The following is a 144,179-nucleotide window of genomic DNA, read 5'->3' as shown; positions in this document are numbered from 1 at the left end:
ACTCCGTTAATGCATAGGTTTGGTCTCAAGTAAAAAACATCAATCATAGTAATAATATGTCATGGTTTGTTTTGTACTGACAACTTCTTTGACAAACCGTTTTTTTTCTTACTATACCTGATGATAATTGATGACGCAGTCCAAGATAAGCCATTTCATTGGTCAGATTAATTTCAACAACCAATAGAAAAGTTTTTCCAAACAAGATCCTGGAAATGAAATATTATAAAAAGCTTTTGAATTATTTTTGAAACAAGTTACAATATTGCTTCAAAATGATGTACCAGAAAATTTGTATTGTTTTCGTAAGTATTGAATTATACAAACGGTTTCTTACCCTACAGAGTGGTCTATAATTTTAGTATTTTATTTAGAAAATATTTAATTGTCTGTCCTGTAGTAAATCTATTGTATTTGGTAATAGTGTTAACCTATAATATTGAGCTAATTTGATAAGATTTCACTCGAAGTCATTAGCTGATTATTACTATGTTCAGATTAGTTCACCTCTTTTCTTACCCTGTGTCAAATTTCCTCACTTGCTATTTTATCCTCGGCGAGTAAAGTTAGTTTCAATCTGCAAGCTTTGGTTTAGAAGTTAATTCTATGTCCAACAGTTAGTGCTTTGTTATGCAATCCTTTTTATTACTGTAACCCTTTACAAATTTCATAAGGGTTTGTTTTGTTTACATTATAATTGTGTATATTTGTAGGTGTTATTTATATCTGGGTGTTTATGTTTATCATTAGCACCACCACACCTCAATCCAACCAACACTAATAATCCATGCGCTGTAAGTATTATTTTTCTAAATCTACCTTTTACTGCAATTGGGCGTCCTGACGATGTTGTTAAATATACAAAAGAAGATATTCTTTGTGAAACGCAATCTAATTAGATTGCAATTTTGTTTCTTTCTTTATCTAAAAGTTGCGTCTCCATTGTAATCTTAACAAGTTTCTACCACATTCTTGTTCTAACAACATTTCTTTATCTAACTTAAGCATGTTATGCAGAACCCGTTTTCTGATTGAATTGGGTGGGCTGACAGTAGTTCAACCGGAAGCTCTTTTTATTTTCTAATATGCTTTTTTCTTAAAACTGTAGTGCGTGATTAAAAATCGTGGTAACGATTCCTTCATTTGGTGTCTTTTTCATAGGTCAGAACGTGTCCACGAGGAACTGAATGTCGATTACAACAAGTTTTGTGTGTTAGACCACCATGTTATCTTCAATCTAGATGTATACAACGTAAGTTACGATTTTTTCTAAGTATTAGATGGAGATAGTTGTTTTAAACTTAGGTTCGTTGAGGACGCTATTTCATTTGAACAATTAAAATGTGATTGAATTCATTTATAAATGTATGTGAAATTTGAAGCGATTGGTGAATAATCTAATATTTGCTGTTTCAGCAAGACCTTCCATCACAACATGTCCCATTGAGAAACCAGTACTTAGTGCGAATTTAAATGATATTGTTTGTCGGTCGGATGCCAGATGTCCCAAGGGCACGTACTGTCGACAGCGAAGATATGGACGAGGTGGTTGTTGTCTGCGAGATGTTGGTCCAGGTAAAATATTTAATATTTCATACAATATTTTATACAATAGCAAACAATTTTTACTGTTGAAATAGTGTCTAATAATGCATCATTCAGAACAGAAACGAACGACTCTCATATATTCAATTCTCTTATAGAGCCATTAGAAAAGCCGGGATACTGTCGACCACCAACATTGGGATTTGGAGGCATCTGCATTTCAAGATGTAATGATGATTCTCAATGCCCGGGATTACAGAAATGTTGTAGCAATGGATGTGGAAGGACATGTCAAAATGTATTACATCAGCAAATCGAAGTTAAACCAGGCTCGTGTCCAGTTATCATAAGACGCCGTAGCGGACGTTGTGGTCGACCATGTTCATCCGATTCAGATTGTTCTGGATCACAAAAATGTTGTGAAAGTGGTGGTTGTGGAAGACTCTGCAGAAATCCTGTCAATGGTCCCGGAATATGTCCTTTTTGGAACCCCAATTGCAATTTACTCCAGTAAATTTATATTGCTTGCTATTTAGTATTTTTTAATAAAAGAATATTTTTTGTATAAATTTACCTAGTTATGGTTTAAATTCAAAAAGGTGTGTTCACTGCAATTTACTGCAAGTACAAAGCATGTACCTTATAGCTCTGAGTGTGTGTAATATTTAAGTATCAGCATTCTCAACCTTACTCTTTACCAGAAAATCTAAGAGGATCTTGAAATTTTGGTCTGAAACATGTTGGAATAGCAATGATCTTATCAGAATTTCAGACTAGTCGTGCCAATTGTAATGGTCGTTAAACAAGTTAGACGGTTTAAATATTGAACGATCATCAAGATAAGTTGTCAGTCACATTCATGACATCAGATTGTTTTGGACCATAGAAAAAAAATGAAACAGGGCTATTCTTTCGGATAAAAAAAAAATAGTCTTGTCACTGGCCAATTTGATCAAGGGAAGTAACTCAGTAATCGCTTGACAACAGAAGACAAAATAAACCCACAGACTCCCAACACGTCAATAAAACGCTATCAGTTTCTATCACAGTTTTTACTTAAACTCTCTGAAATGATATGACCCAAAATCAGAAGCGTATTTAGAGCGGGTGAGAAGGGGGGATTTGGGCCTATGGTCCTTCGTGAAAATCAAGCGCTGTAAGTACACAAAATTGATCTGAAATCCATTTGCCTTTTGGCCTCACAAAACAACAATGGCTTTATTGCTAGCATTAAAACTTGTTAATGATTTGTTAATTATTTTCATCTGTTCTTAGACCTTCGGATCCCGTTCAAACTTTTTCAAAGGCCAGTGGTCGCCAAATTAACATTTTTTATAGGTCACTGTAGGGTCAAAGTCGGGAGATGGATTTTTATGTTGAGAGGGCGATAGTAATGTGTTTTTTTTATATCAGCGGTTTGCCATAATAATTAGAGGACTATGTACCTTTAACACTGCTTAGGGATGAATGACTCTGGTTGTTGGGCGTGAGTTTTGTAGATGAACATTTATATCATAAATTGTGAAGGTGGAACATAATAATTCACGTCAACATTCGAGTAAGTCAGGCAATAGTTTTGTTTAGACGGCATCGAGAATTCAAATTTGGACAATTATTCCAATTTTAATATTTGAATTCCCTTTGCAATGATGGTTATCCCGAACACTGTATATCCATCTTATATAGATGTATATCTATGTAATTATCTGACCGATAAAACTACTGCAAAAAGTTGTAACTTTTTAAAATATACGCACAAATCTGACACATGAGCTATAAATGACAACTACGTAAAAACATACTTGCTTCATCATATGTTTGACCATAAATCATGGATGACACATTCGTGTAAAATAAACTTGTATCCAATGAATGTTAATACTGAGATTTACCATAGGACATACCATTGTATTTTCGTGGAAGTAAATCGTTATGTTGAAATCGGGTATCTATCTAACCCTGGTAAGTATTTTAATCTACTACATATTTTGCATGCCAGGCATAAAACTCCATCCAATATAAGTATTTGGTGTACATATTTGAACACAAGCATATCTTCAAAATGGTATTTTTAAATCCATGCATTGTCTGGTATTTCACAACACTAGGGTTTTCGGTCCTATAAATAAAAGACGTAACACATCATTTGATTATGTTACAAAAGCAATATATATTTCCTTTCCTTTAAATTATACGTTTATGCGATGCACGTACTTTTTCATTCATCTACCATCAACCAACATGTACAGCGCATCAGAAATATTTAAATGGATTCAAAATTGATTTAAAAGTGGTTTTCTGTCTTTTTTCTATGTTTGAGGACACATCCATATTGATATCCCGTTCAAAACTTCCTGTGATTCCTGTAATTCTCAAAAAGAAAAAAATACCTGGCCAGCCATTATTGCCAATACGATTCAGTCTAAATGTACAAAATAGATGCGAGTAAACCTCTTTCGAATATCTTTATTGCCCATAATCAGACTGTTTTCTTGAGATATCCGCACTGGTCCCTATCCAAAAACTGTCTACAACAGATGAAAATGAACCTAAATTGCCAAATATAAAAATCAATTTAGTTATCCAAATTACTAACGCGTTTCCGGTCGTATGTCTTAGCAAGTCTAACTTGTTTCTTTATAAAGATATAATCATATAAAGATAATAAGAAAATTTGGGAATTGCATACAATATAAAAGTGACATGTTTTCATTCAATGAAAATTAATCATTCCTATGTATACTTATCCTCGCTTTCAGTTGAATATTAAAACAGTTGTAGATAAATCAAACAACGTCGAAAAAAAAATTGGGTTATGCCCTGTAAACGTGAATCTTCAAGATAAAACACACCACAACATACAATTGCTGAGTTCAAGTTAAGAAGAAGGAAATGACAACACTATTTACATTGACATGAAATGACACTGTCTTTTACAATCATAAACACTCGTCAAAATTCAAACATTGATACTACTTAGAATATCTGATGCATGGATGGATAACAAGTCGTCCTCGTGGTATAAATGACATACTTTCTTTGCATTGAATTTAAGACAATTATTTGCAAATCTTAGAAGATTCTGTTAAGGTAACTTCACGCCATAGAAATAACCAGTTGCGTATGAATGCGAATAAGTATAGCGGATATCAGTTTCGTTGCATCCGGAACTCATGACCACTTTCATTATTCTCAAACATACGCAACTGGTAATAGATCTGATGTGAGGGTACAAAAATATAATCAAACGAAAAGTAATTTAGGAGAATGAAATCATTTTCAGAGAAAAGGGCCCGAGAAATCGTCGAATTTTAGATAAACTGTTTGTCTTCCAGAAAATTTCAGAAAGCGAGTTAAAACAAATCAGACTGAAATTTATATTTACTACACTATTATACTACATTAAAACTTGGTAGAATATGTCCTAGTAGTTTCTCAGACAAACATCGTGCAAGTGTCAGTGTAACTTATATAACATATTTAATATGCACAGCAATAATTATGCATAGCTTCTCTGAGTAGAATGTCTGATAACTTTCTAAGTGACAGGTTGACTTTCCCATTCATAAAGTACTGTAGACGCACACCATTGATTTGGTCTACTTATTACATGTAATAAAACCTCATACCATGACGGAATCTGTCGCCAAGGGTCACGAATATTACATTGTTAATGTTTCTACTCTCAGACTTAAATCACTAAATCATATTATGATAATGAACACGTGACTATTCTGGATATTTTAATACAGAAAAGATGAGATATGTTCTTTTGTGATAAAGCCTAGGCATTTCACACATTCTCGTGAAAGTCGCTTAATATCAAACTTTTGAGATCGATAAAATACTGAACCAATAACATCTTCGCAATGGTAAAGGTATTCTCGTCTTATACCTTGAGTCCTTGATTACAATAGCCACTGTTTTTGTATCACGGAAGTTGTGATGCAGTGATCTGATTGGATTGTACGCTAGTGGATAGAGCCAAAAAGATCCTTAAATAATAAGCAATACTGCTTACAGTCTTCATTTATAGGGCTCTTATTGACTCTATTGGGTGGCATAGAATCCAATCAAATCGTTGCATTTCTTGATTTAAAATCATTGGCTTTTGTAGGAATGGTATAAAACAAAGTTCGTAATACCTCGACCATTGCGAAGATAAAATTCTACCTATTTGGGTTCAGCATCCTACTGGCGTGTAAGGAACTTCGTTGGTAAATTAAAATAACCCATGAAAATTATATCCACTATATTACTCTTGCATGCACCACAATACCAACATAAATCATATGACATTTACTTTCATGTATATCTGTAGTTGTCAAGATTCACACGAATACACTTTACTTTTAGAACATCAAGGGTCTTTTCGTGTGATGTCTAATTTCCTATTTTTCAGTTAGTGTGGTGTTTCAGTGTAAGTGGGACTATAATTTATCCTACTCGTGGCAACCATAGAACATGTAAGGTAAGATATAGTGGTCTTTACAGATACATTTCACATGATTATTTCATTAAAAACAGGAACTCATGAAGATCTCGCCCCTCAAAGTTCGATTCATATATCAATTGAAGAAATGAATGAATCGATAATTGTATCGATAAAGAGCGGTTTTCATTGGTTAGCTTATATATATTTTTTTTTAGATATTTTGTAACTCTTGGTATCATTTTGTACTAATAATAACCTTCCTTAGGTGGTGTGAAAATGAAACAACCATGTGTGTAATGTATATATAATGACGAAAGGTGTAGCATAATGTCTTGGTCAAAGGACTTTAGTCATTACATAAACGGATGCGATGTTTTAATTTCAGACTTTAATTTGTTCTTATGGTACAGTTTGTGTACAGAAAGTACGGTACTGTTTAACGTCACCATGTATACAACCTAAACCAACATGTGAAGTTGCTGAAGTTGAAAGATCGGATTCGTGTGCTGTAATTTCTGTTTCTTATCCAGATTCTTTATCGAATTACTTTCAAAGCTGACATAATTAATATAAATTACGTAAAGGATATACTTTCAAAACTATATGAATGGTAGTCATCAGTGCTGGGTATCGCCAATCGTGCGATACGTATCGCGATACATAGTTTCACCGATATATCGTACCAGCACTACTAATTAATTATCTTGAATGAATAACTGATCATAACAGTTGTATATTTTTATGCTGCCATAATATGGTCTGTTCAATCATCCTTTAATCAGAATCTATCTGATCTGAGTGAATCATTTCCTCCAAGGAAACACTTTGAATTTCCAATCCATTACATTCACTAAGTAAATGTTGATTATGAATAGTTTTTTGTTTACAGTTATTGAATTGTCCCCAAGGCACGAAATGTAAGCAGGAAGTAAGACAATGTGTGTCACCACCTTGTCAACAACCACCACCAACATGCATCAGGGGTAAGTAAGCTTAACATTGAATAAAAACCAGTAGTTTTTTTTTATCAAGTTTATCATTTTACAAGAATCTATCATTATTAATAAAGGCAACCATTACCATATTTTGCCGTTTTTTATGATAAGAACTTACTTATTGATCAATTTTATTCATTTAAGTTTCAACACCATCGCATCCAACACTGTGTCCACCAGGTTTGAATCCTGATCTACGCATGGGAAGAACTAAAAATTGTGTTAGTGACGGGCAGTGTGGTTCTGGTTCAAAATGTTTTTCAGCAAATGTTCATGGACCGTTTATATGTTGTTCAGAAAAACCTGCACAGGCAACACTTCCCTCTCAACCACAATATAATTATCCACAGCCACATCAGCATCATATGCCAGCTTCACAACTAGCTATTCAACCTTTACAACATCCCGGTCAACATCAGAATCCACCTATTCCAAGAGTCAAGGCACAGCAACACGGCATAAATCACAAGCAGCCACCTCCAACCCATTATCAGCACGGCCCGCCAAATCAACCAATAGTACAACAACATCGTCAGCCGATGCAGCAACTGCCTAGTGGACAAGTGAGGCATCATACACTATCACAGCCACAAGCAAAACCATATGCATTTATGAATCATCATCCCAGCCAGAATTTTCATCGAAGTCGTAATATACAGCCTCCACAATATCAAACGAGGCAACAGGAATATAACATCAATCAGCCTTATCTTCAATCAGAACCTATAAACCAACCCCAATCTTATACACAACGGGAAACAGTGTCTCGTCGATATCCTGATCCGTGGAGCAGACAACAAAGAGAACCAGAAGTAGAAATTGCAAATCCTCGAACAGCAGAAATCGAAGTAAGAAGGGCCCCATCAGGTAAAGACATATGTTTAACGTTTAAATATAAGTGAATTCATATTTACAGAATGTAAATTTCACCATGACGCTTTCAATAAATACTAGATGAGTGCTTCCTCATGTGTACTATCTTGAATGATCAAGGCTAACTTTTTGACTTATCAATTATGTTGAAATACAATTCAAGACTGTTTCTGTGTAATCTATTCAAGACACCTTAGGCACTATTTGTTTATAATGCGGTAGAAGCCAACACACCATAAGCACTGTAAATGATAAACAAGGTTTATTTATTCTAATGGTATTCTTTTTAGGTTATGGCCCTCCATCATCTCAAAATTGTCCTGTGGGGCATATCCCTGATTTCCAAAGAGGACGAGAAATACCATGTATACAAGATGCACAGTGTCAGTCTGGCTCTCATTGTATGTCAGGAACTGGAAGACGATATGTTTGCTGTGCTAAAGAAACTTCCGGTCTGGTACACCAGCGTCCAGTTAAACCAATGCCGACTTACAGTACAAATCGTCAACAAATTGTAAGTTATGGAAACAGAAGACCCGCACCAAGGTTGAGTTTTCCATTACCTGCCGAAACATTACCCGTAGTGAATGATTCACCACACCGACAACACTCTACTAATCAACAATGGAAACCAGATCGAATATCTTTTAACAGTCAGTATTCACCCAAAAAACAGCCTAATTTACCTTATAGAATGCCAGGTAGTAACATGCAGCAACAACAACAACGTAAGAATTTAATTAATCCTTCACAAGTACGAATCATGTGTTTATGTTGGTCTTTATATCCCCTAATTTACGCAGTATGCTTTATATCAGTTGTGCTTTAAGATACAACAAGACTTTATGGATTAATCTGTATAATGAGGTACAACTTCTTAGTTTCTATTAGTTGATTAATGCAAATTGAAAAGAATCATAAGATCTGGAATTAAAACTTATATTACAGCTAAAAAGAAATCTGTATCTGGTCAAATGCAGGTGACTTGTCCTTCTGGTTACACAGCTAATCAAGTGAATGGTCAAAATATGGTATGTGCAAGTGGTAGTCAATGTCCAGAGGGTTCAGAATGTAAATCAACAGGACTGTTTCAAGGTTCGATTTGCTGCTCGAAATCAACTGGTAAGTAGATCTACACATTGTGATGCTACGTGGTATACCAAGTAATACTTGAACTACACAGTCTTTATAATTGTGCCGCTTTATCATTTGATATGCCCAGTACCCTGATACGTTCCCATGCATCAGCTTGGACGGGGTGTATGGGATAACATCACATAATTATGTTCGTGATAACAAGGTTTAACTAAAATAAGATTTCTGGTTTGACATTTTAGGTTTCATTGCATTTCATTTCATTATGTTTGACGGACCTAATCCGGTGCTGGGGTGGCATGATTATTGCTCGTACATTTTGATTATCGTTATTGTATCTTTCAGGAATGGGACAGAATATGGGTTATAGACCACGACGATAAACTGTTTTATACCATCCAAACTTAATACATGTACATGTTCAATTTAAACGATTTAACGGGCGTTTTTAAAGTCGAGTTTGTAAATACGGTGGTTGTACCAAATAAACAATATAAGCTATGTGGACTCTCTGAAAAGAGCAAATTGTTAATTTTTGTATGTTTTCTGTGAATAAAATTAAGGTAATTATCTTTAATTGGTGTGTTTTAAAATAAGTACGCTGGTAAATTTCGTAAAGTTGGTATTCTCTGACATCTGCAAATTACTTTCCCTGATCCGTACAGAGCAGCAATTTTACACAAGCAAAAGATTGTTGTTTAGTTTCTGACAATTAAGTCAGTAAGACGTTTACAATTTTACAAGTGAACACAAATATATTTTTATCAAATAAAAAACAATATATACAAATGAAATGGGGTAATTTTTGGCACCAATATACATAAAATTGTAAAATCTAAAAGGCAATAACCAGTCCTCTTGGTTCTACGCATGCTCGACGACATCCAAGTTGACAACATTTTCTTCTTCCACGGCACTGATTATCAGAAAAACATTGTACATCACAGCTAGTGATTCGGTTTACTCTTGGACACCTGCCTGGTTTTTGACCGGATTGGTTTCCTGAAATGAAAATTATCAAAAATTAACAATCGATGGATATGGTTAACTTAAAGGGATTGTAAAGAAGTTTTCTAAAAATTGTATGTGTATGGGGGACACTGATAGCATCAATTTGCACCATTCCAATTTTCAGACGTTTCTTGTTCCTGCAATTCCACTTTAACTAAGTGTGTCGTATAGAGCGGAGAGCCTTATGGGATAAAGCATATTTTACGATTTTACGATATAGACGTTATCAAACATTCATTTTTTGTGGAATTGAAGGAACCACAGACTTGTGATTGAAAATTGGAAAGGTGTAAATTGATGCTATCAGTGTCCCCGATAAACATGAAAAATTTAGAAAACCTCTTAACAATCCCTTAAAGTAATTTATTTCAAAATGTATGGTCACCCACTAGTCTTATAATAGACTAATCAAAAATGGAACGGACATATGGTTACTATAAAAACGGTAAAAATTCAATAAGAACTCACTTCTTCTCGAACAGCATACGCCACCAGCAAATCCAATTCCATTGGTACAGAAAAAACGTTGAGATGTTCCACATTGTCTGGATGAGAAACAGCGTCGACTTCCAAACTGTACAAAACCTCTCGGACACGAATTTCCTATTTGACCAATAGCTGAAAATAAAAGAATGAATTATATCCTAGTTGTATATGCATTTAATCAGCCCGAAAAATCTAGCCCAATCCGTTTCTCGGACGGATGGGACATCGGCACCTCCATCCGTTTAACATATCCGGGGAAGTGGAAAGACCAAGTTTGTTCGGCTAGACTCTTTTAAGGATTGGCGTCATGCAGTGTACGTTTTTTTTTAGAGATTAATCCATACAGGGTAACATAAACAAAACCCCACAAAAAATCTAATTCTCATTTATATTTTACTAGTTTAGTTTAAACGTATTGTGATTGTGATTGAAAAGAGCAATATGCGTTAGTAACTCTTAAATCTTTGGAATGCATGCTGCACCTCATCTTCACAATGTCAAGCACTACCTTTTTTGTATCACAGACGTTTGTAAAAGCAGTGATTTAATTAGATTGTACGCTAGCGAGTACATCCAATCAAAGGTATCGACAGAAATTCTGTAAACAATTAGTCATAATGATTACAATCTTTTAGTCGAGGGCTCTGATTGGTTGTATTTGGTAAAGTACAATCCAATCAAATCGCTTCATTCTCTGATACAAGAAAGGTGGCTATTGTAGTCAAGGTCTAAGACGAAGTTCGTAGTAGTTTGACATTGTGAAAATGCCTATTTCTAATTTTTCCGTACTATTTGGCCAAAGTTATGGATGAAACTTTACAAAAAATTGCATCAATTATTGTTGAAGATTATGAAGGCGAATATGAAGGTGCTGAAGGTAGGTATCTAATGCACCGTGGATGAAGTATATAATAATAATATATATATCAAAAAACAAACTTACATCTTACACATCTTGCTGGTTGTGATCCCCGATCTCTACAAACTGAACTAGGCGGGCATCGCAAATCCTGAACAATATTCAAATGAAAGTGATAGCTTTACACATTTATCAATTATCTTTAATTATTTTAAAAGCTCTTGAAAACGTTGATATATAAGAATGTATACGTCAGGGACAAATGAGACAATTTCGCTACCTGAGAGGTTTAATTCTTTATTATGTTATTACATGTGAGGTGACTGATAATATAGATCAAACGTAAGCATGTTGTTACCTGACATGTTCTCCTTTGACACGTTGGTCGTGCTTGTGGACAAGGTGCTCTAAAACAAAAGATTTGTGATCTTCTACAGACATACCCACGGGGACAGTTATTCCGGTTTGGCTGAAAAAGGCAGTATCGGATTAAACCAACCAACTATACGCAGATAATAATTCGTCGAACGCACATTCCTTTAATGCAAAGCAAAAATTGGAGACCTGCAATCACCCATTAACAGTGTGATCTTTCAATCAAGAACGACTATAGTAGAAATAACCCAATGGAATTTTCGTCTAATTTTACCTCTATTCCTTGGTTAAGTGATGCAGTCGCCCAAATCATATAGTTGATCTCTATCCGATGCGAAAACGTTTAATATGCCCAATTGCCCATGAAGTAACGACAGTTTCAACTCTTATTGTAAAGTTTTGTAGGAAAATCATATTCTGATATTGATGGCTTAAATTAGGCTTTAAATGCTAGTAAAGCAAATATTGAGACGATTAAATTTGTTTGAATTCGTTTGGTCCGTCTGGCTAAAAAGATCAAACAAGTGTTAACAAGCGCCAACAAAGCGGAATCAATGACAATCAAATATCGGTAAAAAGCACATACAAACATAAATATAATTAATACAATATTGGATTCGGTTGGTATTTAACGGTGCTTGTAATATTGTAAGAGGGTGAAAAAAAAAATACTTACTGAACATCTTCTGCGTACGCTGGTGTCCAGTCTTTGAGCACTTATCACAATCAGATTCAAAGCCTATAATAAAATGATTCTTATAAAAATGTATTCCACCTATTTTAACTAGAAACTCAATTCAAATTAAACTTCAAGAGATGTATCGGGAACACCGGTAGCAGCTATTTGCACCTTTCCAATTTTCAGTCAGACATCTGTGGTTCTTGCGTATCCACCAAAGATAAAAAGTTGTTTCTTGTTTCCAAAACGTTATTGCAACTTTTTAACTTACAAAGAGTAATAAGATTGTCTTCATTTGAATAGTGATGTATCGTCGCTGATTTGTAGAGAAACATGAACCCAATAGACAAATTACCTTTTTATTCTTCTTCAAAACATAATTAAAGTCAAATTTTACGTAGCAACTCAATCAAATTAAAATGTTTTTTTTTTATCTTAAAACGTTATGGAAAATTTGTACTTACAAGTAGTAATAAGATTGTCTTCATTTTTAATAGTGATGTATCGTCGATTTTTAAGAAAAAATGAACCCAATAGGCAAATTACCTTTTTATACTTGTAAAAATATAACAGGAAATGTAGGAAACATTTTGGCAGGCGAAGTTGACTAATGACTTGTCAATCAATCTCAATCGACTTATCACAGTCTTCTTGCACCAGGAAGAAAGAAAAAGACCTAAAGATTGTTTTTGTATTCTTGTATAACCAACCCTTTTTTCTTTTTTTTAACCCCAAAAATGATCAACTATCTATCATTAGTTAAGATAAATCATATAGTGGTTTATTATTGACACTATTATTAATCTAATTACATCAAAATGACGTATTTGAATGACGCCTTTATTACAATCACACTTTCATCAAAAGTAAACATTCCGTGAACATGTGTTTATGATATAGACGATTTGATTTTGGTTAATACGAAAAATCGCATAATTCCTTCAAAAACATATCAAACTAGAAATTTCTATCGATGTATTTTCTATATAATATGGCAGTGTCTTACGAAAAGACCAGGGGTCTTTTTAACACGGATAATTCTGGACACGCATGGACTTGAAGTCCCAAATTTCGGCGGTGAGCTCTGAATACTATTACTGAAGAAAAATACCGTTTCTGAGATTAAGGTATAATGATTTGTCAAAAACAACGGCACAGCTAACCACTAGTGTAATTATCCGTTGTCGGATACCGTTGCAGTGGCTATCGTAATACGTCCACAATTGAAATGGTCGCCCAGGAGGGTATATCCTAGGGATTACAAACAATCACACCTAGTTTCATCAATATCCATCTTGGAACTAGTTCTCTATCGTGTCCACAACGCTTTCTCGAGAACAAGGGCAATAACTCATTAATTTTTTTTAGATTGGTCTAATTTTCATTAGTGCTCGTCCTTGGGTTATTACAAACAGACACCAAGAAACCAGTTCTCTATCGTGTCCACAACCAATGTGGACAGACAGGGGCTATATACAAGAAAATGCGTATGAAAAGGTGAACAGGGGGTACCCTTTGAACCCCAATGTATTTTTATCAGCATGGTTGAGTAAATCCCTGTAACCTAGACCAACATGTTCCTTTACCAACATACAAAGTGCATTTATTGACCTCTATCAAGGGTTTTAATCGCTAATGATCAATAAAACTAGCAGCAAATGTTCCCAGAGACACACTGACAGCATTTAAGCCATTCTTAAGCGTCTCCAAAAGATGTACATGTGTATTTCAATAATTAATTTCAAAAAGTAATTTACACCCCACACAAATAGTGCATTTTTCTAAAAGAAAGGGGGGGGGGGGGGGGTGGAGTAATATATCCTACATATATTGGACGCCTGCGGCATATACCATAAATAACACACAGTATGATTTCGACCGTGGGTAGGTAAATATAAAACAGTATATTGCAAACAAGTATAGGTTTATTAGAGATCATATTTTTAAAAAAAATCCAAGCACCGAAGTTACTTACATTGTAGATTGTTGCCATCTACGTAATCCATGACAGAAAGATGAGGGCTACAAATTGGTTGAATTGTTCCTTCTTGTACAGAGTACAGGTAGTACTCATATATAGAAAAGTTTTACATTCGGATGTATTATAACAGAAATGTTTACAGACATCAGCAGAATTGGTAGGTTAAAATGCATAGCCAGTAGTAGCGGAAAATTTGGAATTACATTAAGCTTCAGTATTGACGGGAACGCTTGTGTTCTCAAACTATCCATTAGGTAAAGTTTTTACTCGATGTTACTATTGTTACATTTCGAAGGGTTGCATTTGTAACATGATGCATCAATGGGTGAAATTTTTTGGTTTAGCCCAATGTTTTTCCAATTGGCGTGGGAACTTTTACCGCTACATCCTATCCTTTTCAAATCCAGATAATAGAAATCACTGACGTTATTCATAATATTTCTCAGACCTGGTGGTACTATGCGCAAACACGTAATAAATATTATGTAGGTTTCCTAGGTTATAATGGTATTTCTACACTTTAATAATATCTTGTAGAGTGGCACTTTCATCTTTGTAAAAACTTTACTTGATTCAAATGTACTTTGATCGCATCCTCCAGTATTGCTTACGTTTATAGAGAATCCTTTCCTTGGCTGAAATTATAAAAGTAGTTATTTAACATATTTTACTATATAGAATATAGGATTTATCATATCTGAATATATTTTAAATTCTTATAAATGATAGACAACAAATTACTAGGCATTGAAATAAGTGGAATCGATGAAATCTCCATAAATTAAGTTTTAACTACAATATTGAATACTCACAGTGTTTTCTATTATACAGCATAACAGTTTGAAATCGTTCAATTGACTGCAAGTTAACACACCACCATGAAAGACCACTCTGAACATTAGTAATTGAACAGGATCTGTGATTCCAATCGCTATCAATATTATCATCTACAACACGCAATGAAGATGCATATTCATATGTTGAACTTTGTCCTGTGTTTTTACCCAATGTCAAGTTCCTCGCAGAAAGATCTAAAATTGTTTTAGGCCTGTATACGCGTAGTAAAAGGTATTTATATGTAGCCACAATGTGATCGGTTAAAAATAATGGTATTAAATACTGTGTTAGAAAACTTTTTAAATTACAATTGAGACTAAAATAGAAAGGAATTTGTATTGTAATTCTAAAGGGACAGAATCGCCATTCGTTCGACCTATTGTACCTTAGTCTCAGAAACAGGAATCTTTAGCTTAATAAGATTAAAAAATAAATAATTTTGAAATAAAAACTGTGATAATTACTTTCATCTTGGTGACCGGTTTTCACAAGTATCTCATTGTAGAATCAGGAACAGTATGAGTGTCCTCCACTTGTACATGAAAATTAGGTGATAATTCGTGTAATTTTGAATTAAAAACTTTAATTTTCACCTAAAATGAGACGCTAAAACAATATTTGCAGGTGTCACTGACTGTATACAATAAACGTTCTCCCTCATTCGGTGGTCGAGGGGACTTACATGAAAAAAACCGAACCCCGTCTGCAACTATGATTGCTCGACTGCAGTTGGAAATCGAAAAAGAGTAGACCGCAGCTGTCCAGGTAAAATTTTCCTCTTTAAACACTGCATGGCGTTGCAGAAAAGGTGTAGAAAAATACAAGGTAAAACTCTATTCGTTTCATTTTTGTTGTCCAAAATAATCTGTAGAAGAGGCTTTTATCGTGAAATAAGAGCAACTCAAGCCTACAAACTTAGTAATGAACTTTGGAACGTTTGCTTCAAATATTAGAGTTAATAAATCCTTGAATTTTAAGATATATAAAATCCCTCCAGGAAGAGAGATGATGTCACCAGGGTTATAACGTTATTTAAATCCCACTTCTCTGATGGAAGTGAGTTTTTATAAACCGTCCATGATTTAATTTTTTGTTCGGAAAGACAAAAAAAAAAAATAATAATAATAAAAAAAGGCGACGCAACTCGTACCTTCAAAGTCAGTTCATGCAGCAGCGACCAGTGCCTTAGATTATCTATTTGTTAAAATCTTGAAAATTCGGAAAACTATTAAGAGCAAAGGATTCGCCCCATACTCTAGAAACGAAAGTTTTCCGTGAGAGTGACCGAAATAAGCTTAATTCCACTCCATCTGTCATAAAACGATAAGTCTCACAGCTGGGACCGGAATTAAACCAACGTTATTATAAACATTCTATATTTGCGTGAAAGGGGTGCAACCTGTGCCTACAAACTTGGTCATTTGGTATAATTTCCGGGAAATATGGAGGTATTTTAAAGACGCGGCGAATAGCAAAGACCAAATCTTCTTCGTATCATTTTATGAGATCAAAAATCCCGACAGAACAAAGGAAGAAGTAAGAAGTTTATAAAGTCGGTTAATATAAAAATTCTAGTTCTACAACAGTGTCAAATCGAATCCTAGACGCACCAGTCTATTGATTTAGTTGTCTGGTTAACAGTAAACAAAAAGGGACATAACTCTCAATTGTTTTGTTTTCGATCAACCCCGAAATAAAATGTAAACATATTTTGGCCCAGGTTGCTTATTTATTACACTGGAAAGGATGGATTTGGAAAGCTGGAGAAGACTACAAAAGAGTCCTAAATGGTAGAGTTTCAATATACACCCATTTTTCTTATTATTTGACATACTGAATGCTAAAAATTTCAACATAAGACGGAACTAAATTGAACTGCCTGTAAGTGGCAGTGTCATCCATGACCATAACTGACATAGCATAAAGATATTTATTATTGCAGCATTATTATTAAATTTCTACCTACTAAGAGAATATTTAAATAAATCAATGCTTCATAAATCATGCTTCCGTGCACCTTACACTTAAGCGGATGAATATAACAGATTCAAAATAACACAAATTGTTAATATCATATCCTCACCCTGGCCTCTTTGGCTTTGGACAAGCTTACACATAAAATCTTTTGTGTTGTTTTCTATTATACTATACATGTTGAACACAGTCATAAGCTTCCCTTATATCCTTCAATTTATAATTACATCCATTTCAGGAGATTAGAGTTTACAATATATCAAGGTGATATGGAAAGTTTTGAAAATATTCTGGACACTGAAACAATTGATACAGCCACTATCTTGGAATGTTGCGCCACTGCTATTTATGAAAATAGTATGAAATGTTTGAAATATTTAATCGAAAGAGCCAAATGTATTAATATTGATATATTTTTAACTTTCCCAGAAATTATAGCCTTCTTATTACATTGCGCTATAGAAGTGGGCTCTATAGAAGGTTTAAAATATCTTATTTCACAGGGAGCTGATGTAAATAAACGATATTATGAATCAACATTGTTACATAAATCTGTACTTGATGGTAGAACAGATGTTACAGAATTCCTTGTTAGTCTACCTCAAATCAATAAAAATCAGGTCTCATCTAAAGGCAGGACTCCATTAATGGATGCTGCATTTTATGGTTCTGCTGACTGTTTACAAATTCTTATCGAAAAAGGCTGTAATGTGAATTTTACAAATGAAAATGGCGTTGGAGCTATACATTGCTGTTTTAGTGAACTGGTGGATGAAAAGAATAGACTCAAATTATTGAAAGCTTTAGTTCATGCTGGAGCTTATATAAATCAAGCTGATAGTTTAGGATGGACACCATTACATTACGCTGCTTGGAAGAGATGTCTAGATTCAGTTTCCTTTCTTATTTATTATAACTGTGAGTTAGATATGTTGTGTGCACCAGTTTATGGCACAATGTTGAAGACCAATCTATCAACGCCATTTCTTTTAGCTGTAGAAAGAAAATGTATTGATGTAGCAGATATTTTAGTTCAAAGTGGCTGTATCTACACCAAATTCTATTGGGCCAAACAAAAATCGTGTAAAGATGAACTGGTATATAAATGGTTAAACCAATTGTATGGAACTGTACCAACATTAAAAAGTTGTTCTAGAAAAATAATTAGAGGTACTTTGGGATTGGGAATACATAATAAAGTTATAAAGTTACAAATTCCTGACAGCCTGAAACACTATATTCTTTTGAAAGATGTACTAACAAAAATAGATAGCATAGTATTTTCTTAATTTTGATGGTATCTGTCTTCATTTATTCTTTATGTGTCAGTTATGTAATTGTTTTTGTCAAAGCTTTCACAAGCAGCAATTCTTTTGATACTTTTTACAATTTAATTTCATGTTTATTATCCTTTCTAAAGATAACATATATATATTTTGTACATTTTTTACTTTTGCACCATAAATTATCATTCTTTCACAGTGCCTTGTCGAGTTCATTTTTTTTATAAGGGACATAACTCCTCCATTCTTGATTTTGTTCACTACCTGTTTTTGAACCTGGTTATTGTTTTGTATATTGAATAGAATAGATATTTATTGTTATTGTTTAAAGTCATTGTTATCATTAAAACCCTACCTTCATCCTTTAGTGATTTTTACTTACTGTCAGCATTGATTTGCTTGTGTTCGGAAAAGATCGTGTTCCTCTGTAGCAATGGTGTACTACGTTATTAGATGTGCTTAAGGAACATGCACAGGAATGACGAATTGGGCTTTGTTTCGACTCCATTTTGAAAGAAGTAAGCCCTTAATTTCTGCGTGCAGCAAGTTTTAAAGTTTATGAACTATTTCGCATCTGAAAGACACAAGCTAGGTTTGATGTTTATTTTGAAAGTTCACAGAAGAAGTGTTCTCTTCATCTCTCTCTAGACACTATATTAGTACTCGAAAGGTTAGTTGTAGCATAGACTACCTTTCTTCCTTCCTTCCTTTCTTTCTTCCTCGAAAGAAGTTTATAGAATGGAAATTAATCAGGAACGTTTTACTGACTGGAGCGGAGGTCGTAGATGTTTCCGATGCACGCATGAAGATAACAAAAAATCTTTTAAAAGATAAATTTTGATCACTTTAAGAAAACCATTATTATTCTAAGGTTGCTATTGGAAGTATTACGAACATGTCAATATTGATATACCATTTTACAGAAATTGATTTGATCTAACCGCTTTGTTTTTCATAAGATAATTTGACATCAGATTCACTTACAATTCAACGGAAACCTCACGTGGATATATTACAGTCATAGATCAAAGTAACGGCCTAAGAGAATGTTCATCACATCCTGAAGGTGGCCTATAAAAATATCCGATTTTGTTATAAAATTATTTTTAATGAAATATCAATCATTTCTTTCATCAAAGAAAAAATATGAGCACCTTTTTTTATTCCATGCTGGTAAAAAACGTGTTTATGTGTTAAAACTTTCTTCAGATGATTAATAATTATTAATTAATTATAGAAACATCCCAAGTTGAAATGATGAAAACACGTTTTACTTCTTTCATTTCAATATTTATTAAACATCAAAACAGTTCCATTTCTTTTCATGTTCGACTTATTCTACAAGAATATTTGGCAGAATATCTGTCGAATTGACGATATTTACAATAACGTAAGACAATTTTGATATTAAGAGAACACTGAAATTTACAGATGAATGTTTTTCAATCAGTTTAAAATCGATTGGCGACTTGACCTTTCAGAGGTTATGTAACATTAACTGACAACTAAATTCCTATGGCACTGTCCCCGTATACGTATATTTGAAACTTGCTTATGACAGTTCAGATAAGGTATGTAATCGTGGTAGGGCTATCTCTCTAAAAGACTGGCTTTTAAATAGTAAAGGTCACAGGGTACAAAACTGCTATCGGCTAGTAATATTCCTTTCAATAACCTGTCACTTTGAATACATGTTATTGATAAATGTATGATATTATACCATTATATAATACCCACACAACATTTCATTGAGGAATCGGGTGTATGATTAAGATGTTTGTTACGTCTATTTGATTCTATTGTCTGATCAGTTACTTCTACTTCCACCAGGCATACTAAGGCAATACAATTCATATTTCTTACCATTTGAAGGTTAAACACAGATTGAAGTGTATGCTGTCGGGGCTTTTGGAGCTCAGTCGGTAATTCGACTACAATTATTCCTATAAATTCACAAGTATGCAATGATGTCACAAAAGATGATATAATAACGATTCCTTCAAAAATACCCCAAACTAGGAATTTCACTTTAGCGCATCTGTAGGATTGTTTCTGGATTCCTGCAAATGCTGAAAAACTAAGGCCATTCTCTTCCTTTATACGACTTTAACTAGTGTAGTCTGCTTTAAGAATGTGAAATTTTGTACAATTTTAAATGTTTATCTGTAAGGAAAAGAAATAACACTCGGGTCAAATGACGTCTTGTCCTATCGTTCTCCAGATGCATACTACGCACCAAGGAGTATAGCTATGCACAATGTTTATGTTACGTGTTGTAAGGTTATCATACAAACTAAACCTACGGCCCATGTCCAATTACAAATCTACCGTCACTAATTATAATTCTCAGGTTGGCAACAATAACCACCACTGGGTTTTTAATTTGATTCTACCAAGGTATAGATAAAATAACTGCGGATAAGAGTGGCAGGTGTCATGATCTTTCAGACAATACGTCATGATTTTCAACAACAGCTAAATAACAACTGTATATGCAAATTAGGTGTCTTGGTTTTGCAGAAAACCGACTTAGATTAATAACACTATAGCTGTGGTGAAATCAAGAGATTAAGAAAACCGCAATTCTTTTGAACTGGGAACTTTAGATCTAGAAAGGTTTCAAATTAATTGATACTGTAAATAACCACAAACACAGAAGTATATACCATCTGTCCAAGATAAAAATTGGTTGGTTGGTTGGTAGACGACAAGTTAACGTTCGCTTCCAGTGGATGCTGATATCGAAAACTAGGTAGTTGTTGGTATAGTCATAGTAATTGGTAGTTGGATTGGTTCAAACTGGATGATTCTGTGTTGTTGGTTTGGTTGTTGATAGATAAGTTGGAAATGTACATTCATATACCACAGGTTATAGCTTGGGTTAGTAGCAGTGACGTTTATATAAAACATTAGTTATAGAAACCAATTAGCGGGGGCCAGCCTAATTTTTGGAGAGACCATGTGCTTGCTTCTCCCTGTCACAGCTTCAAAAAGAAAAGTCAATACCCTGTAACTTCTTCATTAATATTATCTAAAATTTCAATTTGATTAAATTATATCACCAATATTAGTCACATCGTGATCATTAAAAAGGGATATTAATTTGTAGACAATAAGAAAGTGAAATGTTATGTACAAACAAGAGGTTAAGCTACGAAAAGTCTTACGTAAGACGAACAGGAATCCTTGTAAACTGAGCTTAAAAACGTTAATACGGGGATAATATGATATGCCAAATTGGTTATTAGCAGTATTTGAAGTAATCATGGTTTTGGACGGTACTAATAGGTTGGAATTGAAGAACTTATATCATAAGAAATATTAATACTAATAAGAACAATGATTCCATGCCCGAAATGAGTGTATATCTTTTTCAAAGAAAAATATATTTTTAAATTGACGAAAATCTGTTTTGATTAGGCATTACGCTTTTATTTGTCTAAAATTAGCTGAGAGAGCTTATCTCATTTGCCTGTTCATGTTGATAGGATAATAGATTACACCGTCATACGAATTTCTTATTTCTTCAGTTTCAATTTAAGAAAAGTACACAAAACAGTTGTTTGTGATGTTATTGCGTAATATCAAACCAATGTTATGCTAAAGATTCCATTTTTTTCCCCGGAACTTCCATCATATACATTAAATTAGTTATTTAAGCATGTTCGTCGTCATCATTGCTAAAGGAGCGGAAATTGAAATCACTTTTAGGGAGGTTCGTCCATTTGGCATATCACGTAAAATATTCTTTTACATGCATTTAAGACTATTATGTCCTCTTGACTTTCCTCTTCATCCTATTTGAATTGGAAATAACAAATTTATTTTATGAGTTTTGTGGACTCTTCAAAAAGGAAGATGCCTAATCTAATCAATTATTTTGAGTGCCAAGAAGTCGTAAGAAGATGAACACCCTGTTTCAGTATATTTCTGTATATTTTTTTTATATCTTCATATTGTTCCATTATCATTATGATTTCACCATTATGATCACTTTAAACTAAATGGTCCGTATATATTATATGTTAAGCGTTTTAGTTTTGTTTCGGTATAGCTCTCTGACATCTTCCACTTTCATTTATACTCTCGAAACTTATGAAAACGTTTTTTGTCATTATCCGTTGAATTTCCAACAGATGAGTTCATGGATTGAAAGTATTAAATAGAAAATCTACTATTTTGAATCTACAATGGTGAAGACGCACGAAACTGCAACTCAATGGTTTTGAGCAAAGAATATAATCCACGGCTGCATATTATTCCCATGTGACAAATTGTTCTTGGCGAGATAATAAACTGCATTCCAATTGTTCTTTCCAAGATAATAAAATCCATTTCATCGTTTGCTTGAAAAAAAAATACGGCGTTTTATATAGTTTATGACTTGTTGACCTTGTCTTGAAGAAAAACACAATTTCCAGTTCTTCAATGGAATTATGATTTTTTGATGGGAAGGATTTTTTTCATTATTCTGTCTTTCATGTCTGTACGAATATTTACTTTGCAATCATAAAAGAATTATTAGTGATTAGTTTTCCACTTGGATGTAGTAATTTAACAAGCGACTTACTTCTATGGTTGTGTGTAATCTAATTTGTCATGCACAATGAGATTGACGAACACTAATTCAATTACATTGAAATGGTTTCCTGGTTTTATTTTTAAGATTTTTAAAAATAGTTTCCACCTACCAAAATCAAATCAATTACAATCATTATCTGGCTCTGTTGAATGGTTTCTAAATGATACATGAAAGAGGAGGCCCAAGATCGACACAAACCGCTACCTTTAACATTTGAGAAAAAAAAATAATGAAATGAATGGAGATTTCCATCATCATTTCCACACCTGATTTGGATAATGAAGACTATCATGCAGTGTACAATGAGGATATTTTGCCAGGACAGCAGCATTAGTGCTTCTCATTTTCTTTCACATTGTCGAAGGATTTGTAGTTGTTCACTGGACCTTATTTTATTGTCTCATTCGAACATTTTTTTTTCAATGTCAGTCCCTTCAAAGGTATTATCTCGACCTATGCCGGGATTGGACCCTGGACCTTCAGATTGGCGTTCACTGAGCAACTGTGGCCCCATAATTATTTTGAATAAATGATAAAAGAACGTCTTTGCTTCAATGATATTGGAAACTGAAAGAATATCCACGATAGAAAAGAATGATGCAAGTATGTAAGTAACAACTTAAACATTCATCAAGGACACCTGTTTTAAAAAAATTAACATTTAACTTAATTTAGATTTAAATAGAACTAATTTTAAGCAACTGGCACACGACTTTGGAATAATAAATCCAATTGTCTGCTGCAATCGTCTTAAAAATACAGTTAATACACTTACATAAAAATAACAATATACTAATGTACCGCAATACGAAACCCGAAATCCAAAACAACATAATAACAATACAAAGGTTGCAGCTAATGAACTTCTCATATGAGAAAGTACATCAACCATAGATGGGGAGGTATTTCATGACGAAAAGTGGTATCAAGAGTCTAGAAGAGTAAGCATACCCTTCCTGGCACTACACCCGACATAAACTATTTGACTTCCAGGTTTTTAGAAAATAATACGAAAACCCTGGAATATCCATATTTTACGTCATAGTAGTGACTTAATAATCGTAATGATATGATAATCCAGGGTTCACACGCGCCTGTTGCATAAATTAATTGAATCTAATGACATTACGGACTGTAATAAAAAAAAATGTTGATTTGATGTAGGAATAAATGTAAAGCAGTGAAAGTGAACTGTTAGTTCTCGTGTTGAAGACTTAGTGTTGGTTGGTAATCGCTGGTGTCTATATTAAACCAATGGATAGTGCTAAGATGTCATAGTCATGTAGTCCTATACATATCATATATACATAGAGGATTATATCTGACTTAAGGTAAGATTATTATTTGAACTGGGTAACAATTTTTACATGAGGAGACGGATGAAAAAAGATTTATTAAAAATGTGCTGCCTTTGAAACCGATTTTACGATGTTTCAAAAATCAACTAAGTTTTAAAGAGATCGGTGAGGACAAATTTAACATTAGTGTTTTTATATAACACAAGTTCTAAAAGGTTTTGAAACAAAAATGTTAATTTTTTTTTCTTTTAACGATTCAGTCTTTGCACAAGAAGTGTCATTTTATATCCCAGAATTTTCGTACCAACAAACCTAAATCATTACTGGGCTCACAAAATAAGAAAGTTATTTTTAATTTATGCGTGTTAATACACTGGACATCTTTGTTCAAAAAACCCGATTTAAGCTGTAATAAGTGTAGTGCAAACTTTCACTTCGCGAAATATCACCGGACAGAAGTTAATCGTTAAGATTAGATACATGTATATGTATACATACATGCAACAGCGGAGAATTAATTATTCGGGTTAAATTTGTAAAAGAAGTTTGACGAGCCATATAGATTGTAAGAAAGAGATATTTGGTAGTAGACAATTTTTCAGCCGAAAGGAAGTTCGGTATATTTATTACAAACTGATCGGCCGATGATTCTGCTGATGGGCAAGACTATTCCCTGAGGTTTTCTTCAACGAATATGTATTGGTTCTGCTCTTGAGTTCAAGCCCAAACACTTTGAAACTATGATAGGTAATGTGGCAGGTGTTGTTTGATAAGACAGGGCAACTTCACTCTTCTTGATCAACTGATTGGGTTTCTCAACTCGACAGCCGAGAATCCGCATAACGTTGTGTCTGGCGTCTTTGTAACATTTTTAAGCTCTGCTGATAAAAGTATAACATGAAATATGACATTGACCATGACTAAAGGTCTTTTAATGTTGGCTGTTGCCACCAGATTTTGGTGATTGTTTACAAAGAACATTGTTCGTGCCAAAATCTAACGGTAAAAGGTTTTGCTGGAAGGGTGAACTTCATTGATTGTGGGACCCCTGTGTTACACACATTGATGCATTTGTCCCAACTGAATAAAGTTTGTACTACCAATATTGTACTCCCACTTCATTTCCCCCATATCATTTTATACTTTTTTGCCCAAATATGAATCATAACGTACAAAATCAAAATTTTCTGGGGTGAATCTCCTCGGATCCTAATGGTAGACCTGTACCTATGAGATTCCCCTTTTGGAATCTCAATGCCGTTAGTTGTCCTCCATTAATTCAGTCTGCCCCCTCTATATAAACCCAATTTCAGGAGGCTGGTACCGCCACCGTAAACTTCTCTCATCTTTCCGTCAAACTTCTTCCTTTTAACTCAGGAAGTATATGTACATATAGTTAGACAGTTGAAATTGAGCGAGGTCTTAGATGCTTCAAACCACGGTAAACTACTTAAGACTCGGATATCAAATCTGGTCTGTAATCGGACAAATATCTGGAGGGCTCTATAAATAGGGTTTATTTCTCGATAGTATGAAAATCTATATAGAGATCAGTTAAAAGCTAATTTAAGAATTCTTCTGTCTAGTAGAAAGTGAAACTAGAGAGTGCTTACACGGAAAACCAAAACGCTTCGAGAAATACTAAAATCTACCATTAAAGTTACGGATTTAAATAGTGTCTCACGGAAGTGAAGGCTAATTGTGTAGTTGGTGACGTCAGAATTCCGTTTTAAAATGGAGGATTTCAAAATGACTAACATCAAAGGGCTTGAAAATATTAAAATAGAAAAGAACAATCACTCTTAATATAACCTATGACATTTAAGAAAGTGTTTTACTGAGATTCTGGATACTTGACAGTTATTTCAAAGGAATAACTTATATATCAAGTGAGGCAAGATAATTAGCTATTCTCCGCCCGATCCTTTCTGGATTCTCCGACTTTGATTATATACATGTATATGTATACATACATGCAACAGCGGAGAATTAATTATTCGGGTTAAATTTGTAAAAGAAGTTTGACGAGCCATATAGATTGTAAGAAAGAGTTATTTGATAGTAGACAATTTTCCAGCCGAAAGAAAGTTCGGTATATTTATTACAGAGCCACATCTGATGTACAACATTGGTGAACATAGCTTGTACTCTTACACGCAATTGGACGAATCTTTTAATTTCCATGTTATTATAATGACCGAAAACTTGAAGGTTCAGGAGCACCATCCGTTTGACATATTGTACTGATTGTCTCAGAAACGTTGAAATTTGAGTCTTCACATCCAATCCATGTGTTCAGAGTTATCTGCGTCTGAAAGCAGTGAAGGCGACTTTCCTTGAGATTCCACCATATATAGAAGACATATTCTTGAAATATAAAGTAAAATTTGAGGTATATGTGGAGACATAATGCGATATTCGTGCTGTTGTGTAGTATACTTCATAATACTATTTACAAATATACAATACCCAAATCAGCCCAGAAACTATAGATTAATGCACTTAACATTTTTGTATATAAGTATTCCATGCAGTAATAAAATACAAGAGTCAGTATATAAAAAAAATGAAAGTAGATTAGTAATCTAAAGACCTCTATTAAGTTTTAAATGTAGGTCGGCAATGTGTAATTAAATACAAAGATGAAACATATCTATCAAAAGAGGTAAAAAACTAGACAACGTGCTATCTTATTTCTTAATTATATCTTGACTCTTGTTAACAAAGTGTATAACTTCTGTTTAAATTTTTAAAAGTTACTTTTTATACATTCTCTGAAAGTGTAGATTCCTATTTTTGCTCATGCAGAGAGAATACGGGACAAGCAGCGACTATTTGACAATAAAGTACTTTCAGGAAAGGCATATACACAATGTACAGAGGAAGTGATTTCTCTATTGATTTGTGCTTAAATTTGATAAGCAATATGACATAACAGGAAGTATGCCATACAATCCATTTATTTCAGAATAAAAACCGATCCAAAACAGACAACTTTCATACCAGTCACTTTTTTTCAGCACACTCACCACTGTCCTCAGAAAAGTTTCTCACTGCAGTATTCATGGGTATGTCCATGATATATATGTATATCTAAATAAGAGCAGAAAAGCTTGAAGCTCGTTTGAGCCCCTAAGGTAAGGTTAGACATAAATAGTAGCCTACCTTTTACCATTTAACATAGAGTAAAAATGGAAATGTGCATTTGCTTCCAAATGATGCCACATAATAATTCAGCTAGAAAATGAGAGTAGGTTTCGTGTTAAATGTATTTAGGTTAGACTACGTGTATATTAAACACAGTAGTAAGCTATATTATTGACTAGGTACAATAGGAATTCAATATTTTCATGACTAACAATAAACTGATTGAAGTAAATTTAGACAATCTGTCTGTATCGGCCAATTTCAAACTTGTTTTCACAGTCGGAATAGTATTTTCTATGGAAATTCAAATTGTCGGTAGAATTCTCCAGTGTTATTCTTTCTGCAAATATCCGGATAACGTTACCTTTCTGTACTATAATATGTCATATTTTTTTTTATTAGAAGTAGAACTCTTCGCCGTTATTCTTCATACGAATATCCGGATAACGTTAATCACTATATTTCATATTGCTATATTATATGCTGATTCGGGCTGTTTTTTAAGCATTCTTCAGCTTTACTCTTCCTTCGAATATCCGGATTACGTTAACTGTCTGAACTATATTCTGCTCTATCTACATTTTAACCATTCTTCTCGTCGTATAAGTCTCTGCAACTTTCTTTCATTTTCAAGCCATCTTCTTTGCTCATATCGATGCATAGTACCAATTTGTGCATAAAATGCTATAATAATCTCCCGTACATACTAATGATAAAAACCCGTATAAGCAAGACAATTCCGTTCATAAAAATCTCGTCCATAGAGTGACATATTCGAGAGATTGAAATATCAATACGGAACATAACAGTCAATTTTGGTTATACCATTGGTAAAGGATATGTCAATCAACGATCGACTTGGCAAAATATGGTCGTCTAAATATTTCATTATATACATCAACATGAAGCACTCAAGGCAATAATATAACCACAATAACCGGTAATCCTCATATTCCGAGGAACATCTAGGCCAAATTGTCTGAGACCAATTGTCGGATAATGGAAAACTTGACGTTTAAATTACTAATAATATATTGATAGACATGAAAAACAGAATTGTCGATATATTATTGAAGAATGCTGTGAAGAAAGTTCAATCCGTTTGATCAAGGGAGATTTATTTGTCCTAGAATTATCGGCAACCTAGAGTATAATATAAACAGCAATTAAAACGAGAATACCAACAAATGAAACGTAATAAAATGTTACTTTTTCAATGAAACCAGAAAAGAATTCTGTATTTGTGGACATTTATTTACATGATATCTTTCAGTGCACCAATTTCAAACCGTTTGATCCAGGTAGATTTCTGGAATTATCAGCAGCCTAGAGTATAATATAAACAGCAATTAAAACGAGAATACCAACAAACATAACGTAATAAAATGTTTCAATGCAACCAGAAAAGAAGAAGACCAATAATTGTACGACGTGCTATTATCAGCTGTCGATAAACCATTGAAATGAATAATTTGTAGAAAAAAAAAGAAAAATCAATTTCAGGACTTCATTTCCAGGATAATTTTCCTTGAGAACAATATTCCGGATGCAGCATCCAATATAGCTAAAAATTTAGTTTAACTACGCTTAAATGCAAAAAAGCCGAAGTGTAAATATTAATTTGTTACTGCATTTCTCTTTTAAATAAACTTCAAAATGATTTACTCTTAGACAGTTGTCGATACCAACGGATATAAAAGTGACAATAATATACCTAACGATTCGTTACTGCATTATGGTCTGAAAGAATTTTATAAATCAATTACTCTTGGATAGATATTGAAACCTTTGGATATAGATACATCCAATAATATACCTAACGATTTGTTAATGCATTAAAATTTTAAGATCAATAACTTTTAGATAGTTATATAAAAGCGACAATATTATACGTAATATATCAATAGGCCTATGTGTCCCTGCATTATGATCTGAAAAAAGTTTCAAAATCATTTAATTTTGGATAGTTATCGATACTATTGGATATAGAAGCGACATAAGTATACGTAACAGATTATGTTCTAAAACAAGTTTCAAATTTTATTAAGTACTTTTGGATAGTTATCGATACCATCGGATATAGAAGCGACAATAATCCACCTCCCTGTAATGGGTCATTTTAGAGGACTCTGGCTGTTTTGTTAAAAACGAGTGGTAAGTATATGTTATTTGAAGACATCCCGGTCATTTCCAGCCACTCTATACATCAGACGCTGTTTATTATATCATGTTATATTATTAAAGATATCGGTGGGAATTAATTAGAAATTTTCAAAGAAGTTGCCGACAACCACTGATCACAATTCAATTCTAAAGCTTAATATAGACACGAATCAGCTTGATAAAGTCATCTGTGGGCGTCAAAATTCTTCAGATTTCTTAGAAATTGGTCATCTTGACCATTCTTTAGTATAATAAACCAATTCTTTAGAGATAACTGTTCAGGTGTTTTCAGCTGGTGCCTACAGTGGGTGGCAAATCGGTCAATTGAAACCAATTCTACATCAATGTAGCACCAGTTATTATCAAAGTGCCATAATTATTATAATCATTATCCTCGAAATAACGACTATACGACAGGTGATTTCTTTTATTATAGGCGTTTAGGGTCTACTTACAAGACAAAAAGGCATCCGTTAACAGACTTTTTCTAAAACTAGTTGCTATTTGAAATACATTCAACTTATTATACCAAATTTATGATGTCACTAAACCCATATATTATTACATTGGACTGATATGGTATTTCTTATTATACTCCACGTTGATCATTAGATTTGATGTCTCCCCGTCTCCTTTCAATCGATCATAAGACTTGAATAGCTTTAGAGGCAATATTCTAGTTTTAAACATAATTCTAATATATTCCAAGCTATATTATTATATTCAAAAGTCGATTTGTGTTATAGGATAAATAATGAGCGCACTCTTACATCCGATTCGTGTATTGATTTGAGTATTGAGTATTCTACATTGTACGTAATTAGGTATGTTCTATTTTTTGTGCCTACTATTCTTTGGTTAATAATTTGGAAGAACTTTCAGGTGTGTTAGAAAAACATTCGTGTCGTACTGGTTCATTATTAAATAATTCTTGTAGTTTATCTGTAGCAAACTGTACATGCTGCTTTCATGATATGTTGAAACTTACACAAATTTCATAAACATTGAATTTCCTACCAGATTAATGCTTCTTTATTTAGTTGTAAAATTGTATTATGGATGCGAAAATCTAGAACAAGCTTAGAACTTTGCCTTCGTACCAAATAAAACGCTCATTTTCAAGTGTACAGATACGTACAAGTAATTAAATTTAGATCTATTTAAAAGAATTGTTTGTAATGTAACCAATTGTTTTTTTTAGGACGCCTGGTTTTTTATTTTATTTTCTTCAGTGAAGCAATGGGGAAACATTATAATTGAATGAATGAGTTTCAAGGGTTCTCAATAACTATATTTTGTAGAAAACTATAGTTAATTATAACTGATAATTATAATGATTTAGCTTTAGTAACTTCATTAAGAAGTTTTCTGTTAGATGAAGTTACCACATGACCTGTTATTATAACATTCTTTAACAACGGGTATCAGTGAAGGTTCAACCAGTCTGGCAGGTTGTTCACTGCTAGAAGTTATCCCAATCGATCACAACCAGCATCTGCCGACTCTCCAGACTGTTATGTTTTTAGTCGTTTCTATCTTGAGGCTGATGTTCCATTCCACACAAAAATGTCCCACTTCGGTGTCCTGTGTACCTTCGATAGCGCAGACATGGAATAAGGAAAGGAAGAAATATTGATAGATGGTCTTAATAAGAAAAAAGCTGAGGTTGTGTAAGCAATAAATTACACCATAAAGGCAACTTGGAAGTCAGATATAGAAACATGACTCCTACGTTATCTACTGCAGCCTACATAGTATTATATAAAATTTTGCACCGTATTGTTTTGCAAGTTTCCATCACCGCAATCATTTGTCAAACATTGTGCTCAAAAAAACCTTTCGAGCTTTTTCATTCGTTCAACAACTGGTGAACATCTGAAAGAGAATAGAACATAACTAATACCCAAATATTTCATTTTTTATCTCTTTTAACTCAATTTTTGATGAATATGACATTCCAAATCCCTGTTTTTAATATTACATTTCTAACACCACGATTCTGTGTTAATGTCTAGTACTACAGGTGGAATGCCAATTTTCAGTACATTGTAAAGCCAAGTAAGTAAATACAGGCACTTAATTGCTCGCCTATGGAGAACAAATTCACGCACCAAATATCACAGTGATCAACGGAAACAGTAGTTTATGAACTTGTTTGCCACCAGCAGGGCAAGGCATCAGATCATGCTTCCTGCAAACTGTGTGATGTACAGCACAAAGGCATTAAAAAATGGCACCCATCAGTGTGCAAAATAATTGGTATTGGCGCATATTCATGAATTATTGGAAAAGGAATTTTGTACTAGAGATAATCACCTTAATTCTACAATAAGGTCTTGGTCCAAGACCCACACACATACGATGACATCCTAGCTGAGTATCACAGTAGCGACCAGAGAGGGCATTCTTGCCATATAGAAACATATGGTGACTTAATTTGTTATTCTTTGTTTGAGTTCGACAAAGATTTCCGGGCGTTTTTATCCCACAGACAAAAGCAGACCTAACCACCGACGATTGGGCGTTAAAATAGAATGTAAGTTAAAATAGAAATCGCAAAAGTTCATTGAAAAAGTTTAAGGTGGTTGAGGGATGATGAATAAAACAGGCTCTGACATACGATCACACTTGATACCTAATATGGTGTATATCCATATAAGTTTTATTTAAAATGAAGCCTGAAAAAAACAAGAAACAGGAGACAGAAAGCGTCATTTATGAAAAATGTTCAACCTTTGGGCGTATTGTATTAAAGAAGTCTGATAATGACACTGATCTATAATAGATTATGTATGGTATCAAATTTGATTATTTCCCTTTTTTTCACATGATGAGATATGTAGTCGAATCAAAATAGCTATTAGTATCGATGACGTAGGTTTCTAATTTTGATCAGCCGTAGGTCTTTCGGTGAACTAACTTATTTGGCGGTAATCTAATTCTTTTGACATCATTGCATTAGGCTATTATGGAACAAAACAAACTTCAAAAGGGGGTGGGGGAGGTGGTGTATAACACCTTCATATAACCAAGATTGGTGTCGGTACTGAAATATTATGATGTCAATTTTTTGATTTTACCATTAATGCATTATTGTCAAACAAGGGAGTTTTCCTTGTTTCATAAACTTCATTTGGTTATAACTGTTACTAAAACAATTCCATTTTCAATGATTGACGCCGTTTTGCTAATAGCTCTTAATCATATCCTTTAAATTGGCTCATACCGCACTCTAGCATTTACTATCAGGTCAGAATCTTAGAAGCTGAATACCGATCGTCTTGGTAGAATATAAACGACTTGCTCCAACCGGAATCTGTTAATTTGGGCGGAGAACACTGTTTGTTCAGTACATTGAACTCATCGGTGACAGTTTCCGTTATGCAAGGAATCAAATTGCTAATTTCTGGCTAATTACTCTCTAGTAATCATGATTTTCGCGGTATAATCAAGTGTGTAAAAAACGAACTAATTAAAAAAGAATGATTATTTTATAATTGATAAAATAAATGTTTGAAATGAAACGCTAATTTAACCTTACCGTTCCGACTGAAGAATACCTAGGGTTAACTCTAAATTTTCTAATTCTTATGATTTACCTCTGCGAAGACACATTCAGAAATGTCAAAGTCAATGCTATCCTGTCATGTACACCAAAGTGAACCCTCATTATCTGTTTTTTAACAGGTGGTCATACGTGAGATTCCTTCAAGCAGCAAAACCATACCTTCAATACTGACAGAAACCAGGGACCCTTTGACAAACTTACACCCCACCCGTGCCAATTTACGTCTATATTTATGCTATGGGATTGAAGTATGGTATGCGCTGCCACGTAGTGATAAACGTTCATCCTAAAGCGGAGTACCAAGTACGGTTATGTTATAAAATCTGATATTGTTATATTGGCGCCCGTAATGTATGCATTGGCAAGGGGAAAAAGTTCTGAAGTTCATGTTTAAGTTATCACTCTCCAAGAATCATCATTATGTTAATGCTACGATTCAATAAAATTCTATGTCATCTACACAAAATATAAGTTAGTATAAACTTGTGAAAAAGGTCATGTTATCTGAAAAAAAGGGATGCTATTTATTCGAATTTTATAGAGAAATAAACTAAAGTGAAATGACATTATACGATAACCATGCGCGATTTTGAAAAATTGGATGTGTAAGTTCATATAATTGGTACTTATATCAGTAACAATAACCAGCTGGATTGTCTCTCAATGGAATTCTCTCAATGATATATTGTTTTTTACTCATTGGAAGTGTTGTATGTATGTTTTGACCTGAAACGATAAATAGCTTTGAGAATGAGAAAACAATTGTTTGTATTATAGTATGTAAGGGCAATGTAATTGCCAGATCGTTCAAGATGACTGACAACTTTTAAGGCTAAATGTGTTGCAAAATCGCAGAATAAAGAGACCCTCCATGAAGGAATTTATGAGAAAACGTTTTCGCCAATAACTTTTGTATGAATTGAGTTCATAGTACACAGTGAAAGTAAGTGTTTCTAAATATATTTTTACAGTCTCAAACGGAAGAGTTTGTTTTAAATCTGTAAAATCATACACCTATAAATCCGAAGACATTCTAAGACAAATGTCATGTAGTCGAAATAATAACAAAAATTCAGTTCACTTTGGTCGTAGAGTATTTTTAAATAATATGATCGAATCTATCGACGATACAAATCACTTCTACTAGCGGACAAGGAATATGCTTTCCTTTCGATGTGCTTTTTAAACAACATTGATTATAAGTTAGTGTTTCGTAAAGAATCTATTCAATATACTAGAATAGAGGACAGTGTTGTAATATCTGAGCAAGAAATATATATTTCTTCAATTTATAAGCAAAAATAGTGCGATTCTATAGGTGTACATGAAAAAGCCCACACAAAATAATAAACTCTAATGAAGTGGAATTGAAATTATAATATAATTCTTCATTATTTCTTGTAATACTATTTTCAGTACGATAGGCTACCTATACTTAGATTTATTTAATGATAGTTCTAGAGCTTGGATAATAATTAAGATAAAAGAATGGTTATATCAGATGTGCCATCAGATGTGACAAATAAACCATAAACACTTTCAAGAACATGACAACTTACAGAACTTAAAACATTTCCATAAAATAGACACTTGATTGATGATGGAAGATAGAAAAACTGACATTGTTACGCAGTGAAAGACACGAAGACAATACACTAAGGAAGAGTATGATGTAAAATAAGCAGTAGCTATTTGGAGAATTGATATTTATCTCTTATAACTACTAAAACACATCAACGATTGATATCTTCACAATGAACCTTTGTCAATCCTAGCATTTCACTTGTTAGAATATTTTTTGTCAATAAAGCTCCAAACGAACATGATAATGAAACAAAAACTCTTTTGAAATTGTTTTATCGTTAGTCGTTTTTTGTAATTAAACTTAAAAGATGAAAGTGGACACAAATATTGTTTTACATCTCCTTCCAACTCTCAAAGGAAGGGCTATCACTACCACACCCTGTATATATGCCAATTTGAAAACAAACGAAGCAAACGATTAAACATTCTTATGATGGTTTGCTTTAATGAATTGAACACAACAAGCTGTTAAGTGTTATAAGTAACTTTGAAACGACAGACTTGTAAGTGTTAATGGTGACTCTGGCACAGCAAAATTGTTAGTGATAACAGTAACTCTATAACAACATAATTGTTAGTGTAAATAGTAATTCTGAAACAACATAATTGTTAGTGTAAATGGTAACTCTGATAAAATATACTTATTAGTGATAATAGTAACCCTGTTACGGCATATTTGTTAATAGTTCTTACACAACATACGTGTTAATGCTAAAAGTAACACAACACAATATTTGCTAGTAATAATAGTAACTCTGACACAACATATATGTTAGAATTGACAGTAACCAGTACACAACATACTTGTTAGTGATAATAACTCATGACACAACATACTTGTTAGTAATAATAGTAACCAGGACACAACATAGTTGTTGGTGTAGGCTAAATATTATTACACGACACTTGTTAGTCTGAATGGGTACGTCATCTACGTCATATTACTCACATTTACATGTCTGATAGAACAGCCTCGGTCCAACTTCTAAACACTTTAACAGCGATATGTGGTAGAGAACACCTTATTTTCAACAATACATTCGATGACAGTCTTTCAATATTGTGCGTGATGTATTCTAGAGTATGTACTTCGACACCGCCATAGAAACAAAATGAATATCTCATTGTTTTTTAAAAGACGTCAAAAATAATACACGTATTGTTTAAGACATGATTTGTGTTTTGAAGAGATATTCCCACAACAGAAATATAATTTCAAATTGTCAGACGTAGTTATTCCAAGACGTTTGCCTTTCCTTAGAGCAATGTTATCATCGAATTTAAACCACTCTAGTGAGACTCAAGCATACCTTAGCCTAAAGACACAATATTATATTTTTACGTTCTTTAGCGCTGAATTGGGCCAGATTGAGCTGGGTACTCGTAACGAATTAGTTTTAAAAACAGAAAAAAGTAATAGTCATGCAATGCGTCATAAAATGAAGTAGAGGTTTTACTTCCTTGTCTGTGCTTTTTTATGACTAATGGTGTGACAGAACAACGGCATTAATGTCTCATAATGATGTAGTTTTTCGGTTTTGCGAACGGCCAGTTACCGCAAAAAAAAACATATAACGTATATTTCAATCATCACCAAACGAACATTCTAATTTAAATCATCAATTTAATTGAAAGGTTAACAACGTAAAATTTTACTCGTTACATTTTTAGTTTTTTCATATTAAAAAAGCAATGACATGTTAACGAGGAGAAATACAAGTAATTATTTATCATTGCAATATCTATTAAATTTACACGTTAATATATTATCAGCTATCAGTTATCTTGTAGACTACTTCTGGCTTTCATATACTGAATTACCAACACTCAGCCAAGCAAAACTAAATTAATATGATGAGATAGAGATATAACTGAACCAAAACCAATATTCTACCAATCAGTGTAATCATCAGTCAAACACTGGAATACAATTTTCCACTAATATTTCGCTATTTTCTTACACTTAGCTTCCAATATTATAAATTAGAAAGCGTTTTGGTAGAATTATAGTGTAAAATATAACGCTTAAGCAGCCAGATGAAGGGATTCAGAGAGATAACAAAGGGAAGTTATTAAAAGTGTGTCGTAAGTCTTTGAAAAAAGGCTGTAGAAATGCAATTGTATAGTTTTAGACGTACTTAATGCAATTGTGACAATCAATTGCCTCCCAATCATGATTTTCTAATTTCAATCAGACGATAGAATTTAATTTTAATTTATTTAGCTCTTGTGGTCTGAAAGATCTATTGAAATGTGAGTGAAAGACTACATGCCTGATACATATTGATTGTTAACGTGTAATGACATCTTCCCTTCAAAGTATTCGTTCTCTGAGTATATTTATCATATTTTCCTTCAGGCTTTTAACTATACGTTCAGATTTGTTACGTCCAGTTTTGTAACGTTGAAATTATGATTTTTTAGCTCCAGGGAATGCCCCTGTACCCTCACTGGCGCCGTCACTGCATGAACCGTACAACCCAATTCGAAAAAGGAAATTATAGGGTTTCAGACTTGGTTTACCTTTATAAAATTGTGTGTATGCAAGGAACTTATGCATAGGCATTATGTGCACGTTCTGATTCTTTTACAGAAAATGAAAGTGTTCTGATAGTGATATTCTAGTCCTTTTCACCAGAAGACGTTTCCATCATAGGGCATCCATAGCTATTATTAAGTTATATTAGTTATATTAGTCTGGATTTCGGCGTGTACAAGCTTTCCCGTACATTGGCAGTAAGTTAATCATAACATTCAATGAGACTACCGCGGCATAATGTCTCAGAAAAACATTGAAGGTTGGAGCATCTGCTTGAGGCTAAAATGGTACAAAAAGCTCATTCGTAAGTCTGGTGAAATACGCTTATGGACAAAAGAACCTATGTAAAAATACCGTAACATATCATATCCAAGTATAAAGTTGGTGGTTCAAATGTATGAAAATTTATTGACGTCTTCTTATTGTCAAAGATAAAATATATGTTTGCTATTTTTATTTGTTATCCTCAGTATTGGCTTAGATACCTTTTATACAAAACTCTTATTTCATTTCAATTCTGGCTCTGAAATATTGACCATGTTCATCAATGAAAGAACTGTTAATGAAGATGACAACATACAAATTATCCTCGGTGTATTGATAAATAGTATTATATTGAACATTAAAGGAAAAATAATATAATTAAGGTTTCGTAAAAAAAAAAAGAAAATAAGTCTTTTAGTTTTTATAAAAATTGATTTTAAAATCGATCTAACATTAGCTTAATAACTACATTTCAATTAAATATTTTAAAATATTTTCATCATATAACTGATGCTTTGTAACATATTTTACGACCCAACTTTATTCTTTTGTTCTGTTATGACGACTAACTGTCATACTGTTTCATGTTTAATTTCTGTAAATCCTATCATAGCCAATTTATGAGCGACAAGTTGGACACGGCATCATTTCTTCTAGTGTCAAGTCCATTGTAGAAGAGGCTTCAATGTTTGTTTTACTGTCAACTAAAGCTTTATGCGAAACACACTTGGTATTTCGTAGTTGATTTTTAACCTGTTACAAACGATATATGACGTACATGTTGAATACAGTATCATTTTCTGACAGTTTCCAATGTAGTAGAAAAAATAGCTCAACATTTTTGACTAGTCTAATATAACAATAGTAATTTGTGGTAAAAAAGGGTTCACAAAAGAATTGAGAAAGCCTTGATACTGATAACCATAGGGTGATCTGTTCTATAAATAGCTTTATCTGACATCAAATTACCAGCCTTACAGCCTTACCACCGTACAGCCTTTCATTATGCAAGTGGCCTATTTTAGACATTCCCCTTGCTGCATGCTCACTGCAAGTTATTACAGCGAGTAGATATTTTGATCTCCATGATGAGTACAAATTTGAAAGTAAATTAGTTTGTCTAGAAAATAACTCCTGTGAGAGTTACGGCCTATTAAATGACGTTGAAGGTGTAATGTGAAAATGGTCCAAGTTTATTATTTCGTCTATTGTCACATGCGAGACAATAACTTGTAAATGCAGGTGTTGTATTTATAGGATTTATCCTTGCAAGTTCAGTATATCGTCATTTTCAATAACACTTTGGCTAAGAGGACCCCTTTTTTCATTACTAATTAAATATCAGTCTGCATATCTGCTAAAATCTAACAATTAACAAAACAATTTTGTACTAGATTTCATGGTTCGAGCTAGACACGACTTAGTTGTTCATTCATTCGCTGGTTAACAAACTTTATTAGAAATCAAATGAAATTCCACTTCTGCTTTTCTGCATCCGCTCGGTCTAATTAAAATGGACTACACCATGTAGTGTGCAATGGGGAATTGTTTTCACCAGGACCTCATTTTTATTGGGTAACTTACTACGTGGGATCTATAACCTGTACAAACTGTAGCACACAGAACCTCGTTGTTCCACCCGAACAGCCCTTCCGAAATGCATCGCTAACGGGGAAAACAGGTTGAAAAATTCTGTAGCGATTCTGTTGGCGATTCCGCTGTTAAATAGACTTCGAAAGAACGATAATATTTAGACGTGGAAATATAAAGTAATATTAAGAGCAACGTTTCCAAAATTAATTTATCTCTCTAGAAATACCAAAAAGAGATTTAAGATGGGGGAAATGATAAACGTAGATTATAGTCTATACAAAATTCGTTAAAAAGGTAGTTCTTGAATTCTTTGATGCCTTTGTAATTACATCAATAGGAGACGTAACTTTAAGTGGCTACCATGGTCTCATTTATTCTGCCAAGAGGTGTACCAAATGTATTTGTTAACAGTAGCAAATACGGAAAGCCCAAATGTTTCTATGGATTTCACAAGTCTGCTGACGCTAATTTGGTTCGGAAGATCGCTTACTTCAGCTTAGCTGCTAATGTTGTCTTGTCGTAATGAACATGGTCACGAGGTTTTAAAACATTTGTCACTCGAACGTTTTCATTTGTTTCGTTATGTTGATATGAAGATTATGTTAGTATCTGCAAGGCGAATGTGAGCCTGAAAGTTTTTATAAATTTTCTAAATCTAAAAGTCAGTGTGGCAGAGGGTTGAAGCTGAACCCCATCATGCAATCAATAGTCTATTCAAAGCACCTTCACAATATATTAAATTTTAGAAACATACTTTGACCCCAAGCAGTGCACTTTAACTGGCACTATTTGAGCTATGTTTTAGAATATAAAGGAGTGTAGAAAAAGAAGGCGAAGTTCACATACTAATCCTATATCTATAGCGAACTTGGCATTGGTTATTTGGCTCGAGATCGAGATTAGATTCTTTGAATAATACAGGTAAATCGTCTGATAGGATTTCAGAAGAACTATTAAGAGTAAATAAACAGCATAATTATAAAATATTACTATCTATGTTGACGCTACAAAATATCAGATGATATGACAATATAATCCTAGATTGGTATCAGGTGTTTCTAGTTTAACATTAATTACTATAAAATAATTATGAAATAACCTTAAAAAATGTAACTATACGTGATTATTATCTAGAAATCGCAACTCTATTTAAGTGGTATGAAATTAGTTCAATGAAATTGTCATGACATTATAATCATAACTTAAAGTACGATAATCAAAAATAATTTGAATGCAAAAAAAAATTCATAAAATGCAAATACATTGTATTTTGTCGAAACATCGATATTGACAAAGCTACTTGATTCCATGAAGGTAAAAGCCAGATCCGCTCAGAGTCGAACTATTTATACCAGACCTTGAGTCCACGTGTTTCTATTTATAGCTCCATTATAGATCCATTATTGGAATTAATATTGTCGGCAAACTTTGTTTTAAATTCTTCTTTAAGTTTTAAAATGCTGCTTATTGTTGTTCGACGCAAACAAAATTTCATGGCTAAATATTTCTGCGAAGAGAGCGGCACTTTTTCATTGCTTTTCTTCACAAACTTTACGTCTGACCAAATGCATTGAAAACCAACATGTTGAGGATAGATTTTATTTGTCAACGAAATAATTATCGATGAAATAGCCACCGAAGAAACATAATCATCTACTGGCGTCAGATTACGACAAATTGATGAATATAACTATTTCTGTATGACAATGGCATTACCTAGCCAGATCTCTGTTTCAGCATGGTAGAATCTGTCTCTCGTTCATACAATAAAGATCAGTACAGTACAAAAAAACTGAAAGAACTCATTTATTAATTTAAAAAGCTATCTATTGATTTTTCTCCTATTTCTGACCTGTCTGTGGTCCTCACGTCGATGGTTATAAATGTTCAGTGGGTGTGAAACACTACACTAATAGCAAGTATTTCATTTTCTGGATTTCCTGTTGGCAATTTGATTTAACCAACTAGTTATTTTAAAATGTATCCTTTTTAAGAAATTGACCCAGTGGGCTAGTTTTAATATTCATCTGAAGCCTTCGTGACTTGGTCATCATAAAATTGACCCAGTTGAGATTAAATAACTGAGCAGCTATTGTTAGGATCAATCACATATTTCGTGTTTATGAGCTTGGTATTAAACTGCACACCCTTTCCCTTTTCTGTTCTGTTCCCACAACCAATTGCAACTTTGACAACAGGCAATATAACATGTTGTTATTTTCAAACCTACATGTATGTGACATGCTATAACACTAAAGGTAATTTAATAGTTCCATTGAAATAGTAGTGATCGGAATACATATCGCTTGCGTTCCTGCTACATCCTTCCCTCATAAGGATAGTTTTTGAACTTTGGTGGGACATTAACGCATCCTACCCAGAATAAACCTGGATTTTATTTTTCACTGCCTGAATTGGACACATCCATGCGTTGCTAACACTGACAAATTATTCTCTAAAAATGTCATCCGTTACAATTTATTTAACCAGCATAGAAAAAATATATATTTATGTGTACTTATTGCAGGACATATAGAAATTGGTATAGGCTAAGAAGAACAAGTTATATGGATGAACTGACAATGTTCTACATGCTCACATAGAAAGCGTTATCTTGAGAAACAAGGGAACAGTCGGATTATTAATGTTTAATTGAAATAAGGTTTGGACGAAAACCGGAAGATCTATGACATTTGTAAGGTTCTTTCCTTTAAAATATCGACTCGTTGTCGTGATCTGCCCAGAGTCTAAATGTCTACCAGACCAAACTTCGACCCAAATTACGATAAAGAATCCGAACTTTGTTAGAAGTGAACATCAATTGGCAAGTAGTTTGATAAATTGTCCCAAAAATAATTGAAACGTCTTTTAATATCGAGTATAGATTTTCACTTGGAATACCAACATTATTTAATTTGGAGAAGAAAACGAATGTTCATAAAATCAAAGATTTTCAAAATATATCGAAACTAATAAATATCATGTTTCCATGCTTTGAAATTGAATTTAGCGTATTTACCCACATTATTAGTTAACTTTACTTGACATTCAGTTTACTTGGAAATATTGACCTTGAAAATGTTATACATTGCAGTCATTTAAGTGAATATCTTGTACTTGACAATCTTTTACAAGATAAACATTTACTTGACAACTTTTTACTTGACAATATTTTCTTGACACTTGCCGAAAAAGACAATTTATAGTCAGTTTGGATTCTAATGATATACAATTGACAGGTATAGATAAATCACTTACAGTCGTGAAGAAGAGAAAATCAGATGTTATCATGGAGATCTAATTACAACTATTGATGGAAATTCGCTGAAAATTGTGCTTAAAACGGCTTCAAATGTAAAAATGTGATTTGCTTGAAACATGTCTTACATGGATCTGAGATAATTCAGTCGTAAAGTCCACTCAAGACTTAGCAATCAGTTTGAAACGTGGTAGTTGATGAAAGGATGTGAAGATAGCGAAAGTGACATTTAAATAGACTCAACAAGTAATTGTTGTAATAACATATGATTTGTCTTGTTGTGTAGAAAAGACACCCTTGCGTCGTTTATTTGTTTTAGTGTTTCCAAATTACTTTCTAGATTTAGCAATAATAATGTGTAGTTTTAAGAGATTGGTTTATTTGTTTCAGTCTTCTTCCAAATCTAATAAGGAATAGATTTGATTTTCTTCAACAAAACTGAGGGTGATATAAAGTTCATGATGAAACTACCCTCATAATTGTAATAGCACTTTTGAATACAGGGATTTTTGACGTTTAGTGTTAAAGTTTCTCGCTTTTTACATCCACGATCACCAAACCTTGATAACTTAAAAACAAAAAACGAAGAACAAAAGGAAACTGATCGAATGGTTTACGATCTGACTTACTTAAAGCCTTATCAACCCCTTTAATGTTTTCGTTTTTCTTTTATGTCCTGTCTAAATATTTACACAAATTGCTTTATCCCAACTTTAAATGTATTAAAACACTCTATTAACCACTTAAATAAACAATTTAGACTCTTTGAAACTCAATTTGATAAGTATTTAAATAGTCATGATTCTTTTGGCTTTTTGAATATTTGTGAAATCAGCATGACTAAACACTAATGAGATGATCAACCGTCTTACCGATTTACATAATTCATATAACTTACTTATTACAGAATATTCACAGCCAGATTCCAGAAATATCTTTACTCTTTCTTGTTGGTCAGTAATTTCAAAACCCATCATACGTAAACACGAAATAGACTGTAAAGAAATGATGTATTTGGCATCAATTCTATTAACAAAATGCAAGTGGCGATGATGCCCCAGCATCAGGGTTAGATGGATTCGAGGTAATTAAATATGTTCAAACCTTCGAAAAAACTACATAAAACAGGGCTAAATTTTTCTGACCTGACAACCGTCATAATGGTTATGAAAGTCTATAATAGAGGCAGATGATTCGGACTATTTGGCATCAAGCTCTTTTATAAATTTTTTGAACACACCAGATCTAAGATTTTCAAAGACGCTATCACCCAAAACAGTTACCAGTAGTAGACATATTGAAGCACTGGCTCTAAACAAATGTCACTCTCAAAGTCGTAAAATATATCTCAAACAAGAAATTTCTCTTTCTATTTCTATATATGTCTCAAGAAAAGACATGTCGTCATTCTAACTTTCAAACATGGGTTATTTTAGACACACATGGATTTGAAGGCTCAAATTTAGAAGATGAGCTATGTACCCTATAACTGATAAGCTCAGTTAAAAATAAATCCGGTTCTACAACTTAGGTACGATTGATCAAACAGGCGGTGAATCTGTCCCTTTCATATAATAATGGCGTCATAAATTAGGAATCTGAATAAGACTATCGTTAACCTAGTTTTAGACCTTTGAAAAGTCGGCACTACCTTAAGACTAATCAGGCAAATACGTTTTTCGTGATTCTCAATATTCTTTTGTCTCTATTTTCAGATTCCAGCCAATTTATTATAATTTGTAAACACTACAAGAGACAGTGGTAAACATGGTAAACCTTTCAATCAGCACGAGTTTCAACCATTAGAACTATAAGATGTGAGGAGCGATAATGTATATATATATATGACAAGTTGATCAAAACTTTGATATTATTATATTGAAAAATAAATACTGAACTAGAACATTAATCTGCCCGATACTGTTGGGTAAAGTGCAGTCTTCAGCGCAGCGAGTGGAAAACAGAAGAACACTGATGGATTAGATTTTAGCGAACTAAACTAATTCATACCAGCAATTGATGGATGGATATAATTTACCATTAAATTTATCAATGATGTGGTCTTGTGTTTTTGTAATGTGAGAATTTACAAGCTCGGTTTAAATTGTGATTTGTGTGTTTAGAATATTAATAATGGCATCTGAGTATGAAGGCGAGAGTGACTCGTATTCGGCGGATGTGTTTTTCGTAGTGGGAATTGTAAAAATAGGATTAGCTTGTTTTGGTGTGATTGCGAATCTGATAGCTATAGCAGTTCTAATAGACAGGTCCATGAGATCGTCGACATCAGCAATACTAATCAGTTTGGCAGTTTATGATTCGGTGTTTTTATTGGCGTCAGCAGGTGTTGTATTGGGACCATCTGATGCTATCTGGTTAATGTTAACAGTTATATATCCAATACGTTATATAGCTCAAATGGGATCAGTATATTCGACCGTCATTGTAACTATTGAGCGATTTATTGTTGTTGCATATCCAATGAAAGCTCGGATTATATGTACATTATCGAATAGTCGGATTTTAATGGTCGTCGTTTTCATATTTTGTGTCGGCTTTAATATACCACGATGTTTACTTTTCTTAATGATCCCCGAAGTGAATTCTACAGCTAATGCGTCCATTCCATTTGATAGTGATTATATGAATTTTCACAACAATATATATGAGCGATATTTAACTACTATATTTTATTTCCTAATACCATATAACTTTATAGTTTTATTAAATATCCGTTTGTTAATGACACTCAGAAAGAGTAAAAAACGAACTATAAAATTAAGCCGTCATCACCATGATAGAAAAGCATCGAGTGCTATTAACAACCCTGCCGATAAAGAGGATAGCTTAACAACCATTGTAGTTGGAATAACTGGCTGTTTTTTCGTTTGTTGTTTCATACCTATGGTGTATAATTTAATTGTGTTATGTGAACCGACTTTAAGAAACGATAAATCAACATTCTATTTATTACCAGTTGGAGACACTATGTTATGTATCAATTCGGCTACAGACTTTATATTTTATTGTTTATTAGGTCGACGATTCCGAAGTCTTTTCAGAAAAAAGTTTTGTCGATGGCGACATCATAGACGAGATACAATGACCAGCCAAAATACAGGAACATTGTGACTTACTAAAATAAAATCAAATATAATATATTGTAATGTTTGTACAAAATGAAAGAAGTAAAACGAAAAAATAGTCTTTATGTTATTAGAAGGAACAATGATTTCTAGAAGGTATTATATATAAGAAGAATAAGCTTAAGCCGGCCTTAAAGCAAATTAATGTCTTAACATACGTCTTAAGATCTTTCTCGAATGCCAAAAGAATTTTCTTCTCAAAGTGGATTGATCTTCTAAATTTTAAGTCTTAAAGTTGTTAATGGTTACTTAAAGAATTGGATACATGTAGCATCTGAAAATAATAACGTTGACTGTTTTCTGTTAGTTTCTGAATTGATATTTGTTAAGCTATTGTTGGAAGTCTTTGAACCGCATCACAAACGTAACATCATTTCTATCATGTTCTCTTTTCATCAATGTTCTTTTTTCACGCCTGTGTTCCATGTTGATCACTAATATACATGCACAAATAGTTGGACATTAAAACTTATCATTTATTTAAACTATTGGTTACAACGTTCTGCATTCGAGAGCCCCGTTTCTTTATGGGATCAATGATAACGTCCGTCCTCAAAATCTAACCGCTTGGAATGTCTAACTGATGCAATTCAAACTGCTGCATGTATGTTAAATTTCTATTTATCAGTTAATCTGATACACCATCTAGTGATATTTCATTCATTTTGGCTTTTATGTCAAGAGTATCTGCATGAGGAACAGCAGGGGTACATCTGATATATATATCGTGCAATTATGTCATGATTTGTGGGAGCTATTCAAACATTTAAGATGGGTTCAGATGGACTGAAATTCAGAGAAAGTCATTAGACATGTGACTGTCGACATATGAAGAAATTATGACCCGATTTTAAGAAACTGAATTGTCGCAATTTCCAGCTGCTATGTGCGCCCAGTCCAAAAAAAATTTAGAAATGAGTATTTTCGCATGTCACTAGTTACTCTAACCTAGTCTTTGAAAATCTAGCTGGTCTCAGAATCTGCCAGTCGCATGGTCGACCTGAACCTCGACCCACTGAACCTAAGCTGATATAGATTTCAAAATGGTTAATATTTGAAGCTGCTGTGTTAATACTTTCCATTTTGTCAAAGGTCACTGAATAAAAATTGTAGCAGTTGGGAATACTGACCAGTAAATGACAATCGTCGGATTTTACAATCCATCTAAAGCCATTTTCTATCTTCTGATAAATAGCAAATTATCTTTTAAATCATCATCAAATTATCTTTTGGAAATCCTTTGGAATCATTGGATTCTTCCCTGAATTCACAAAGAAGGATTTAATCCAGTGCAACCATACTCAAAACACTCCTGGCTAAAGATTGTTTCTAAATTGCTCTATTACTTAAGCGTGAAAGTTATTTTTTAGAATATGCAATAATAGAACAAATCATATGAAAACATTATATACTGTATTAACATGTTCAGTTCTACAAAGGACAATCATTCCTGATAGAAGTACAAAATAGAAATGCTTCAGGTTTATTATGATTTAGTATGATCAGGCATGCTCGTCTGAAAAAAGTCTGTTTGGAAGGGGAAATTTATCGGGAAAACATTTGATTGTGACAATGTCCAGGTAAAACGTGTCTTCGTGGCGTTCTCAGCCTCATTTAACCAATCATGATATAAAAAATTAAGACCTTAAACTTCATTTCTTTTCTTCTGCCCAAGGGTATACCACAATTAAATAAATCGGATAATAGTCATAGCGATTGGTAAGTGGTAAGCGGATTATCTCGGTATGAAACACAAATCTATAAGGTAATTATACGCAGATTAAATATCAATATGGTCTACTTCCTCCTGATATCTATATTTGGAATAAATGTGGTTTTATATGGCTTTTCGTTATGACTGTAAAAACCTCCAACAATTGACTAAGTGTTTCAAGACTTCGTTTTTTGTAAAAAAAAAAAAAAAAAAGTCAATTTTTTATGCAAATTTCCTTTAAATGACCCAGAACAGATACCTTGATACCTATGGTTGAGGATAAATACCTCTATGTAGTCTTTACAAGTCCCAGAATAACAATGGTAACCTAGCATGTTGTTTTTTACGTGGATATGAGTGCAAGAGTATGTCTCTCCAGATGAAACATATTCTCTTTCAAGTATAAAAGTGTACTAACATAATAATTAGTAAAAAGCCGAGTTCCAAAATGTACATTGTGTTGTGTAAAGATGAAATGAGAATTTGAGTCATAGAAAGCACGGGCCTAGGACTATTCATTTACAAGTGCTGGTTAACTTAGTAATGTTCTGTTAGTAAAGTTTTGTTAGTTTTAACAATGATGACAAAAAATATTTTGGTGGTACCGACTTGTCCTGGTCCTGTGCTATATTAAAGAAAAAGCTGCTTGTGCTATTATTGTTTGAATCGATGGATATGAAAATAAGCAGAGACAGTAGTCAATAGTGTTCAGTAATGTTATAAATTAATATATTAATTGTAAAATCAAAGCATAATATCATAGTTATGTATGAAATTAATTAATAATTCCTTGCAAAATATATGTTTATTTTTTCAAAGGTCATCATATCAGAAATATATTGTTTTATCTGAGTTGGCATTTTTATTACGTTTCTTTCGGATCCTGCCTAAATAGTGAAATGATTAACGTAGAGCAGCCCTTGACTTTTTTCATTGGAATGGCAATAACGAGGCCCTAAATCCGTAAAGTCCCATTAACTTTTAAATTCGGCCCTTAACTGTCGCAACTCGTTTTTTAACAGATTATTGGTGTGGGGTTTTGCTACATTATAATTTACTTATAAAAACACTCCAAAAGGACACCTTGCCCTAAACTTGCCGACAATGATTTCAAGCATACTCTCCTCAGATGATGCAGTTCATGATAGACATTATCTGTCAGCGCTTCGGATTTTTTTTTTACAAATAAACCAACAAGATTACATTTCGGAAATGGAAAAGTATATCGAAAAAGGATAGGTATCACATTCGATTATAATAAAAATATACAGAGTTAACAGAAAAAAGAAACATACAGAATTTTTCAATCGTTTAACTGTCAGACAAGAATTGATTGAATATCATGGTGATTTACAAAAATGTTGCTATGCCAATTATCGGTTAATGAAACATGTAAAACATGCCAGAAAAATTAAAATCTACCACTGTGAAATTCCACAGACTATGGTTTCGTTTGCATGTATGTACATCTGCTATTAACATAAATAAACATCTAATAAATTTCAACCATGACTGTCGTTCAATCATTTCGACCTACAGTATTAATAGTGATTTTCAATATTATTATATCCATTTGCCTTTCGTATTCAAGATGTACTTTTTTTACATCGACTGAAAGCAAAATAACTGCCTAATAACAGTCGAAATTCCGACGAATATTAAATAGTTTCAGAAGAAAAGAAATGGAGTTTAACATCCTAACCAATCTTCTACATCTAATTTGGCTAATAAAGACGACAACTCCATGCAATCTGCAATAAGGTGAATTTTTATCAGGACAGCGGTATTAGCCTTCCGTTTTTTCCAGCTAAACAAAGTCCGCAGTTGTATCACATGGCACCTCAGTTTATTGTCCGATTCCACCAACTGCTCGCTTTTCTCCCTCCAGTGAGCCCTCCGTTCTCCAAGACTATAGGGGAAACCATGTGAACAATTTAAGGGTGACAGTAAAATATGCCGTCTGTTGAAATGAAACTTTACATCAATAATATATCAATATTATACTATATATTTCATATAGATACGTCAAGGTGACAAGACTATACAATTCATATTGAAAACAACCGGAGACATATTTCACTAGAAAAGTTTCTTACTCTGATTAATATTCATCAGCGAATACAAAAATAAAGCTTGAATCCGTATATAATGGCCAAACGTCAGAGCTATATAAGAAAATGACGCACAGATGCCAAAAAGAAAAATGTTTCCAATTACATGGCAACGTGCATTGTTTCAGATTTCAAACTCTATTAGCTATTGCAGAGAGTAATTGGGAGTGCCGAGTTTTAAGTCTATCTTTAGACTATTCTGACGACAGAATTAAGAACAAATTAAAGGATTGGGTTCTTTCATACTGATATGTCAACTGTCCAGAAATTATTATTTTACTTCTCACAAATATCTCAAATCAGAGAGCTTGTTTACTCCTGTCTCATCTGTCTGAACGATCCCAATATTTGTTAAGTATGGAATTTTCAGACATGCTCCATTATCGTATCACATTGGAAAACCAATTTCAAACAATCCACTTATGCACCTTTAAGATAAAAATCTAAACAAAATATGTCACTTGGAAGATCATTTTACTCGATCTTTTAGGTTCATCAGAAGAACAGTTGGGATGTCATTATAAATGAAAATGATGGATATATCATCAGAAAATATCAACCTATCCACATGGTGGTATGCAAAATTCTATAGTAATTATATTTCACATTATTATGGCTTTCAATGTTAGATATCTTTCCAGATATAGACATTATAATTTGATTTAAGATGTTATTTTACGGCTCGTCTGATTTGTTTTGCTTAGACTATCTCAGCGACGTCACCAATCCGAACATACGTGCTTAGGTTTACTTGCACCCTAAAAAAGGGGTAATAATGTAAAGTAACAACCTATTCTACCTATTCATGTGTAAAGGTAAAAAAATAAAATTTCTTATTACGTTTATACTTCGCAAATTAGTTTATAGACATATTCGTAAGCCACATGATGGTTTCAAATTCTGGACCAGCATATAAATCTAGTAGAAGAACCAACCGAATAGTAGGAGAACACACAGTAAATAAATGGATAAAAATATTGCTCGAGGTCTGTTTCGAAATCGATACGATTCTGACGTTATTTGTTTTCCAAAATAAAAAAATAAAGCCTCTAAAAAGATGAAACAAAACAATGAGAATCTACATCAAATAGAAATTCATGTAAAACCGAAATAAAATTCGATCAGATCTTAATTAACTACTATTTTTTCGAAAAAAAATTCTTGTCTAAAATTATAGTATATTGCGCCAATTTAAAAGCTTGGCGTGCCAAGTGCTGAACAATAAGCCTATAATCAGTGGCACCTGCAGTCTTATAAAAATAAACTAGGGTAATATTTAGGTCTTAATAAGTTTAATATTTGAGTAATGAGCCTTGGTTGTAAATATTATGATAATTACTGACTTGAAGAATTTCTCTTCTGAACATTTTGATGGAACAAAAACGTAATAATAGATTCTCTGAAGTCGATTACCTACAAACGATTCCAGTAATGCCAATTCTTACTCTGTTTTCGCTTATTCAATATTCAGGATGCAGGTCGGAGGGGCTGAAATGGAAAAAAGCATCTTGTTGTTCAGATGAGGCCATTAAACAAGGCCCATGTATGTGCATGTTAAGGCTGTGCATGTTAAAAATCCCTAACCGTGGAAATCGGAAAAGAGTAGGCCAATGCCACTGTCCCGGCACATTTCTTCAAGTATGTAAGGTGCACAATAAGGTCAATAAAAGTGATACGTAAAACTCCATTCATTTGATCTCATTTCTTTTTATTTTGTCGCTACTAAAGTCTTTATGCTTTTAACATGATTTATTCATTCAAACTTGCCATTGTTAATAATAATGCATGTGCTTTACATTTTAGATCTACAAAATTGTGGCATAAGATATTAGATATAGATGGACACCGATCCAATTCCGCCAATGTTCTATGGGGAATTGGCTGACAGGAAAAGTTCCCAGAAGAATTCATTAATGTATCTATCATGACAGCCAATGATTTATTTGGTTGCATAATATAATATAAATCAACCTTTTCTCTCTTTGAATAAGAGTAAAAACTCATTATTTTACATGGGTCCGAATTTTGCCAAAGTAACATGGTCCCTCCTGTCATGCATTCAGTCTAGATAGATAAATTTGTTAGAATATACACATACCCAAGTAGTGCTGTATGAGATGTATAGATTTAGATGCTACGATCAAGTACATGGCTACAAGATATAACATCTTAGTTTAAATCAGATATTACACAATATTTTAAATTTACAATTTGTAATTGAATATACTTGTACACAACACAACACAAGTGCAAGTACATGTACATGTACATATGTATGAGATGGATAGACAATGTTGCTGTGCATTTTAAATAAGACGTAACACAATTAGATACACAAATATACATAATACACAAGTACATTATTATGGCAAAACAATACTAATAGATTCAGCTCACACACGGCACTGAAATAATGGTATGACCTTTGATAGTATATAATGGTCAGGAAGAAAAACTAAATTAACCTTGCAACCTATTGTACTGCTTTCTGAAATACAGTTACTATATTGAATTACAGACCATTAAACCAGGAATAGATGTCCTCAGTAGATGGTTAAACATTTCCTTCATCTACGGAAGCTAATTAATGTATTCATATAATTTAATATCTGACAGAGCTCATGATAGAAGCTGATAATTCCTTAAAATAGAATTACACTAGCTACACAATTATAGTTAAACCTTATTACCTTTCCAAAAAGTCTGTGTTATCCTTTAAAAGTATTTTCAATTTCTCAGAATGCGAATCAAAAATTGATATCTTACTAATTAAGGCTACCTATTCCTGGATTTTATTCCTTTAAGCAATAGGTTTACCATGATCAGTTAAGCGAACCATAAAATGGTATGCCGATCTGGTACACCATCTTTAGTGGTATTGGGTATTCTGGAAGAGAGAATATGACCTGTGTACTTATTGTAGTGGAGCTACAACGAATGTATCGTCTTCGGAAGCACGACTTTTGGTCAACTGTACTACATGTTTGGATTCATAATGTTACTAAAACAAATATAATATTCATGCCAGCTGTGAGGCCAATTAATTTTAAACATAATGAATTTTTGATCAGAAGGCGTGATGCCTTATCTATATTACGTGATTAGCATTATCTAGTTAATCTTTTAATGAACTTTTAAAACCACCAGTTGTTACATGGCTTTGTCGTGTAAATAGGTCATTACGTTTCTAAAATGGACACCTTTTGTTGGGTGCGGAAGTTAACTTGTTTTGTATCTCATATCCGTGATCCTTGGTTTTTTCAAAATATTTGACCATTTACATCAATATTCGCGATCCTGGCAAATATTATTGATGTCAACTTGGTTGGTTGTGGGGTAGTGATGGCATAATCTGGTTAAGTTTCTTATAACAATCCATTCAAATAATCTTTTCCAGATGCTATATATCAATCTATCTATGGCATTGCAAGGCATTGTACTTCCGGTCTAGGTTCGTCCGGAAAATGCAATGGGTATTTGCCTCCCCTAGACAAATTATTTGCACCGCCAATTGTACTTCATTTATTACAAATTAAAAGTATGATTTTATACGTTTTAGCACCAAATTATGTGTCCTTATGCACTTAATAAATTTTATTTTTCTAAAATCTTCTTGGGAGAACCCTCTCAGACGATCCATGAGAGGCTTGCAAATTATAAGGGCTCCACAGAGTTGCTGCATTTAGAATTGAACTTCGACAGATGCCCCCCCTCCCCCTTCATTGAACAAGTCTGTCCCGTATTTGTACCCCCAGTCTCGGGAGTCTCGCACTGCCACTCCTCGTCGCTTTCGTCCTTTGAAATTAATAACCAAAATGAACTTTTAAAACAGATTTTTTGAATATTTCTTTAAAAGTCAAGAAAGACACAGGAGTAATTTTTTTCCAGTATGAAAAATTAATCAAACTTAACCTAAACGTTGTAAAATGAAAGACAAATTCCTAATATTAACATGTCATTGTGATTTATGAGGAATATTCAATAATCAAATACAAGGCAAGCAAGTGTGTGTGTTGCTTCTGAAAGGAAAAAATTCTTCAGAGGTTCGTAACATGAACAGGTAGACATTGTTAGTGAGTTCACGGATATATAGCATGGCTTAGTTCGTTTAAAGGAAAAAAATCGGGAAATAAATACAATGCTTGAAGTATGTCGAAGGAATTACATCTTTCTTCAATCAGGGTTTTAAGTTTTTGCCTTCAATTTAATCTTTAAAGAGGCTTTCATCCATGACTTCACGAACAATCGTGCTCTTCAGATTTAGTCCATCATTGAAATTAATATTTTAAAAAACTGGGCACCTCATTAATGTATGTTATTATTTTTAATACAAAAATACGATAAAAATCGTGTATGTATCAAGACTATTTTAAGACCTAAAGTCCATGTGGATTGTCCAGAAAATAACAAATATAACTTTTTAAAGCTGTTAATGAGTCTTGATAAGCCATTTATAGTCAAAGTTACCATAGCAAAACAAAAATAAAACGGATTATGTAAAATTGATAAGAAAGGTCTGACCTAAAACGATACCTGAAAAACCACAAACAGTGGCAAGAATATCAGACGATTATATGAAATACTACAAACAACCACTATCGTCAAATATCTGTGCACTACCAATGCAATGTCATGTTCTCTTTTCTGGAATAGCTTCGGCCACTATGCGACTGACTTAACACCCGGCAATTCTTTTCACGATTACATAGAAAACATATAAAGCAGAAATATATATTTATTTACATAATACAGCTATCAACAACATTAAAAGCAAGTATGAATCAACAACACCAACAAATGTATACAAGAACCAAAAAACAGCGAACAATCACACAAACAGTTGGTAAATACGACACATACAGGTGATATATCAAACAACCATAATACAACAACGAGCCACAGCTTGTATAGACTAGACATATAAACAGAGATTTACAACAACAACCATAATACAACTACCAACAACACTAACAGTACGCATAAACTAGGACGCGAACAGAACATTTTTACAACTAACACAATACGACGATCAACCGAACAAAAAGCTCGCATCAAGCAAAATACAATATAAACAAAGGGAATCTTTACAACAAGTTCCAATTCAATGGAAACATTACTACAGGCAACCAAAACGCACAAGAAACTGGAAAATTTATACAATAAACATTATAATCATAAAGTTAGTGTCAGTTGTTTTTTCATCCTTCATCTCTGTACAGTCAAAGAAAACACTAAAGGCAAAGGTTGACTATTATTTTGAAAACGGATGTTTAAATGAAGTACAATCTACATTACACCTTGCCCTGTGGCCCGGGTTGCAATTTAATGTTTGTCAGAAAATCAGTAAATTTCAAACGGATGTGGCTAATATGCCTGCAGGCTGTGACACAAGTATGGCCTTATCTGACAAGTCGGATTGTTTAAAAACTCAAATCATGTTCATATCTGCAGGCAAATTTGAAGCGGCGAGTTTTATAATTGCCAATTGATTCGTCTTTATTCCTTATTGGAACTTCAAATAGTACTGATTGTCCAACGCTCGTTATATGAATATATTGCACTACCATTGTAACGAATACAACATATAGGAGGTGTAATTATTTGTGCACTGTAGTTAGGGTTTGTGAATCGAAAAACAGTGGCGTTTCAACGACCTGGCCGACATTTCCATCCCTACCTTTTCAAAATTCTTATCATTTCACATATGGAAAGACTTTCCTGTAAGCCACCTTTGAAATTTTGTAGCCCCTACTCATATGATTATTATTCAAAGAAACGTCACTATTGAAAATACTGTTTTTCAAATATTTGGTATTAAATCCCACAAGGATAAACTAGCTATTCGTTAAATAATACAAAATCTACTCCTTTATTACAGTATTATGCGTCATATATTAACTGCGTATGAGAAAAATATCAATGGACATTAGTTATGAGCAATTGTTGAGAACATATCAGTCAAGCATTACAGAGTGACCGAGTATTGGTAAGGTCTAACTATGAGAGCTGTTTGTTATTATCAGATAGTAATGTGTTAGAAGAATGAGGAATGATAAAAATGAGGTTTACTCACCTATAATAATAACACCTATCTTAATGATTAATAGTGTTAACTAAAGGTGATAATGAACTCGAAATATTATTATTATACCGTCACACTATTATTTCTACCATAAATTATTGTAAATCATACTATCTGATAATATATTCCCCTCTAAATCAATTCCTTAACCTTGGACACTCCTTTATGACTATGGCTCTTAGATACCGCTCAAATCTGTGCTTGAAAAGTAGCAGCTGAGCAGATTATAAATGCTGGTAAACAATAGTACAACAAATAGTACTCTGATCTCCTAAACCATTAACATGAATAAGCAAGTTCTTCAAACCACCCAAAAGATCTAAACCGGACTAAATCAATATGGTAACACTGCATATCTGTAGCCTAGTTACAAAATAGTTATGTCATAAGGTTCTATCTGTATCCACTTAATCTTCACATTAAGTGGGTCAACTAATGACTCCACTAAATCATCAGATTGAGTGACTCCACTTACTCTTCAGATTGAGTGACTCCACTTACTCTTCAGATTGAGTGATTCAACTTACTCTTCAGATTGAGTGATTCAACTTACTCTTCAGATTGAGTGACAGATTGACTCCACTTACTCTTCAGATTGACTCCACTTACTCTTCAGATTGAGTGATTCAACTTACTCTTCAGATTGAGTGATTCAACTTACTCTTCAGATTGAGTGACAGATTGACTCCACTTACTCTTCAGATTGACTCCACTTACTCTTCAGATTGAGTGACTCCACTTACTCTTCAGATTGAGTCCACTTACTTTTCAGATTGAGTGTCTTCACTTACTCTTCAGATTGAGTGACTCATTAAATATTCAGATTGAGTGACAACTGTATCTTTAGATTGAGTTCACCAAATCTTCACACCACAGACAAATCCAATACACATCAAGCCAATGTCAACCCCCCGGACAACACAGTTGTAGTAATCCTGGTGTTGGTTAAGAAGATTTATAATTGTTAATAATATGTATAGAATTGGAGGCCAGTGAATCACGATGCTTCAGGACAAATCTTTCATATGAACATAACATTTCATAAATCCGGATGTTTTGATATTTTCTTTGCAAAAGAAAACGTTAAGATTGAACAAATATTTTGGTATAGGCTGATCCAATAAAGCCCATCAGTGTCTACATAGATAATATTGTTTTTTGCTATATTCACTTTGGAATACGCGGTCTCCTCCTACTCAAAATAAAATATTAAATGAACTTAATGTACTCTAGCCAAATGCCAGCATCGTTGGCCATAATAGTTAACTTTTGTCTGTAAACATCATTGACAGCAACCGTCAGCTATTCAGAGAGGCGGTGCAATAATGACGTTAGTGGCCCCACACAAAGTAAGATTAACGATTGTTTTTCTTACAGTCAGTTCACGAAGAATGGGTCAAAAGAATTCTGACATGAACTGAAGATGTGTAACGATGTTTTTGAGTCTGTAGGGAGAACGTTATAGTGAACAACAATATCATGACACGGAAAACAGAAAGGGAACTAAGTGATGTAATGAGACACACGCATCTGGTTAAATGCGATCTCCAATAAGTCATCTCTACATGTCAGACACCAATTTTACACAAAACATGAATATTCAATCTCTGAACCACGCGATACTTGAATAGACATTTTGCACACTTGACGTTAGAATTCAAATGGCAAGTCGGACAGGCTCACTATCAAGTCCAAGATTAGGTTCCCAATTCTATTAATTGGTATGTCTGAGAATAGGAAGATATCATGACAAGAATTACAATACTATGATACTATGTAGAGTTAAGTGAGTAAAAAGAATTAATACCATCAATTTACTCAATTCTAGCTTGAAATTTTCCAAAAGCAATTTGACCCAGAACGAATTATGGCACCTACAACAAGTCGCTTGCTGTTTCCAAATAGACTCATCCTCACAACTTACTGTCAAGATATTACAACTTCGTCTTATACCTTGACTACAATAGCCACTGCTCTTGCATCACGGAATGTTGCGAGTTGATTGGATTCTACCCCAGTGAATACAGAAAATCGAAGAAGGACTGATTGGATATATTCACTAGCGTACAATCCAATCGAATCATTCACAACAACATCCGTGATACAAGAATAATGGCTATACTCGTCAAGGTATAAGACATTGTTCTTTAAAGATATTTGTAGCCTTGTTATGCTCATCATGGACAGATATGACTTCGATTTGCACACTTACAATTTCATAAAGAACGTCTGAAATTCCACATTTCTCCCGCAATCAGATAAATATGCAAATTATGTAACTCAGTTACCTTGAGTCATTGTCCCTCCTCTATAACATAATTGTACGGAAAGAAAAACAGTACGCGGTTGAAAACTAAGTGCAGTATCAAAGTGTTAGATTACATTTGCTCTAGATAAATGAGATAATCTGTCGGATAATCCAGATTTAGTACCCATTCAAGCACACATGTAATTTTTATTATGTGATTTATTTCATGATACGGAGTTTTTATATGGTGTGAGAATTAAATATGGTTTTCTGTAATCATTATCCATTAAGATAATGGATACTAGTACCCTGCTCTCGACCTTTGTCGTATTAAATCATAGAAAGACAATTTATAATGAGATGAAAGCTATATCCTACTCATGATTGGGCTTATGAAAACGGACAATGGCAAAGAGGAAAATTTTACCAGGACAGTGGCATTAACCTTCTTTATTTCGATTTCCAACTATCCAGGAATCTGTAACGTGCACACCCTGTGACACACAGTACGGAGTTCTAATTTTTCCATTCGAATGCTTGGGCGCTTTTTCCATCACAGTATATCTATCAGTTATTGAAAAAGTAGTTTAAGATCCGAAGGCATCATTCAGTCCTATGCTGAAATCAATCAAACCTATTTTTAGGTTCCAATTCGCTGATAGAAAACATTTCACTATCTGTTCGCATTTTCAGTCGGAAACCATTGGAATATCTATTTTTTAATATAAATGATTATATCTTATGTCCAAAACCCTCATTTCATAAGATTTGGCGTTGTTAATCGTGCATGAAAAATAAAAAAATAGATCACAGGCATAACAATTGCCTGTTAACGAATGAATATCTACATACAAAATTTCAATAGTTCCACAAAAATATTCTTTTTGTTAAAATTTTTTTTTTTTAGTTTACAAACATATTTCAGATGATTTGCATTGCATATCTTTTCTCGAATGATTACTACATCACGCAAAATACTATAACTTTGAAGAGGAAAGCAGTAATGTAAGTATCTTAAGGCACCAGGGAGTCAGAAGTGATCTAAATGAAGTGTTAATGTCGACTACTATATTGGTTTTGTCACAACAACACTCAGGTAATAACCAGTCTCTACCAAAATTTCTGTCTGGTTATAATAGAAATCTTATAGTGTACGTGGTTTGATACGGACGTAAGTCTTAGGGATGGTTAACATCAGTGACCACAACAAAATACATGGCGCAAATTTGAAATTTCAATGTTCATCCCTTACGACTATCAAAATACCATAATGTCACAAATCCGAGCTCAAGGACAACGATTGGTTGGTGTTAACATTGACAGAGCAGTTGACAACATCTACAACTCAATCTGCGAACGTTTCAAAAAGATATGAAGCTAAGCCCAATGCCTTCAATACTGACCCGCCATTGAAAATAATTTTCTTATTGTTTTTCCTATAATATCCACGGCACTACGAACAATAACTCTTCAAGAAGAGACGGGTTATTCTCTAACTAATTAAAATCTACAATGTATAATTTTTTTTGTACATCTTCACTTAATTGAAAAGTTAAAAGATTAAAATTAACTTTAGGTTAATGATCTAGTAATTAAAAGTGCATTCTCTTTGATTTCAGCTTGATGCAACGTACTCTGTATATCACATTGCTTGGTACGAGATGTTTACCTGTGCGTACAGTCCGTTGCATCACACATTATGAGCCGATAATTATGTTCTCGATTAAAACCAGGCGTTTTCAACCTTTCTTTTACTCCGTTCAGCATCCTTGATCGGCTGCATTACCTTCACACTATAAATCATTACTATTTCGTGATTTTCTCTTATAAGCTCTCCTTACAATCTTTTTCATTTCGGAAAATATAGCTCGACTGAATAGAACGACTTATAATAGTTGCCCACAAATTTTATCGTAGACTACAAAGTGCCTAATCTTATTTTGTAAGCAAATATTCAATTGTATAATCAAAGAGGCATCTTTCAGATGTCTGAAATTCTTTTCTTAATAATTTCATGTTCCCAAATAATCACTTTTAACAAATTCATTTATACCCATTTAGCGTTTAATTGTATACTTTAACTTCTGTATATATCACAAGGGTGTAGTGGTTTAGTTGAAAACAGAATTAATTTAGCAGAACTTTGATATCTTTATTACTGCCAAGAATTTCTTATCATGTCTCCAAGTCATTTGAAAGAAAAACCCACTTTTTTTTCAAAGTAAACCTTTCTAAACGCGCGTTTCCTGATAAGTAGTTTCTGATACCTGTAAGTCATTAAAAACGTGCCGAGTGATTTACAGTCTGATCTATTTTTAAAGAGGATTGCTAAAAGGCACGACTCCTTTAACAGACCTTCGTCAAAGATTTGTGTTTTATCAGTTTTCTACAGAATAACAAGAATTCTTTTCTCTTAATCACCTTGGTAATAAAGATAAAAAACGAGAAAATACCCAAAGCTACGCGGTGATGTTTATCTGGCCATACCAAGATATTAACTAATTTATTGCTAAATAATATCCTTATCAAAATCAGGTCATTTTCGTTCAGTTACAATACATGGTTCCGGTATACTTGTTAATTGATTAGGCATCTCTTTGATTCTATTATCTATTCTAACTAATAGTATCCTACTTCACACCCGTTATGTTTTTCCCTTTGACGTTTATTTAATTATTGGCTTGTTCATTGCTCTTGAAATCGTTATGGCAAAACATGAATTACATACCACAAGAAGGTCAATGGAAACGTTTCTGGTTAACACGCATTGGAAAGTTATTCCAGACATTTCGGCAATCAATTGAATATAATTCTTTGTGTGAAAGTGTAATTGTTAGATAACGACAAAGATTCTATCATTAATTTCAGCAATAGACTTAATGTTACAATCATGTAACATTTGTGTAATGAAACATTTTTCTACGTAATGCAACCGCGCCATATCTTCAAAACATTCAACTTTACATAAGGTCATACCACCACAACCTGGAAGATGGAATGTCATAAATCAGGTTAAACTACAAACAGCATCATTAAAACAGTCCATCAATTAAGGCAACAATTATTTTTAAAAAGTCCACAGTGACAAGTCTTGAGATCGAACATAATAATATTCATGTTACCTTCACTCGACTTCAAGATAATTGTAATCCATAAAAAGAGATATTGTATCACATTAATATTAAATAGCATATCAACTTGTCTTTCATTCAGACTAGGTATCTAACATTGGAATGTTAAGGCACCCAATGTTGGTTCAAGTTGTAAATACATTGACAGGTGACACTGACAAAATGAACTGATATTCAAGTTATGACTAGAATGGACCACAATGACCTCATATCTTACAAATAATGGGACACATTACTGGCATCAGAATGGTAATCGTATAACAATTTTACAGTAAACTAAGACGTTCGCCAATAAAAAGCACTTACATCAATTTGTAAAACTTGGTTACTTACAATGAGTATTAAATTTATTTTTCAATTTCTAGGAAGATCATCAAGCTGTACGTGATATTGATTTAGGGCCAATGAGACCACCAGCATCAGGTCCCATCAATCCTATGATTAAAAAGTGTTCAAGGAAAAGTTAGGAAGCAATTGTTATTTTATGTGTGTTTTGTGTCAATATGTGAATCAATTAGACAGTTCGAAATGAAAAGATCACTTACACTTCTTAAAATACAAGAAGCATGTTTTCTTGACGTTTAGAATTACATAATCCTGATTCAAATTCATGAAGATTTCAATGATCAGAATTTATCAGGAATATGCCAGGTGGGACATAGAAATTCTGGTCTAGGAGGTTCCAAGGAGTCTACATCTCAATATTAATTATACTTGATAATTTTCTAACGTCACATCTTTGACCGAGAAGATTGCCACTAAGTACCTTGGTAGTCGTGATTTACAACTTAAATCAGTTTTCTTTATTTTATTAGACTCTTAGAGTGGCAAAAACTGTCACTTCGTAGATTTAAGTAGGAAACTGTCGCAATATTTTACTTTCTGTCTCCAATATAAACTAGTTTTCATTCACATGAATTAAAATACTAGTTCCTTCTTATAACTCGATCACCAGTCACCTAACCAGATTTGTTTAAATTGTTTTAAATGATAATTTCTATCGATTGTAAGTTGGTAACAGGCCATTAATAATTGTTCTACGTACAGTTTCAACTCATGATTAGTGATTGATAATGATGAATAAAATTTTATAGTCTAGTCATTGACAGTGTGAACATTGTACACCGTCCCACAGAGACACATGGTCGTTACTCAAGAAACTTATTACATTTCAGGAAGGAGGGATTCGTTTAAACGAACTAACTTTCAGTTAATCTTTGTGATTTTTCTTGTACTTTTTTATGTATTGATTGGCTTTAGTTTGTTTTCATTTAAGTTCTGTTTTATTTAATATGCGACTATCATCTTTGTTTATAGACATGGAAAAATTGTGCTTGAAGACTCTTATAACGGGAATGGAATATGACACAATATGGCTGGCCCAATATTAGATATGTGCCTTATGGCAAAGATTTACTAACAAAATTTCAAAACACACCCAAAGCATAGCCGTTATTTCTCAAGATTTTGATGATCAGTTCATACCCTGTTTTTGATAAAGGAAACAGAAAATTGATGTTCTCTCTCCTGTAACTAAATGTTTACAGTTCGATGTCATCGACGTTCAGTCTATGGTAGGCCATTCCATATCATATGAGTATAGTAAGCCGAAGTAGGCGTTGTGTGATACAAGTGTGACTGCCTCGTGGATAAATATTTCGAAAAATTTCCAGCCACGAATTACAGAATCTTGATAATACTTCAAGTTAAAATGTTTTTAACACGAAAGGCTGGGAATAGAAACCGTGATGTTGGACTGAGGCAAGGATGACATCTTGTTTAAGAAAGATGATTATGACACTGACTTGAGCCTTTGTAAGCTGTATATGGACAAATTAAATTTCAAAGTGGAATAAGTGATCCCAGCGGATGAGCATTAAACAGGATGTTCAGAATTCTTAAAAAGGTACAACGTTTCCATTCAGAAGTACACCAAAGTTAAAACACGCCATATTTCCATTACTGCAAGAAACATATAAAAACTGAATATCGGACCGAAATAAATGATAATGTCAATGTTGATCATTAAAAAGGATGTCAGAAACCACTTGAGAGCAAGAATGTGATTGATGTTGTTGAAATATTGCAAGTCACTTCCACAGAAAATTGTTAATTTTAATTTCTGGTATTCAATCATAGCTTCCTGATCGAATTAACTGGTTGAATATTTCAAAATTTATAGAAAGGCTTAAGATAAACAGGGACTGGCAATATAATAATAATTTATCATTTTTTCTGGGGGTTCGACATTTATCACCATTTAAATCACAAAAGGCATGATAAAAACAATTGTTACAGTTATTACTTTCATTGACAGCCTTGGGTGGAACATTGGTCTTATCAGTTCTTTAAGATTGCAAGTACATTAGTCTTGATTTATTGAGCAATTCTTCCAACATTTACAAGGTTAAAAAAGGAGTGTAAACATAGTACGAACCATCGTAAAATAAATTTATATCATTTTCACACTTGTGGAAGCCGTGTTTTACAATATACATGTACCAACATACATTAACTTCTTGAACTTTTTCCTTTAAGTGATAATAGATAAGTTGAAAATATATTTTAATTTCTTTTGACCTTTGTCAGTGCTTCTATAGGAGAGGATCTTTTATAACACTATAAATACAATAGATTTGGTAGATCTAAATATATCGATTTAAAGGGACAGATTCGCCATCTGTTTCACTTATCGTTGTTTAGACCCTAATCAACCTTTGAAAATGGCGAAACAGTCCCTTTAAAACTTTTCGTTGTCGGTGTTCTCAATGATTGTTGATTTTCATCTTCTGATGGAAATATTAACAAAACATAGATTGAGACATTTAATTATAAGGTCCCCCTTGTGGAGGCGAATCACTGCAAGATCTTTGATGTAGGGTGAGTTAGACAGACAAATCAACAGATAAGACAAAATGTTTTACTCTAAATTTCTGCGTTGCTAATGGAGCATTTGTGTTTAATTTAATTTTTTAATCTAATAATTAATGACACATGCCAGTTGTTGGTGGTATCTTCTTCGAATGTTGACAGGTATGATTCAACAGCTATCTTACAATTTTTACACTTAAAACCTACTCCTTGAAGTGACCCATGAGCTTCAGGTTAGGATGTGTGCGTCAGAGATCCTCGGACAGATGGAAATTGAAAAGAGTAGACTAATAGAACTAACTGTGCTGTCCTGGCACAGTTTCACTCACTGTACACTGTATGGAGTTGCACGTTTCATTAGCCCACCCATGTGCAGAAACGTTGGACGTTTATCACTATTTATTTTTTGGGACTTTGGTCCATAGACACCACATTTCCAACGTTCTTAGTTTCCACATAAAATTTAATACTTTTCCGGCTGAATGTCTGTTACATGTCGTGCATATCAAATTAGTAACGTTAATGATGTTCTAATATGGGATGGAATAGAACTTGTTCTTCTCATGTTTCTACTGTAATTTGGTTCTAAACAATATTTACATACAATTTGTACAATGATTTCCTGATAGATTTAAACTATACAAGATTAATTTAGAGCCAATTAGTCGTATACGGCTACTCGCCAATCATCTCCGTGTGAAAAGTTTCATTGTAATAACATTAATAATCATTTAACTCTATTATTCTGTGGATAATTCTTCAGATTATATTTCCTTTCAGTCACTATCTACCGGAATTAATTTACTTCACATAATTACAATGTAAATAGACTAAAATTTAGCCCCGCGATGATAAAATTCCCTAGTACTGTCCAAATACAACTACATTACCCTGAATATTCGACACAAATAGTCTTATCATTCTCATACTAGTAACTTTAGAATTATTAAAACACCACCTGAAATTTGTTAGTAATCAATCTTAATGTGTGATCTTCAGACAACTGAACCATTTCGGCCAGTGACTCTATACTGAAGTTAAAGGGACACGTCGCCAGCCGTTTGGAAAATCGTACCCTAGTCTCAGACACGGGATTTTCATGCCGAGCTTATCAACAACAGTGTTCACAGCTCACCATCAAAATATGATCCTTCAAATCCATGTGTGTACAGAAAAGTCTGCGTATGAAGATTAAAATGACGACTCGTCTTCTCTTGATACTCCACCAAGTATATACTATGCTATGTATATAAAAGAGAATACATGTATATAGAAATAGAAATTTCTACCTTGTGGGATTGTGCGATCTAGTTTAGTTCTAGTACTATTCAAGACCTATATCAACCCCTTAAAATGGCGAACCATGGCTTTTTAACTATTAGCAATATGCCCTTCAAAAGCTTTGACATACCATAATTTTTTGTTAAGTTTGTGGATACTGCGATAGTGACGTCTCGGATGTTCGAGAAGAGTACTATTACTAAAGCACTACTATAAAAGTGCAAACAATTATTGTCTAAATTGTTTTAGTTACTTTACGCCAGTCATTGTAAACATTATTTGCCATAATGAAAGGTTAGATTTTATTATAATGTAATTAAACCCTTTAAATCACAGATGTTTGAGTTAAAATCTAGGTTAAAATTAATGTATTTCTAAAAATTGTTACTATTTTGTTCTAATATTTAATAATTCATTTTACTTCGAACATTTCTTCCGATTTTATAATAATAGTTTGTACTTGACATCAGCAGGGATCGTTTAAGTTTTAGGTAAAAACATTCCTAAAATTGTGTTATTTTATTGGACTTTAGCGCTGTCATTCAGAAACATTTTCAAGATACAACAGCAAGACATTGATTCTTGTTATGTAATTATGTTGCTTTGATTTCAGCTATATTCTTGACATTGATATCTTAACATATCATACACAGATAATATCTTATCTTAAATAATTGAATTATATTACTTTTTATCCTACTTTATTTGACATATTATGATCTAGACGTACTACGACTGAAAAAATGCATACTCTTAGATATGCAATAAGACTAGTTAATTTAAGAGCTACAGCGATGGCTCTCTTTGATTGCTGATAAGGAGTCTTGTTTAGTGGTTTATCGAATGCGCCTTGGGTAAAAATTTAAGAAAGGTTTAGTTGTTTGACAGAGGTTAACTTGTTTATATTCTTCCTGTCTGCATCAGTTTTTGATCCATTTTCTAGACGAAAGATTTCTTGGGACTTGGGAAGTTCATGAAATAGTGTCAGTCAACACAATCAATTGCGTAGCGACGGGGCGGGGGCATTTCATTTCATTTCATTTCCTGAGTTGCCGATCTCACATTCATTCCAGCAAAATTGAATGAAATTTTCCAATACAAATTATCAGTTCCTACACCGTTAGAATACGGTTATAAATCGTTTTTGGTACTTTTTTACGACTTTCTGAATACAAAGCTAGTTTTATGTTTTGTTTGAGTTTATTTACTAGTACCCTGCATGGAAAGTCAAATTTCAAAGCCTCAGAATCGTATTTCAAATGTTATTGTTGATAATCCTTAATGGTAGACGATCAACCGATTAATATATTTCTTATAAACTTTAATGATCAGCTTTGATTTTTTAATCGATTAAGCGACTGAGTGAATCTCTGGTCAAATGAACTTCTATTAAAGATTCCTGAAGAGTAGATTTTCCTTTCTCGTAACCTTAAGTGAAGTCCCATGAGCAGATAATTTTATTAGCATGAAAAGGTATGTTGGCGATTTCGAAGCGGAAGGGTTAATGCGATTTGGATCATTTGTCTGGTTGGGTTGAATTAAAGTGTAAACTTTGCTCTATGAGTGAACTCACATTGTCTAGGATTACTAATATTGATCTCAATTAACCATTAAGATTCATCTATTTGATCTTCTATGCTTGATGGAGATGATATCCGCGCTTCAGACGTCTGAAATCAAAGATTTAACTGGAATGTGTTCCGACGCGACGGTATTAACTATAGTTTTCATTAATCATAGATAAAAATGGTTACAACATAAGATTACATAGTGCTGGAAGATTAAATACATTTCTCAGTACATGTATATCCATGATGGTACAGAATTGTTATATGTTTCGCTGTATAAAGAGTACAGAAGAGATGATTGGAAGCTTGATAAACGTTCAGAGATAAGAAAACACTATTTGTCTTACTTCACAAAGTAAAAAGTTTAGTAGTAAAAGGGGAAAAACACATGCGATAACATTAATAACATTATAAATAGATGATGGATTTATGCATAAACTTTCAACAAATTTAAATTCTGCGTTTTTTGAGGTTTTTGTTTTTGTCTGGAATTTGTTTTTGAGATGATTCCTTCACCTCTGTCAACAGATTTCGTTTCTTTTCTTAACAGGTAACAGAATTACAACATATACTATCGTGAATAAACTTGTGGAAATATTTATCAGATCTGTAAACGCTTGTTTGAATCGTATTAAGGATTCTTTTGCATTCAACTAAAATTAACAAAAAATGCTGTTCAGGCAATCCACGCCTGGAATTATTCTCGCCAATGATCCACCACATTGCCATGATCTTGATAGACCTTTCAATGCTTTTGTTAACATTTCTCTAGACGCATTATACAGGACTGCAGTATGCTTATCTTCTTGCGTTCTTTTGTCAGTGCAAGTCGACATATTGCGTTATTTCAAGTAACTCTAAAGGCATGTATTCCAAAAAAACAGAACAGTTACTTGAACTCAATTTCTTTTCCATTTTTCAGACTTTAAGAATCTCAGATATACATTTCCGATAACACGACAACATAGTTCGTACCAGAACGAAAGTTTTAACTTTCACGGTCACTTTTGTTGAATTTGGTGAACCATATATCGAATCTTGGATAGCTTATAGCCAAGCCATAGTGGAATCTTTATCAGAAAAGTAATGCACACTAATAATGAAAACAGAACACCTGAAATTGTCAAATTTCATTGGTACCACAGTACAAACAAAACCCAAGAATAAGCAAAGACAATAAGTAAATTGCGCTCTTATTGCACATTGTACAACGGTATATGAAAATGTGTACATCAGCTTCATATTAAAAACCCTGACGTGTAGCAGGAAGAGATTGTTATTGAAATGCATCCAACAATTTCATTCCAGGAATAGTTAATGGTTGTTAATAAGAATTTGGAGGCAAATATCTACTTTGTAAATAGCGTCCCATGGAGAAGGTTGATTGTGGTAATTTGTGATAGACCAAGTGGAATGAAATAAACCAGATATTGAGAGGTAAAAGATGGTAATAGTTTAAAAATAAATTCCTGTCACGACCTATCACCTAATGATAAAACTATAACTGTATGTAAATGAGAATTCTGGTTCCTATAGGCTAATAGATAAGATTGACAAGTAATGTGATTTATTAAGATAATGAAAATCAACTTTTAAGGTGCTAGATATCAGATCTGTTTTAAGAATGGTCAATGATAAAACGAAGGAAGCATTTGTAATGGCAAAATGTTGCAAAAGTGAATTGTTTTTGTTCTGTCTTGATTTGGGCAATGTTATCAGTGGCAGAGCCAAAGGGGGCGGGGCAGAGGGGTCACCCCCTCCCCTCGGAGCCCCCAAAGCATGTTCTTCGGGCAAAAATATCATAGCTTGGATAGAAATTCGGGCAACCTCAGGTATTTCGTCCCCCTCGGTCATAAACCTCGCTCCACTACTGAATGATATAATTTCGATATACATATAATAAACATTATACGCTTGAGTATATGAAATCTTTAAAAAATGAATTAACTGGGTTAATATAACTGAACTAAACTGATTTGATTAGACTTTTATTTGTAAAATATTAAGGCTTTAGTGATTGCATTGGCCATAAATAAATTTCCACCAAGAACATCGGGAAGGTTTATAGTGATTATTGCCGCCAGAGTATGATCCAAATAGATTAAAGGGGCTACCACCTTGATTATAGCGGCTACCACCTTGATTATACTTATAGCCTTGATTATAGGGGCTACCATTATAGGGGCTACCACCTTGATTATAGGAGCTACCACCTTGAAATCTACCTCCGCATATTTTACCACATCCGTTTGATTCGCAACAGGTTTTTCCGTGTCCACAATCAGAGTCGTCTTCACAATGTCCTTGGAAGAAGCAGAAATACGAATAGAAGCTGGTAGAACAGGCTGACAGTCTGCGTGCAATGGGTCGACATTCCCGACCGCAACCACAAGCACAACATTTTTGGGAACCAGGACATGAAGCATCATCAGTACATCTGTTGACACAAACTGCATCGAATGGACCTTTATTGGCAGGACATTGACCAGGTTTTTCGGTGTAAATACTGACACATGATTTACCACAACCACTTGAACAGCATTTCTTATTAGCAGGACACTCCCCATCATACCTACATGGTTGTGAGCAAATGGAAAATTGAGTCTTTTGAGATGTATGAGGACATGTACCAGGACGTGGTGTTTCAATGGTATTCAAACATTGGCGACTGCATCCTCGTGAACAGCATTTCTTATTACCAGCACAATCAGCATCTTGAAAGCAATCGTGTCTACATGATCCAACATGGCCAATATTTTTATTAGCAGGACAGGTTCCTGCTTTAGGAAATACGGCACCTTGACAGACTTGGCCACATCCACTTCTGCAACATTTTTGTTGACCACGACAATCTTGATCTGTTGAACAGCGTTTGCCACAAGAGCTACTTGTAGGTCTAGCTGGACAAGATCCAGGCTTCAAGCAATCTTCAACTGTGGAAACACATGACCTTCCACATCCGTTTGAACAGCATTTTTGAGAACCAGTGCATTGGCTATCTGATGAGCATGTTGATACACAGGGTCCTGTGGCGAATGGTACTGGACACGTTCCGGCTTTAATGCTATCTTCAACTGTAATAGAGCAGGAGCTTCCACAGCCATTATAACAGCATTTCTGAGAACCGGAACACTGGCTGTCCGTAGTACACGTTGAAGTTGAAATACACGATCTTGTGTTAATTGATGCTGGACAGGTTCCAGGTTTGTGTACAACGGGATTGTTGCAAACAGGACCACATCCACTACTGCAGCACTTCTGAGCTTTGATTACAGGTACATGTATTACTGAAATTTATGTGCACAAATAATATTTCATTAAAGGCCACAATATTTCGACGCCAGAGAGCGATTGCCTACAAGCATGGATTATGCAGAAATGGGTGCGTAATACATCCTTTGCTTTATTGACAATCTGACTAGGACTCATCGTAGTTATCTTATTAGATTACCCTCTCGGCTCGATAGACTGAACTAGTTAGACAGAGCACGGGGTGTTTCCATGTAGAATGTTCACAGAAACATAATGATTTTGTACCATTAATCTTGTAATCTGGATAAAGTAATGGATATGGAAATAAGCATGGCGCTCAATTTACATGGCTTAAATCTAATTCCTTTCTAATTTGAAATATAAACTATCTATTAATTGAAGATATCAAATTCATCTGTATCATTAATACTTACTAGTTAACTTCCCCGTCCAGCAACAGAAACCATTGATGCATTCAGTATAATCAGGACACTGGTTGTATGCTCCCGGTGAACATCTTAATTCGGTTTTACAATCTCTATCTAACACGGGCTCTCCACTTGGGCAAACGTTGTTTTTACAAACAAAATCTATCATAAGTAAAAACAAATTTGACTGTTTACACTTACGATCAAATTTCGAATGTAATTTGTGGGAATTATAGCTAATTTGGTAGTTTTTCATGTTAATAATAGTTTATGTAGAATTTTTGGTAGTATAAATCGATTTTATTGGAGACAGCTTTTGACCCTATGCTGAAGCATACAAAACATTTACAAGCGTTACTTCAGCATCTAATCAATGATAGTCACATGTATTTAGTTATTGGGCCTTCAGCAGCTTCTGATGGCCTGTCACATTATGTGCTGCAGAAATGGTTAGAAATTTTCTTTCTTTTCCAGTATCTTCATTCTGTGATACTTCTTATTACGTGTTTGATATTTGAATATATCATATGTACACTGTTTCATAACAAATGATAATAAAATAATATATACAGACCTACACAGGCTACCTGAGGTTTACACGCTCTTGTTACACAATCAACCCTCTTTGACACTCGGCAATTTGTATTCTGTCTACATGAATTTGACTGAAAAAATGTACAAACTTAATTTATAAGCAAGCCACGGGGCAACTGTAACGTTGGAATCAAATTTTATCTAAGTTACCTTGTTTAGAATAGTGCTTATATCTTTTATGTAGTCTATTTACAATTGGGACAAACTTTCGTTTCGTTTCTTTATTAGCTTTTAAACGTAATATATATTAGAAAGAAAAGCTAATAAAAAGAACGGAACGATAGATTTGTATAATTTTAATTAAATTGCCTTAAATGTATCGAAAGATCGGCGGTCTTCTTTTCTTTGATTGCAGCAACATTTGAATGCAAGATCAGAATTATGTAGGCATTCTCTGAGGTAAAATAAATATTTCAAGTTTCACATTTGTTTTCAAAGCCAAATATCTGAGTGGTTTTATTAAAAAGAAATGAACATTCAACGATTCTTTTCGTTTTTACATATAAAATTATCTTTTATGTCTTTCTTAATTCTTAATCATCTTTTTGTGTATTCTGTTTCTCATTTCAACATAATTTTCAAGATTACAGCATCAAACATTCTCCAATACATGTGGTAATGAATGATCAATGAACAATGTTGTTCATCCCTAAGCATGAAATTAAATGATTTTATTCGTTATACAGACTTGAAGTAGCCTAAAATTAATGATAATTTCCTTAACATTTATAGATCCACGTTTGAACTTCCTGTATCAAGTTCAAACCCTTGAGTTGTATAATACTTATAGCTTCCGATAGAATGCTAATAAGAGTCATTATCAACCAATTCGAGACGCATTATAAAAGAGTACCCTAAAGCAAATTCAGATCTAAATAGCTTCAAAACAACCTTAAAACATTTTATCGTGATTTGTAAATTTGTAAATGATTTGCAGACAGATTTAAATTTAGAGTTAAACCATGTTTAAAGACCGAGAAATCACGTTACATAAATCCTTTTAATGCGATCTATCTTTTATGATGTATGTCTAGAATGATACTTAAACATTGACTATACTACTTCCTAACATACTATCATATAATTTTAAGTCTGTTATTTTGCTCTAGGAAATGATGTTCGAAGTTATAAAATCGTACTTTAATATAATAAGTATTGTCAGCAGTAGTGAGGTCACGAAATTGATGGTGGAAGAGCCGAAAGACTGGCGAATTTGGTAACTTTTAGTTGGTATATTCACCCTGCGTTTAAAAATCGCTATAACCAAGATCAGGTGAACTGATAATTTACAGTGGAACTATAAATTACAGAGTGAACTATCAATTTACAAACTGAACTATCAAATTACAAACTGAACTATCAATGCATAGAATGAACTATCAATTTACAGACCGAACTATCAAATCACGGAATGAACTTAGAATTTACAGACAAACTAAAAATTTAAAGATAATAATAAAAATCATTAACTGAATTAAAATGTATTTTTCTAAATTTCTTTATAACAAATGGCCTCCTATACTGTAGACCCCAATATAAGTATGATTCAAATTGCCTGTTACTCTGATCTATGTCATTACAATCACTACTATAAAGAAAAAATAATTACTTACAGAACATGGGTAGTATTCATGTGTTGCCAGAACGTCACTAAACGTTAGGAATATCTGAAAGAAAAACAGACTCTATCACTTACAGACATTTAAAAACAGCTACATTATTTCATTCTATTTTAATATATAAAACTACGTGAGAAATACAAAGTAAAAAAAAAATCAACTGCCTGATCTGTCATTCTAAAGGTCACAACATGTGCAGTTCCCATAAGGTAAAGGGAATGGATGATAAGTGCTGGTAACTCCAGATGAGTTATTTAACTTAACTTAATTTAAAATCACAATCTTGTTCCTCAATTCAGGTTTTCGGGCAACTGCCTTGATAGCTGTGCCATATGGAAAACACGATAGATAGATTAATTCCTAACCTCAATAACTCTGCCATACGAAACAATCCACAAGCAAACCAGATAAATTTACTCCTCATTGTCACCCTTGTTATTTTCAAAATCAAAAAGTATGAATGCCTATACTTACAGCTATGAGTGCAGCGAATCGAAACATCTTGTAGTGTTGCAGCTTCCCAGTGAAATGAGGTAGAAGATGCAGCAATATATACCATCATCAACATCCTGATATTAAAAAATAGTCTAAGATAATTGTTTGATTAAATAGGTTAACAACAACCTGGACTCGATAGTGTTTGAACCCCTCCTATACGTGACGAGACCGTTCACATCTCTTACAATATGGAAAGTAACATTAAACAGTTATCCACCCTTCTTCAATTGTGTTGACTTTGATCTTTTACATATCTTCACATATTTCTACCACTGAGTACGGAGGGGTATTTACGATCCCATGTTTATACAAATTAACATAGACATGTATGCACAAATAAAACGGTTGATTGAAAGTAATGTTCTCGGCCTAAATGGAATTATATATCAATAGCATTGAAACAAACTTTTGCCGTAAACATGGACAGTCATTAAGTAACTGGAACTGAAAGGGCTAATACCAACATACACTGCATGCAGAAGGCGGAATACAAGCATGGCAGTGAAATCCTCGACTATGACCCGCGTCCAGGGAGGCCTTCAACAGCAACCAATCGGGAAAACATAGACTGGATGAAAGACGATTGGGCGTCTTATTACAAGTGTTGTGGGTATCTCTCATTTCAACTAAGGACGAATTTTTAGGGTCGCTGCAGACAATTTGTAAGCCTCGCAGTATACCTGGCAAAAGTGTGTAAGCCTACAAAGGGATTTTTTATAAAAAATATAATGAATCAGTTTGAATCAGTTTTAAATTTTACATATCTTATTCCAAATAGATTTAGCTCATGTAATTAAAATTTGAAAATGTGACCAGTCAAACATGGGTCTAAATTTAGCCTCGGCCACCAGATTGAAGTTTATGTCTTTTAAGGGCCTTTCTACGTTCACACACATTTCTCTAGATTAAGAATTCATTATTAACACCATAATCAAATACTTTGCTTGATTCTACTTTTCAAAATGCGGAAAATGTAAATTAAAGATGGTTTTTCGCATTTGTAAGAGTACAAATAGTTTACATTTGCAAATTACGGCATTTTAATGTACAACAAAATTAAATACAATGTAGCATCATTGACTTTCTTACAAATGACATACCCCACCTTATTGTTTAGGTCATTATGTCGCAATTCAGGTATTCTAATTTCTATTATTTACTCAGTGTTGATTGTTCAACTCGTGTTAAAAGATAAGTATAAAAGGATTATAGCGTGAGCATATCTCCATCTCCACAATGTCAAGCTATTACCAACTTCGTACAAATACCTTGACTGTCACATTTCTTGTATCATGCAAGTCCGAAATGAAGCGAGTTGATTGGATTGTACCTTAGCGAATACAGCCTCGACAGAAAGTATGTGAACACAAATTCATTATGTATACAACCTTTTTATCGAGGTCTCTGATTGGCTGTATTCGCTGGCGTACAATCTAATCAAATTTTTTTGTGGCTAAAGCATACACGAGACTTATTGCGCGTTAAGCGCTTGAAGAAACCTTCAAATCTTCAAGAAAGATTAACATTATAGTCATAATATGTATTTCGTACAACGGTCGAGATTTTAAATTCTAAAGCTTTGCGCATAGTGACAATTATGTTCAAACAATACAGGTCATGATATTACTATTATTATGGTAGTTAGTAAGCAAATATTCAACAACATTTTAGTGTAAAGATGGCGAATGCAACCCATATTTTGCCCCTTTACACATGATAACTAGTAACCCTTTTTATTTCTCATCAATTCAATGAATTGTTTGGCAGATGCACCAATGGAAGGGAAAATAACCTACAAATTGTTCAGAACTACCGAGTTCGGTTTGTTCGGGCTAATTCCCATTAGAGCTAATTCCAATTTGAGCTACTTTTTCCCGTTAGGACTACCAGGATACTTATACAAATAGACTACATCTGAGCTTCGAGAAATACAATTTATCAATAAACGATGTTTTATTGTTCTCAGATAGAAGCTTAAATGGAAAATAAATTAGTCCCTATGAGAAGGACTGTAGTTAAATTGGGAATTAAAATTGATACTAGTATGTAAAAATAAATTCATTAAGTTTGTCATTTAACGCCATGTACTTTTATCTATTCTAATTTTAGGTACACGACTGATTAAAACGTATCAGTTTCATTTAAAATTAATCATTTAATGTAGCACGCCAAAGGTCAAAATTGATCTTAAAGTATGAATAAAAAAGATAACACTATTATTACATATTTTATATTATGTTTTCTGGTGTGTTTGGAATTTTAATCGATTACGGCAATGTGGTCAAGTTTCATTCACAAGACAGAAGAAGATTAAGTAGCTTTTCCAAGTATTTAAGTACTGACATGCAAGTTGAAGAATTGTTGAAGAGTTGTAGTTACATGTAAGTTAAAGAAAATGTGTCAAGATTTACAACTTCCACCATAATGCATAATTTGATGTGCAGGATTGCAGGATTTTTTATCATGGAAAACATCGATGCTGGCAGTATTCAAATCAAAGTACTAACAACTAACACTGAAACGTTAGTAAATATATATTCGGTTAAAAACATAAAAGTTAATGAAAAAGAAGCAGAAGATGTTTTGAAATTTAAAGCATGATTGCATTACAATTTGTAATGAAAAAAGATTTTTCTTGATTTAGAAAAGAATTACCAATGATAAAAGAATAATCTGCAACCTGGCTGAAATTTGATAACTATTTCAAAAGTAGATATTTTATCACTAAGTCGTAAAAAGGTTCAGAAATGGCAAACAAGTTACAAGAATAATATATATTGTCACACAAACTTAGAATATCTTTGATATCCTCTTATCTTCAAGAATAATTCTGTTTCAGCAGTACCCGTATTTGTCTCTATAGTTGTCTTAAAGTGCTATTATACCTTGACGTTTCATCATACACCAATCAAGTTTCAAGATAACAACAACAAAAAATTGATAGTGTGAGTCGAAGTATTTTTTTTGGTACTAGAATTTGGCTATAGTTGATTTACAACTAAAAATAATGATCATAGGAGTCCATTTCAATCTTTCAAGTTTGATAATGGGGTAGCAATGCAAGCATGAATTTACAAGAAAATTGGCTTCCAGATCAAGTTGTTAATATCCTTAGTTTACACAACCCTTAATAAAGCTGGAAAACATGAGTGTTGAAGGTTATGTTTCAAAATTATTAGACAAGGGCTTTAACTCTTCCACCCAAAAAGATTATCTGTATTTGTTGACTTATCTTAAATTTATATTCACTTACCCACAAAACAAATAATAGACGCTGGTATATTCTTATTTGATTTTGTACAATCTCGTCTATCTGACTTCCGAGTAAACTACATAAAAGCTTTTATTCACAGTACATGTATTTGTAAGTGAGGTCGTTTCATGGCTTTTAAAATCAATTCTTTTTTTTGATAAACCGACTGACAAATAAAATGTTCAAGAACATTAAAATAAAGTTCAATCGATAATCTGTAAGTGTATTATTTCGTGGAAAATATCGATTTGGGTGCAATTTTGTAATGCTCTTTTTAATCAAGGTTGTTGTTTTTATTTGACATGCTATAGGCCTAATAATAAGTTACAGTTCGATATCCAATAAATCTTAATCCGGAGGGAACATAAATACCGCACCGATCAAATCGATTTATTGACTTGTAAGGCAAAAGGTGTCTATTCTTAGAAAATTGTAGTACATCATTGCTAGTATTTCGGATATTGTATGATAACCTAATGAAGTTAATTCTTAACTATGAATTTTGCGGTATCCGTTAGATTTTTTAATTACTGTCATCGACTATCACTCAAGGGTTATTGCCACGATGTCGATAGATCTTAACGGCTTTAAGGTTAATCACATCAAGCCAATTAAATATATTATTTGCGAAAGTGCTGAACAACGAGGGTTGGCTAAAAAGCTAACAAGACCTGTTACAAGTCAAAATGTTTCATTTAGTTCTCTTCATTATAGTCCTCTTCCAAGTTTACAAACCTTTTCAAGCGATGCTGCAAGACCTGAGAACCTGGTAACAAGAATTAAAATGGCGACAGATAAGCTCTAATTTCATTCCAGGAATGAAAGAAAGTCTGATGAGGCCAAATAGGGCCATAATATCATCAGGATATGTTTCAAAAAGGCGCTTTTCATACGCAGTCAAGACCTTTGTTCCCGTATAACAGAACCTTTGACATTTTAATCTTGTTATTGACAATGTGCTCATCCCTCTCAAGAGAGATACCTACTAGCAATATGTCGAGTGGCCAATCGTCGATCAGTCATCGTCAAGGCTCTATCCACTACGATTGAATTTCACAGCCCATTCGTACACTGCAAAAAGAAGAATCATCATGCCTTAAGGTGCAAAATACCAGTGTTGGAGTTAGCACTTTCAGATGCAGGTACTTGATGATGGATTGATGTTCCATCCATTTGTGGTAAGTTCTAAAGATGTTCTGGTACAAATACAATAAGTCATTAAATAGTTGTACATGTAGGCGGCAAAAGTTAGTTTCATTCCGATTTAACTACCTTAGCCGTTGAACGTTTTAACCAACCCTCGAAGTAAAGACTGTTGTGTTGAAGGACCCAAGGTTATAAATGCAAAATTTTCTATTTTACAGTAAACTGTGAAACAAATCTTTGAGTATAGTTCTAACATATTATATTGTATAATATTCGTAGCATCAATAACAAGCAAGAACGTTACTGCAAAAGTTCTGTTGTGTAAGAAATTCAAGGAGATTCCGTATTTATTGCACAGAATACAACCTAATGCTAGTGAAGGGACGGTGGTACAAGTATAACCCAAGAATACACTTTATGTGGACAAGTGTATGGTTATGCAAGCTTTCAAATAAATTTATTTATTAGTTATTATAAAACGGAATGTTATCCCAAAATACCAGTGGGACCTGTGTAACAACAAACAGCAAATCTGTCTACTGGATCAACTGCACATCTTGTATCATCTGGACAAGATACACGGTGGAAACCTCGACCACAAAACAGTGCTTTATGATTACCATCTATAATAGGTTGATTGATTTTACATACACCAGCTAATGTAGGTATTTTACCATCTGAAATGCGAATGAAAAAGACGTGATATGATACAAGCGGTTGTCAAACATGATATTCGCACCTAACTGAAGTATCGTTTACATGTCAAATGTGGACGGATGGACAGATGCGGCGTCATTATACGTCCCCAATTGACCATATTGAATTCAATTAAAAAGAACAGATCGAAATCGTTAAAATATTGAAAATCATATCGGGTTCAAGCTCAGCTATGTTTAACGCTTCAGAATAAGAATCCGGAGTAGTGCTCTTATCAACAGATAAGTACAGCCAAAGCGACAAGGTGAATATATAATGGAAAATTGACGTCTAAATAGGCCAATTTGCAGCTGATACAGCTCAATTTGACTATACGAGAGCTCAAGAATATCAATCCACCAATGTCTCAATCAAAGCGGTGAGCAAGAATCTTCAGGTCAGAATTCTTACCACCTTGCATTCAAATTATCAAAATTATAGATCAAAAGCGGAAATCTTGACCTACATTAAAACCGACTGCCGATTATAAGTGGGGGCATGGTCTTGTGGGAGTTGAAGACGCTTAAATAGTCAGCCTCCGCATACACTAAATAATTACATTTCGAAACTTTTTTTAAAATTCCGTCTGTGAATTTAAATTGAAATGAAATGGGTTTTATTAATTAGCACACTGGGATAAGGAAATATATTTATGGTAGATAATTATGCGGACGGAAATCTTGCTTTTTTTTAAAAAGGTAAATAATAATACCACCAAATCGCAGTATTCAAATATTTTGAAGCACTATTACTATCGAGTTATAAAATATATTTAAAGATCTTACCCACACAAATTGGTTGAGGGCTGCAAGGACTAGTAAAACAGTCCACTTTCATCAGTCGACATACTTGACCTTGCTTACATTGGATGTTCTGTAACAGCAAACAAGATATATACATTATAGTTTATAATATGTCAATGGTGCATATAGCTTTTACTCAAATTATAACAGTGATCTGGCAAACCAGGAGATGAACAGATCATTAAGTTGCAGCAAAAGAAAAGTGAAGTAAAGCATATTTCCTGATCAAATTGCTAGCCTCAAGGGATTACGAATTTAAAAATAGGTCATTGTAATTACAGATCTGTCGATGCTATGATTTCAGAATCTAACAGTAAAAGTGTAGGTTTATTCTGCCAATTTTTCGCAGAACAGTTCACATCACACATTCAAATACAACAAACTGCAATTAAAGCATGGGCAATAAACGTTATCTACTAACATTGATCATTAAAGAAGTGTAAATAAAATGCACGAAGTACCCTATTGGGCAAATGAAGACAAGACAACGCCATGCAGTGCGCAATGAGAGAAATTTTGTCAGGACAATGGCGTACTCTTTTTTCTATTTCCAACTGTACAAGCTAAAAGGGAAGCTCGTACAAAAGATGACACGCCTTTTCCATGCTCCAAGTATACTTAACTATGAACACCCTTCGAAATGGCAGAAAAACGTAGTGCAAATCCGGACAAAACATGTAAAATGCCTCTTGTTTTGATATCATTAATTTAAAATATCTTCAGTCTAACCTGATAAACATAGCGCCACAAAATGCCAGTGCTGGAGAGGGTAGAAATTTGATTGGTTAAAGCAGACGTCATCGAGTTAGGTCAAAGGTTCATTGGTTAGATTAAAAATAAAGTGTAAAAAAACGGAACGAAAGTTTGGTCCGATTTCGATTAGACTGAAACATCTTTGATTAAACAGATGCTTTCCATCAGAGACATGTCTTCTGATATACGTCAAGAAGGTGTAAATCTAACAATTATTCGTTTTGGTTTAATGATAATACACAACCCTATTGGGTGAATGGTGATGCAACCAGGCAGATGTGGTACACTAAATAACTCACTCGTGTAATACACGGATCTGTAGATTCTCCATTTACAAATACAAACACCTGTAATACATAGATCGGTTATAATGATAATGGAATTGCTAATTTGAAACTTGTTGATTCGTATCTGATTCTTGATGGCTATTTTATAGAGGTCGGTGAGATCAGTTTCCATAAAACCGTTTTCTACCTAACTTTTACAATAAATATTGACAATATATTAACATTACACAAATTCTCATACGTAATACAAACGTTTTTGAAGACTCCAATTAATGAGAGTACGAAGCTTTAAGTGGATAGTTGACATGACAATGTCGCCAATTCCCCATACAACAGGAACAGGCGTGGAGATTTATGATGTTTAACGCATGTTCAAATATGTTTAAGGCTCATACCATGTTAATTCTTGGATTTTTAGTTACTTTTCATGCGTAAAAGTAGACGAAATTCTAGAAAATGACATCACTAACTTCTAAATAGTCATTTTTAAATCGATTTATGCTTTTACAAGTTATCAACGTCAGGCGTGTATTAACGTTAATCTGAAGAATTAAGGTGGGAATAGATGATGTACTGTTTCCGGTGCGGTGTACGGTGCTGGGTTATCGATACAGTAGAAAATAGTAGAAGCGAATCGTGTCCGGACCCGTACCTAGTGTTCCCTTGTTCCATTTTCTACTGTAAGATCGATCATTCCCTACCGTCCATGCACCGGACACCGTACATCGTCTATTCCCATCTTTAGACTCCGAAATTAGCATTGCATTTTGTCTACCTACCATTAAGTAGAAAAATGGTTAATTAAGGTAATACCCAGAACAATTCTTTTATAGCCTGCCTTAAAATAGGCAGATTGTGGCCATTTAGTTTTATTTCCATATTCCAACAGTACAAACTAATAGCACAGACATAATAAAATAGAGCATAACTTACGCTTAAACAAATAATAATACAAAATTTATTCATTGTATAATATCCAGACACCTAAATTTTCTTTACACAAGTTTTTGTTCAAGGTGGAAATTATTCTAATGATTTAGCATATGGTTATGTTATGTTTTATCCCAACTGTTTCTATAGATAACGCCTATCCTAAATCTTTGTTTTAAGACAAAAATAATTCCTACACAAACTTATGTCTTATCTGTGTTTGAAGTTACGATTTTTCTAGAACTTGATAGTAAAATGGGTAAAATATCAAAATCCACCATCAGAGAAATAAAAGATTTGATGTGATATTGATAGTGTTTACTTTTGAGATATAATCATTCAATTCTGTTTTACAACTTCGTGAATACTAAACTTAAATTATACTTATCATTATCTATATTGGATCTTGTATTGTAAAACCAATAAATAAGTGGAGTGCCAAAACAGAATGCAAATGATTAGATTCAGATTCAGATGTTAGTGTTAATTCTTAATGGGATTGTAAAGAGGTTTTCTAAACTGTATCGGGAACACTGATAGTATTAATTTGCACCATTCCAATTTTAAATCAAACGTGTGTGGTTCCTGCAATCCCTTCAACTTATTGGGTTATTCTGTGATTCTGCTCTGTTATAAGTCAATTATAAACTAATCGTCCAGCCATACTTCAGTTAACAAAATAGTTTGTAGCATATTGCATTTTTCAACTGAACGATTCGTGTCATATCGAAATGACGCTAAGGCAAGACAAAACCTTTATAAAATACTGTTCAAATAACGCAGATTGATTTCGCCGATTTTTTAACTTCTTAGATACGGGTGATAAGACAGATTTTAGGTTCTAGCTCTATTTCATGACTCTGAGAAAATCTAACACGTTTTCTTATAGCATATAATAAATATTCTGGACACCAATGGGAAAATCATTAATCCAGTAAAACATGTTACATCAAATTGGAAACACATTACATTTCTTTATTTGACGTTATTTGAAATATTGGTAACATCAATTCATCGTAGAGACTGGTATTACACCAATCCTGTTTTGATATAGCAGTTTCATCAGTCAATGAAAGACAGTAATTCAATTGCTAAAAGAGAGTCAAGAGAGTCGTCGTGAATTATTCAGAGACATACGAAACAGTTTGCTTCTTATTAAGCTCACTATCAATTAGTTTCTGCTATTTGAAGCCAATCCTCTAAGAAGGCTTGTATATTACTCTACATAAATTTTAAAGATTAATCGAATCCGTAAGGCTGTTGGTCATTGAAGTACAAGAGATAACCTAGAACTGGACACTTAGGAGATTAAGATCAAATATTTCAGATGTTCTCTGTGATAAGATCTAAATGAAATTAGATGGATTTCTGTGTACTACTTTGCTGTATATAAGGCTAGCGAGCGAGGAAGCATCGAACTCACTGCGTACTCGCGGCTCTCTGTTAAAAAGAAAATGTAAGTAAAAGATCCCATGACATAGTAAACTATCACAATTTAGAATCAGTTACGATCATTATTTCTTGGCCTACGATCTTGATTAAGTTGCTTTTGGGGTTTTCGTCAATCGGGACTGCGCACAACAAACATTACCCTTAGATAATGTTAGTGTCGCAAATCGCCTACTTCCTGAGGCCGAGAGTGGATAAAATTTCAGAGCAGTCATGATTATATTGGCGCCCGCTTCTAAAATCAACTAAATTCTGACATTGGGTCGAAGTTGTTTTAGGTTACTCCCCATTTAAAAGTTAATGGTTTCGGTTAAGATTTCAGTTATGTTTATTACCGTTGACTTTGTACCCTCCTTATCTTCCAAGCAAATTGCTCAAAGATTCAGGACAGATATGTATATGAAACATAAAATAAAGAAATTAGCTTCCTTGTCAAAACTAGCATTATTCCAGAATATATTGTTGTTGATATCGTCTGAAAATCAACCCTGTAAATCAAGAAAATGTCCTCGTGATAATGCCTATGAGAGTAATAAATTTATTATAGTCTATAAATTTACTTGTATACCAGCTGTGCAAATTGGAAATGAGATATAATTGTACACAGATCTATTTTGTTGTTAAATTGAAGATCTATAATACAAGTCCCAATGGTGCTTTGTATATTCTTTATTCCTATAGACACATTAAGGTAATGAACAATAACGACTTTGTACAGTTTCCATTCAATACTTTTATTAAATCTAAACTTCAATTTATTTTCTGTGTATGTACCTTAATGAGAGAAATGTAATTAAGGTGTAACTAGTAAAAAAAACAATTCAATAAAACTTCGATACTAAATGACAGCCGCGATTTCGCAATGCAATTAAGCATTTGCATTCAGATCAGTCTTGGAAATCGAAACTAATTTAACTCATGCAATTTCCAGTTTAACTCTCTGTCATATATTTCTAAATGCAAACATTGAACTATATTTTTTTTTAATTTTCTTTAATCAAAGAGCGATTTATAAAAGGCTAGTGAAAGATCTGATAATCTTTGACGTTTATGAATCTATTTTAAATAGCCCATCTGTTATTTAGCTTGGATCAAAAACACACTGCGAGATTATTTTTCTAACCTACCAGGTTGTTACTGGGAATTAATAGTTTGTTTTCAATTCAGAATGAAATTTACTATACAATGTAAGATAGGTGAGTTGTTTTATCTGCGTGGTGGCTTAAGTCATAGAACTAGTAACTATTACAAGTGTTCTATGGTTAGACTAATATTTCTATTGCAAAGTTTTATTTTATAAATTAAATTATTGCTAATGATGATGATGGCTAGACAAGTTGATGATAGATTGATATAGAGTTCATGCATTGTTCATCAACATTGTTCCAATCCGGTTTCTTAATTCATAGATTTCAATTCGCAGCCTGTTAGTTCTTCGACTTTCGCGAGGCTCGAGTGAACATTTTACACTTCCTTAAGTACCAATCTTATTGAATGAAATCAATTTCATGGTGCTGAATGCACTTTTTGATGCTACTCATGGTAAGGCTAATAACGACGGGTTACGCCACACAGGTTATAATTACTGAAATGCTACTTTAACTGTCAAACAGCGCACAGTCTATCGTATGAGACGTGGATTATTGTTTGGTATCTTAGCTACAACTGCAGTACCGGTATCATAAATATGATCATAATCCAAGTCTCATCACTATGTGGTTTCTATTCAATGAAATGGCGATATCAATTGGAACCAAATTTAGGTACTAGTATTTGCTACTAATGGTTAATCGGAAGTATTTGTTCGACAAAGATGACATAGTGGCATTGGAAGCTAACTGACAGTCACCATAGGCTGTCAGTGGCGGCGCCAGACGTTCCATGAGAGGCTTATGACGCCTCCTCTCCTCTTTGTTGCAGCATTTTGAATTCAGCCTCGACAGTTGTCCCGTTGATTCAATTTGCCCCCTATTGTCTCGAAATGCTGGTGCCGCCACTTTATAAAGCACCATTTGAAGAACCGGTAATTTGAGACACAATTTGGTATGTACATGTCAGTCATGATGGATATGAAGATAGAGCATATTAAACCAATTCCAGCGTTAAAACATATTTATTATATTTACATTTAAAGATTTCATAAATTCATTCAAAACCATTAAGGAATAACTTTCCGTCCTTTGGATTGCTCATATGGTGAGCGAGTTCATCCGATATTATGATCTGTCTTTGAGATACTGATGTCTTATCTCAAGATTATAATGGAAGTGCTGATGATGGTGTTTCTTATGCTGCATCTGCTGATGACTGATATAACAGTTTTCTATAACATGAGTCAATAAAAATCTATATCCAATATAGATCTGGCCTTAGTGAAGCAAATGATGTATCTGCAGATATTAATGATGATGCTAATGTTGTTTCTGGTTTGACCTAAAAGTGGTGCTGATGTTGTTTCTCTTTCAACCTAATGGTGGTGCTGATGCTGTTTCTATTTCATCATTCATCATTTCACCATTCATCAGAAATCTAGGTCTGGTCTCTCTGATGTATTTGAAATTATTGTTGATGTCACTGATGGTGTTTCTGTTGTTTGATTTGAAAGCTTATTACTACAACAGTTTGCAGAATTACATGCTGATTTCAGACAACTATTACTATTAGTTATAGATGACTTAGTTAACTCATCAGCCTACAATATAAAATCATATCAGTGCATTCAATGTGAAATGGAACAATACAAGTTGAAACTATGCTCAGTTCCATAACAACTGTAACATTGGCAAAGTTAATAATTCTCTGGAAATGAACACAGTCTAAACATCCTTGAAACAGTATATTTGATTACAGCAAAACCAAACTCTGGATTTTAATTTTGAAAAGTGTTTTGCTCTGTGTCTGGAATTTTATCGAATTTTCAGATCGTTCAGCTGATAAAGCAAATATTTTGACAACTATATATTATGTTATTGACAATATCTTATTTATTTACCTTGCGTCTTTCTTTATGTGTTTTACCAATACCCAATCTATAATAGAAAGTTGTTTTATGTTTGTTCATTAACACTGCATTAAATTCTACAGAAATATTTGTTCAAAATGACCTGGGCTTCAAACACAACTAATGGTCAAGATCAGTCAGTCAATTTGAATCTTTTAGCTAGTGAGACCACTCATCAATATTCAAAATAATGGTGCACAAGTTGTATGTTGTATGAATACATTGTTTTGAACTGATCAACATTTATTTAAAAGCTTAACACAGCCAAAGTTCTGTGATACACTTATCTTTTTTTTCTGTCAGATTGTAAACTGTTCAATCAATAGAATTTGTGTCTAGACATTTAAACTTTTTTGACCTCCATCGGTCATTCATAGTCCCACTCATTTTCAAACTATTTCATAATTGAAAAGATAAACAGTGTAGTCTCTTAATTCTGACATCTGAATATCATGACAATCTGAACAATCCGACATATTTCTTGGGTTCAGATTTATTCCCTTATTTTCAATTAAGAAAAAATCTTATTATGATTCCGACATTAATAAGTGGGACCACATTAATAAATGGAACCGACAGACATATAAAACTGTATAATCTGATATATAGTCAGCTTAATCCCTTTACGACCAATTAGATAATCACTTGTATTATAGATAATCTGAATCTACGTAAAGACAAAAGACTACAAGTGTCAATCATGCTGATTAATCATTGGAAATAAAGTCAAGTCAAGGTCCTGGATCATTAGAGTATGTCTTGTGTTCAAAATAGATTAAATGTGACATGAAAAGGTAAAACTCTATAATCTTATCAGATTGACTGACACAGAGCCTTAAATAATAACAGAGTAGGCCAAGGTTAAATTCAAGAACTTTAATACTTAAATTAAAGACTCTCTCGATCATTCAACATATTTTTGGGCCCATTGTAGGTGGGATTACACAGAGACCACTGTACTGGTAAGAATTTGAGAAGAACTCTAAGATAATTTACCTTGGGAGACCTCTATTCAACCCTTCTAATAATACACAAGCTTTACATATATCATTGCTAGATATATAATGACATCGAGTACAGGTTCCTACAATAATAATAAATATATTATATACAATAACCTTATATCATACATATTAACTGATACAAACATTGTAAAGGGCTTTTACAGAGATTTTCTTAACTTCTTATGTGTATCAGGGTCACTGATAGCATTAATTTACAACATTCCAAATTTCAGTTAGTCGGCAATTCCAATTCATAAAAAGTTTAGTTGGAGTGGAACTGCAAGAACATAATCAGTCTAATTAGATTAAACTTTTGTTCTGTTTTTTTTTTAAAAGCTTTTATTGTTAATATAGCCATTTCAGTTAGGATCAGTAGGGTAAAAATAAAAGCAAATAAAGACAGAACACAACTGTGGTCTAACTTGTGTTCTAACTATAATTCAGATGCTACATAATTTGTTATTGAGTTCAATTTCTTTTTAGAAAATAAATGTAATATGAAATATAGGATGCAGCAGACAGATTTATTACTGTTTTATGGTATTGAAGAATTGCATTATTATCAGCTAATGAAAAGCAAGAAATCACACTATAAAAATATAGTAGACAATAAAAGATGCTATTTATAGCTGATCAAACATTCCTTATATAGATTAGAAATTCTCATTTCCACTCTTCTAACAATATTTTTTACACTTGTGAAGAATCCAAGTGAGTTTGTCTTTACAGTATATTTCATAAACTGTCTAAAATTATCCTTAAAGTATATTTTTGGTTTTAACCTAGGCAAAATTTATGAGGAAATTTCTAATAAATATGTTATCAATGTTCTACCCTTTACATCAGAAATTAAATTATCTATTTCAGAGAGTCCACAATCCTGATAGCATTATTTTGGAAAACAGCAAAACATTTCTCTACCTTTACCTCTTGATTCAAAATCAAGTGACATAAATACAATGAAAACTTCTAGGAAACTCAGTTATAAGAATAATACAAATTTCAACAATCTTTCACAACATTGACAGTTCTAGTCTACACATTCTGAGGAATTTGATTCTAATAGCAGGAGATAGAATGATCATTTAACTTTTTTTCAAGAAACCAATAATATCATTTAACTCCAAACTCTTTATCCAAATTCAAATCAGAGCAATCTTTAATCTAGACTATCAGTTTTAAAGAGTTTCATTTTAATGGCAAGAGATATCCTGATCATTTAACTCCTTACATGTCTCTAAATTCTGTTAATTTTTTGAACTGATATGTCCCTCACTCTTAAACCAGTCTAAAATATTTATAAGAATATAAAATTGACAGCATCACCTAATTGCAAGCTTAAATAAAGACAAATTTTGTTGATCTTTTGATCTGATATGTCAATCTACATTCTAATCAGTTTACTCTTAAACCATTCATCAAAATTTAAAAAAAACATCTGAATTTGATCTTTTAACTGCATGTTAAAATAATGATGATTTCTGTTGATCTAGTGATCTGATATGTCAATCCAAATTCAACTATCAAACCAGTCTTTAATATTTAAAAAAATTAGTTTTGGTAGCAATGTTTCTTGTAATAATGATCAATTCTACAGATCTATCTCAAACCAAAACTTAATTCCTTATATTTTACACATGAAAATAGAACTGAATAACCCTACCCTGTGTTGGCATTTTAACTTCTTTTTTAAATGAAAGGCTTTCTCCAGAATGTATAATATCTATGATAGACCTTGGTCGGATTTTCTCTAAATCTTTAATATATGTTCTTGCAAAGCCTCTGAAATAATGACGATAATGATGTTACCAGCTCTGTTATTTACTCTTCTGAGCATGTCCAGCAGAGCATCTCAAATGTTGAAGAATTACAAGCTCCCGTCGTCTCTGTTGGTCAAAATGAAAAATTAAATCTACAAAACCATCAATCAAGTAAGATCAACCAGAGGTTCCTGTTAGGTACAATCCAACACACTATCATTCTAAGAAAGCACTGTTGAAGGAATACTATTAATTCAGAAAAATCTGACAAATCTGAAAGTACTACTTGTCAATATTCAGTATGGACATAGGTTAAAAAAATTCACGTATTGAACATAACATTTTTTTCTTGTTTTATTCCTGAACATACAGTTTTACCATTACAACTGTAATATTCATCATAGAACAAGTAGACAGACATAATGTAAATATGGAATACTGGCATGTAAAATATTAATTACCAGTTTACAGAGGTAAATACCTTGAATTTACCATGTCAAGAATCATAAATAATTTCAACAGAATATTATCAAAACAAAACATTGAAAAAACTTTTAAAGGGATGTAGTCAACTAAATTCATGATTTTCAAAATACATTTGCAGCTTTGCAGATACCTAAACTATTCTCACTTGCAGCTTTGCAAATATCTATACAATCGTCACATTCAGCTTTTCAGATATCTATACTATTTATCATTTGCAGCTTTGCAGACATCAATACTATGGTCACTTGCAGCTTTTCAGATAACTATATTACTATCATTTGCAGCTTTGCAGACATCAATACTATGGTCACTTGCAGCTTTTCAGATAACTATATTACTATCATTTGCAGCTTTGCAGACATCAATACTATGGTCACTTGCAGCTTTTCAGATAACTATATAACTATCATTTGCAGCTTTGCAGACATCAATACTATTGTCACTTGCAGTTTTGCAGATACCTATACTATAGTCACTTGCAGGATAACCTATCATGTGCTGAATTTCCAAAAAGTAATAGACAGATGAAATGAAGCTCTGTCTCCTGAGGATAGCAAATATTTAGATGACTACATCACTTTAACATTATCAATAACTTACACTAATTTAATGTAAAAAGAGAAAGAAATTAAAAATTCATTGCCAACTTGAAAAGTAAAGCCCTCACATTTTGAAATACTTACTACTTTAGGAAAACATTTAGAATCAAATTAGTATAAAAATGTTAAAACATATGTTTATGTTTTGTAATAAATCTCAATAATTTAGATTCGACTTTTCTCACTGACAAAATATGAAAGGTAGAAAATCTGTTTACTTTCTTACCTGTAAGCATTTGGTGAATAAATACATTCTGTTGAAAAATAATCAAGTTTCTTAAAATAAGCATACCTAAAAATAAAAAATAGATAAGTTCTATTAATATCATGTTAGACAAAACAATATCCACCATCAAAGATCCCATATCTGTTACATAAAATTATCAACAAAAATATCTGTAGACTAGTTGCCAATTTTTTCTAGAAATATTAGGTAATAGTAATAATATTGTGGTTTGGGTTACCGATGAACGAACCTTGCTTTTTTTTAACTATTGAATATGCAATGTAGCTGTTATACTAAAAGAGGGGCTCAGGATTGACCTTCTGGAACTGGAACTGGATTTTGAAACATGGAAGAATTTGCATTCAATATCTTCTACCACCCACTTGATACCAGTTTCTGGCAGTCTGTGTTAAGAGTGAAGAAGTTCCTAAAAACTTCTATGTAAAGCACTAGCTAAGGTCACAAATAAAGAGATAAATGTTCAATACAAGATAAGGTGAAGTTAGCATAGTTAGTATTAAGTTAAAAAAACAACCACGAGTAATCTACAATAAACAAAAGTCTATAATATGAAAGTTTTCTTATTCATAATTGAATTATATAAGAATAAATCAGAATATTTTGTAATAAACACTTATCCTTGTTTTATTATTACATATACATATATTATCTTTTCACACTATGGTCAGATTTGACAATGTAAATTGTTTAAACGTTTTCAATAAAACTCTTTATTGTGCTACCTTATCAATATTACACAAATTCACTTTATGCTGATAATGTATGTTTTGGTAATACAATCCTCATCAGGACAACAGGTTAAGAAATGGATGCAATTCCATACATAAAATTTAAGGCTTTTACTGGTTTTATTCTAGATAAAAACAGACACTATCAAGTAAAAATATAGCCTTGAAATATCCTTCAAATATAGTATTAGAATCAGATAAAGTAAGAATTTAAATCTTGAATGAAGCAATAACAGTGTTAACATAACATTACTTCAGGCAGGGCATTAAAAACACAGCAAGATATTTCACTTTCAATTACAGCTATATTCAAATAAACTCTATCACATATCAACCTCAATAAATAAAATCTCTCTTTCCATTAATCTCCAGCAAAACTGATTGATTCAATTGGAACACAGTAATGGCAGAAGAAATGCAGAGCCGGTTAATTCTTGCTATTTCCTTCCCATTCAAATGAAACACATGAAAAAATTAAACAAAAATAATATGGCTTAACTCAAAGATATTACATTATCCAACCATTTCAGACATTTAAAACTTTCACAAATGAGTTGATTGATTCTCCTTGATATTTCAAACAGAAATCATTTATTAACATTGGAAATTGAATAAGAAGCAACTATTGAAAATTCATTCCTAAGCATTTCCCAGTAGTAATTAATCTGTGTGTATGAAATTGCATCTTTTCTTGGTAAATATTGAAATAATAATCAAACAAAATTGAATAAAGTGACTTGTTTACCCAGGGTTTTTTTTTGCACCTTTCTGGGTCATTGCAATTTAAACTAGAATACAATTATGTTTTTTCTGATATTTTTTGTCTCAATATAATCTAACCAGTATTCTACTGTAGTCCCATTATAATAATATGATTTTCTAACCATTAACAAAAGATCAAATGAAATATAAGATAATTAGAAAAAACAATTATAATTTAAGAAAGGATAAATATATATCAAATTTTGCTGATATTACATATTATCCAATTCCATACATTTAGATATAGAGGTATTTGATAGACATTAAACTTTGACAAAATGAATTGCTTGATGGAAAAGATTGTTAAACTTTTCTTTTATCTTAAAAACAAAATCTTTTATTCGTTTGGTATAATGTTGTCACTTAAAGTCATGATCAAAGGATGTTTCAATCCTCTCCGAAAAATTTCAGTTTCTACTAGAATTCTGACAAAGTAGGCAACATTCATTGCTGGACATTAAAATATTTTGTCACTGCATTCAAATATTTGTTTAATCAGCTGATAGAGTTTGATATCAACTATCTAGATCATCTTTCAGAATCCAAATCATCCTGTCTACATTAGATTTAATGATTTAAAGCAAATGCAAATATGAAGGTTTCCCTATATTTTGCATATGTTTTAGGGGGTTCTAACTAAGGTTCTTGGGGTTTTGTGGTAATAAATAAATAAAATTTGATCAACAATCAAAGATAGACTTTAACAGAAAACCTTCAACTTTCATTGATTGTTTTGAACAAAATATTATTTAACATCTTCCCATTAAACTTTATATAATGTATTCTGTCAATTCAGTCTAATAAAAAATAGACCAAAATTTCATTCCGCTTTTTTATTGGCATTAATTTCTAATTTAGCCAATTCGGTTAGGGTCTAACAAAGGGCCTCTTAACCTTTCGTCTCAATCACCTTTTGACCTAATCTGATGATTTCCGCTTTAACCAATCAAATTCCTTCACTCTGTTACTAAATTCCAGCCCTGTAAAGGGCGGAAATTTGATTGGTTAAAGGTGGGGTGATCAGATTTGGTCATAAGGTTATGATGACAAATGTTTAAGGGGCCTGTTGTGAGACCTAAACAGAAGTGGTTTGGTTTTATTTTAATTAGACTGTATGTCAATTATGATATTGATTATCATGACAATATTTATCATTTGACATCTATTTTATCTCAATTTATTTCCTTCTTATGTCAGTATTTTCTGAATTCTGACACTTATAAGTGAAACAACTGACAGAAAAAGGTCGCTACCAATTAGATAATCACTTGTATATTTTATAATCAGACATCTAATCATGGTAGAGCCAAAAAAAATCTAGTTTAGATTCTACTAATTAATAAATGAAAATCAGATAAAGGTCTCTGACTAGTTTGGGTGAAGACTCAAGGTCGCTTTTAAGAACCAGTTATATCAGTCAGAACTCAAAACTTGGTTTCTATCATACAACACTATTCAGTTTTCACCATATGATAAATTTATATGTTCCCATAAAATTAATTATTTTTAAGTATTTCAACCAAATATGCAGTACCGGGTACACAATTTTATAGTTTTGCATTTCACTTAAAAAAGGTAATATTATCATAGGACAATTTCATCAAATTTTCAAGCTTCTTAAAGTATCTCAACTCATTATGCAAAGAGACTTTTGAGAGTTTTAAGAGTAATAAAATATGTGTATAAATTATATATTTAAATTGTTCAAATGAATAATATATTATAAGAGTCATATACATATATTCATGGCAGAATGGGCTCAGTTCAGTTTCACCCTTTCTGAAATGTGTCTTTATGAGGGGCTTGCATTTGTACAATTTTTACAAGTTTCATCACAAGAATTGTGCCTTCTACAGTGTTGATGAACAATCATGGACTATATAAACCAATGGGCATATAAAATTGGAAAATGGCAAAATATTATGCAAATCTTAATAAATTCCTTTTATTTCTGACAATGTGGGGGTAGGACATGAAATGTTCTGAGATCGGAAGAACAATATGCAAAATGCTGTAGGTGTGCTGTATATCTAATCAGTTATTGGGGCTTACCACTCCCTGAATTTTCTTTTTAAATCAAACTGAATTTTATACATTAATTTGGCTTTGCCGACTCAATTGATCTTTCATGCTACTTCACCTTATTCATATTTTGTTTGCTGTCTTTTGACTGTGAAACACAATCCCACCTCCATTTATTTCTATCTTTGATGTCTGATCTGACTACTTCTGACATGAATTGTGTGATATTGTTGATAGACTTCCACATTTATCAAATATGTCTGCTGCCAATTTAAGCTTTGTTGACAATCTCCAAGATGCATTGAAAGAGTGCTCAAAATAGTCCATTCAAGAGTTACTCCCCTTTCATAATACAACGGATATTTGGTCTCAGCTTGAAAAATGTTTTGAATTTGTGAAATAATTGATTTTGAGCGGAATTTATGTTTTGAAAAGTGCAATTAGCAGCAATCAACTTTTGTGTGCATCATTTGATTTAGCATCTGATGTCTGTTGTTAGAATCCCAATAGTATTTGTGTTAATGACGACAGTATCTGAGTATATTATTCTAAATTTCAATTACCCCAAATATAAGGCAGAAAATCAGAATGATATAATTTAAGGCCATAGTTTTCCATTTCTGAGTGTTGATTTGATACATGTGAACACAATTACTGATTGGCTTAGCTAAAAAAATTCCCTATTTCTGAGAATAAAATAGGATTGGTCGAACAGATAGTGAACCTTCTCCATTATAGTTATAAGTGTCCCAATACATATTATATATGTACATATCATGTAAGTTATAAAAGCTCTTCTACATTCCTAAACACACCATAATATAATATATTTAGTATAGATTAAGAGGCACTTACATAACTATCTCTTTTTCATATGTATATTTAAATGGTTTACTTCTTGGTAGTGCACCTTCTGTACCCTAAAATCAAATAAAAAATATCTGAGAAAAAACATGAAATTTAGTATCAATATACATGTAATTTAATTCAAACCATTATATAAAATCTTAATTCTATTAAGCAAAGTGCTATAAATAACTTAAATTTTGTTTATCTAAAGTGAATAATCTGTTGCTTGCATCACTTTATTTCTATCAGTTATATTTGTTGCTTTATTCACTTAAGTTAGATAAACAGTTAGATATTTATAGAACATTGCTAAATGTATAAGGGTATAAATTCAAAGATTGCATTTTAATCAGTTATCAACTACCAACAACTACGACTAGTTGGCGATATCAGCATATGCTGGAAGCAAACTTTAACTTGTTATCTACCAACCACCAACCTTTAATGAGTAATATTGTAATGTAGATGTATAGAAAGGATAAAAATACAGTTATTATTAAACTTACAGTTGTTATAGCTGTACACCTTCGTAATCTGGCTTTATCACCTCTTAATACTAAAATAATTAATGTACATATAAACAAACCTAATTAATTATCATTAAACGACACTGATATCATCATCAATGTGTCAGTTTCAGTACTAATGAGCAGAGTAATTTATCAAGAAGCTTTGTGAGAGATTTGTGTTTGTAGATTATCAAGGAGCAAATGCATGAAATGGTATTTGAAGAGTATGATTAAAGGGCAATAACTCAAAATAACAATTTCGACAAAAAAATACTACCACAATGTTACTTGAATTAAATAATAAATCTAACCAAAAATCTTTAGAATTCCAACACAATTTCAGTTTAAGCAATCAATAACTTACTGTTCATAATCACAGTTTCTGCTATATCATCAGCATTATGACCTAAAAAAAAATATATTTTAAGATATGCAATGCAGCATTTTTACAAATATTTTCAAAACATTTCAACAAAGCATGTAGCCTACTTGAAATGTCACAAAATATTTAAATGCATAGCTTATGTCAATTACTCTCAGATCACACATGTTATAGTTTAAAATCACATAGTCAGCAATATCAACCTACCTGTTACAATTCTATCAACATTTAACATCATAGCTCCTCTATCTAACGCTTGACGTCTAAATACCCCACAAAATGTACCTATATTTACAATACATATATCAATAGACCATGATAGTTTACATTCACAGGTTTGCCATCAGTTTGATCAATCATACCTATACCGTAGTATCACAGGATTTTTTTTAGCCTAGTTAATCATAAGCAATTAAGCCATATTTTACATTTCTAGTTCTTCTGAATTTACATATATTCAAGACCCCAAAAATGGCAAACTTGTCATTTTAAGCTGGTAGAGATCAATGTTTACTACCTCAAGCACGTTTCAGCATTGACATATTACAATGGAATATGGCTCCCAAATAATTCAAAATCTTCATTAAATTGACACTGACTTAGAGAAATCAAAAATAGATACTTACAATTGTTCTTCAACCCTATCTGTTTTACTATAGCATCCATAGTCCAACCATATAATTCCTACAATATGATTAATCTCCTTACATTCATTTGTTTTAGACACTTTACACTTTCCTACATCTCAAATAATCTGTATGTGGTGTCTCAAAGCAACCTTATCTTAATTTCACAATTGCCTTTGTCACCAGAGAATGTCAAATAAGAACACTGAGACAATCATAAATATGTTGCACTTCAGACAATTTTGGATATACACTGCAACTTTAACAGAGTTACCTCCCATGATATTGAAAATTCACGACACACTCACCTCATATGATACTATCTTCAATGGCATTTCATATTGCTGTTCATTTCTCTTCACTGTCTATAATATACAACATAAATAATTGACAAAAATCTAAGGAGTGGTATACCATAAAACTGTGTTCCATTATTTAACCAGATCTCTATTGTGATGTGATTTGGCTATGTGTACCTGCCCATGAGAAATTACGTGTTTACCACATTTTTGGTTCCCCCAATTTGATCCCTGATGGTCAAGGGTACTAAAATGGTAAACTGTACCCAACGCCACAATGTAGGTGCAGTATATGTTCAAAGTGTAATATCAATAAATATGTAAATTGTAATGTGTATTGTATTGGTAAATATACAGTAACTTATTATGTAGGTTGTATGAAATATTGTTACAATACCTACCTCTAATGAATCATCTCTATAACCTGTTATACCTTCATCTATAGATAATAATATTAATTTTATACCATACTTATATCTCTCATTTAATACTTTTAATACATACGCTAACACAGTAGAATCTACAAAATAAATATAGTAAATATTCAAAGATGGAGAGATAAATTGAGCAACATATACCTTCAAGTAGTGAAATATACTGGCCTACATTTGTAAATGTACAACTGTCCAATAATCATGGTATCAAGTTGTGATCCATGAAATGATATATATGTTTTTAAATAAAAAATACTTAACCTTTTCCACCAGAAGCTCCAATAGCCACAGTTTCTCCTTTTACAAATAAATTAGCATTTATAATAGTATGGTGTACTTCTTCTTCAAAAGCAAAATAAAAACATTCTTTACATAATGCATCACCCTGAAACACATAGAAAAAATATTATTGAATGGAAATTATTTTCTGACCAAAATACAATGACATAATAATGGATAATAATCATTTGTGGATAAAACATGATTTTAACGTCATCAAAAATTGACATCTTATCATTTTACAAACATGAGAAATCACAATTTTCAAAACAAGAAATGAAACAAATAAACACTTACTTTTCAAAACAAGACATAAAACAAACAATATGTTTCACGAACTATTACTTTTTAAAACTAGGATACGAATCAAAATAAACTATTACTTTTTAAAACAAAATGTTAACAAACTATTACCTTTCAAAACAAGATATGAAACAAACAATTACTTTTCAAAACAATATGTTTCACGAACTATTACTTTTTAAAACTAGGATACGAATCAAAATAAACTATTACTTTTTAAAACAAAATGTTAACAAACTATTACCTTTCAAAACAAGATATGAAACAAACAATTACTTTTCAAAACAATATGTTTCACAAACTATTACTTTTTTGAAACTAGTTTACGAAACAATATAAATTATTACTTTTTAAAACAAAATGTTAATAAACTAATACTTTTCAAAACAAGATATGAAACAAATTATTACTTTTCAAAACAAAATGTAAATAAACTAATACTTTTCAAAACAAGATATGAAACAAACTATTACTTTTCAAAACAAGATATGAAACAAACTAATACTTTTCAAAACAAGATATGAAACAAACTAATACTTTTCAAAACAAGATATGAAACAAACTATTGCTATTGCTAAGATGTTAAAGAAACTTTGAACAAGGCTTGAACCTTGAGAAAGTCGAGATTTTAAAATCAATTTGTAGTTGAAATATATTATAATTAGCAAGTACAATAGAAACATGATGCTATATAACACTTCTCAACATAGGGTCATCATAGTTCTATTCATATAGCCAGATGAAAGAAAGAGAACAAAGACCCAAACTGACCACTTTCAACTTGTAGAATAACTATAAGCTATTCAGATTAAACAATATAGATATCAAATTAACTCAATCAAAACAGAGTACACCACACTTCAAGTTGATTCAAACCTTAAACCATCTGGTCACATATTTCCTTTACATTGTCTTCAATCTACTTCTGACCTACTGACACTTTGACTAAATTAAGTGTTCAGCCCAATCTTAAAGAAGAAATCATATATTGTTGTAAATCATAAATTTACCAAAATTCTTAAGTAGGCTTATTGATAATCTCATTTAAATTTCAATAAAAAAAATACCAAATTAAATTGCAAGCATTTCAAAGCAAACACTAAAAAATAGGATTCCTGATAAATTTCGAACATAAACCTACGGTACTGTATAAGTTGGATATTTTTGAAAAAAATGTATCAATAAATTCCTGCCAGAGTTGTGCAACTTTTAGAATGCAATTTGTTCAAAGGTTTAGCACACAAAGTTTTAAATGACAATTTGACTATAAATTAATCATAGCTAGAAACTATGATACCCTTCTACCAAATTAAATGGAAAAAGTCATGTATAGGGGTGACAAGTTAAACACCACGTTCAAACAATGATAGATCCTTAACTTAAAATGGGCGGAGAAACAGTTTGTAGTAGCAAAACATCTTTTAAACAACAAAATACACACTATGGACATATGTAGCTCTAAACATAAACCGGAGAAAAACCAGATTCAAGAGTGTGCTTGATGGATTTGTTAGAAGACATGAAGAGAAGTCACCTGCCTTTAACCTACTAGGCTTTAATTACATCTTTAAAATACAACCTTACTTTTTTAACAACACCTTGATCTTCAACTGTCATTTAGGTAGTCATTTTCTCAGTGGGCCGCACACACATTGTGTGAAGGTTTTTGTATAGAGAGTTTGTAACAATGGCTAGTAGATAATAGGTTTAGAGATATATTAGTTAATGTATACAAATGTCAATTAAATTAGTGTGAAAAATAAGAGCAAGATCCAGACTGAATATTCTAATTTATGTGAACTTTAAAACTTGAACATTATTACATGCAAATATACTAAATAGGTATTTAATATTGTACAACAAATTTTTCAAAATGAAAATTCACTAGCAAATGAGCCCAAAATATGTAGTCATCCTCAATGATAGATGCATTACTGTAGTACTGTAGGCCTATATAACCATTTTTGGCATATCCTAAATGTTAGTCAATAGTCAATTACATATACATGTACTGAATAGAGGCTCCAGTTAAATATTTTATTCATCAGCCACAACTAAAATAAAGTGGATAAAATGTCCTATTGCATTCATATCAACTTTACGACTGGATTACTGCTAGTTACCCTTGTGTATTAAACGAAGAGCACCATTTTGAAAATGAAACAGTTTAAATGACGCAATGTCTACTTTAAGTATCAGAGCTATAATAACAAAGAATGTTATCCAGTTTCTGAATCTACATTTATTTAATGGTAACTGTATAATTTATATTTTACATAAACCATAAAACAACCAATAATTATTTATTAAATATTGTTACTTGAGCAGAATAATTTTTTCAAATAAAAACCATTTCGTCTTGAGAAATTTTAATTATAAAGTGATTTGACCTCAAGCAAATCACTATGCTATTCTAGCCAATCAAACCAATCTTCAGACAGACTTATGTCCCCTTGCCAATTTACCTGGCAATATGTCAGCCTTTAAGGACTAAGTCATTTTTCAACTCCAGGAAACTAATCAACATTGGAGAAAGATGAGTTGAATAGTCCTATAGCAACATTTGAATTTTTTAGTTCTACTTTAACTTATTTTTACTCATAAAAATATTCACAAAATATAGACAAATCAATGAAAAATTGTATTGCAAATTCTACATCCCTTTCTGTCTCGCATTTGCCCCAAGGAAGACCCATCCACAGAATCTCCATTCCCAGTTGCAGTATAATATTGCTTATTTCGTAATCTTTCCCTATTATAGCAGTCCCAAGTAACCATAAATGCATGTTTCAAATGCAAGGGTCAGGAAATATTTACAAAATAAAGCCAAATCAATGAACAATTTTATTCCAAAAACAGCAAATTCTTAAAGATGCTTCCCTCGCAGTATAATATTGCTTATTTTGTCGTCCCTGGCTATCATAATAGTCCCAGAAACATGTTTGTTTTAAATGTGGGGGTCTGAAAAATTCAAGGAGGCATAAATCACTAAGACAATAAATTTTTAAAATCGTTCCCCCAAACTTCATTCTAGCCCCCTTTTTTGCCTCATTTGCCTCAAAGGAAAGACCCTTCCTGAGAATTCTCTTCAAGTCGAAATATAAGATAGTTGCTCATTATCTGACCCAATATAATAGTTCCATTAAACCATACATTTGTATGTTTCAAATTTCATAAATGGGTCATAAAATTAATAGAAAATGCATATCCACACAAACTTGAAGAAGTAATTACAGAACAAAAACTAAAAAAATTTAAGAATAAAAATGAATCAACTGGACGTTTTAATGTACATTGTGAAAGCGAGTACCGGTACATTAGAGCAGATCGAATTTTTGACTGCTAGGTTGTAGGCCTATTGGTATAAGGTTTTATAAGAGATACTCTCTTATAGAAGCACTGGCAAAGGTCACAAGTAGGGACTGTGAATTTTAGCATTGGAATACATCAATTTGATAGGAAATTACTTACTTCTGGAGAGATTTACAAGATAAACAAATAATTCAGAAATGCAAAGCGATTGTTTCGGGGAGTTAATGAAAGGGGATCTAATCTACCATTGACGAGAAAATTACTCAGATTTTTATTCCTTTTGTAAGCATTGATTGGTGTTATTTGAAATCTGCTCACATTTATAACATGCACATATTTTTATGCTGAAACATAATATGGCAACTCTCAGAGGTCTCTATAACCTTTAGGAACTAATATTGGCTAGATCTATCTGGAGCCTACAACTGGAACATTTGAAATTGCTAATAAAAATTGACTTGAAGATGATTAGGCCTAGCCAAAACTGAAATATTGTGTGAAAGATTGCTATTCACATTGTAGTCAAATTTTTCAATCTAAATTGAACTACAATATAGCACACAGTAATCTAGTAAATCAACTCACAGTTTTTGGTCTTTTAAGAATAGCATTCTTATCACAAGACGAACAGGTTACTGTCATTTTCAAAGCTAATTGTCGAGAAAGATGGTAAATTGTTGTTAATTTTGGTTCATGTTTGTTTACAAAATTTTATAACACATGTCATAAGCTTCCTGTTCCTGTCTCAAATAAAGAATTGTGATTGGTGGATTTAAATATATCGACCAATAGAAAGCTTCCATCTGAAATTCTCAATACCTTACGTATCTCCAGCATTAAAGATTTTTCCGGTTGTTGAAAACTGAAAGTAAGCCTAACCTTTATTTTTTTACATTATGGGCTGACTTTTACTAAAAATTCCGTTTTTCTTTCGGCAAGATTCGAATTTTCATTTTTGTTCTTAGTATACCTATACTTATTAAATGTCTTTGTCTTGCTACAATTATTAAGCATGGAATATACAAATGAAGACATAAATTACATAAGAATTAGTTATGAAAGAGTAACAAATAGAAAGGTCAAAATCATAACTACTAGTAATACTAAAGTCATATAGGTAACTGAATAGTTGAGATTAGGTATTAGGGGGTGAGAGCCGACTCTCGAAAGCACAGTCACAGGAATCAGAATTTTTCTTACCTTGAGGAGGATTTGAATCCACAGCACCTAATCACCTTGCAGACGATAATCCAACTTGCTACCTAACCTACTGCTCAGCTATTCCTGGGTAATTGAAAGTAACAAGTTACTATTCAATAAAAGGCACTGGCACATTTATCTTTAAAGAAGTTATATGCAAATATATGTTTGATCTGAAATTCTATTTTAGGCTTCTATTGAAAGACAATGGGAACTAAAGAAAGTGCAACTGAAAGAGGCCAGCAGTTACGATTTGAATGTTACAAGCAAAACAACCCTGATGAATGCCAGCGATTAGGTCAATATTTAGAAATCTTTAGAGACTTTGAAAAGGCTGGCAAAGTATTCAAATATAACTGTGATCAAAATAGATATGGCAAAAGCTGTTTTCAATATGCAGAGTATTTGATGAATGGTCAGGGTGGTGTAGAAAAGAATGAGGAAGAAGCACTGACTAAGTTTGAGCAATCCTGTCAACTAGACTATTTACCTGGATGTCATAATGTTGGAGCAGTGGCTGCAGCTTCGCCAGACAAAAATTTCAACAACACTGACAAGGGAATTGAACATTTGGAATTAGCCTGTTCTAAAAGTTTTATACCAAGTTGTGAGCTGTTATTGGAGTTTTATTTTCATGGCTATCAAAATATTAAAAAAGACATGAGCAAAGCATTCAAATGTGCTGAGAAATTGTGTGATTTAGGAAGTCCAAGAGGATGCATAAATCTTGGTGTTTTCTATAAAAATGGAGATGGTGGAGTCGAAAAAGACCCTGAAATGACTAAGAAATATTTTGCTAAAGCTAAGAAACTTGCTGAGGGTTCAGCTGAAAAAAATGATTGTAATTGCTGATTATGGATTAGTGTAGGAACATAAGTTAGGTTATTTTGACTGTAAAATTAGGAGATATAGTCTGTTTCATTACTCGGAATCTAAGTCTTATGTCTGGTTTTCCTGCATCTGCTTATTTTGCATTTTGAGCTAAGATGAAGTCAAGACTATTGTCACTTCGCATCTTTTTTGCATTTTGAAGGGCAATAATGAAAGTTGGTGTTAATTTCGGCCTGTAAAAGATAATTAATGAATTGGGTAGCTGCAGTTAAGATGTATTTGCTGCAAAATTTAGAGGACTATATCGCTCTGTGCATGGGTTTTATGTATGAAAAATGTATCAACGAAAATCTCAGGAATGGTGTGCTTGATCACTAATCCTTCATACTAGTATGCTGTGATATTGACTACAACATATGCATCATATCAGTTGATAAACGTAAACCAATTCAGAGTGGGATAAAATTGTAAATCTATTCATATTTATGTGTTGGTATAAATTGTATTTTTAACGATTTGCCGAAAAACGAAATTAAATAGAAGTTTGCACAGTTTACAGTGTGTGCTTATCCAACCTGATCCATAACACACCTTTCTAAAGTTAGACCTTTCACCTGCAACAGTAACTCTTAAGTTAGTCCCCACCTTCAACACTAACTCTAAAGTTAGTACTTTCACCTACAGCACTAACTCTAAAGTTAGACCATTCACCTGCAACACAACGGGAGAAATTATGTTTCAGAAAATAGGATCTTTGCCAGGATGGAACCCTATTTGTAGCAACAGAAAACTGCCATTGTACCAATATGGTTCTCTGCATCATAAAGGGGTGTGTCTCATAGCATAAACCGAATATATTTGTCTGTAATAGAAATGTGAAGCGACAGTGTCTGAAGCATGAAAAATTGTCTTATTGGAACCAAGTACTTCCGGGTGGTTGAGAAAGCTTAGTCTTAGTAAACCGTTTCAAGTTTTTTATCATATGGGTTCTTACGATTTGCGTTGTTTGCCCTTTCGACAAATCCAAGGCCGCTACACCATTCATTGAAACGCCACTGTCCCCGGTTCAACTACCCCCAAAAAACTCTTAAAATTATTCAATTTTCTATAATTTTTCTGACGATAACATTATTTCCCTTCCTTAATCATTATATCTATTAAATATGGATTTCGTAAAACCACATCAAAAGTAAGCTACATTAAGTAATATGAGGTTTTGCTGCATACATTTTGTTCAATGGGGTAAAAATTAAAGACCTTTAACATAATTAAACTCTTCACTATATTTGACTGGCGATCAAGTCGTCAATCTCATTAGTTTACGCGAGAAATGTATTGTTAAAGAAACGACTTTACTCTCACCAGCTGCAAGGGAAATATAAGGGATGATTGGACGGACACAGTAGGGTTCCTTGAGTCGCTTAAAAGAAACGATCCGCCCATTCAGTTGACAGACAGAAGACGTCCCCTACTCAAGACTTATAAGGAGTGTTGTATCAATAACATTTAAATCTGAAAAAATCTTGTAACGACACCATTTAAAATTTGACAGTAGGGTTTTAGTGATAAGACAATCGTTGCGGTTTGGTCATTCTGCGGTTTAGCGCATGATCTAATTTGATGTTCGGAATTAACATGGATGTATCTAAGGCACCAAAGAATAAGGAATATTCCAGTGAAAGTGATCAAACTATTAAAGTTGATGGAAGCGATTCTGACGGAAGTTCTCAAGGGCGATCGACTCCATATAAACGCAAATGTTTATCAAAAAGGCGATCGACAACTGAGTTGGAAGAAAATATGAGTGAAGAAGAATTACAGTTATTGCGATTAAAAGTGAATGGTCGTGAACGGAGAAGAATGCACGATTTAAATACGGCTTTAGACGGATTAAGGGACGTGATGCCGTATGCTAATGGTCCCAGTGTTAGAAAACTTTCTAAAATAGCAACTCTGTTATTGGCTAAAAACTATATCTTAATGCTAAGCAGTTCTTTGGAAGAAATGAAAAAACTTGTCAGTGACGTTTACTCCAATCATCCGGCACGTGCGACCTCATCTCTTCCACATGTTCCACATTTTGCACATGGACAAATACCACTGGTTCCTGGTTTACCACAATTACCATCACCAACTCACCATATTACCACATCAACACATCACGATTTATCATCATTACAACCTTCATCCAAAGAACCAACCTCAGTCTCACCACCATTACATTTTGATCAACGATCGCCGATGATTCCACGATTTACCACACCATGTGCCTGCTCTCAATGTACAGTAGTTTCAGCTACCAGACCCACCTTTACTCCAGCATTTACACATAAATTACCCCATCTTCACCCATTACCATCTCATACAATTATTCGGAAATAAAACTGTGTCCCTGGATCGTAAGAGTATGTGGAAAACTCTCTAAAAACTTCCAAAGTTTTATTATGTATGATATGTGTCAGATAGACATCTCAATTTCTTATAAGTTTCGAAATGCGTTTTAGGATATGCTATAGTGACAAACACAATAATTACAATTGATTGTCTTCGTGATAGGAGAAAAAAAACCCTATGGTATATATTTCTGATCAATTTGAATTAATTTGAGGATAATAAGATAGACAGATAGTAAAAGTAAACTTTCACACGAATGAGAATTATACAAACATGTAATTATATTTCGTAGAAAATATATATATACACAATATTGTGCCTTTTGTTATTGTTTTTGTACAATTTTTGTACATGTGTATTTGTTTGTATATATGAAAAATATAAAATAAAATTTTAATTTAATTTATTTTTTGTTATTTATAATATTTCTATATAAAGATAATATTAAGTTTGAAAGCTTTGTGCTGTATGTTTTCTCGGCTTGTCAAGAGATGTAAATGAAGAAATAACATCTGATGCTATGTAATGTTGCCAACACATATTCCAAAGTAAGATTCGTGTGCAAAGTACTTACAAAGTATTTGCATTTTGGCAATGTTCACCTTTGCATTGGATGATTTTAGTAATGGGTATTTATTTTACATTTGTCGATCTGAAGCCCCTTCACACATTTTAGGAAACTGAGTCGTTGCCAGCCGTGATATTTTTTTAGGTTAAACGTGCGTTTCCATACCTTTTGAAAAATTTTACCTTAAGGTTAAGAAATTTAAATTTAGTTGTAGCCATACTAGGTATATATCATATGAAAGGAGTTTGCAGGTTGAAAACTGTTGACGGCAACTAAAATTGAATATACAGAATTACAGAAGAGGAAGTATTACGTATAATAATATTACAATGGTTAGGAAGCAATCGTATCTCAAATTATTCTTAATTTGTATTTTTTCTTACCTGCAATTGTGGCAAATGCGGCGAAAGATGTATCTTTGTTATCTCTATCTGATATAATATTTCACTTTTTGAAAACGTACATAGCAAACAGTATGTACTGAAGACAAAATTAAAAAGGTTTAAATCAAGTTATATATACTTTTTTTAAATTTTAGAACAAACAATTAAATTACAAAGACTTTTGAAGAATTAATATATTAATATACATTACATGACAAACTTTATCAAAAAAAAACCTTATGCAAATAATATGAAATATGTTATTAGATTAATGAAACGATGATAAAACAAAATTAGTATGTAATAGAACAAATACTCAAAACAATATTGTGTAACCAGTAACAAAACCAATTATGTAAGTTTTGAAACAAATAACTGGCGTAAATTATGATGAAAAATAGATAAGCTATTAAACAATATATGGACCATCAAATCAAATCAAATGTGTAAGTTGTGGAACAACAAATAAAAACAATATTTTGTAAATTGTGAAAACAATATATTACCATTGTTAAAGTTGTAAGTTGTTATATATGTAAAACAGAAAAAAGAAAAACAATTGTGTAAGTTGTGAATTAAAAAATACAAAACAATTGTGTAAGTTGTGAAACAAAAACAAATATCGAAAACAATAGTGTATAGATATTTAAAAAAAATATATATGAATGAAATTGCAATTAAAAGATCGGAAACAATTGATGAAGTTGAATGAATTAACGAAGAACAATGATTAATTTTTTATAAATTCAAAAATGAACTCGAAGAGAAAGAATCTTCCATATCTTAAATATCTCATGGATAAAAAAAACTCTTTGATTGAAGCTGAATTTCTTCCTTCTGGCATAGAAAATATTATCACTGAAACGTATCATGGATGTTAAGAACACGACATTCAAGAAAGGCTTGTCGCGGAAAATTTTAAATGGTGCTGAAATAATTTATGTACACATAAAGATAAGTGCTATAATTAAACTATCAAGGCTTAAAGAAATATATAATCCATGAAATTCTTTTTTTAACTAAAGAAACAAGTATTTTATAGTGTAAATATAATTCGCACTATAATTAAAAGATAAATACAAGTAATCTAAACATATAGTGCTTGCCTCAAGGATGTTTTATTAAGATACCTTTTGTCAAGTCAGACATAAGATAACCCTCATATTCTTTCTGTTAACCAGTTCCTTTCAATAATTTTAATACGACAAAATCCATTCTTATTTTTGTTGTTAATACCTTACATTTCCAGATGTACATTTCATGGTGTCTTACACAATAGTACGATTGTACATTCCAGAATTTACCGAACCTCCCATCTAGATATGTTTCATCTAAAACTTACCAACTGCATTAATTTTAATGTCGCTTCTATATTCTACTAGTTAACTATTTGTTTTCCCAAATCCAACCTAATGGTTGCCCAATTAAAGTTCCCATTTGTTGTCACATAATAGTATCTACTACTTGTTAGATCTATAATTTGTTGGTTGTCCAAACTAATATCTACTTGTTGTCCCATCTGAAATCTACTGGTTGTACCATTAAAGCATCTATCGGTTGTATCGTTTGGTTGTCCCATAAAATTATCTCTTGGTTGTCCCAAAAAAGGACTTACTTGTTAGTCCTGATTATGGTACCTTATGTTGCCCATATATAATCTATACTCTTGGTTGTCCCGTCTGGAATCTACTCGTTGTCCTATCTAGAATCTACTGTCTGTGATATCTAAATAGTATAAAGTATATATCTACCTGCAATCTATTTATCGATGACCCTATCTAAAATTAACATTCTAAATCCCTTCATAGTTGGCAATAATGTCATCCAAAATACTTCCTTATCGAAATCTGCTCAAAATCATTTGCAATGTTCATATAATTCATTTATAATTATAATTCATAATTAATTCATTTCAAATACATAACAGATATCTTACGTAAATCTACATAACAAAGTGATATTGTTCTGATTTCTGTTGATAAAAACAGCATTATGATGTGTCCTCAACATATCAACTAATCGTACTATAATTCTACCTATTATACGGTTGATCGGTTAACAATCAATAGGTAAATACTATTGAAGATCCCTCACATTTCAAATGCAAAGTGTCTTACAGTGTGATGACTTTTAAACAATCTTGATTTAATTAGTGAGACGGAGTAAAGCTGAAGCAAACAATGCTTTGTTATGGTATCAGTGTCCTTTTTTTCATTTTCCATGGGCGAGGTTGTAGTTTTGAAGGAGTCGAAAACTATTTTTTCGTACAACACGACTTCATCAAACCCAGAATAATATGCCATCATGACAATGGCATGACAAAATCTTTAATGTTGACTAGAAATGCAACGTTATTTGGATTTGGCACTTTCTCCCTCCTATAAAACTGCAAAGAAAGATCTTTGTCTTTAGTATATAGTGAACTATGCGACTGCTGGTGTTTTTTATTTCACAAAATTTATATTTGTCTGATCTCGCTCAAGTTCTTGTTACTCTGTATACTTGTTTAAACAGATTTGTTTCTATTGAAAAAATTCAGGCAGAAAACTTCTATCAAAATCTCATTATCCAAATTACTATTCATTCTATCTTAGCTCAGTTTCTCAAATATCGTTTTATAACAATATAAAGACATTAAATATAAGAACCCCCGTCTTGTTTCTAACCATAAACTGATGTATACTATACAAAAAGTCATTTAATTTAATGGGGCTCGGCAATATTATTTTGTACGATCCTTAACAACTATAATAAATCTAACACATAGAAAATGAGAATTCGTCTGAAAAGATTGACGTTTGAAAACAGGGGTATACGTTAATATCTTATTCTTTAGATATAAAAACACATTTATATTGTATGGTAGACTACGGGATATGTGTTACTTCTATTCAAATTAGTTATTAGTCGACGTATGAAAAACTATGATGAAACTTATGCTAGTGAGGCGACACAAGCTATGTATGAGCACAAAATACATGACCTCCTGTTGAGGTAGGAACTAATATGATATCCTGATATCATACAGGTGTTCCTCATATTATTTTTAAAATATTTTCCCACAATCAGTTTCATCATAAAGTTGAACATGATGACATGATAATATTAGATCATCAATCAATGTATCAATAATATCATTTATATCGGATTGGTTTTAAAAATGTTAAACCTCAACACTCTATATTTATTATTTATATTAAAAGTTAAACACAATATTTAGTTACCTCAAAATGTAGACAAGGGGACCGGATGGCTCAGTGAGAACCAAAGTTTCTATCACAGATGCAAAATAGTGGCTGCTACGGGTGGATCAAATGCTACTGAATCTTCGGATACATTTTTCAGATTATTAAACCGGTTTTTGTTGTAAGCTACGGGTGTCGTGGAACCGTTTCCCTACTGTTTCATATTAAACCGTAGAGCAAAGTAAAATTCCTTTATCAATTTTTTATCAAGAAAAATAGATAAAGCAGAGACTTCGGAACGGACAATGAATAAAATACGCAGGTTAAGGTTTGACGCGGTTCAAAAATTAAACAAGTGTACACCTCATGCCAAAACAGGTTTAACAATACGTCAGTTGTCACTCACAACTCCAAATTTATAATCCAATTTCTCTGTCTTCTTTAAGATTCAATGAGGCCTGAACAGTTAAAATGGCATTTTAGTTTTGGACAAAAGTTAAGGAAGAGCATGGTGACAGTCAAGATTGATGTTTACGTATGGTTGGATCAGAAGAATATTGACTCAATTTAAACCAATACCTTGTCCGATAACTGCCAGATGATGACCCACTGTATATATTTACTCACACGGACGCCGTTACATCACGACCTGCTGTTCACCCACTTTTATTTTTTACTGGTGCAAGTATTACGTAAAAGAGCATCTGTTAGTATTTTATCCAAAAATAAAAAAAAATATCGGGTGGACTGACATCAAGGAACAATTCAGTTTGCCACTGTTTTACTGTGTGAAATCAACAGAAATTTTGTGACGCACAACGCACACACATAATTCCTAAAGCAGAAAGTATGAAAAGAACTTCATGAAGGTACCTTGATGAATCTCAGGATTTATTGCCGCCTTTATTTATATACATTGAAAATAAAATTGAAACGGTTAATTTTTTGAAAAATTAAAAAAACAAAATTCAATTACAATGTAATTCAATGCAATATGACCATGAATATCATGAATACCATATCATACCGAATTCTAATTTGACCACATTACGTTGATTTCAATAGGTGTATCAAAATTTAGTTTAGTAGATTTGTTTTTGTTTGATGATGTATTTAAACAATAAAACGTGATTTATGACTGACTTGATGTACTGCTCAAGATCTGTTTATAACAAGTATTTAGTGGACATCACATTAACTGACCATTTATCTCACTGTCCACTCGTAGTCATCTTAGTAGTGGTCATTCTGTCCAGTGTCTAATTGTGTCGGGCAGCAGGACCAACAATTACCAAGCAATTAAAGGTCTGTTAGGTTCGCTATGGTAATCATTGGTTTTGTCTGAATTGATTTATAGTTACTGGTAGTTCAATCTGTCAGTGACGGTGCACACTAAGAACTATGAAATATGGTTGTTATTACATGTCTTTAATTAGAATTACATGATAAAAGAAAACTTTGACAATAGTAATAGTTAAACGACTATAAATTAATCGTACCATCATTAGGACTAAACATCTTCCTTTATTTTACAATTTTTTTTCTATTTTTACGATCTTTTTATATAATCTATTTCTATGATCTATTTCTATGATCTATTTCTATAATCTATTTCTATAATCTATTTCTATGATCTATTTCTATGATCTCTATTCTACAATTTGTATCAACTGTTATATTTTAACTATATTCTACAAGCATTATAATATAATTTAAATAATCAATATTTTACAGTCTGTATTCTATGATCTTTAATCTACGATATTAATTAATCGTACGATCTTTATTATATATTATTATACTATGATCCATTTTTACAGCTATTAATTGATTTATATTCTACAATATTTATTCTTTAATTCTATTTCTGCAACCTTTATTTTATGATATATCTTCTACAATAATTATTAATGAAATATTATTATATAATCAATATTTTACAGTCCTTATTCAATGATCTATTATATTTATTATATAATCTATATTCTACAATATTTATTCTATGATCTATATTCTACAATATTTATTATATGATCTATATCCTTGAATATTTATTCATGATCTATTTTCTACAATATTTATTCTATGATCTATATTCTACAATATTTATTCTATGATCTATATTATTTTATGATCTATGTTCTACCATATTTATTCTATGATCTATTATATGATCTATATTCTACAATATTTATTCTATGGTCTAAATTCTACAATATTTAGTCTATGATCTATATTCTACAATATTTATTATATGAACTATATTATTCAATGATCTATATTCTACAATATTTATTCAATATTTATTCTATGATCTATATTCTACAATATTTATTCTATGATCTATATTCTACAATATTTATTCTATGATCTATATTATTTTATGATCTATGTTCTACAATATTTATTCTATGATCTATTATATGATCTATATTCTACAATATTTATTATATGGTCTAAATTCTACAATATTTATTCTATGATCATATTCTACAATATTTAGTCTATGATCTATATTCTACAATATTTATTCAATATTTATTCTATGATCTATATTTTACAATATTTACTCTATGATCATATTCTACAATATTTATTCTATGATCATATTCTACAATATTTATTCTATGATCATATTCTACAATATTTATTCTATGATCTATATTCAACAATATTTATTCTATGATCTCTAGTCTACAATATTTATTCTATGATCTATATTCAACAATATTTATTCTATGATCTATATTCAACAATATTTATTCTATGATCTATATTCTACAATATTTATTCTATGATCTATATTCTACAATATTTATTATATGATCTATATTCTACAATCTTTACTCTATGATCTGTATTGTACAATATTTATTCTATGATCTCTATTCTACAATATTTATTCTATGGTCTATATTCTACAATATTTATTATATGATCATATTCTACAATATTTAGTCTATGATCTATATTCTACAATATTTATTCAATATTTATTCTATGATCATATTCTACAATATTTATTCTATAACCTCTAGTCTACAATATTTATTCTATGATCTATATTCAACAATATTTATTCTATGATCTATATTCTACAATACTTATTCTATGATCTATATTCTACAATATTTATTCTATGATCTATATTCAACAATATTTATTCTATGATCTATATTCAACAATATTTATTCTATGATCTATATTCTACAATATTTATTCTATGATCTATATTCTACAATATTTATTCTATGATCTATATTCAACAATATTTATTCTATGATCTATATTCAACAATATTTATTCTATGATCTATATTCAACAATATTTATTCTATGATCTATATTCAACAATATTTATTCTATGATCTATATTCTACAATATTTATTCTATGATCTATATTCTACAATATTTATTATATGATCTATATTCTACAATCTTTACTCTATGATCTATATTGTACAATATTCATTCTATGATCTCTATTCTACAATATTTATTCTATGGTCTATATTCTACAATATTTATTATATGATCATATTCTACAATATTTAGTCTATGATCTATATTCTACAATATTTATTCAATATTTATTCTATGATCTATATTCAACAATATTTATTCTATGATCTATAATCAACAATATTTATTCTATGATCTATATTCTACAATATTTATTCTATGATCTATATTCTACAATATTTATTATATGATCTATATTCTACAATCTTTACTCTATGATCTATATTGTACAATATTTATTCTATGATCTATATTCTACAATATTTATTCTATGGTCTATATTCTACAATATTTATTATATGATCAATATTCTACAATGTTTATTATATGATCTATATTCTACAATATTTATTCTATGGTCTATATTCTACAATATTTATTATTTGATCTATATTCTACAATATTTATTCTATGATCTAAATTCTACAATATTTATTATATGATCTATATTCTACAATGTTTATTATATGATCTATATTCTACAATATTTATTCTATGATCTCTATTCTACAATATTTATCCAATGGTCTATAATTCTACAATATTTATTCTATGATATATATTCTACAATATTTATCCAATGGTCTATAATTCTACAATATTTATTCTATGATATATATTCTACAATCTTTACTCTATGATCTATATTCTACAATATTTATTATATGGTCTATAATTCTACAATACTTATTCTATGATCTATATTCTACAATATTTATTATATGATCTATATTCTACAATATTTATTCAATGGTCTATAATTCTACAATATTTATTCTATTTCTATCTACAATATGATCAATATTTTACAATCTTTATTAATTAATCTTTGAATACACTCTACATTATATATGTGATTTTGAAACTTTGTGGCTTTTATTATCGAAATTACCTCAATAATTTTCAAGACAATTTGATATCTTGTGAGATATTTTCCGTCTAATTTGTCAGTTAATTTCTGTGACTATAGGCTATATGATTATTATAATAGTTTGTAAGCCCAAGGGTTGTAACATGTTTTTTGAGGTGAAATATTCTCACCCCTTTCTGTCGTCTTTTCAAAGGTTCCATCTGTCTGTATGCTATTTACAATATTAATGTGAACAAAACGGAGACTAAAGCCACTATAATTAGTTGAAATAAACGTCTTCAATATGCTAATCTATAATCTTAACACCACTATAATTTACTTGTTAGATGTTTTTTTCAGCTACCAGAAATATTTTGTTATATTCTTGTCGAATTGATAAGAAGGACATTGAAATTGTATCTTGTACAGTGCAAGTCAGATCGTTAGTGTCAATTAATGCGAGGAAGAGATTATAGGTGCTACAAAATGAAGCTTGACTCCAATACATCTTGAGTCTCGGAATACAATGAACACGTTTCACGTTACACTTTGTTCTATGTGTTATTGCCAGGTAGGCGGTCCGCTCTTTAGTTTAAATGACTTGAATCCGATGTCTTCCAAGTAATTCATCAGCGTTTTTCAAGATTCACAAGGTGAGAAGATTACTGGTGTCTTTAGACTCAACTCTTTAAATAATGGTCTTTGTAATCTTCACCTTCAAAATCCCATTGAGAAATAGGTCGAATCTTTTACAAACAAGTATAAATCTTAAGACAGAGATTTTAAATTTCAGAATAATTTAATTTCTTGAAAATGATCACAAGGTAGCGACGGATACAACCAAGCTCTATGCACCTGTCCTCGTGTTTCTAAATCAATTTTTTGTTAGTAAGTTGATACAGATACATAGTTGAGCTTACTAGAAGAAGTATTAAATAAATATTAACAATATCCAGCGAAAATAAGGCTCTGACACCTTACAAAATAATAATAATCGCTTAATAAAAAGAAGACAAACTACATGATTGACTTGTAAATGATGAAGACTGGTGATAAGAAAATGAGGTATAAAAATGATGGTGAATTGTTGACAGTTGTTAACTCTAGCCCTAATAAATACCTGATTTAACATCTGATAACAAATCATCAATAGACTACTTGTCAAATTAAATAAATGAACATATCATGCATCGTCAGGTTTATAAAGCCAGCTGTAACTAAACCAAATCATACGGTAGATATTAAATATACCACTCAACAATTAACAAAATGAAAGCGTAAAAATGCGATAAGCAATCAGACAATACCACATTAGTTTTTTTTAAAGGAAGTGTAACTAGAGGTCGCCCGAAAGGCTATGCGCCCATGCACACAGAAAATTCACATGGAAAAAGGAACTTTAACCTTATATGAAGAATATTTTTTGAAATTTATATAGGTTACAAATAAGTATTCAAATTTTCGTCGAAACGTGATCAAATCTGAACATAGGTAAACCAATCTGGACAGTTTTGATAAGAAATATAACATACATTTCTGAGACATGATATTAAAATACTGATATTATAAGAATTATACATTTCTTAGACAGAAAATTAAAATACTGATTAGAATTATACATTTCTATGACATAATATTGAAATACTGATAAGAATGATATATTTCTCAGACATGATATTAAAATACTGATAGGAATATTAGATTTCTTCTGAGACATGATATTATAATATTAATAAGAATAGTACATTTCTATGACATAATATTGAAATACTGATAAGAATAATACATTTCTGAGACATGACATTAAAATACTGATAAGAATAATAAATTTCTGAGATATGATATTAAAATACTAATAAGAATAATACATTTCTATGACATAATATTGCAATACTGATAAGAATAATACATTTCTGAGACATGACATTAAAATACTGATAAGAATAATACATTTCTGAACATGACATTAAAATACAGATAAGAATAATGAATTTCTTCTGAGACATGATATTATAATATTAATAAGAATAACACATTTCTATGACATAATATTTAAATACTGATAAGAATAATACATTTCTATGACATAATATTTAAATACTGATAAGAATAATACATTTCTTAGACAGAAAATTAAAATACTGATTAGAATTATACATTTCTATGACATAATATTGAAATACTAATAAGAATAATACATTTCTATGACATAATATTGCAATACTGATAAGAATAATACATTTCTGAAATATGACATTAAAATACTGATAAGAATAATAAATTTCTTCTGAGACATGATATTATAATATTAATAAGAATAATACATTTCTATGACATAATATTGAAATACTGATCAGAAGAAAACATTTCTGAGACATGATATTGAATACTGATTAGAATTATACATTTCTGAGACATGATATTGAATACTGATTAGAATTATACATTTCTGAGACATGATATTGACATACTGATTAGAATTATACATTTCTGAGTCGTATGAGGAAAGACTAATAAGAACAATACATTTCCGAGTACATGTATAACAAAATAGCCCACTACTGTAAATAATAATACAATTTATTCCGGGACGGATTAATAAAATACTAGAGAAAATACATTTCTGAGACATAATATTAAAATACTGAGGAGAATATACACTTCTGAGACAAAAAGAGAAATTACTGATACTGATACAAACAATATAATAATAAGCTACTGATCTGAAAGGATATATATGGAGTATTGAGTACTGTTTATTTTGGAATCTTTAAGAGTTTTTGTCTAGCATAATTACACACAAAACTCACTTATATGTCCACTTGGTTTCACAAATACAATAATAAAATCATATGAACTTTGAACTAGAAGGAGTGGGCGGTGAGTCTTCAGGTTTTTTATAAAAAGGAAAACATGGTTGTTGTGGGCATTTTTTTCCATTATCTACAAGTTTTAAACACTTTAACCTTTTACTTCTCGACAAAATACCTTGAACAATAGAAGTGAAGGATGTTTAGAATAAAATACATCTGACCATATGATTGACATGTCCTGTGAATACAGGGTTAAGCTTTTAAATATAGACAAGCCATTTCGACTGTCCATCTATTTTACATATCACTGATTCTATGGTTTTTGGATTTGTTTAAACAAATGATTGTATCAAAGGCCTTAATTTGAAATGCTTGGATGTAATGTCTCGGTGACATTTTGTAAATCATAAAATACCTATAAAAAACCTTGAATGCAAACATGTAATGAAGCAAAAAACAGAAATCAAACCAATAGGCACATTACTATTTGTATATCGAAATTTAGTATTGAATGAAGGTCTACAAATCACAGTGTTGCTGCTCAAAAATGGCCTTTTCCTCTGGGAAAAACCCCCAAAATCGTCGGATGATCGGGTCTCTAAGATTGCTAGGGTTCAAGGACGCAAAACTAGAGAGGTTTAAATTTGGTATATTGAAAGCCAGTGTTTGGACAGAACGTTTCCGGCGGATGATATATTATCAGATATGATTAAATTAAGACAAATTTATGGAAAAAGTATAGAATGATAGATATTCGTTGATAAAATGCAACGCGCGGATTTGATACGTAGACCACACTTATGGTTAATTAACAGTACTGGAAGTTAATTTGTATTTAGTTACAAGTTAGTTAGTCGGACCTATTTGATTTCATAGTGTTGGTATACCATCAAAGATATTTAATTATAATACCATCAACTTAAAAAAACATCTTATACTTCGAAGAAAATTTAAATACGTCTGTGAAATTGATACACATTTGTGTCTGGATGGCGTCAATACAAGCATCTGGGCGTAAGGATACCAAATACTAGACATCTGGTAAGGCGTGTCTGCAGACCCTCCAGTATAATTGGTAACAGTTTGTATGTTTCCTATTACACGATTTACCCGAGGGTCTGCAATGTTTTTACTCTGTCATATGACAAAGATTAATCAATACATTGCCATTGAATTATCTAGTAAATTGACTTAAATCTTACAATTTAAATAGAGATAGGGCCGCAAGAAGTAGTAATGAAAGATGGTGTTATCGCATATATCATAAGCTTTAGTAAGAAAACGAAAACGTATCGGTTAGAGATTCATTTGCCGCTATACACATCTTTTTTATTTGTCGATAGCCATTTTTTTCTGGACATATCGTTATATTTCTGACATTTTGGTATGGTTGTTTGTAATCACCCAAGGATGAACCCTATTGAAAATCAGAAAAATTGAAAAATATTTAGTATATTTGTCTTGTTCTTAAAACGCTCGTAAACACTCTAGGTGGCGCAATTATTGACAGATTTTGAGGAAACTTAGTGTGAGTGTTTGTTGTCACCTAAGGATGAACCCTATGAAAATAAAATCGAAAAATAATTGGTTCGAGTTCTTGCCCTTGTTCTTGAAAATGAGTTCAATTTGTAGCACGTAAACACTCTCGAAGGCACAACTTTTGATGGATTTTGACGAAACTTGGTGTGAGTGTATGCAGTCACTCAAATATGAACCCTAATGAAAATCAGAAAAATTGAAAAATATTATTGCCCTCGTTCTTAAAAACGCGTTCAAGTTTTAGTCTGTAAACACTCAAGAAGGCCCAATTCTTGACAGATTTTGATGAAACTTGGTAATATTATTCAATATCGAAAAGTTCAAAAGAAGTGTATGTCTGAAGGTTGAATATTGCACTGAATAATTGTTACTGTATTGCCAAATATTTTTATTTAAAAATGGGCGTACATTACCTTGCCTGGCAAGCTATTTTTGGTTCTGTGACTAAATGGCATCTATGTTTTTTTGTGGTTAATTTGACGAAAAGTAAAAACTTGATCAATTAATAGGCAATGTGTTTTAAAATCTTAATTTCCACAATTTTCACCTTTCTATTGGCAATGATTCCACTCTCGACTTAGTTATCAATTTTTGACTCAAGTGAAGCAAAACATCCTCCTCCCAGTCGGCTTTTAAATGAGAAGCTCTTCATTAGATCTTGGCAATAGACCAGGCAAGTTTATCCCGCAGGGGTCTGGTTATTTCCTCTTGACCCCTCACCCACGGGTCATCTAGGCCAGAAGTCTTTTTCGAGCCATTAGCATTGTTAAAAGTAGGGCGTCAATATCTTGGATTTGATTTTCAATTCATTTGATTCTTTGAACCCGTAACATAAATTATGTGCGAGTCACCGCATCCTTTACGTATTGGTAAATTAGTAATCACATTGATTTTAGTCATCTTATTACCGCGCCATATGTCAGCTTTAGAATTAGATAACTTCTGATTGCGATTTTCATTTGAATTAAGACTCATATTGCCAGTTCATCTTTTAAATTTTCTTTTTTCTTGTCAACTTTTGAAGATTTCCTGAAGAAGAGTCAACTGCTTTGTGTGCACTTTTAATCCGCATTGAAAAAATATTCTCTTTATGCCAGTGTACATATTTACTTACGAGATTGCCTCAAGAACTTTAAAATTTTGAATATCAGCATGAATGAAGTCATAACTTAAAGGATTTAAAAATAAAAGAACTATTATTATTGAAGAATCCATATGCTCAAATATTGCACTGTAGAAATTGTCTAGAAGATAAAAACACTTCAGTCCATCAAATTCATACCTTATTTGAGTACTATGATTGTTAATGGAAAGCCTTGCTAACTTTTTATTTCTAATTTATTGTTTTGTGATAAGAAGTATTCTAGCTAAATGTTGGAGATAATAAAAAGGTGGTTGTCGATGGCACTTCAGACCAGTATATCGAACAATAGCCACACTCTTGTAGCAAGGTGCTTCTTCATTGTTAAATTAAATCTTATTTACCAATATTCTAAGGAACTGGTGAATAGTTTGTCGTTCTATTTATTTCCACCGTGGGATAGAGTCGTACAGCTGTCATTATATTGTTTGTTATTCTTTATAATAATCTATATAGCTTGTAATTATCATCTCAACTATCTACACCTTTATGTGTTAAAACTCTTTGTATGGAGGCAAGATGTAGTTTCAACAAGCAAATCTTCAACATATTTTCACCACTTTCATTCAATGAATCTGTCTATCAATTCCCACTTCACTTTTTCTACTTTCGTCAAAATTGTTGATACAAGATTGAAAAGGGAAAAAAATTAAGCATGTTCCATTAAGGTATTCAAAACGTTTAAATGATAATAACTACTCGAAAATTATGAAATAGAACAATTAGAATCTCAAACATTTTCTATTAATCTTTTGAAATATTATTTTTTCACGACTGATATTACGAAGTGAGCTTATTTACTCACTACATAATGGTTGACATGTTTCAAGCACCACTTGAAAGTTGAACAAAACATCATTAAGATTTGTAACCATATGATACCTTACGTTACTTAATGTGGTTTTACGTTTAAATGATTCCACCCGCTCTTCACGACACATAATTTGTTTGGCAAGTGTCGTAATGAAACTAATTACTGAATACATTTGTATAGGAGCATGTGTCCACATTGAGCGATCATCCTTCAGTTATATTGAGGGTTGTTCTTCAGTAAAAGCATTGTCGTCATTACATCACTTGCAAAGATGCTCTATATTTCTGACACTCCTTTAGTGACCTAAAAAAAATTGACATTGTTAAAAAAAATATTGTAGGCTTTAACATTCGTTGACTGTATGCAACTGTGGGCTTGTAAATAAAAGAGCATGTATAGGTAACGGTATATTTTATGTTTATTACGAAGAAAAGGGCATTTTGTAGGGTTCTGTCCATCAACCTTGAGCAAACCCCTTAGCCTGAGCAATAACCTTTCTAATTTAGAAGACATAATATATAAATAGAAAGTAAATACAGATATAAAGAGAAACCGTACGCTACAATAAACTTACTATCAACTTAAAACATAGTTTACATGTGCAGACTTGGATTTGATATAAACAGCATTTCATCATTGACAATAACCAGTTTACAGTATGTTAGAAAGCAACAGGAGACTTTAAGCACTATTCAATGTTAGCAATGTAAAGAGTCTTAAATTATAAAAGATTAATAGATAAATACCATGGTATGAGATTCAATGTGACCCAATCTCTTTGATGCATTAAAGGTGGCAAAAACCAAAGATTACAGTTATGTCAGGCAGAAATAATTTGCTACATTATGTTGACAGCGTGCCTCCTGACAGTGTAGCATATAGCTCATCGCCTACGGTGAACACAAATGTTTGAGCCCAGCATGAAGACGACTTCAAATTAAAAATAATTGCTTCAGTAGAAAAAAAGTTTTATAAAATGTTGAACTTTATGTTGTACATTGTACTGTACAGGTAAAACCCAGACTTTATCTTAGACAGTTGCTGTCGTAACAATAAGGCACGGATTGACTATACGTTCCGCAAATCAGCAATTGGTCTGAGTAGCTAATAAAGGTTCTTGAGTAATTAAGCTATTTATTCCACGTGTTTGCGCTTATGGCTTTGGTAGGTTTATTTGGCATCATTTTCAATTCAATCGCTTCAGTTCTTAATTTAATAACAATTTATACAGTGTGTATGTCACACGAGCAACAGAACATTTTTGTGGGTGTTTCAACAGCCACCATTTAGCATGTTCAACCTTTTGGAATACCTGATGCAACTCTCAGACTATAGATCTGTCAACCCGGCAACATTAAAGGAGTGGTCATGGCTAATAATGTCTATCAATTTGCTATTGGTTCAGATATATCTGACTAGGATAAAACAATATGTGGCTATAATCTGGGGTTGATTTTGATGCATTCATTGTACCTTTGTGTGAATTCGTCAATAAATTGTAGCAGCTTAACATATCCCCTCAAAAAGCAATATTTTCTGAAAGTGCACAGAAACACAAAAGTAGTCATAAAACTAAATTTCGTGTAAAGATTCGTCTAGCTTTATGTAAGACGACAAACAATGAAAAATAATTTAACAAAATTCTTGTAGATAGTTTAATGGCACCAGTCAAGTTGACAGCTCCCCATGATAACTAAATCATATTGCATGCCTCATTACTTCAGTTCAAATTAAACTTTAAACGCTTGTCGACTCCACACAAAACTCATGTCATGCTCAAACATAAAACTAGCCATACGTATCGGTTCCAATGATATTAATTGTATTGAAAACCACGAAAACGTTGAAAACGTACATTTTGTCATCGATAACCTGGGTAGCGAGGTAATAGAAAGAAAATTAACGTTGCCACAAATCTTGTGGAAACACTGGGTGTGCCGAGCTCGTCTGAGAGCAAACCATTCACAAGGGGATTCGGTATTGTTATGAGCTTCAGATATGAGTAGTTTTTAATTGTGAAAAATTGGAAATTATTAATTAAATTGCTGTTAAAAGTCTGAAAATACTAATCAGACCACAGGATGCATGTGATACTGATATTGAGAAAGGGTAGACTAGCATAGATTACCATATACTTGAAATGAAAGGAAAGCATTATGCACATCTTGGAAAACATAATAAAGCATGATTTTAGACGCCTTTTTGACATTTATAATCACTGTAACATTAGGGAAGTAAATTATAAACATCCCAATTATATCATAGAAACTATTCGTATTTGATATTCTCGAGAATAGCTCCAAATGTGTTTAGATGTGGTCAAAGGCAATTAGAGTTAGCTCTGGAAAGGGTCATAGATTGTTAAAAGATATGATTTCCGCATATGAAATTAAGGAATAAATCGTTGTGCATGGAATTGTAACATTGAAGTTAAGTAATGTTACGAAAGCGATTACAGATTACAGATTTTGTCAAAGTCAAATAGGGTTAGCTGTGGAAAGGGTCATATATTGTTAAAAAATATGATTTTAGCATATGAAATTAAAGAGTACATCGCTGCACATCTTTTCAACACAAATTGGTGCAGAAAAAAATCAACTCAGGTGTATAAATGGCCCAAGACAAAGATTTGCCCTTCTCGAAAACGCCCCCAAACGGTTAACTTAAACTGCAGTTAAGGGCAATTAGGGTTAGCTGTGCACAGCCTTATCAATTGTTCCCAGAATAAAATTGCAGATTCAAAATAATAGAAAAGACAGTGTTTGAATTAGTAACAAAAAATTTTTTTCAGAAAGCTTTTACTAGGATTCGAACACTCGACCCCGAAGTTTCCGAGCAAGCGCCAAAACCACTAGACCAGCGAGACCTAGGTTCCGCAGATAGGGTTAGCTAGGGTTCAGGGAATTATGAAATATGGTATGACTGTGTGCCACATTTATGTTCATTAGTTTACATTATTTTTTTTTAAGAAAATGTAGGCTACGGACTAAGCCTGTAGAAAAGAACTAAATAAGGACTGCGTTTGAAATTACCATTTAAGAAAATAACAATGCAATAATGTTTTCAAAATGACATTTGAGTTATAGAGATGACTTGACGGATATTATGATAGATGACAGTGTTTGACTGTTTGTTAAAAAAAAAGATTCAAAAAGCTTTTACTTGGATTCCGAGCAAGCTCCAAAATCACTTGGCCACGGAGAACTGGGTTTTACGGAGAGAATTATCTAAAGTTATGGTTAACGTTAGGGTAAACATCTTTTTTGTCGAAGTCAAATAGGGTTAGCTCAGGAAAGGGTGATAGATTGTTAAAAGATGTGATTTTCGCATATGAAATTAAAGAGTACATCGTTGTGCATCTTTTCATCACAAATTGGTGAAGAAAATATCAACTCAGTTTAAATGGCCCATGACAAAGTTATACCCTTCTCGAAAACGACTCCAAATGGTAAACTGCAGTCAAGGAAACTTGTGCACAGCCTTATCAATTGTTTCCAGAATAAAATTGTAAATTCAAAAATAATAGAAAAGACAGTGTTTGAATTAGTAAAAAAAAAAATTTCAAAAAGCTTTTACTGGGATTCGAACACTCGACCAGGAAGCTTCCGAGCAAGCCCCAAAACCACTAGGTTAGTGAGACCTATGTTACAGAGTTGGGGTTAGCTAGGGTTTGGGGAATTATGAAATATGGTATGCTGTGTGCCACATTATTGCAACATTTATATCTATCAGTTTACATTATTTTTTAATGGAAATGTACGGACAAAGCCTGTAGAAACGAACTATTATGTTTATCTTATTTAGATGATTCGAAAAATCACAACTGGATTTTGTAACTGTCGATCGAAGGGAGGTAACCATAATTATAGATTTATTATCTCCCATAAAAGTAGTTTTCATTACTCGTGAAAAGAAAACAGAAAAGGTTGCCATTGAAAAAAGGAAAATGTGAATATATTGACAAATCATCACAAGATTTGTTATAATATAAATATCTTTTGAAATTAATTATTACACTTTTCAGCGTTCTTTTGTAAGGTACTGTTCCAATGTTTATTATTTGTAAGTTCTGTGTTTCTGTGTGAGTTTCCGTCGTCACAAGCGAAAACGTCAACACTGTAGGAATTGTCCGTCGTCACAAGGGAAAACGTCAACACTGTAGGAATTGTTCGACTTCAAGCACTAAATGAAATGCATATAATGTCCTGTTTATTAGGCAATGTCTGGGGATTGTGAATCATGCTAGGCTATGTTAATTAATCTACAATAAGGCGTTAATTACCCTTCTTGGCCACCAGTGAAATAAATACTACAGGCGGTATGAACGCTACCATCTACTTTGACCCTAAAATGTCAATGATATGTTTGGAGTTACTCTGTCTACACTGTATCACCCCTAAAGACATCATTTACAGGCTACTTCTGAACTGTAAATATGTATCAAAAATCTCAGTCCATGGCTGAACAAAATACCACTGGTATATAAGTATGGTGAGAGGATAGAGCAAGTCTTGACTTTAGTTTGAGTCTGATACAGGTAGTGATAATGTTAGGTAGGCCTACTGTTTATGATATATAGAGTCATGACTTTTGATACGGATACTGAAAATGAAATATATCTACAACTATTTTATATATGTGTGTGTGTCTTTTGTTTTTTTTTTTAAAACATTATGTGCGCTAAAGAGCAACTTTACTGTTGTAAATACCAGCGCGATATAAATAGATTGTTATTATTATTATTATTATTATAAAGTGAAAAATGATTTATTGAAGACTACCCGGTGTCTAATATCATTCCAATATGACATTTTTCTTATTATAGGCTTAGATTGAGATAAATAGTTCCAAAATGTCTGGTTTCCTTGATAACTGTCAATGGCCAAAATGTGATTGTATAGAATTAGGTGAAAGAAGAAATTATGTTGCCTCTGTAATTTCTGGTGTTATGGTAAGTACTGGTTCATGTATTTATGTAGCTTTATGGAAGTAGATACAACACTACTGCATATAAGTCAAAATGCGTTAAGCTTAGGGCACATGAATGGTTTGGTCGCTGATTTTTGTCGCAGACTAGAGTCTTGTCAAGATATTATTCACCGACCGATTTAAAGTTGTTCATACCTGTCACCATTTTGTGATGTCATTATGTTTAAAATTTTGATATGATAATATTTATTATTTCATAATAATAAACAAATTATTTTATTTATTGTATCATATAAAAATAGAACTTCTCTTATTGGATGATGACGCTCTATGGAGCTTGGCTCATCGTAGGGCGGTCAAATGAAAAAAACAATCACCAAAAAATGACTGATTATTATCAAACATGTTTGCCCTAAGCATTATGCCTATTGCCATCTTTGTAGACCTACTTACATACCATGATCTCCACGTTGGTGTATTTATGTCAGCAACACATTTACTGTTGATGCAAAGTCTATGATAGGCATCTTATTTGCAAGACGAAATGAAATTTTATATTGTTATTTAAAAAAAAGTATTGGTATGATATTGATATGAATAAAATATGTTTTGCTATATCTTTTGCTTTTGATAGTTGCTTGACTTGTTTGATACTATATTCATTGTTATTTTTAGTTTTTCACTGGTTGGTGGATGGTTATTGATGCTGCAGCTGTATATCCTTCATCAGCTGATTTCAATCATGCCTATCATACACCGGGTGTTATATCAACTATAGCATTCTTTCTGTAAGTAATATAATATAGAACTATTTTATCATACACCAGGTGTCATATCAACTATAGCGTTCTTTCTGTAAGTAATACACTATAGAAAAATCCTATCATACATCAGGTGTCTTATCAACTATAGCATTCTTTCTGTAAGTAATACACTATAGAAAAATCCTATCATACATCAGGTGTATTATCAACTATAGCATTCTTTCTATAAATTCTACTACATAACTATCTTATACACTTAGTGTATTGTCAAATATAGCATTCTTTCTGTAAGTAATATACTAAAAACTATTTTATCATACACCAGGTATAATATCAACTATAGCATTCTTTCTGTAAGTAATACACTATAGAAAAATCCTATCATACACCAGGTGTTATATCAACTATAGCATTCTTTCTGTAAGTAATACACTATAGAAAAATCCTATCATACATCAGGTGTATTATCAACTATAGCATCCTTTCTGTAAGTAATACACTATAGAAAAATCCTATCATACATCAGGTGTATTATCAACTATAGCATTCTTTCTGTAAGTAATATACCAAAGAACTTTTTTATCATGTACCAGGTGTCATATCAACTATAGCATTCTTTCTGTAAGTAATATAATATAGAACTATTTTCTCATACACCAGGTGTCATATCAACTATAGCATTCTTTCTGTAAGTAATACACTATAGAAAAATCCTATCATACATCAGGTGTATTATCAACTATAGCATTCTTTCTGTAAGTAATATACTAAAGAACTTTTTTATCATGTACCAGGTGTTATATCAACTATAGCGTTCTTTCTGTAAGTAATATAATATAGAACTATTTTCTCATACACCAGGTGTCATATCAACTATAGCATTCTTTCTGTAAGTAATATAATATAGAACTATTTTCTCATACACCAGGTGTTATATCAACTATAGCATTCTTTCTGTAAGTAATATAATATAGAACTATTTTCTCATACACCAGGTGTTATATCAACTATAGCATTCTTTCTGTAAGTAATATAATATAGAACTATTTTCTCATACACCAGGTGTCATATCAACTATAGCATTCTTTCTGTAAGTAATATAATATAGAACTATTTTCTCATACACCAGGTGTCATATCAACTATAGCATTCTTTCTATAATGGTTCTACTACATAACTTTTTTTTCATACACCAGGTATAATATCAACTATAGCGTTCTTTCTGTAAGTAATACACTATAGAAAAATCCTATCATACATCAGGTGTTATATCAACTATAGCATTCTTTCTGTAAGTAATACACTATAGAAAAATCCTATCATACATCAGGTGTATTATCAACTATAGCATTCTTTCTATAAATTCTACTACATAACTATCTTATACACTTAGTGTATTGTCAAATATAGCATTCTTTCTGTAAGTAATATACTAAGAACTATTTTATCATACACCAGGTATAATATCAACTATAGCATTCTTTCTGTAAGTAATACACTATAGAAAAATCCTATCATACACCAGGTGTTATATCAACTATAGCATTCTTTCTGTAAGTAATACACTATAGAAAAATCCTATCATACATCAGGTGTATTATCAACTATAGCATCCTTTCTGTAAGTAATACACTATAGAAAAATCCTATCATACATCAGGTGTATTATCAACTAAAGCATTCTTTCTGTAAGTAATATACTATAGAAAAATCCTATCATACACCAGGTGTCATATCAACTATAGCATTCTTTCTGTAAGTAATATAATATAGAACTATTTTATCATACACCAGGTGTCATATCAACTATAGCATTCTTTCTGTAAGGAATATAATATAGAACTATTTTATCATACACCAGGTGTTATATCAACTATAGCATTCTTTCTGTAAGTATTGTACTATGGAACTATCTTATCGGACACATGTGTCATATCAACTATAGCATTCTTTCTGTAAGTAATACACTATAGAAAAATCCTATCATACACCAGGTGTTATATCAACTATAGCATTCTTTCTGTAAGGAATATAATATAGAACTATTTTATCATACACCAGGTGTTATATCAACTATAGCATTCTTTCTGTAAGTATTGTACTATGGAACTATCTTATCGGACACATGTGTCATATCAACTATAGCATTCTTTCTGTAATTATTCTAGTACAGAACTATCTTATCATACACCATGTATGATGTGTCATATCAACTATAGCATTCTTTCTGTAATTAGTCTACTACAAAACTACCTTATCATATAGATATATGTCATATCAGCTAAACATTCTTTTTGTATACATGTATATTTGTTATTTAGCCATCCATCAAAGAATGTACATAGATAATTTTTGTTTTTACTATATTTAGCTATTTTTGGTTTCATTCATCAGATTTTACTATTGTATCTAATAGATGTATTATATCAACTTCAGATATAAAGTTATCTTATGCCATATTATTCACCCAAAGACTGCAATGTCTAAAATATATTGTTAGTAGATAATAACAAAGGTTCCCTATCAATATCTAAAATTTTGGAGTTTTTTTCATCTATTTATATTTTAGGATGAACTCTGTGTCTACTGGTCAAATAAGAGGTGAATCTTATACTAATGGTTGTTTAGGTCAAACTGGTAAGTTTTCATTTTGTTTAAGATCCACAATAGTTTAGTAACTTAAGTCTGGTTCAAAAGACAGACTTTTGTCCATGAAACATTATTTCTGTTTCAGAATAAATGTTTCTGATTTTCAAACTTGTTTAGTTAACTAACACACTCCTTAGAATTGATGTTGTCTTCTTGTAATGTATTATTAATGTTCAAAAAAGCAAAAGAAAAAGGAAGGAACGACTACATTTTATAAGGATAACAACTTAGTGTCACAGATGATCCTTTCTACCAACTGGTCCTTGGCCCAATCTCTTGGAATTGATCTTTCTGGGATTATCTGTACCCAGTTACAGCTGGATTGACAAGGAATTATGAGTGAAGATGACTTATTCAAAGTCCTTAGACTTCCACACACTGATCAAGATAATTCAATGCTGAAATATATAGATATAGATACTGTTGTTTTCAGTGTTGAAATATCAAATATTTCCTGTTGTAATACTTTAATGTCATTATTTTTCCAGGTGCTAGAGTTTGGCTATTTTTTGGATTCTTGTTAGCATTTGGAGCTCTCATTGCTGCTTGTTGGATTTTGTTTGGTTTTTATGTAGTAGGAAATCATGGTAGGTTAAAAATCATTTAATTCAAAAACAAAATTCTCAACTTATAGCAAAATAAAATTGTGCACAATTTACTACCAAACTGTTCTTTCTGAGCTTTCTAGTTTTTGAATTGATACTCATTAAAATGTAAGGAACAATTTTTGAGTTCAGAACACACTCTTTTTATAATTTGATATCTTAATTTTTTTGTAGGTGATATACCTGATTGGCCTGGAATTGCTGTGTTTCTTCAAAATGCTTTGATTTTCTTCAGGTGAGTTGAAATTACACTGGAAACATTTACTTATTTTTGTATATCTAAACTGTCTATTTTTAAAATACTCATTGGAAGGTATATCTTCCAGTTAACGAAAAGCTTGATTTGATCAGAATAAACATAAGAACTTTAAAAAACAGAGCTTAATTGTCTAGATATGTTACAGTTCTCCTTCTTAAAACAAGAAAAATAATTGTATCAATAAGCTTTCTGTAAGCTGTATGATTTTCTCAAATATATTGTATCTTCTTATTTTCTTGTAGTGGAATGGTGTTTAAATTTGGAAGAACAGAAGATCTGTGGGCCTAAAAACCTTATTGTTGGAATCAAATAATGTTCATAGTTTTTATATTCTTCTGTATATTGTAAATGTTAATATCTTTGTTGTAAATTTATTATGTAAATAACCACAATATTTATGTACGTAAATAGGTTTTAATAGCATGTCTGTCAGCCATACAAACTGCATCTTATTTTGAATAATCTTAAATTAGTTATTTGACTTCTAGTTCTCTTACAATTCAACAAAATCGCAATGCGAAGTTTTTAATGAATTAAAGATGGGTTTCCTTATTTTTTAGTGTCAAATTATGCAAACTATTTGATTAATTAGTGTTACTAATGAATTATCATGTATTCTTAATAATATCATTAAGTTCTTATTGCATATGATTAAGAGTTTTAACCAACCATAAATTTCAATGTATGTATAGTCTGGATAAACAAAAAAAGACTTTTTGACCTTCACTCATTGGAATTCTGCTGACAATTCTCCATAATTAATTATGGACATGTGAGACAAACTGGTATTATTCGAAGTTATTAGAACACCTCCACTTATTATTCATATAAGTATTAGCATTATCATTTTCATAAGTAAAAATAAGGGAACCCATCTTTAACATAAGGTAAACCATCTTTAACATAAGGTGAACTTACACAGTTGTACATATTAAAATGTAGAAGAATAAGAAGTCAGATTTTAATTTTAAAATGATACAAATGGCTAAAATTTAGCTCTTTCGTGTAATAAAGTAATTTCTTTCTTAATCAGAGACTAGGTTACTTGTCAGTTTAAAATTTCAAAAAATTGCAAATGCGTACAAATTCAAAAGTTATAACCAAATAGATATTTGGAGTTCTAGATCGAAAACAAAACTAAGAAATTTATTAATCTATTTCTTTACATAAGTAGCATGCAACAATTGTGCTGATCTATGCTTTTTTAGCTTCTGTTGTGAATTACTGTTCATTAAACAATATCATGCCTAGTTGCTTTCTCATACCACATTTCTGTGGACGTGTATTGATGGCACCCGAGTCCCATTCACATGTTTACATTTCCTCGTAAACAGTTTCAGGCGATTTGGAGAGCAGAGTTTTAGGGAGAATTTTTGACATTTCCAGTATTATTTCAAGTGATTCTTTAAACCATTCCAACTAATTAACCTTTGGATAGTATCATGCAAACTCTCGCCTTGCGTTATTCAATTCTTGACCAATTTGCTGTACAATGTCGTTAATTGGTAATTCATTTTTCATGTGCATCGTCTCGAACAAATAGATATTCAATGAAGTCCTGTTTGAATTCTGCCATGGAGTTATGATTGATATGCTGGTGAATTTAATCAGTGTATAGCATTCTGTAAGACTTTAATTCATAAGGGAGCAATATTGTGTTTCCAGTGGCTTTTGTAGAAACATTAGGTGAGGGGTCGAGCGGGGGCCACAAATGGATATTGATGACGTTTAGTGGTACATGTACACGTAGCTATGTATTGAGACCAGTTTATAATAAATATATAACATTTTATTATCATGAACATTAAAGACATCAAGCGCTTGATTTGTTGAAGAAAATTGTTCTTGAAATAAACCAAAAATATCACACAAAAATAATTCAGTCTAAAGTCAATATCCTCAATAAGTTATGAATTTCAGCAAATCTCATTTGAAACGTTAAAATTTGACCTTTGTCATTTGAAAATTAACCAAACGAGCGGAAATATGTTCATTGTCATGGAACATCCAAACTTTTTGATATTTTCATCGTAAGTTTGTACATTGAATAACAGCCCAAATTTGATCTGAAGAGATATGAACGAATCTGAACTTTCCAATCAAAACATAGTGTTACAGTCTTATCCAATAAAACCAACACGACAAGTGTAACCAAGGTCTGTATCCAATTACCAAATCTATGGTAACAGTTTAGTCTGATAGCAGAAGCAAACAAGGCTTCCATCTGACATACACCAATTTTGTCGTCATAGAAAAGGCTGTCATCACCAGTTAAAAGTTCGAAGGTGGCGAATATCCTTATTGTACAGGATTAGGGTTAGGTGGACAGATATATTTCTGATTTCGAAGTAACAATTGATTTCACCATCCATAAAAGGTAATTTCTGTCAGATATTACAATTGATATTAAATCGTATAAGACGATTCCAAAGCTGCATGCTTGGAGCAATGAACAAACCACACCGAACTGATAAAATATTTCAAAACAAATCACACATTATACTATGATGCTGAAAGTCACGTTCTGTCCTTGAAAAAATCAGGATAAGTATTTTGGTGGCTGATGTGGTTTCTCTTGATGGACACTGGGTGGTAGATACGGTGGTGCACTATGAGAATGAGGATAACTCGAACAGCTACAGGATGATGACGTACAAGTTATTGTCAAGGGTGTTTGCAGATGAGATGATGAAGACGATACAGATAAGTTGTTTGTCGTTGGTGGTACTGGTAAGTGACGCACCGATGGTGGTATTGACAAGTGGTGTGTCGTTGGTGGTATGGGTAGGTGGTGTGTCGTTGATGGTACGGGTAAGTGGTGGGCAGGCGGTGGTGAGGGATACGTAAAGCCATGTGGAACCCCTACAATAGACGCTGTTGGTGGAGGAGATAGTGGTATATAAGGAGATGGTACTGAAAGATGTCCTAAACTTGCTGCTGGCAATCTCGGATGATGCTGGGGACCGTTTCTATACATATCATCTAATAAATGTCGTAGTTCCTCTACAGTTTTAGTTAACATACTGATATAGTTTTTAGCCAACGATAAAGTCGCAATTTTGGAGATTTTCCTCACTGATGGACCTTTAGCATAAGGCATGACGTTTCTTAACTCCTCCATAGCCAAATTCAAATCATGCATTCTTTTTCTTTCGCGACCGTTGATTTTGGATCTCAATTCGTGAATCTCATCATCATTTAGTCCACGTAATGTATAACTCGTTTTCCTTTTACCATCTCCAGATTCGCTGATCGAATTAGAATCTTCATGATCGTCATCTCCTATCACATCTATATATTCTCTACTTTCCTCTGAAGGCGTCATTTTGAAAACCCTTTCTTCCACTTATATGAAATACTTTTCCTTGTTCACTATTTACTAGTTCAGATGTAAATAGTTTAGCAGTGCCCTTTTCTACTTAAATATGCGACGTACGGATCACCCGTGGTGACTAACTGGGCGTGACTTAAGTACAATAGGAAAGAAAAGAGGATCAACCAATAACAAATAAAACCAAAGATTAAGAGTAAACTTATGACACTGTTAGTGTGAACATTTGATGTGATTGACAGTTTGTGACGGTTTGCTATTGGTTATTAACACTTGTTGACAATCTAATTTACTTTATTTACAAAACATCTTAATGATAATTTTGGTCCCTATTGAGAAATCTCAATTCCAAATAACTAACTAACATTATAATATATTCAGGTTTATTCTGATGAAAAATGTTAAGCAAATTGTATCATGCAATCTTCGATTTCCTCAAAAATCTTCTTCTTACAATAAAATAACAGTGAGCATTCAGAATGTTTCTGGAAGTTTTCGTGATTTTCTCTAAATGGACAAGCAAATCAAAATGTCTAAACTGATTTTGGCAATCGTACCTTAAGCAGTAAAATATCCGAAATGTTATTCAAGAGCGAACTATGAATGAAACTGTTGAAAAAGTTTAAATAAAAACTGTCGAAATAAAATACCATAAGCTCCATTCATAAAATTCAGACAAAATCAAATATATACGGTATTTATTTTGTATCCATTAAAATAGATTTAAAAATTGTTGTACCTGATAATATCCTAGCAGAAACTATATAATATATACTATATAAACTGTTTTAAATTTGAGAAAGGTGGGGTGGGTGAGTTTTTTTTAGGCTTAATTAGCGTCAGGTACACGTAATCTATGTTTCTTATAATATTTTTATTTATTATGTTTCAAAAATTATAACAAACATCATGTTGATATGATGAATATATAATTACTGTCATCATAATTAATATATTATTAATATTGAATATTAATTGCAATTAAAAAGTCGTGAATAATACGAGTTTGATTAATAAGATAATAGTATAATAAGTATTAAATAGAATCAGTGATTATTATTACATACGTCAATACCTTTACTGTGAAGTCAACCAAACGATCACTTCATAATTCTTAGCGGCTTTTCACCGTCTCTAAAGACTAAATTATATCACCTTAAACAGATTGTTTACACCTTGTCAAAATACTTATATTAGTACTTACTGTATTTTGTCAATATACTGATTATGTTAATGTTATTATCCTACAACGGTGATTGCACTTAACATACCCTATACCATATTAGCTTAAAGTTGACAGGAAAACAAAAGAGCAATAATTTCCTTTTTAAAGAAATTTTTATTTTTGGATTGCATAAAATATCGAGATAAAGTTTAATCTCAATTGCTTGCACCTGTGTCTAATGTTTTTATATTTTGAATAAACACATTTCACCAGAAAATGACCCAAATTTTGAACTCAGAGTTTCATTTTTTAAATAAAATTATTTTCATGAACCTGAGGAAAATTAAACGCTCTCAATACAATTTTGGAGTTCAAATTGCAATTGCTGGTCAGACAGTAATCTTTGATTTATGAGCGAGTTACTGAAGCCATAGTTTTTAGGGGTTTTTTTCCTGGTATAATATGGTACAGTTTTCGTTGGTATTGCGCTGTCAACGACCCTCACCTACCTCAAAATTTATTGTTGCCAGATCAACGTGTTCTAGAAGCTCGAGAATGAAAATAGTTAGAACTTTTAGATAAAGAGGACTTTTTATGGTTGAAAATAAAAAGGATTCAATAAAGATGTAGCGATATGAATCCCTTAATAGACAGTAAAATACGAGAAAGTCATCCTTTAATCATCCAGTATAAACATCTTGTTATCGTCAATTACCTTATTTACAGCTTAATAATCATGGCATGTCGCGTGTACTGTGTACGCTTTGCTCATTATTACATCAAGAGATTAAACTATCTAGAGTTAATGCAATGGTAGAATGGGCGGTGGCACCGTCCCATGCAATAGACATCCTTCTATCACACATTGAATTTAATTTGCAATATTTGCCAACTATGTTATGAAATATCGGAACCATATTAGTAATGGTGAGTGTGGTATACGCTTAAAGTTAAAGAAGCTTAAAGTATTCCCTTTACAGGTACAATTGAGTATTTCCATCTTATTATGTAAGGGAGGCTTGGGCTAGTTCGGCCATTTTTCGGAAATTCGCTGTGTGTAAAAGACTTAAAGATTAAATTTCTCTGGAAACATATCAGAAAAAAAAGACATTGAAGTCGCTTTCAAAAACGGGTAGGAGTAAGCTCGGTCACTCCCTGGGACAAGTTTTATCAAACGTTGAAATATTGAAACAATTATCATACAACAGTAGCAGTAAGTCTTCATATTATCAATTTCATTCATCATCAGAGTCGAAGTTATGGAAGATATAACCGATCATGTGATAAGTATCCACATACTGTTTGTGTGACCACGTTTTTACATGGGATCAACCAATGGCAACGGGATGTGCTATGCGAGGCGTTTTTACATTCGAATGTCTAAACCCAGACTTCATTTCTAGTCTAGACGAAAATTCCTTCTATAGCCTTTCAAATGGTTAGATTAATGGTTGACCTTGCCCCTGTCAAAATAACCGGACTTGCCCCATTCGGCCTTTTTTTCATAACACATGGTATCAACTGACTGCGTCAACGAATTAAGCAAAAGTAACTAAGATTGTAAGAGGCATTATCTTACCAAACTTCATATTTAAAGTCATCATTGTTAATTAATATGTGATGTAGTAAATGCCAGAAAAGTAGACGAAACAATTTCACCTTTGGTCATTAAATCAAGGCTAGTGAACATCGTAATTTTGTCTGATTCTGGCAATCTACCGTCAGGTGTTGGTGGTAGTTACTTATCAACGAATGTCAGACTTGCCCCATAGCCGAACTAACCCGGTCTCTAATTTTTTAAATATTTTCGTATGATTTATTTTAAATAGAATTTGCAATGTATAATTCCGAAATCTGCAGGCAGCAGTAGTTATTATGGTAATATTACATATTGCCGAAAGACATAGTTATGCTTCGAACTGCCATTCGCTTTGAGCAATGTAGAGGTAATACATTTTTATAGAAGATGATGATCTCAAAAAGACGACTAAAGATTCATCAAGAAAGTGTTTACGATTTACAAAATAGAGGAGTAATCATGACAACTGCTCCTTGTTAGTACTATAAAGAGTTAACTATAAGTCGGTAATGTTTTTAACTAGTTATCATCAGTTGTAAAACAGAGTAATTGTGAGGTGATTGATGGAAATAATAACAAGGCCGACAATAATGATGCTATAAAAGTTTTAACTTGTCACTATAGCTTTGAGCTACCTTAGTGTAATGTTGCGACTCTTCTACAGCTTGTACAAAAGTAAAAAGATTTCCAAGACGTATACACTACTTTGTAGCGTAACTTCTTAATCTTGTTCAAATCATAAACTAAGATGATAACTTGCATTTCATTCTATTTTAGATACATATCGCCTTCATACTAAATGATACCACTGTTTTTTTTTCCAAAGTCAAAGATCGAGGTAATGATCTGTTTGAAAAAGCAATTTAAAAAATGCAAAATTTCAAATTGTTTACTAAATATAACTGTGTATTGTTACCAAGACCATTAAGTCAAACATTTATATAGACAAACTTGGTATAAATAATTAATGAACTCTGTCATTGAAAGGACGCAACAGATTGACAAAGATGGTAAAATAAGGGATCTAGATCAAATTACGATCACAACTATAAATATTGTTAATATCAACATCTTTACATATAAGAAATGAAGCATATTTAATACACTCTGGGGTTCCTTTAACTCCCTAGGCATAACACATACCATAGCCATAATGTATTAAATGATGCATACCATAATTCTATTGAGAACAGAGTGTGAGAACTCTAATTATAAAATATGTCCTTAAACCATTAGTCTTTGATACCATCTGGATTCACCTTTGGTTTTGTCAAAATAAAACATTATTTTCACACTTCTAGTTAATTTAATTTTGGGCTATTTGAAAAAATGAAGTATTTTGCGCTATGAATTAAATTGGTGTATGGGGAAACTAAGTGGGGACAAACTTCATGGAGAAGAACAAAAGGAGACTTACTTTTATTGATATTTGCAACGTTGTTATTAATGACAGTGTGCACCGAGCTGTTTTTGAAAACCATAAATACCTATTCGATGAAGTTCACAAAACAAGGATACTACATTTATATTGACTTTAAGAGATCAAATTTGACATCACAATACATATAGTTGTTAATATATTGTTGACCACTGCGGTAGACAAGTTTCAGTCACAATTCCGGTGTTTATGAAGATGGTGCGATATCTAAAATCAACGTTTACAACTGTCTCAAACAAGTTTTATACATCATTTTGCAGGCTATCTACTGTGTTAAATCGAATCGAAAATTTCAGAGATGAAATTCGAGATGTATTTAAAGGAGTCAATTATGAAAAGGTTGAACAGAATTGAAGAGAAGTGCGGTAGGGTTGGGAACGCCAAAGTTGATATGTTAATGCTTGAAAAATACCAAGACAAGAGGGATTTTGCTAGATCAAGTGATCACAAATACCGCTTGGTTTCTAACACACCATATATAAGTAGCAATTAAATTGCCCAATTTGCCCAAGGTGAATTCGGTAAGCACAGCAAACAAGGATCACATTACAGACTCTTGAAAATCAGTCCGTCTTCAAACACGCTAACTACTGCTTCTTACTTCTACGCCGATGAACGCGCAATCGCACGTGAAATTTTCTATCAAGTTAAGACTTGAGTCTATTCAATATTCTGTTATGATATAAAATGGTTGAAAATTGAAGATCATGGGTTTACTTACAAGTGGTCCAATTTACTATTTAGCAGGTGCTAACTCGGGAAGAGTAGAAACATTTAATTCAAACTAAGCAGACTAAGAACTCAAAAGCTACGTTAAAAGGCTTTGAACCCCAAAATATTTCAAAAATAAAACTCAAAATAGTAAAAGTAATTATCAGTCTAATTAACATAAGACCAAACTTTCGTTCCGTTTTTTATTAGTTCTATTAAACGAAAGTTTGGTCATATTAAAGATGGGTTTCCTTTTTTCTAGTGTCAAATTAAGCAAACTATTTGATTAATTGGTGTTCTAATGAATTATCATGTATTCTTAATCATATCATTATGTTCTTATTGAGTTTTAACCAATCACAAATGTCCATTATGTACAGTCTGGATAAACAAAAAAAATCTTTTTGACCTTTTTTGATCGGTCACTCATTGCAATTCTGCTGGTAATTCTCTTCTAATTTAGCTTATTATGAATTAATTAAGGACATGTGAGACAAACTGGTATTTTTCGAAGTCATTAGAACACCTCTGTACACTTTCTATTCATATAAGTATTAGCATTTTCATTTTCATAAATAAAAATAAGGGAACCCATCTTTAAAATCATACTGAGTAAGTATGTAAGAAAAATAAATTTATGTTGCATTTTACTATAGACATACAGAATAAATTTAGTTCCGGGATGTATCAGGGTGAATAAAACCCTTGAATATTTACTACTTATAAGGCTGAGTCATTTGTTAATATTCTAAGCTATAGGATATCTGGGGAAATAGAATAAAATATGAATCCAAGAAGATTCTATGTTAACATATTGGTCATTATGGTACTGAAGTACACGAGACTGAAGACATAATGCGATATTTAAACGACAGATTGTTAATGATGGTTTCTTAATCGGTACCATCTTATTAACCTGTTACTATCCCGTCTTCTATCTTTAACTACTATTTTATTCACTTCAAATTGGACCAACTGCCACGACGACACACAAGTTACTAAACAACTAATACTAAATTAGAGTAAACAAATAAATAAACAAGATTAAATCAAATGATTGTCATTTACTATGATAATTGCAGTTTTATAAACAGTCAACAATTGTTAGCTTTTAAATCAAAGAAAAGTGAACACAAGTTAAAAGATGTGAGTATAAGGCCCACCCTACACGACAACTAAATATTAACAGAAGGCCGAGACGGTAGAAAATTGAAAAACGTCCATTGAAAACAGCATGACATCTCTATCAATTTAAAATATTTGAGAAATCATAACAATTTGCGAGGTTCAAAGATGTTTGCTGTACAACCGCATCCTAATCAAATGGTCCGGAAAATTGACAGTTATTCTATAATGAAATTGAGTTCTACGTTTTACCTATCTGGACAATTGAAAACGTATAATACTGAAACCAATTCAAGATTTCTCTTCTGAATATTTTTTTGAAAAAAGTTATAGGGGCATTTCAGATCGTCTTGAAAGAAAAAGTACATTTGCTGACGACGAGCGCCGTAAATCAAAAACACCCTAATGAAAACTCAAGATTTTAGAACTCTTATTTCATTTTTTGCAAGTTTTGCAAATATTAAACCAATGTATGCAAAAGAATTACTACCACATTTTACTTCTTTCCGTGGCTCGTTAACCAGGCCTGTCGATTTCTGAAATGTTAATAAAATGATAAAAGAGTAGAGCAAAGAAAGAGAAACGGAAGTCCAAGTCTAAAATTTGTTTGTTTACTCTGCTGTGACACATTCAACTACAACAGTAAATACTTTGAAATTGTTTCATTAAAACACAGTGATGTAATGAACTGGTTGTTGACTTTATTAAGATATCAAACAATAGAGTCTAGAAGATGGTGGACTGATGCTTGATAGAATTACAATACATTGTACATGTCCCCTGCAGTAATTTAATCAATCCCCTGGGTATAGTATTTACTATGGTTATATTAACGTCACTTCCGTTCACTGTAACCTAATGAACAGATGGTTAACTAAGTTACTGTCATGTCATTGTACACATTCCTTTCAATTTATAAAAGGCCTACATATCTTCCGAAATCATATTATTTAAATGTATTTACAAATCTAGTTATTACCAAGAATCAAAATTTCATCCGAGGCAAAATTCCAGTCACCGAAGAGAAAATCTTATTTTAAAAACTTGTTCCATTGGAATTTTTTAAACCTTGGACATTTTGATCGACGGTTTGGTCGAAATACTGGATGAATAAATATTTGGGCCACATGATTGTAGACAATAACCCTTTCACATTCTAGAATGGTTTATCGGATGTTAAACTTTATCTTGTATAGAATTCTGAACATCAGTGACTTTAGACTTATAATAGATCCATATTTTCTCTGATTGTCGGTGAACATACAAACGATCAAAGAAAATAAGGACCACTTGACATGATTGAAAGACTAATCAAAACTAAAATGACTTTCAACTGGTATTTAATGATTTAAATTGTTATTTTTATTCAGTTTTGATAAACAAGTAAAGTGGTATGTTAGTCAATACTAGAAATACCCTAGGAATCAGTTTGAATACAATGGTTATGAAGGAGCGAGGCGTTAAACCCTCAGGCTAGACTGCCCTTTCTACCGCAGTACATTAACACTCATTGTCAGGCAGCGTGCTTCAGTTTAGAACATTTTCCGTTTGATAAGATTCAGATAATATGGAGGTCCTCCCATCCCCACATGGTTGACGATCTACTAAAAGAGGTAGTGGACCACTCGTTCTATTTTGCCTCTGGATATGTCTAAATTAGCTGACACTCTGAGAAAATCTTGTTGATGTTCAAAGACATCTTATAACAGAGGTTGTTCTATTCAGAAATACTAGAGGTTAATCTGGTGACATATTTCAGATACCAGTTGTCTCAGATTAAAATTGAATATAATCCTTAGTAATCACATTCTAACTTGTCAATGGTCCTTACTACTACAGCATCTCTTTCAGTATCATCGTGATGATAATTTAAACTGATCTGACATTTCCTATCGCTAATACTGTTCTCAGATTGTTGGCAGACTTCTGATGGCAAATTTACGCTTTTGCTACATGGGTAGATTACTAACTAAATTGATATAGAAACGGTAATATATTATCAAGATGTGGATAATATCGTATTGTTGCTAAAGGTACATCGGTAGAATGTTGCTTCTGTAAACCAATTCTTTTTTCCCTATTTCTGAAAGCAGAAAAGAAGTTTTTCATGTTTTGAAAATACAAAATGAAACTTGGCATCACTTAAGCATTTGACTTAGTGATTGTTTTTAGTTTGAAGGGTTTGACTAATTGACAGATAGAGTAGGTTTGAAGTAGTCAGTGACAGTAATTAACTATTCACTACAATAAACTACCATAGTACTGTCATTAGCTCTTATAATACCAGTACACAATGATTCTTACTGAAACACCAGTAGTCTATTGAAAGGGGAGTACCAGACAAGTAGGACCAGGCCTCTATAACACATGTTTACTGTAGAACAATATTAAATGATTGACAAGTCACTGTAGGATATCGCAGTTGTGAAATTGACAAGTGATAGGCAGCAATATGCACCAAATATGTTCACAATAATTTTATTCATACATACAAATCAATTAACGTTTTTTTATGAGTGCAGTGAATATCTTGATAATACGTTTACAGGTTTGGGATATTTTGTGAGACATACACTTTCAAAGAAGGTTAATTGAAATCTTGAAATTGACCACCAAAGAAAGTTGGTTTTCTTGATCGGGTTAGTGATAATGTTGCTGCACTGTATCAAGTATAGTCAACATAATCACTTTAAGACCGTCATAAATCAAAGAGACAAGGCCGTAATATTATACCTTTCACATTTCGAAAGTGTTCGTTTTCAATATCAAAGAATGATATTTGTAATGTCCAAACATACTGAATTGCAACTCTTCAAGTTACAATGTTTGTTTCAACGGTGTTCATTGTATTCTTCGGAAAATGCAACTATGCAGCAAATCGTCTTTAGACATTGTAAGCCTACCTCATGGCCTGGAAGTGATTGGAAATACTCTGGTCCACCAGACATGGGATTACACCATAATGAATCACGAACAAATTTGCTTATATCATTTGCATTAGTGAGCATGGGTATAACGGGTGAAGGGCGATAACTCCAGTCTTCATGTTTGTGGTCTGAACTAAATGTCAATGTATGGTACAAGCACATTTAGCTGGAACTTACGAATGGAACATCAACGGGCAGGCAACCAATGAGCCATGGCTGTATTTAACAAAAAATATTGCAATGAATGAAATATCACCATCATTTTATGAATAATTTATTATATCATATATTACACATAAATACATTAACAATTTCTTAACAAAAGTCAACTTTTGTACCACCATTTTAAATTGTCACAGAAAAACCATTGTCAGATTTATTGATCATTTTAATACTGCACACATTTTTCTCTAATTGTTGGCTATTATAGAGTCTAAAGTTCACATCAGGCCTTAAATTCATATTATTCCTATCACAATTTGTGGTTTCAGTCTGAGATTCAAGATAGATATTAAAGGGAGCAGTAGGTTCATGATTATTAAATGTTAAACTAAAATCACTAGTTAGTCTTTCCTCTAATAATGATGTTAAATTTAAAATATTATGTGGTAATATTGGACCAGTAATTTCTAAAATATTTGATTTAAATGAATTGCCTTCACTATCTGTCTGTTTAGCAGTTGAATGTTTGACCTGGAAAAGAAAGATAATGAAAGATTAGAAACACTGTAACATTCATGAAGTTGATATCAATATCATACAGTGTTAGAAGGATAGTGTGTCTAACTAACTCAAACACAAAAATAATTGCTACAGATAACATATTCAATACTGACCTTATATGATTTAAATGTAGAGCCTATAAAAGGTGTAGGTGACAGTATGGTTGGTGGTAGACCAGCTTGTTCACCACTACTAGCTATACAACTACGACAATTCAACAGGAAGTTAAACAACCCCTGTACTTCACTGCCTTGTATTAATAACATAGATTCTGGTCTGTTGTCAACTTTTCTATATCCTTCTTTTTGTCTGATTATCTTGGTAAAGGGGTGAATCGATATGAATTGTAATTGTATATACATATATATTGCACATAAAATTTATCACATTTTTCACTTCCTGTGGTTGTTAATGCAATGATCTTTGATGTACATGAACAAAATTCAAGTTGCTGAGCCTCTAAAGCGCAGATGAACAAACTATTACAAACATGCATAAACTTACAAGAGCAAAATAAATGCAAAAGCTTTGCAGTTCTGAACATATTTTGTTCAATCAAAAAGGATACATTTTAACCTTGTTTGGATCTAAAGATGGGAACTGTTTTTTATCCAGTCCCATACTCTCTAACCAAACCGACGCTCCTTCATCTGTATCTAAACAGTCTTCTCCACCATCATCTTCTGTGGTCTTACATTCTTTTTCTCTAGAAAATAAACACAGCTCAGAGCTCCTGTACTCCAAAGACCTAAAGATCAGTATAATGTAAGTAGAAACTAGCATGATGCATTTGCTTTTAAAACCAAATTAACCTTTGTACTTACACCTCATTTTCTTCAACCTCTCCTTCAATATTCATCTTCTTTTTCTCTAATATTGGCATAGAGTATTCAATACCTAGAGTTAAATAATATATAAATTATGGTATTCGAAATATTGGTCAAGGGAAAATGTCTCAATCAATTCAGCAAATATTCATCTCATTCATGCAAGCTGACCTTTTTTTTTTAATATTTATAATAATTATTTCAGAATTCTTTTTACAGCTGTTTTCACTATTAGTCTACTCTATACTGCAAACCTGAGCAACTGACATTGATTGCAATTTTCCAGTTGTGAATTTGCTCAAAACAACAGCAATTGATCAAGTATTCCCAGATGCTACTAATTGCCTCTTCCTCTTAAATGCTCCAATGCCCATAAGATAGATATATACCTTCTAATTTAAGAGCCTCTCTGAAACCTCTAGTAGTAGGCGACAGTAATGCTGTTATAGTAGAGTTCCCAGCTATACCTTGTCCACGAAATAATACAGTAAACTGATGGGTACAGATATAGAAATAGGGACAATAGTTACTGCGTAGTTGGTGGAATACAGAGGTGAAACTCTCAGACCAATCACTGAATAAACTTTTCTTTATATCTTCATTATTTACTATAACATTAGTTCGACTGGAAATAAATTGTTGGTTATTTCTAAATAAGCTGATTTGAAAATTATGTTATAATTAAGAAAATCTGTGAATAGAAGATGTTTCTATGATTTTCATTATCATAAATAAAAATACACAGGGACTGATTGATTGGAGAGTGAAATGTGAAAAGTTTTTTGTTATGATATATCGGTACTACTCCTGATTAAAAGCGTGAAATCTGAAGAGTAGTATACAATAAAATTGTTATCCGTTCTAACCGTGAAATTAACACTTTACATACCTTATTTTATTTTCTGAAACAATACGTGGAAACAATTTTGTCCAGGGTAAGTTTGGATGTTGCCAATATAATGAACATCTTTTAAAAGATGACTCTGGACTATCCCACTGAAATGAAGTTATCTAAGGAATGAATATCAATACCCATTAGAGGAAACAAACATTGCTTTTTCAGATGACAACACAAGGGATCAAGCAAAGCAGGTCATGTATTTTTGTCCCATAACTTTGAAACCATCCATCTTGGGATGTGCTGGATTTCCTTCTAGAGCACTTTTGCCATCTCTCTACAAAAAACCTTTATTGGGCCCACCCAACAACACAGTCAATGTTTATGAGAGGTCCCATTTTTATAAATCTTACTAAATTTTTGTCAAATTATCTTCAGGTTTGGTAAACTCATAATTCCACATAGCTACATAGTTATATAGTTGTTTCGATATTTCTAAATTCACAGAGGTATACCTACTTTATCTTGACAAGTAAGAAAACTCTGTAGACCTGTAGCTTCATCAAATGACTTCATGTTCATACACCATGATAAATTATCTGTACTAGCAATACGTAACTTAGACTTTAAACTCCAATCAATAGGTATTTTTTCAAATATTTCTTTATCTATTGTGTTTTCTTTATTCTGAAAACAACCATATAGTAATTCATAATGAGCTATGCATCAAATGTACATAGTTATAATTTGATTCTGCTTACTTTTTACGCATAATTATCTACCTTCATACAATACTAGCTGTCATTAAAGGAGAACTGAAAATAGAAAAATTTCAAATATGTTGAACAGTACAGGGTATCTCACTCAAAATTACTTACAACTTTCTCCTGAATATTTTCACTATTTGGCACATTTTCTTTTAATTCTGTAAGCATACCATGAAGTTGTTTGTATTCATCATTGGAGTTGATTCCTAGTTTTAATGTGTGCTGTGGTTTATTACTCTCTACCTTAAATGTAAAATTTTGACTCGAATTTAAGAAAGTTCAGACGAAGAGATAGGTTAACCCTTTGAACTTGAAGAACTGAGATCTATTATTTCACCATGAAAATGATAAAAAAAAAATTACCCTTGAACCCTCTTCAAGAACTGAAAGTTTAGAGCATGATGACTGCAAGTCCT

General features: G+C 32.3%; 12 protein-coding genes across 12 annotated transcripts in view; 6 read left to right on the top strand and 6 right to left on the bottom strand.

Moving 5' to 3' along the window:
- LOTGIDRAFT_106601 (hypothetical protein) overlaps window positions 1-2,059 on the top strand; it is a gene marked incomplete at both ends in the record, with an annotated part of 8,192 nt that extends 6,133 nt beyond the window's left edge. Inside the window, one exon of the mRNA XM_009061716.1 lies at window positions 1,713-2,059. Coding sequence (XP_009059964.1) covers window positions 1,713-2,059 — 347 coding nt within the window. The remainder of the gene's footprint in view (window positions 1-1,712) is intronic.
- A 1,418-nt stretch (window positions 2,060-3,477) lies between these two features.
- Window positions 3,478-9,518, top strand: LOTGIDRAFT_228882 (hypothetical protein; the record flags this gene model as incomplete). The annotated part of the gene is made up of 8 exons (XM_009061715.1): window positions 3,478-3,507; window positions 5,948-6,016; window positions 6,366-6,488; window positions 6,870-6,963; window positions 7,120-7,842; window positions 8,139-8,576; window positions 8,797-8,970; window positions 9,289-9,518. The coding sequence occupies 8 exons, from the start codon at window positions 3,478-3,480 to the stop codon at window positions 9,324-9,326; spliced, it is 1,689 nt and encodes a 562-aa protein (XP_009059963.1). The 3' UTR covers window positions 9,327-9,518.
- Window positions 9,519-9,688: 170 nt separating this feature from the next.
- Window positions 9,689-12,844, bottom strand: LOTGIDRAFT_228881 (hypothetical protein; the record flags this gene model as incomplete). The annotated part of the gene is made up of 6 exons (XM_009061714.1): window positions 9,689-9,945; window positions 10,423-10,572; window positions 11,384-11,450; window positions 11,658-11,768; window positions 12,351-12,413; window positions 12,818-12,844. The coding sequence occupies 6 exons, from the start codon at window positions 12,839-12,841 to the stop codon at window positions 9,779-9,781; spliced, it is 582 nt and encodes a 193-aa protein (XP_009059962.1). The 3' UTR covers window positions 9,689-9,778.
- Window positions 12,845-44,558: 31,714 nt separating this feature from the next.
- On the top strand, window positions 44,559-45,557 carry LOTGIDRAFT_153971 (hypothetical protein; the record flags this gene model as incomplete). The annotated part of the gene is made up of 1 exon (XM_009061713.1): window positions 44,559-45,557. The coding sequence occupies one exon, from the start codon at window positions 44,559-44,561 to the stop codon at window positions 45,555-45,557; it is 999 nt and encodes a 332-aa protein (XP_009059961.1).
- A 23,390-nt stretch (window positions 45,558-68,947) lies between these two features.
- LOTGIDRAFT_78054 (hypothetical protein) lies at window positions 68,948-69,484 on the bottom strand (the record flags this gene model as incomplete). Its single annotated transcript, XM_009061699.1, has 2 exons — window positions 68,948-69,181; window positions 69,323-69,484. Coding segments are annotated over 2 exons (396 nt in total), but the record flags the coding sequence as incomplete, so codon positions are not given.
- Window positions 69,485-77,815: 8,331 nt separating this feature from the next.
- Window positions 77,816-82,500, bottom strand: LOTGIDRAFT_228879 (hypothetical protein; the record flags this gene model as incomplete). The annotated part of the gene is made up of 5 exons (XM_009061712.1): window positions 77,816-78,044; window positions 78,849-78,936; window positions 79,919-79,966; window positions 80,608-80,681; window positions 82,428-82,500. 5 exons carry the CDS (start codon window positions 82,498-82,500, stop codon window positions 77,854-77,856), a joined length of 474 nt encoding a protein of 157 aa, XP_009059960.1. The 3' UTR covers window positions 77,816-77,853.
- Window positions 82,501-85,265: 2,765 nt separating this feature from the next.
- LOTGIDRAFT_106858 (hypothetical protein) lies at window positions 85,266-100,529 on the bottom strand (the record flags this gene model as incomplete). Its single annotated transcript, XM_009061711.1, has 13 exons — window positions 85,266-85,314; window positions 86,283-86,370; window positions 87,954-88,072; window positions 89,362-89,427; window positions 93,750-93,814; window positions 94,250-94,299; window positions 94,617-94,658; window positions 94,842-94,919; window positions 95,261-95,318; window positions 95,569-95,625; window positions 95,961-96,079; window positions 96,255-96,378; window positions 100,473-100,529. The coding sequence occupies 13 exons, from the start codon at window positions 100,527-100,529 to the stop codon at window positions 85,266-85,268; spliced, it is 972 nt and encodes a 323-aa protein (XP_009059959.1).
- Window positions 100,530-101,294: 765 nt separating this feature from the next.
- Window positions 101,295-101,939, top strand: LOTGIDRAFT_106114 (hypothetical protein; the record flags this gene model as incomplete). Its single annotated transcript, XM_009061710.1, has 1 exon — window positions 101,295-101,939. One exon carries the CDS (start codon window positions 101,295-101,297, stop codon window positions 101,937-101,939), a length of 645 nt encoding a protein of 214 aa, XP_009059958.1.
- Window positions 101,940-103,718: 1,779 nt separating this feature from the next.
- Window positions 103,719-103,907, top strand: LOTGIDRAFT_70693 (hypothetical protein; the record flags this gene model as incomplete). Its single annotated transcript, XM_009061691.1, has 1 exon — window positions 103,719-103,907. A coding segment is annotated over one exon (189 nt), but the record flags the coding sequence as incomplete, so codon positions are not given.
- Window positions 103,908-123,056: 19,149 nt separating this feature from the next.
- LOTGIDRAFT_203131 (hypothetical protein) lies at window positions 123,057-129,904 on the top strand. Its single transcript, XM_009061709.1, has 7 exons — window positions 123,057-123,165; window positions 123,953-124,078; window positions 124,732-124,844; window positions 127,389-127,456; window positions 127,957-128,055; window positions 128,248-128,308; window positions 128,575-129,904. The coding sequence occupies exons 2-7, from the start codon at window positions 123,980-123,982 to the stop codon at window positions 128,618-128,620; spliced, it is 486 nt and encodes a 161-aa protein (XP_009059957.1). The 5' UTR covers window positions 123,057-123,165; window positions 123,953-123,979; the 3' UTR covers window positions 128,621-129,904.
- Window positions 129,905-131,345: 1,441 nt separating this feature from the next.
- Window positions 131,346-131,534, bottom strand: LOTGIDRAFT_70673 (hypothetical protein; the record flags this gene model as incomplete). The annotated part of the gene is made up of 1 exon (XM_009061690.1): window positions 131,346-131,534. A coding segment is annotated over one exon (189 nt), but the record flags the coding sequence as incomplete, so codon positions are not given.
- Window positions 131,535-140,953: 9,419 nt separating this feature from the next.
- Window positions 140,954-143,647, bottom strand: LOTGIDRAFT_106337 (hypothetical protein; the record flags this gene model as incomplete). The annotated part of the gene is made up of 7 exons (XM_009061708.1): window positions 140,954-141,301; window positions 141,445-141,648; window positions 141,908-142,021; window positions 142,173-142,228; window positions 142,548-142,783; window positions 143,048-143,169; window positions 143,516-143,647. Coding segments are annotated over 7 exons (1,212 nt in total), but the record flags the coding sequence as incomplete, so codon positions are not given.
- Between the last annotated feature and the right edge of the window lie 532 nt (window positions 143,648-144,179).

Source organism: Lottia gigantea, assembly GCF_000327385.1.
Source record: "Lottia gigantea unplaced genomic scaffold LOTGIsca_5, whole genome shotgun sequence".
NCBI classification, from domain to species: domain Eukaryota; kingdom Metazoa; phylum Mollusca; class Gastropoda; family Lottiidae; genus Lottia; species Lottia gigantea.
This window is presented reverse-complemented; position numbering and strand designations above follow the sequence as displayed.

What these genes read in the sequence shown, in the direction of transcription:
- LOTGIDRAFT_203131 (XM_009061709.1), top strand. Translation starts at nt 123,980, where the DNA reads ATGTCTGGTTTCCTTGATAACTGTCAATGGCCAAAATGTGATTGTATA. An exon ending in TCAACTATAGCATTCTTTCT is followed by an intron (nt 124,845 to 127,388) that starts GTAAGTAATATA and finishes TTTATATTTTAG; the next exon opens with GATGAACTCTGTGTCTACTG. An exon ending in TGGTTGTTTAGGTCAAACTG is followed by an intron (nt 127,457 to 127,956) that starts GTAAGTTTTCAT and finishes TTATTTTTCCAG; the next exon opens with GTGCTAGAGTTTGGCTATTT.